Raw genomic sequence first — 140,581 nt, forward strand, 5'->3', positions numbered from 1 at the left:
AAGATCCTTTCATGGATTGAGAATTGGTTAAAAGACAGGGAACAAAGGGTAAGAATAAACGGTAAATTTTCAGAATGGAGAGGGGTACATAGTGGTGTTCCCCAAGGGTCAGTCCTAGGACCAATCCTATTCAACTTATGCATAAATGATCTGGAGAAAGGGGTAAACAGGGAGGTGGCAAAGTTTGCAGATGATACTAAACTGCTCAAGATAGTTCAGACCAAAGCAGACTGTGAAGAACTTCAAAAAGATCTCACAAAACTCAGTGATTGGGCAACAAAATGGCAAATGAAATTTAATGTGGATAAATGTAAAGTAATGCACATTGGAAAAAATAACCCCAACTATACATACAATATGATGGGGGCTAATTTAGCTACAGCTAATCAGGAGAAAGATCTTGGAGTCATGGTGGATAGTCAAAAAAGCAAAGGGGATGTTAGGAATCATTAAAAAAGGGATAGAGAATGAGATGGAGAATATCTTATTGCCCTCATATAAATCTATGGTGTGCCCACATCTTGAATATTGCGTACAGATGTGGTCCCCTCATCTCAAAAAAGATATACTGGCATTAGAAAAGGTTCAGAGAAGGACAACTAAAAAGATTAAGAGTTTGGAACGGGTCCCATATGAGGAGAGATTAAAGAGTCTAGGACTTTTCGGCTTGGAAAAGAGGAAACTAAGGGGGGATATGGTAGAGGTCTATAAAATCATGAGTGGTGGGAAGAAAGTTAATAAAGAAAAGTTATTTACTTGTTCCCATAATATAAGAACTAGGGGCCACCAAATGAAATTAATGGGAGCAGGTTTAAAACAAATAAAAGGAAGTTCTTCTTCACTCAGTGCACAGTCAACCTGTGGAACTCCTTGCCTGAGGAGGTTGTGAAGGCGAGGACTATAACAGGGTTTAAAAGAGAACTGGATAAATTCATGGAGGCTAAGTCCATTAATGGCTATTAGCCAGGATGGGTAAGGAATGGTGTCCCTAGCCTCTGTTTGTCAGAGGGTGGAGATGGATGGCAGGAGAGAGATCACTAGATCATTACCTGTTAGGTTCACTCCCTCTGGGGCACCTGGCACTGGCCACTGTCGGTAGACAGGATACTGGGCTGGATGGACCTTTGGTCTGACCCAGTCTGGCCTTTCTTATGTTCTTACTGTGCTGCCCAGTGCAGCAGTTTGGGGGCTGACCTTGTCTGTGAAGACTGAGGCAAAAAAAGCATTGAGTACTTCAGCTTTTTCCACAGCTTTTTGGCCGTATAACAACTATGTGGGTGAACCCAGTCAATCACTACACTCTTGAATGAACTCATGCAAAAAAGTGATAAAAGACAAAAAACCCCTATCACCTGTGGGTGAACAATGCACATCAGAAAGCGCTCACTCTCCTTCAGTCTGCATAGCAAAGGAAAACCCACAGGTGACCCATGCCAGCTGACTTGGGCTCAGGGGGTTCATGCTGCAGGCATAGGTGCAGAAAAGAAATTAGTGGGTGCTTATCACTCACTGGCAGCCAGCTCCCCCCATCCCCCCCAGCGTCTCCCCCCCCACCCCCCCACCAGTGGCTCTGCCGATCAACGCCTCCCGCTCCCTTCCAGCGCCTCGCACCTGCCACAATCAGCTGTTCCCCAGCTGAGCGCAGGGGAAAAGCTGCTCCATCCTGCTCCGTCCTGCAAGCCGAAACGTGCCAGGGAGGATGTGGGGGGTGCAGTATGGGAATGACAAAGCCCCCTTCTCCTCCCCCTCAGGACGAGCAGAGAAAGCCCTGCAGGACAGCTCAGTGCTCACAGAAATGGCAGGGGGGGTTGGCATGCGACCCTCCTCCCCCATGCCTTGCCTCTGTTTGGGGGGGCTATGCCCCTCCCTGCACCCCAAACTACATCTATACTAAGAGTAGTGTGGTTTCTGACAGCAACAACCTTGCTAAATCTCCTGTTTTGGACCTTGGTACAACTGCAATAGGGCCATCAGAACCTCTACCTGAGTATCCAAAAACTACTTTTGGTCAGCACCGTCATTCATTTACATCAGAGTATTGCAAGACATTTTCATTTTTAGAATACAGTAAGCAGTCAGATGCAGTTTTCTACTTTCCTTGCAGACAGTTTTCCAGTGGTTTGAAAGACCCTGCATACACTGGAGTAAGGGATGGGAAAATATAGGAAAAAAGATTCAGAAAAGTACGATCTGCCATACACGAGCTGTGTTCTGAATGGTGGCATTTTTTCAAAGAGTCAGAAGAAGCGGTCTCTCGAGTTACACAATTGTCAAATTCTCAGAAGACGGCGTTACATGAAAACAGAGAGTAGGCTGCAAAAATCACCGACATACTGCTTTACCTGGCTAAACAAGAAATTGCATTGTGATGAGAGAGAATCAGCAAACCATGAAAACTTTCTGGAATTATGCAATTTGTTTTCAAAGTCTGATGAAACATTTGACAAAAAAAATAAAGACGGGTTCTTTCAGTCTCATCAGCCATGGGGCTCAAAACGCGCTTTTACAGATTGCTACTGAGATTGTGAAAAGCACAATCGTTCTGAAAACACAGGAGAATGGGTTTGTTACTGTTCTTGTTGCCAAAAGCACGTAGTTTTAAACAGGGAGAAATGACAGGCTGTGTGAGATACACAGAAAAGCTGGAAATAAAGGAACAATTTCTAGGATCTGTTGGTTGCTCTAAGCAAGAGGATGCTAATGCCATCTATCGCAACGTTAAGCAGTTCTTACAAGATTCGGGGATTGCAGACTTGCCAGTCGTAGCACAGTGTTACGATGGTCCTGCTGTTATGGCAGGTCATGTAAGTGGCATACGGCAAAAAATCCTGCAAGATCAACCCACTGCTATATATACACACCACATGGCTCATAAATCAACTGTGGCTTTAGTTGAGGCTTGCAAAGTAAACAGCAGCAGAATATTCTTACACTCTAGCGGGCTTGTTTACCTTCTTTTCACAGCGTGGCACGCACCATGCTTACCTGGAGGCCCAGAAGACCCTTGGAGTGAAACTAGGATTGTATACTTTAAGTAACACAAGATGGGCATGCAGATGGAAAAATGTATCTGCTGTAAAAAACTCCATGAGAGCACTTCTTAGCCTTTCGTTGGGACTGTCAGCGCCTCCCTGCCGAAGATTTATTGAAGCATCAGGTTTGTAGAAGAATGCGCAGAAAATAGATTTTTGTGAGCTTGGTCCTTTTTTAGCACGCTCTTAGTATGAGTCACGCAGCACACAAAGCCCTGCAGCCACAAGACACGACACTTTCCCGGGCCTGCAGTGTACGTCAGAGAACTGTCAACGCATTAGTATGCGAACCAGCACTAAGTGGGATGATGTTTGGGAGGAAGCCCAGAAGTTCTGTGAGCTGCATGGTGTCCCTGTCACCCCGATGTAGATGAAAAGTATGGTTATAAACGACCCATGAAAAAACCAGCCTTCCTTGACTGTTCAGTTGTTACAAGCAAACTCAGACAATGAGACTACCAGCTAAACGAAAAGGAGAGCTGTCAAGGTTCCTTCCCCACTCTGAACTCCAGGGTACAGGTGTGGGGACCTGCATGAAAACCTCCTAAGCTTACTTTTACCAGCTTAGGTTAAAACTTCCCCAAGGTACAAACTATTTTACCCTTTGCCCTTGGACTTCCACTGCCACCACCAAACTTTATCTGGGTTCCTGAGAAAACGTCGTTTGGAAACGTCTTTCCCCCCAAAATCCTCCCAACCCTTGCACCCCACTTCCTGCGGAAGGTTTGGTAAAAATCCTCACCAATTTGCATAGGTGACCACAGACCCAAGCCCTGGGATCTTAGAACAATGAAAAAGCATTCAGTTTCCTTACAAGAAGACTTTTAATAGAAGTAAAAAAGAAGCACCTCTGTAAAATCAGGATGGTAAATACCTTACAGGGTAATTAGATTCAAAACATAGAGAATCCCTCTAGGCAAAACCTTAAGTTACAAAAAAGACACACAGACAGGAATATTTATTCTATTCAGCACAGCTATTTTCTCAGCCATTTAAAGAAATCATAATCTAACACATATCTAGCTAGATTACTTACTAAGTTCTAAGACTCCATTCCTGTTCTGTCCCTGGCAAAAGCATCACCCAGACAGACACAGGCCCTTTGTTTCTCCCCCTCCTCCCAGCTTTTGAAAGTATCTTGTCTCCTCATTGGTCATTTTGGTCAGGTGCCAGCGAGGTTACCTTTAGCTTCTTAACCCTTTACAGGTGAAAGGATTTTTCCTCTGGCCAGGAGGGATTTTAAAGGTGATTACCCTTCCCTTTATATTTATGACAAGAGCGCTAAAGAAAAATGGGGCCGACAGCTGTATTTTCCTGTGTTGGACACACTGTTAGGTGAACGTAATCGCAGGTTTTTGTCCCAATCCATGGAAACAGCTGAAAGCGCAGATGCAGGGCTAACATGTGATCCAGATGTGGCATTGCTGGGCTGCTCTGTCAATATGCAAGGGCCCTTTCAATCCACGCTCCACGCTCCACACTCCACACTCGCTCGCGCAGAGCTGCAGTTGGTTCAGGATGGGTTTGCCAGAGATCACGCTGGAGAGCCTGCAGGCAGCTGCTTCAACAACATTTTATCCACATTTTACAAAACGGTTGAAATTGGCCCTGACCTGCTGGCACAGCTGGACGTGAGACGTTGTTTCCTGCCACGCGCTGGGGACGATCCACAATGGGTCAAGAGAGACTGTCAGCTTTGTGTTTACTGCATACAGAGAGGGACCTTACCAGCGACGTTAACCCTGAGCAGATCATTGACGCTTATGGTGCCAAGTCCAGGTGCCGGAGTTTACTTCGCTGATGTTTAAGGTAAGACGGCAGCTGGTTTTATTTTTATTATTGTTAGTAGCAATACGTTATTTGCACTGGGCTGCTTTATAAAATACAATGGATGCTGCTGATTGGACAAATATAATGTCACCGTGTATCTGCGTCTGAATGTTTCCATATGAAGCAGTACAGACAATGACTGTAAACTGGTTGGTGTAAGCTTGTGGAGAAATGTAGGAAAGCTTAACAGATATTTGAACCCTACCGGGGTGTTTAAAAGTAGACTTACATGTTCATAGTGCTGCTAAACCATGTTGCCTAACAGAGGTTAACATGTAGTATAGTTGAGTGATTTGGGGACCTTTTGTACTGTACACTATTATACAATTCTTAAAACGACACAGGCTTTCAGCATTTGTTTTGCCCGTAATTCTGATTTATAGCCTCACAAGAAACTGAGTAGTAGCGTGTGTGTGGTTGTGTGTATCTTCCTCCCATCCTTGCTACACGCCACAGTGCTGCTGCCGTTGTTCTCCCTAACCTATGATCTCGTGATTTCCTCCTCTCTCACGCCACCACCACCTTCTCACTCTTCACGGATCAGTTATTGCTAAGCAAATTGTTGTTCTTCCTCTTATTTTAGAGCCAGCGTGTGATGGCATTTTGTGGAATCCTGTTGGTCAAACAACACGTTTTGCTTACATTCACACCTTTTCTGTTGGCTGGTGCTTCTGTGCGACAGATAATGATCAGAGCTGCAGTGACTGTAGCAGGATAAAACTCCAGGGAGGAGAGGGGGTCGGGGGTCGGGGCTGCATTAGATATCTCAGGTTTTTGCTTGTCTGTTCTCCAGTGCTGGGGGTTTTGTCTTTTCCACTGCTTTCAATTATTTGAATGCACATTTTCAATGGCATCTGGGAAAATGGAGCCTCAGAGAAAGAGAGAATGTGTGTGGAAGGGCTAGGAGAATAAACACACAGAAGAAGAAGTAAGAGATTTATTTCCAAATAGGGACTTGTCACTTGCTGTTGCAGTGATTGCTAGAATGTAGCATCACATACCTGGGTGTCAGTAGGAAATCAATTTTAATGAGTTTTAATGAGAAACTTTGCTTATTCTAGCGTCCCTGAGTTCATTTTCTCCTTCTTTGGACTTTGTGCCACTTAATTGTCTACGGCATTTGCCTGCCTCTGCACTTTTGCTTGACGTCAGGGTCCTAGACCTGCCCCAGCTGTGGGATGGCTCCTGCTGCTGTGCTGATGTTGCAGCAACTCAGCGAAGGGCTGCCAGAACAGGGGGGGCTGGGGGCCAGGGTCCCATCATTTTTAAAAGAGGGAGGGCTTATGGAAAGCTTGTCTTGCTCACCAACAGTAGTCCAATACAAGACATTAGCTCATCCACCTTACACAGTCACACAGAACTCACCCATTCCTGCTCTGTGCAGTGGGTGCGATGTTCCCTCCCTTCCAAGCTGCTGCGCTCAGTGTGTGGCAGGCACTCAAGACAAGCAGTGCACGTTTATTACTTGGTTCCCCACTTCATCAGTGGAAAGTGGATCTACACCAGCCTTTGTGAACCTGAGCAGATTTACCAAACACTTCAGGCAACCTCACTGGTAAAGTTAAACAGTAAAATAAGTTTATTGACTACAAAAGAGAGATTTTAAGTGATTATAAATAATAGGCAAAAAGTCAGAATTAGTTACCAAAATAAAATAAAATATAAGCACGCAGTCTAAACTCTCAACCCTACTAGACTGGACAACATCTAGATTAAGCACTTTTTCCTCACCCCACTGCATATTGCAGTTCATAGTCCACAGCGTTCACCCTTGAAGCCTGGGCCAGTCTCCTCTGTTGGAGTCTTCAGTCTTCTGAGCATCCTTGTTGCTTGCAGCATAGGTGGGGGCAGGAGAAAGGCCAAGCATGGGGCCCTTGTGTTCTCTTTCATACCCTTAGTCCCATGTGCTTGAACACCATGAGTCCAGGCATGTCTGGTGGGCATTGCTGAGTCACCAGGCAAGATTGAGCAATTCCCTTGGTGTGGCCTTGTGTAAGTGAGTCATTGCATTGTAGCTCCCTTGCTGGATGATAGTTTGTTTGACACCCGCCCAGGCGTTGGTTAGCTCCCTGGTTACTGTCTTTTGGGGAGCTAGTATCTAGGCGCTTCCCAAACACACAGTATATTTTAGTGAGTCATACAACACAATTCTCGTAACTTCATACGCATTAATAATATATTTAAATGGAACAGTGGGTTTCAGCAGATCATAACTTTTCCCACGATACCTCACATGGCCTGCTTTATACGCATGAATATGGAGCTACCGGGCACTCCCCTGGGATGTGGAGTGTCCCACTGACAAAGGGTGAAAGTGTGGTTACCATCATTCACATGTTATACCAATAAAATAAAAACTAGCAGGATCTTATTAAAGGGATATGGCAAAACGGCACATTTATTGTGAATACAGAAAGATTCATAGTAAGCAGTTAGTTATAGCTATAACATTCCATTCAATCTCATATTTATTCACACATTCATTCATACACACACAGGTTCTGCAAGGTTGTTATTATAGTTACCAGCCTTAGAGTTGCTCGTGCCAAGGCACTGGCTAGGTGGCCTGGACATGAGGAGGGAGCAGGGCCTTGTCAGATGCTCATCTGATGCTCCTGGAAGTTGGTTTGCAGAATCAGACCCCAAAGTTCTCACTTTCTAGAGTCCATTTTTATAGGAATTTATTCCTATGCCAGTCTATGGGAATTGCTTCATCATGCTGTTGCTGAATCAATCAGCAGATAGCACATTCCTGACGGCTCTGTGCTGCCAGATGTTATCTAGTTCTTCGGTTCTCCCATCCTTGAGGCTGTTGGGTGGATTCCAGTTTGCCCTCTGGGAGTCCTCTGGTTGTTTCCACTTGACGCCTTCTTTGGCCGATCGACACTGGATTCTTAGGCTGGCACCTCCCTGATCATTCATTTATTATCCACACCAAGCATCCATCCACATACATCCTCTATCTCTATTTTAATCACAATTGTTAACAGAGCGAGATAAATATAACAAAAGGGCGGGGAGTCTCTGGGTGCTGTTTCTGTTGTTACAAAGTATCGCTCTGAGTCTCTCTCTGTGTGAGTAGTTGTTGTTACAAAGAATTGCTTTGAGAACAGACTCTGTCTTAGGATGTACTAACACAATTAGCAGCTTGCAAGTTTCACACAGAGGGGGAGAGAAACAGTAAAAACAAGAGACCAAAAACCAAGAGACCTCTTAATTAGTAATACCCTGGAATTTAAACTATGGGGAATCAAACTCATTTGTGGTTTTAATACAGAACTTCTTTAATATGATCCAACATAACACACACACCACAAATATCCTTTTTGTCCAGCCAGGCAGCCAGACTGGAATCCATAGGCAAGGAATGTCCTGTGAAGGCACTGTTAGGGGGCTTATTCCTTCACCCACTTACTTCCCTGGTCCTTCTCGCATGAACAGAGAGCAACAATACCCGAAGTCCAAAGGTGCAAACAATTCGATGTTTATCGGGGTGAACTTCCAGCAAGCATGATTCCAGTTTCCTTCCTTAGTGTCCCCCTTCCCAGCTCTGACACCACAGAGCCTTACACCTGTGTCCCTGTTCCCATTCCCCCCCCTTAGCAAAACATGATTCCAATTTCCCCACCCCCATTCCCTGTTCCCATTCCCCCACCCACCCACCCACCCACTCACTTCCTGATTGACTGCAGACTATATAGTAAAACTTGAGTTCTGCTTAGCTATACCTTAACCAATCATTTTACTGAAATTTAACTAACCAATTCTAACATATTGTAACATGATTATTTAACCAATTATATCCCACCACCTTAATTAGTTTACACCCAGTAAAATTAATTATACAGCAGACAGAAACAATCACAGAACCAGACAGAGATTATACAGACAAACAATAGGGAAATGGGGACTACAGTGATAGAACAAACACAGAAGTGAGGATTTCACATCCCAGCTATTGATAAGTGACTTCTTGCCAGACAGGATGCTATCAGACTAAGTTTCCTTTTTCATCTTCTAGGCACTTCCCTTTCTCTGGCGGCAATAGGCATTATCAGGACAGGAGTGTATTCCTAACAGCCCAATAGCACCTTATTTCAATGTGACTAGTTTGGAATGTGAAGACGTGACCGTTCACTTCCCAGCTTATGGCTGCCTCTGCTGTGTAGCCAAAGGCCTTAGCCTAAGAACAGGGCCTCAGACTGTTACAGTAAGAAAAGGACCTTACACCGGCAGACAGTGATTTTGATTCTTTCTTTTATACCTCTATAACTAGCTAAGTGATAAGAATACACCTAAATTCTTAGAGTATAGGCCTTTACAGACAGGCCTGAATATCTATATCCTAACAGGCACCAGCTGTTTCTCTATTTTCCTCATGACACTTTGGTGCCAAATGGTAAAGAACAATTGTTTCCCATCTAACCCTGGTATCCTTTGGGGCTGTAATCAATGCCACTGAAGCAGGGAGTGGTATTCTAAAACCAGTTTTAAAACAGTCTAAAAACAGAGGGAAACAGTGGACGTGTTTTATCTGGACTTTAGCAAAGCTTTTAATACAGTCTCCCACAGTACTCTTGCCAGCAAGTTAAAAAAGTATGGGCTGGATGAATGGACTATAAGGTGGATAGAAAGCTGGCTAGATTGTCGGGCTCAACGGGTAGTGATCAATGGCTCCATGTCTAGCTGGCAGCCGGATCAAGCGGAGTGCCCCAAGGGTCAATCCTGGGGCCGGTTTTCTTCAATATCTTCATAAACGATCTGGAGGTTGGCGTGGATTGCACCCTCAGCAAGTTAGCAGATGACACTAAACTGATAGGAGTGGTAGATATGGTGGAAGGTAGGGATAGGATACAGAGGGACCTAGACAAATTGGAGGATTGGGCCAAAAGAAATCTGATGAGGTTCAACAAGGACAAGGGCAGAGTCCTGCACTTAGGACGGAAGAATCCCATGCACCGCTACAGACTAGGGACCGAATGGCTTGGCAGCAGTTCTGCAGAAAAGGACCTGGGGTTACAGCGAACGAGAAGCTGGATATGAGTCAACAGTGTGCCCTTGTTGCCAAGAAGGCTAATGGCATTTTGGGCTGTATAAGTAGGAGCATTGCCAGCAGACCAAGGAAAATGATTATTCCCCTCTATTCAGCACTGGTGAGGCCACACCTGGAGTACTGTGTCCAGTTTTGGGCCCCACACTACAAGAAGGATGTGGAAAAATTGGAAAGAGTCCAGCGGAGGGCAACAAAAATTATTAGGGGACTGGAACACATGACTTACGAGGAGAGGCTGAGGGAACTGGGATTGTTTAGTCTGCAGAAGAGAAAAATGAGGGGGGGATTTGATAGCTGCTTTCAACTTCCTGAAAGGGGGTTCCAAAGAGGATGGATCTAGACTATTCTCAGTGGTACCAGATGACAGAACAAGAATCAATGGTCTCAAGTTGCAGTGAGGGAGGTTTAGGTTGAATTTTAGGAAAAACTATTTCACTAGGAGGGTGGTGAAGCACTGGAATGGGTTACCTAGGGAGTTGGGGGAATCTCCTTCCTTAGAGGTTTTTAAGGTCAGGCTTGACAAAGCCCTGGCTGGGATAATTAAGTTGGGGATTGGTCCTGCTTTGAGCAGGGGGTTGGACTAGATGACCTCCTGAGGTCCCTTCCAACCCTGCTATTCTGTGATTCTATGGACCATAGCTCTCCATAGCTTCCTTCTCTGGGGTGAAAACCAACAGGTGAGTGCCTGCTATTTCTATCTGAGTTCTTGCCAAACCCTTCACCGTGCTAAATGTACACTTCCCTGGAGTATATTCCTTTAACAAACCACCCAAAATCTCAGCAGTGCTAGTCAGCAATAGCTTCTGCAAACATGGCCAGTTTATTTCTTTAAACTCGTGGCACAGGTGTCAGTTAACAACTAGACATAAGCCTACGTCACAATCTCTGTTGGCTACCTCAGATGGGGTTTCTAAACAAAAATAGTTATTTATTTTCCTGCAGATCTCTCAACTTCAACACTGATTATATTTCACACACATTTGCAGTTCCTACTTCAACAAAAACACACTTCTATTTCCTCCACGTCGCCATAGTTAGGGACAGCATTTCCCAAACCACAGGCTTAGCTAGGAGATGACTTCAGGAGTAACGTCCTGCAGAGCTGTGACATACCAGAGTACAATCCAGCCTAATGAGTAGCTCTCTCACCCCTACCCTGCAACCTTGGGTGCCTTACAATGCCTTGCTGAAGTAGCTCCCACCTGGCCCACTCACAAACAGCCTTCCAGCATGCAAGACACACCCTGAGTGTGTGTGTGTAACTGCAGCCTGCCAGCCGCACTTGGGTTACACTCTGCCTTGCCTCAGCCTTGGTTATACTGCAGGGTGACCCCCAACACATGACCAGTCCCAGATCTTCCCCCAGAAATGTATGTCCTGTACTGCCCAGCCCTCTCCTGGACAGTACAACATATTTGACGTCCAATAAACCTTTAAGAGAATAATATGCCAGTTTATTTCAATGGGTTATTTGTAAGGCTAAGATTTTGTCATGATTATTTTTAGTAAGAGTCACAGACAGGTCACGGACAATAAACAAAAATTCAAGGAAGCCGTGACCTGTCTGTGACTTTTGCTGCTGGGAGCTGTGGGGATCCCCCTCCGTCCATGGCCTCTGCCCAGGGCGGCTGAGAGCTGCAGGGTAACCATATTTCCCAAAGAGAAAATGGGACACCCCCAGCCACTCGCCCGAGGTGTCCCCCTCCCCCCGCACGATGCTGTCACCCCTTGCTGGAACCCTGAGGAGGGCTCCCTCAGGAGTCTGTCACCTGTCGCTGGAACCTTGCAGGGTCCCCCCGTCGCTGCTGTGGCTGGAACCCTGTCAGGGCCGCGCTGGTTGCCAGCTCCAGAGTGCCGCAGCCCCTGGGGCTGAAGCAGAGAATGTCATGGAGGTCTCTGGAAGTTATGGATTCTGTGACTTCCATGACCTCCGTGACATAAACATAGCCTTAGTTATTCAGAAACTTCAGTTTAAACGCACTGGCTTGTATAAAACAGAAAACAAGTTTATTAACTACAAAGAGACAGATTTTATACGTACAGGTAATGAGGCATAAAAGTCAAAAATGGTTACAAGAAAAATAAAGATAAATGCTCACTAACACATACTTAAGAAATTTTTAGTTTCAAAGCAAAATTTTCTCACCTACATGCTTCAGCGGTCTCACTGACCAAACTCTTTAGGCCAGGACCCCTTCCCCAAAGCTCAACAGCTGTGTCATTTTGTCTTCTCAGTGGCAGAGAATGCAATGGACAGGGAGAGAGAGGGAAGTGTTTTGAGGGGTGTCTGCCCCTTCTTTTTATAGTCCTGTTCCCCCTTTGAGAAGCATTTCCAGCTGGGAGCAAGCCTGCAGGCAGTCTGGGTGGACAAGAACATGCTGTTTCTTTGCTAAGGCCTCGTCTACACTACACAGTTTTGTCAGCAAAAGGCTGCTTTTGCCAACAAAACAGTGGGGGTGCACACGCTACAATGCTGCTCTTTTGATGGCAAAACAAAACCACTTAGCTGAGAGAGACAGAGCCTTTTGCTGAAAAGGTGAAGTGACAAAGCATCAGTATAGATACTGCAATTCATTATGTCGCCATAACTGGCATCCCCCAGTATCCCAGAATGCCCGCTATGACCACTCTGCTCACTGTTTTGAATTTGGCTGCCCTGCAGGCATGTGCCCCTCCCCTTTCAAAGCTCTAGGAAGTTCTGACAGCTGAGCATGCTGCTCTGTTCCGGCAGCAAAGAGCAAATCATTAACGTGGAATCCTCCTGCTCTCCCCCACACTAGGAACACAGTGGCAGGTAGGCTGCTGCTGTGGGTGGGACTGCTCTGCTGTGCAGAGGCAGGGGTGGGGTGTCCTACCTCAGGACTAGCTGCTGTCTGAACTTAAAGAAACAGGATACCAACATACTCACTCTCCCTCAAAACACACTCTGTCTTTGTCTCTCCCCCCCCAACACACACTTCCATTGAAAAGCGGCTGGTAATCTAGTAGGATGCCCATGGAACAACGGGATTGAGAAACCTGCATCATGTGACGCTATGCCTGCTCCATAAGGCACTGCAAGCCCTTCCCAAAGCAGCCTGTCTCCTGCTGCACGGTGCACTGCTTTCTGTGTCAGTGCAAGACCTACTACTGTGGATGCGCTCTGCCAACACAAGAAGCATAGTGTGAACACACAACAGCAGTTTAATTAAAGCACTTTAATTAAAGCGGCATAATTTTGTTGACAAAACTCTGTAGTGCAGACAAGGCCTTAAATGCAGGTATTTTTGCTCTGGCCCCCTTTCCTGCCAAAGAATGGCCACTTAGCAGGTAATGGTCCATCAGCCTTGTTTACACTTGGCTGAGGTGTCATTTGCCCTTGGTCTCTGAGGAACTGCTTTTGGCCATTCCTCAGATTTATCTGCCAAACTTACTTTTAGCCATGATTTCAGCTTGTTTATTATGTTACATACAATGCTGCTATGTGTACTTTTCCATACTATTGATCAGCAAATTATGGATTTTTAAATGGTAGCTCACAAGACATGCCTTATACAAAAATTACTGTAATAGTGTGCAGGGTGTGAACAAGTCTGTCACAAGACCCTGCATCACAACTGCCTTGGGAAACACATATGCGAGCCTTTTGCCTAGCTCCTAATCACTTACTGAGGAATCCTCTACCCAGATCATCTGAGACAATATTGACCTAAACTATTGAACAGCACTGTGACTGTATCCAGTTACTTCCATTAGTTGTATAATTTGGGGCACGCTGTTGTTCACCATTTCAGACTGGAGATTTAAAAACAGTTGGTGATATGTCCAATAACTTGGAGTAGTCTCTCCTGTTGACTGAACTGCACTTGAAGTTTCTCCATGTCATCATGGAGGGCGGGGGGGCAGGGAAAAAGCAAAAATAAACTGAGAAATGGCTACTTGCTAAAACAGTCATTTTCTCAAAGTCCCCAATAAATCAGAGCCACAGTCTGACGAATCAAATTAATATCCTGTTATGTGACCAAATGGCCCTCAAAAAAGAGGAAAAACCCACATCACAGAGAGATATGATACATCCAGTTTCATAGAACTAGAAATCCAGAGCATGTGTTGAATGTGTTGACTCAAAACCAAGACAAGAGATTCTCCTCTGATCCATTCAAACCTGCTTCACTCATTAGTGTTGAGTTGTATTATTTACAAAAGTTCTAGAATCATTGTAATGAAAAAACAAAAACAGAACAAAACAAAACCCCAGCCAATCTTCCCATCTGCAAACCACCCCATCTTAGTAGGAAAACTCCTTTGCTAACAGTTGGAAACTGGGATTTAAACTCCAAATGATGGCACTGTGTTTGAGATCCATTCAAATTCCCTTTCCAGGTCTCTGCCAACTTCATTTCAAGACCTAAATTACTAGGTTTTAAGATCAAAGAAAACAAAGTGTGAGTCCCAAGCAGAGGACTGAGAACACTGACACAAATGACACGTTGAGAGGTAGAGTTGTAGCATGTGTAGAAGATAAATTCTACATGGTTCAAACAGAGGAAATACTGTTGAGCTAATTCTGAACGTGGGAATCCCTCCAACTCACCACTTCAGGTGTCACAGAAGTTGAAAAAACATATTTTCCTATCCCTAATCCTGCTCCTTGTTATATTTAAAATAAGAAAAATGATACAAAACTCAACCGCTATTCAGCACAACCCAGTGCATTGTGAGAACAACTGGGAATGAGACAATTTGTCCCTAGTGGGGGAACCTGGTGACTAACAATCACTTTACAGTGGGAGGAAAAGTATGAATATGATGCTCCAAATATGTTTAGACTAGGAGAAGTTACGGAAGTTATGTCAGGTCTTGAGGAAATTTGCTAAATTTCCCTGGCCACTATATATGGGCTATTTTCTTTCTTGAAAAAATAGTTGTGTTTTTACATCAAGATAGCTAATTCAAGCTATCTAACTCCATGGAATATCCTAGTGCAGTCAGGGCCCAGGTAGATTTAACTTCTATGCACCTAGTTGAAGTGACTCCCACTTCCCCCACCTGAGGCTGATGGACAGTCCTGTTGGAGGGACACACACTTCCATGACATAGGACAAAGGAGTTGGTGAAAATGAAAAAAATTCTGAGATTGACCCCAAGGAAGGGTGAGTGCAAAAGGGAAAAGCAGACAACTCAGCTGGTGGAGCTGAGAGACCACGATGACACAAATGCTGCCTTGAAGTTCATTATGCAGGAATTAGCAAAAGGAAAATAAAATCTTTTCTCAGCCCTAATCAAGGTTTTTATGGTATTTATCTCCCTTCTCTGATAATAAATAAGGGCTGAACTCTGACAGAATTTCCCACACTCAGAGAATTCATAGGATCTCTCCTTTGTGGATCCTTTGATGCCCACTAAGGTGTGAGCCATGAGCAAAGGTTTTCCTATACTCACAGCATTCCTAGGGGTGCTCCCCTTTGTGAATTTTCTGATGTGTATTAAGGTTTAAGCTCTTGAGTGAAGGTTTTCTTGCCTCACATCATTCATAGGAAGAACAGGAGGACTTGTGGCACCTTAGAGACTAACACATTTATTTGAGCATAAGCTTTCATGGGCTAAAACCCACTTCATCGGATGCATGCAGTGGAAAATACAGTTATACACATTATAACAAGAGTGATCAGTCTCTCGTTGGACTGCTGAACTGGAATTAATTTGCAAACTGGACACCATTAAATTAGGCTTGAATAAAGACTGGGACTGGATGTCTCATTACACAAACTAAAACTATTTCCTCATGTTTATTTCCTCCTCCCCCCCAATTCCGCACACGTTCTTGTCAGCTGCTGGAAATGGCCCATCTTGATTATCACTACAAAAGGTTTTTTTTCTCTCCTGCTGGTAATAGCTTAATTGATCACTCTCTTTATAGTGTGTATGATAACACCCATTGTTTCACGTTCTCTGTGTGTGTATATATCTATCTATCTTCCTACTGTATTTTCCACTGCATGCATCCGATGAAGTGGTAGCCCACGAAAGCTTATGCTGAAATAAATGTGTTAGTCTCTAAGGTGCCACAAGTCCTCCTGTTCTTTTTGCGGATACAGACTAACACGGCTGCTACTCTGAACCCTGTCTGTCATCATTCATAGGGTTTCTTTCTTGTGTGGATTTTCTGATGTGTAATAAGGGTTGAGCTCTGAGTGAAGGTTTTCCCGCACTCACAGCACTCGTAGGGTTTCTCCCCTGTATGGATTCTGTGATGTATAATAAGGATTGAACTCCGAGTGAAGGTTTTCCCGCACTCATGGCATTCATAGGGTTTCTCCCCCGTATGGATTCTCTGATGTGTAATAAGGTGTGAGATCTGAGTGAAGGTTTTCCCGCATTCACTACATTTATATGGTTTCTCTTCTGTATGGATTCTCTGATGTGAACTAAGGTTTGAGCTCCAAGCGAAGGTTTTCCCACACTCACTGCATTCGTAGGGTTTCTCCCCTGTGTGGTTTTTCTGATGTTTAATAAGATTTGAGATCACAATGAAGGTTTTCCCGCACTCCCAGCATTCATAGGGTTTTTCCCCCGTATGGATTCTCTGATGGCTAATAAGGGATGCCCTTTGAGTGAAGGTTTTCTTGCATTCACAACATTCATAGGGTTTCTCCCCTGTATGGATCCTCTTATGTGTAATAAGGTTTGAGCGCTGAGTGAAGGTTTTCCCACACTCACAGCATTCATAGGGTTTCTCCCTTGTGTGGATTCTCTCATGTGCAATCAGGGTTGAGCTAAGAGTGAAGGTTTTCCCACATTCACAGCATTTATAGGGTTTCTCCCCTGTGTGGATTCTCTGATGTGCAATGAGGGTTGAGCTCCGAGTGAAGATTTTCCCACACTCACAGCATTCATAGGGTTTCTCCCCTGTGTGGACTTTGTGATGTTTAATAAGGGCTGAGCTCTGAGCGAAGGTTTTCCCACACTCACAGTATGCATAGGGTTGCTCTTGAGTATGGATTCTCTGATGGCTAATAAAGCGTGAGTGCCTACTGAACTTTTCCCCACACTCAGTGCATGTGTTATTTTTTTCTCCCGTGGGGATTCTCTGCTGGGCTGTGGTTTCCTTGAGGCCTTTGTGAGTTTCCTGATAATTAACAGATTTACCAAATTTCTGCATTGGCTGGTTTCCCTGCCACTTCTCTGGAATGTGCTGACTTTCACAGGCTTTTCCCTGCTCACAACTCCTGGACACAATCCCTTTGCATCTTTGCAATAACGCCCCAGGTGGCTCCACTTGCTCATCATCTTCCTGCTGAGGATTCTGCTTCATGGTCTCACTCACCATCCCATCACCTGCTGGGACAGAGAAAGAAAAACCTCAGAAACAGGAACTGATAAGGGGAGAACAAATTGAAAAAGCTGCAGATGGAAAAAAAAATTCCCCAAAGAGGAGAGAAGAGGGGATCAATTCTGCATCCAGTCTGCATCCAAACACTCAGGGAGAAGCGAGTTCAGGGAAGGGGCTTGTGACGTTATTGACATAATCTGGGACCGTATAGATCATTGTTGCAACCAAGGTCCTGTAGTGGCACCAAATCTTGTATAAAGGGGGTCAAATAAGGTGTCTAAGACAAGGTTACGGTTTGCTGGCTATGATTATGCTGTCTATACGCTTGTATCATTTTTGTAGTTAAAGTTATGAATATTGGCTCTATACTGTCTGTATTTCAAACTTGTGCTATGCTTCTGGGTGACACCCCAGACAAGTTGGTGTCAGCTCTGCCTAGCCTGCTTGATGGCCCATTAAGGACCATCAGCTATACAACTGACCCATTGAGAGAAGGCAGATACACCTTGTGACTCAGCAAGGTATGAAGGGACTTGCCCATGTGACTCCAAACTCCATTTTGCTGTAATTTTCCACAGTAAGAACAAAGAGATGTTCTTACACATGGAAAAGACTATAAAAGGCTGATGCCTCATCTCCATCTTGTCTTCAATCCTGCTTCATACCTCTGGAGGAACTTTGCTACACTGAAGCTTTGAACCAAAGACTGAAAGACACATCCCAGCTGTGGATGCACTCCAGAGACTTGATTTGAACCTGCAGTTTATTCGATCACTGTTACAAGCCTGAACCAAGAACTTTGCCATGACTGTATGTCATTGATTCCATTTAACCAATTCTAGCTCTCCTCTATATCTTTTTCCTTTTATGAATAAACCTTTAGATTTTAGATTCTAAAGGATTGGCAATAGCGTGATTTATGGGTAAGATCTGATTTGCATATTGACCTGGGTCTGGGGCTTGGTGCTGTGGGATCGAGAGAACCTTTTTTCTTTTACTGGGGTATTGGTTTTCATAACCATTTGTCCCCATAACGAGTGGCACTGGTGGTGATACTGGGAAACTGGAGTGTCTAAGGGCATTGCTTGTGTGACTTGTGGTTAGCCAGTGGGGTAAAACCAAAGTCCTCTTTGTCTGGCTGGTTTGGTTTGCCTCAGAGGTGGAAAAACCCCAGCCTTGGGTTGTAACTGCCCTGCTTTAAGCAGTTTGTCCTGAATCGGCACTCTCAGTTGGGTCCCACCAGAACCAGCATCGTTACAGGGCTACTGCCAGGAGGTAGGATGGGTAGGAAACCATGAGCAATATCTGCCCTGAGGATATGACACCTGGTGGGGACAATCCTGAATTCAGAGACCTCACAAGGTCTTTGTTGTGAATCCCAGCTTTTCCTTCAGGTACTGACAGTTTCTGAGTTGGTTTAATGATTGCTCACCTGTGCAGAAGCTGCTCAGGATCTCTCTTTCCCCTGATCCCTGGAGATCTGAGGCCCATGGCTCTTCCCCTCGATCCAGTTGGGAGATTACATCAGGTTTGGAAACTGGAAACCCTGCCCAGGGGAAAGAAGACAAGTGAGATCAGGTGAATTCATAGGACATTTGTCACCCACCCAGAAAGTTCTGTTATTTTAACTCCAGACCATATTAAATGAGTAAAATCCTGGGGCCAGTTCCCCAGGTGCTCAAAGGTGCAGGACACTCTTCTTATGAGGAATTTAACTGTGCCCATGTCTACTGGGAACACACACTGCCAGACACTCATGATCAAAGGGGCTCCTAAAACCCAGAGCAGGTACCTCCATATCCCAGAAAGGGAAGACTCCAGTCAGTGTGGGCAGGCTGAAGCCCAGGGAAACTGGGCACAGAACCTGTGCAGGCCAGCGAGGGTCCCGAGATGGGCCCTGCTGGTCTGGTTGAAGACTGAGCCTAGGGAGGCCTGCTGAAACACCACCAGCTGCGGGTACCGAAGTGGGCCCCAGCTGGGTGGATGAAGAAGACAGTGCCTCTGGGAGAAGCCTTTTAGAGCTACGGCCCCATACCAGGGACTGTATACCCTGGAAGGGGGTCAGTGTATGTGGCTCGGCCGGAAGGCTGAGTTGCTGAAGACCTGCTGAGAGAACCATTCTGGGGGTGGGCTTGCGCTCGCGCTCGCAAGAGCTGGTTGCCACCCTGAAAAGAGACTGTGATTGCAGGCATATCGGCCAGAGAAAAGGAGGTGCTCATGAGAAGTGGGCGCTGACCCCGTTACAGATGGTATGTAATATCTGGCTAACATAAATCCTAGGAGGTGTTATGAACTTCAAAGGACTCTGAACAAAATGTGCTAGACAAAATTTAAGTGGGATTCCTAGAAAACACTTGGGGGAGGAGAAGTCAACTTCTCACCTCCACAGCAAACCCTACGGAAGCTGCACCGTGAGGAGAAACCATTGCCTGCTGATCACCTGTTACATGAAGACAAGTTCAGAGGCCCAAAATGGCTAGAAGAGTGACTCACAGATGCATGGGCAAGCTTCTTCTGAGCTAACAACTGTTAGCTTGTGACCACAGGCTAAAAACTCTTGGTGGAGTTTGAAGGTCTGTTCACCTGCTTTAGCCCTTGGTGGGTTTGGGGTGATCTCTGGTAAGCTTATTATCATGCATGTAGGTTCTTATATTGTTTTTAATATGATCTCTCTGTAATGCTTTTACCTTGATTTTATCATTGTTTTCTGGGAACGGTCTGTGTGGTAACTTAGGTACGCTGCTCAAAGCCCCTGAGGAAGGAAGGGAAAGCAGGCTTGCTGAGGGGATCTGCCTTGCTGGGGAATTCACAGTGTGGGCAGGGAGATGTGCAGCCTGGAAATACCCCAGTCAGGAGGGAGAGACATGTGGGTTTCTACCCCAGAGAGGTGACTGCTAGACAGCCTGAGAGTGGGTGCCCTTGCTGGACCACAGAGGGGAAATACAGGTACAATGATCCTGAATAGTGACATGGGGAGCAAAGGATACAATAAGACATTTGTCACCTTGATAGACAGTGGTCTCTGGACACCAGTACCCTAACCATCATCATGCGTTTGTAGGTGTCCTAGAACAGGGGAGCTGTACAGAGGGATGGGAAGGAGGATAATGAGGTCGCTCTGGGGATGTTTATGGGGCGCTCCTCCAATGAGAAGCATGGGAGAAAGCAAAAAACAACAGAAATGTAGGGCTGGAAGGGAGCTCAAGAAGTCATCAAGTCCAACCCTGTGCTGTGACAGGACCCAGTGAATCTAGATCCCTCACAGGCGTTTGTCCAACTTGGTTTTTAAAATTTCCAACGACAGGGAATCCACTTCTTTCCTTAGAAGCTTATTCCAGAGTAAACTATCCTTAGAGTTAGAAACTTTTTCCTAATATCTAACTTAAATATCCCCTGCTCCATAATAAGCTCATTAAGGACCTGGCTGAAGAGACCTCTGAGTCATTATCAACAATCTTGGAAGATGTCTTCAAGTCAGCAGGACCTGATTAAATACATCCAAGAATACTTAGGGAACTGGCTGAAGAGAACCCTGAGTCATTGGCAATTATCTTTGAGAACTCATGTAGAATGGGAGATATCCCAGAGAACTGGAAAAGGGCAAATATAGTACTTATCTATAAAAAGGAAATAAGGACAGCCCACAGAATTATACACCAGTCAGCTTAATTTTAGTAATTGGAAAGATACTGGACCAAATAATCAATCAATCAATTTGTAAGCATCTTGAAGAAATAAGGTGAAGTACCTGTCACCATAGATTTGTCAAGAATAAATCATATCAAACCAACCTAACATCTGTCTTTGACAGGGTAACAAGCCTTGTGGATGTAGGGAGCACTAGATGTGATATATTTTGACTTTTAATACTTCTTCCATAAACAAATTAGGGAAATATAGCCTAGAAGAACCTTCAATAAGGTGGGTGCACAACTGGTTGGAAAACCATAGTCAGAGTAGTTGTCGAAAGGCATATCAAGTGGGGTCCCTCAGGGAATCTGTCTGGGATCCAGTTCTACTCATTATGTTTATAAATGGCTCCAATAATGGCATGGAGGGTACGCATAAAGCTTGCAGACAAACCCAAGCTGGGGGAGGCTGCCAATGCTTTGGCAGACAGTATTAGAGTTCAAAATTATCCTGACAAACTGGAAAAATGGAAAAATGAAATAAATAGCATGAAATGCTAGAGGACAAATTCAAAGTAGTACACTTAGGAAGGAATAATCAATTGTACAAATATAAAATGGGAAAGGACTGTTTAAGGAGGAGTACTGCAGAAAAGAATCTGGGGGGTTGTGATGCTCTGTACTTCGGAGGAAACTCCCAGCACCCCCATGTTCATCCTTGTAAAATGATTGTGTGGTATCCAATGCAAAGTTTGTCACATCAGGTGTCTTTGGAAGGCTCATGAGGTACTGAGCATTGTTGTTATAGTGATGTTATAGTAATGTTATAAGTTATAATTTCATATGTATATAGTTATGAGGCTGAAAATGTATCCTCATGGCTTAAAGCAAGCCCAGACAAAAACTCTCCAAGAGCAGAGAGGCAGTTCACACCTCATCAGGGGATGTATGGGACAAACTCAGCCCAGCCTCATAGGCATAAAGAACACTAGCCTAGGCAACAACAAAGGATCTGCTGGACTCTCGAGTGAGTCACCCCCCTTCCTTTGGTCAGTTTCGGACTGCAATGAGGTAATGACTTGAAGGGTGGGGGCAAAGCCAAGAGGGAAGAAAGGACATGATAAAAGGGAGAGATGTTTGCCATGCTCTTCCTCTCTCTTCCACCTCCATCTTCAGCCATCACCCCCAAGTGACTGAAGCACTGATCGAAGGGGAGAACCTGGCTGAAAAGCAACCAGCCAGGCTGTGGTGAGAAGCATCTAAGTTTGTAAGGGCATTGAAAGTGTTAAGATCAGCCAGCCAGTAGAATGTGTTTTGCTTTTTTTTTTTTTTCATTTGACCAAATCTGACTTATGTTTTGACTTATAATCACTTAAAATCTAACTTTATAGTTAATATATCTGTTTGTTTATTCTACCTGAAGCAGGGCATTTGGTTTGAAGCCTGTCAGAGACTCTCCTTGGGATAACAAGCCTGGTACATATTCATTTCTTTGTTAAATTGACAAACTCAGATAGCTTGCAGCATCCAGTGGGCATAACTAGACACTGCAAGACGGAGGTTCCTAGGGTTGTGTCTGGGACCGGAGATGTTGGCTAGTGTCATTCGGTTGCACAATCTAAGGAGCAGCTTACATGCTAAAGGCTGTGCGTGAACAGCCCAGGAGTTGGGGTTGGGGTTCTCACAGCAGAGCAGGGTAAGGCTCTCTCCCAGAGTCGAGGATTGGAGTGACCTAGCAGATCACCGGTCCAGATAACACCAGAGGGGAATGTCACAGGGTTGTAATGGATCGCAAACTAAATAGGACTAAACAATTTAATATTGTTGCAAAAAACGTGAATATCATTCTGGCCTGTATAAGCAGGAGTGTTGTAAGCAAGACCCGAGGAATCATTCTTCCACTCTACTCAGCACTGATAAGGCCTCAACTGGAATAAAGTATACAGTTCTGGGCACCACACTTCAGGAAAGATGTAGACATATTGGTCGAAGTCCAGAGGAGAGCAAAAACCAAAAATGATTAAAAGTACAGAAAACATGACCTATGAGAAAAGATTGAGAAAACTGAGGGTTTTTTTTAGTCTGGAGAAGAGAAGATTGGGTGGGGGGACATAACAGTCTGCAAGGCTGCAACATAAAAGGCTGTTATAAAGAGGAGGGTGCTAAATTGTTCTCCTTATCTACTGAGGACAGGACAAGAAGTAAAGGGCTTAAATTGCATAAAGGGAGATTTAGGTTAGACATTAATACAGGGGTCTCAAACAGGTGGGTTATTTTCTGTGGCCCGCCAGCTCCCCGCGGCAGCCCCGCCCCTCCAGCATTTACCTAGAGTGGCTCCAGCCCGGCATGCACCGGGGGCAGGGCAGGCTCCCTCCCTGCCTGACCTGCCCCTGCGCCGCTCTGGGAAGCGGCCAGGACCTGGGGGAGGGGGGCACAGGGGCATTTGTGCATTCCCTCCTCCCACGAAGCTCCCATTGGCTGCGGTTCCCCGTTCCCCTGTAGGTCCCAGCCGCTTCCCAGAGCAGCGCGGGGGCAGGGCAGGCAGGCAGGGAGCCTGCCCTGCCCCTGGTGCGCGCTGGGCTGGACCCGCCCCCCGAACCCCTGCTGCAACCGAACCCCCTGCCCTGAGCCCCCTGCTGCACCCCACACCCCTCCTGCAGCCGAACTGTCACGGAGTGTGGGGGAGTCCGGGGCCTGCACCCCTCTTCCTGGGATTCACTGTGACTCTCAGCCAGCCAGTAAAACAAAAGGTTTATTGGACAATAGGAACACAGTCTAAAACAGAGCTTGTGGGTACAACCAGGACCCCTCAGTCAAGTCCTTCTGGGGGGCAGGGAGCTTAGACCCCAGCCCTGGGGTTCCCTGTGTTCCACCACCCAGCACGAAACTGAAAACAACCCACCACCACCCCTCCCCCGCAGCAGGCTCTCTCCCTACATCCTTTGTCCAGTTTCCCAGGTAGAGGTGTTACCTCTCCCTCCCCCTCCTGGCTCAGGTGACAGGCTCTCAGGTCTCCCATCCCCAGTGAAACTCTCCTGCCACATTCCCAGGTCAACACTCCCCCCTCCCTGCTGCGTCACACAAACCCCCTGCCCTGAGTCCCCTGCCGCACCCCTCCTGCAGCCGAACCCCCTGCCCTGAGCCCCCTGCCGCACCCCACCCCCCTGCCCTGAGCGCACTGCCGCACCCCTCCTGCACCCCAACGCTCCCTCCCAGTCTAAAGCCCTGAGCCTCTGAGGGTCAGAAGCCCTGAGCTCTCACCCTATCCAGGACCCTGACACCCGTCTCCTCCCACTGCAGCCCCAACCCCTGTGGGGTTTGTCTGCGCTGCTGCCTGATTGAGGACTTCTGGTTCCACAGGGTGTCTGGTTGACCGGTAAGTCTGTAACTCTGGTGTTCATATGTTTGAGGTTCTACTGTATCCACTGGATCACTCTTGTCCTTATGTATGTTGACTCCCTCAGTGAATTCTAATAGATAAGGCATGATTTCTCTTTACAAAAGCCAAGTAGACTCTTCCCCAACAAATCGTGTTTATTTATGTGTCTGAGAATTCTGTTCTTTACCATAGTTTTCAGCCAATTTGCCCGGTACTGAAGTTAGCCTTCCAAGCCTCAAACTGCCAGGATCCCCTTGGGAGACTTTTTTAAAAATTAGTATTATATTAGCTATCCCCAGTCTGGTATAGAGGCCGATTTAAGTGGTAGGTTACATATCACAGTCAGTAGTTCTGCACTTTCCATGTATGAAAAGTACTTCAGTACTACTGGGCGAATACCATCTAGTCCTGGTGACTTATTCATGTTGAAATTATCCATTTGTTCCAAAACCTCCTCTATCGACACCTCAGTCTGGGACAGTTCCTCAGATTCGCCAGCTAAAAAGAATGGCTCAGGTTTAGGAAAGTCCCTCACATCCTCTGCAGCGAAGACTGATGCAAAGGATTCATTTAGCTTCTCTGCAATGGCCTTGGCTTCCTTGTGTGCTTGTTTAGTATGTCAATGACCAAAAAGCCCCACTGATTGTTTCTCAGGCTTCTGATGTACTTTAAAAAAAAAAAAAAAAAAAAAAAATTGGTGTTAGTTTTAGTGACTTTTTGTAGTTGCTTCTCAAATTATGTTTTTGGCCTGCCTAATTATACTTTCACACTTGGCTTGCCAGAATTTTTGCTCCTTTTATTTTCCTCAGTTTGACTTCCAATGTTTAAAGGATGCCTTTTTTCACCTCTAACTGCCTTATTTACTCTTTAGCCATGGTGGTATTTTCTTAGTCCCCTTACTGTTCTTTTTGTCCCCATTTGGGGGTACACATTTATTTTGAGCCTCTATTATGGGATTTTAAAAATGTTTCCAAGTAACTAGCTTTCTCACTTTTGTGTAGTTTCTCTTTCTGAAGTTAAATGCTATAATGGTGGAGTTGTTGGTACTCTCCCCCCTCGCAATGATGTTAAATGTAATTACATTATGGTCTCTATTACCAAGTGGTTCACTTCTTGGACCAGATCCTGTCTATCACTTAGGACTAAATCAAGAATTCCCGCTCCCCTTGTGGGTTCCAGGACTAGCTGCTCCAATAAGTAGCCATTAGTGGTTTCTAAAAACTTAACCTTTGCATCCCATCCTGAGGTGACATCTACACAGTAAATATGGGGATAGTTGAAACCCCCAATTATTATGATTGAGTTTTCTATTTTAACAGCCTCTCTAATCTTTCTGAGCATTTCATAGTCACCATCACCATCCTGGTCAGGTGGTCAATACCATATTCCTACTGCTATACTCTCATTATTCAAGCATGGAATTTCTATCAGTAGAGATTCTATGGCACAGTTAGATTCACTTAACATTTTTTCTATATTTGACACGGTTTCTTTCACAGTTACTCCTGGGGGAATTTTCTGTCATTGTGCATATGCAGAATTCATGTCCCCTGCAGATTTCTTTGCTTCCCCGCAGAAAAACTACTTCTGACGGGGAAGCAAAGGGAAGCCACAAGAGTGACCAGGCACCCCTCACGGCAGCGCAGGCAGGTTGGTTCGGGCACCCGGAGCAGCTGGTAGAGACATAAACCACCACCAGGGGGTAGGAGAGGGAGGAGCTGGGCAGTCATGAATGTGAGAGAGACACTATGTCCCTCCTGCTTGCTATTGGGGTGTGTTCGGCATGGAGGGGCAGGGCTTCAGGGTATTTCTGAGGAGTTAGGTATGGGGCAGACTCTGTCCCCTCAGGCAGAGAAGAATGTAGCAGCCTGCCTGCTTAGTACATTGTTCCTATTGTCTTTGCGAATTCCCTAGGAGTATAAAATAGGTGTAAAAGTTTGAAGGTGCCTTTACAGTGCCAGAGTGCTGGAAAGGACAGTGTGGCCTTATAAATGCTTAGGGGGCTTCCGTGATTAGAACGGACCTAAATTTTTGGACTAAAAAAAAACATGCTGCATGAACTCCTTGCCACTGATGTTTCTGGAGATGGTCAGTAGCCAAGAAAAATTGCGAGTCTGATTCCCCAGCCCCACTTGCTCTTCAGTTGCCTGCGATGTAACACTGAGCATATTAGCCAACAAATATATGCAGCCATAACCAGAAATAGAGTCAAACCTAGCTATATTACTGTCAGGCAAGGAGGCTTGGGGAGTTCCTCCCATACTCCCCACTCCCATTCTCTATCCATTTAATAGTAGTTTAAATTACCTATATAATTGAAACCAGCATGATTATATTGCGTTATTTTGACAAATAAAATTCGCAGAATTCCCCCAGGAGTAATATAGTGCCACTCTGCCACCAGCACAACCTACTCTGTCATATCCTACGTCATTCCAATTCCTATATCGTTCATATCTTGGAATTACCATGTCTCATTTATTATAATCATTTCACCAAGTTTCTGTGATGCCTATCATATCAATATCCTCATTTAGAAGTCACAAACTAACACCAGGTTGGTTTGGTTTTTTTAAGTACATCAGAAGCAGGAACCCTGACAATCAGTGGGGCCACTGGGTGATAGATGTGCTAAACAAGCACTCAAGTTCACCCATTTTAGGGAATAGTTGGAGCAGCTTGGCAGAGCTGTGATTCTGATATGAAGAGAGGTGCATGTGAAACTTGAAGGAAGAGGTATTCCTCACTTCAGTGAGGAGTATTGTAGGTAGGCCAATAAAGGTGCACAAGGGTGTGTTCTTGTCACAATTGTCAGCAGTCTGGTGGCATACATGCAAGTGGTCTCCGTGAGGGGTAAGTGACTCAGAAGGAATCCTCAGTGCAAGAACAAAGGGGTGGTAACATTATGGAAGTCTGAGATGGATTGTGTGCAGTAGGCTCAGTGTTTGAGTGCAGGCCAGTGGTATGTAGCTTCTGCTTTCTACACTGGACCAAACTCCAAGTTTTGCCTTAGCAAAGAGAAGGTATTAGACTTTATGCTATACTGCTCCTGTGCTCTGTAGTGGGGAGGATAGAGTGCTAGTATTTATCATTTGTCTGTTGAGGTGTTGCTGAAACAGGACACAGTTGAGGTTGCATTGTGGGGTGTTGTGAACCTTAATTCCTCATTTTCCCCTTCTAATAACCAAGGGGATGGGAATCCTTACCCAGCGAGGTCACATTCTCAAAGTTCTCCTGCATAACGTCTCTGTAGAGGGCTCTCTGAGCGGGATAAAGCAGAGCCCACTCTTCCTTGGTGAAATACACAGCCACCTCCTCGAAGGTCACTGATCCCTAAAAGAGCAAGAACCTGCTACTCAGTACCTGCTACCTATTGACAACATCACTCTTGACAGGAGAGGAGGTCCAATCACGTGGAAGCTCTGGGAGGCAGGCAGTGAGCATAGTCCCATTCCCACCCCCTCAGAGCAGCCAGGAAGCATCAGGGTGATGGGAGAAAGAGAGAGCCTTTCTAGCAAAGAGAACAGGCAGTGGTCTTCCCATTCTCATCGCTCACCTAACTAGCTAGAAGCTGATATAGGAGATGGAGCCTGCAGCAGGGCCCAGGGACAAATTCCTAGTGGGAATCCCAACACCCTCTCCATTACCAGCATCTGGAGGGGAGGGGCTGAGGTGTCTTCCTTGGACCTCACTGTGGGGTGCCCCTTCTTATCTCACAGCACGTGGAGGCTGGTACGTTTTCCCAGCCCAGTTCCCAGGGGTTGTTTCCTGTTTGACAAATTACGGAATTTCCACCACCAAACCCCAGGGCTCTGCTGCTCGGATCTAGGCCTCACAGGAAACAAATCACAGCAAGTTTGTCACACCCTGTCCCCCCACTTTCTCCACCCTGTGTATTTCCCTAAAACCTCCCACCTCCAGATCAACCCCCAAGAAGTGTCCACTCCTATGTATTTATTGCCCTTCTCCCTCCAACAGGAACCCACCAACAACTCTCTGATAATCCGTACCTCAGCTGGCTCCACTGCAGCCATTTCCCTTCCCTGGAAGGATGGAATGATCTGGGAGCAAAACATGAATGTTACGCTGCAGCCTGTTATGGCAAAAAGGGCGATAGAAGTCATGTCAGAACAGGAAATAATTTCACATCACAATTCCCCCCAGGCTCTTTCCCTGCACACTGATGTCCTAGACCCAGGTAAATAACAGAAAAATTCAAAGGATACTTAGTAACAGGGCAGGGGAAGAGCAGGGGAGGGCATGTGTTAGAAAAAGAATTCAACCAAACACAAAGTGTCCAATAAGTTCTTGGAATGTATTGGGGACACCTGTTTCTTTCAGAAGATGGAAGTAGTAACCAGAGGATGGCCATTTTACACCTGATTCTGACTAACAAGAAGGAATTAGTTAGGAAATGGAAGGTGGAAAGCAATACTGGCAAAAGTGATCATGAAATGATAGATTTCATGATTGTATGAATGGCAAAAATTCTATGAGTAGCAAAATAAGGATAACAGACTTCAAAAAGGCAGACTTCAACACACTTGGAAAACTGGTAGGTGAGGTCCCATGGGAATAAGATCTGAGGTGAAAATTAGAGTCCAGGAGAGCTGACAGTTTCTGTGAGACAATATTAAAGGAGGAATGGCAAATTATCATAAAGTGAAGGAAAGATAGAAAGAATAGTAAGCGGGCAATATGGCTCTATCAGGAGCTCTTTAATGACCAGAAAATAAAAAGGAATCCTAAACAAGTGAAATCACAGATAAATTGCTATGGATGAGTACAAAAGAGCATAGCACAAGCATGTGGGGACAAAATCAGAAAGTTTAAGTCACAAAATGAGTTACGCCAAGTAAGTGACAAAAGATAAGGGTTCTATAAATATTAGGGCTGTCAAAAGATTTAAAAAATTAATCCAATAACAAAATTCTGCTCAACGCACAGCTGCTGCCAAAAAAAGCTAACACCACGTTAGGATTCCTAAGGAACGAGATGGAGAAGAACACCAAACATTTGTATACAAATCAAGGGGACAACCTCCAATATACTGGGACCACCATGGCTACTACAGCACTGCACACAGGATATTTTATATTAATCTCTGAGAATTGGGGAGGAAATGGGCAAAAAAGAAATATTTGATAATATGATAAAACACAATGAAGATCTGAAGGGATTTTATATCCATATTAAATATGTGAGAACATTGGGACAATTTGACAGGACTGTCCACAGAAGTTCAATAAATAGACAGTCATAGTGCACCACCAGTCACATGGGCAGCAGGGAGCCCTTTGGGGAGCTGCTTTAAGAGGGTACGTGAGGGTGGTATGGAGCAGGAAGGCTCCCTGGCAATGGAGGGGGGCCACAGCAGGGGTGTGCAGGTGACTGGCAGCTGGGGGGAGCTGCTTTGCACGTAGTGTGGGGGTGTGTGCGTGGGGGTGGGGTGGGGGGGGCAGTATCTGGGGTTGTGCGACCTGGAGCTGGGCAGTCTCCACTGGGGACACTTTCTCCTCCTGTGCCCTTCCAGGCCTTGTTGCTGGTACAGAACGGCCACCCCAGAGGCGGCCGCGTCTCGGGACTCTGCGAGCTGCCCCCGCTAACCCCCTTCCCGTTTGGGGAATGACTCAGTTTCCCACCTAACAAAGGACAATTTGCAGCCGGGCCAACGGGTGGGGAAATATCCCACCTCCGAGGAGATTTTAAATGGACCTTGGAGAATTGAAGAGAAAACGGGGGGGGGGGGGGGATCTGAGGCGGAGCCTAGAGGAAGGGTCTGTCCCTGGAGCGAAAGGGGAGACACCTGCCTGGATTTTACACCCCGCACTGACAAGCGGGGAGATTTGCATCCCTGCTGGAGAGACACGTGGCCAAACCAAAGGGGGGGGCTCAACAGCGCCCCCCCATCCGCCCCGGGGGGGTCCTGGCTGCAGAGATGGTCCAACCCCCCCTTCACATCGCCTGCCCCCCCCCCCGACACACACACAGGGGAACCCCCTGGGCCCCGCCACCTCTGCCCCCACCCGCGCCCCCAGAGCCTGCCCGAGCCGGGGGCCGCGGCCCCACCGCTGTCCAGGCCCCTCCAGCCCCGGCGCGTCCCCAGGGGCTGCGAGACCTGCGGCCCCCCCGGGCCCTTCGTGCAGCGCCGCTGTCCCGCCCGCCTCCCCCGGGTCTGTCCGGCACCTGGTGCCTGCGGCTCCGGGCGGGGGCGGCGGAGCCCGGGGCGGGTCCAGCCGGAGAGAGTCCCCCGGACCGGGGGGAGGGGGAGGGGGAGGGGCGGTCGGGCCCCTTCTCGGCTCCGTCAGCCCCGGGCGCGCGCCAGCCACGGGGACGAACGGTCCGCGGGGCCCGGCAGCAGCGCGCGCGCACCCGGCCACCCCGCCCACAGGAGGCCGGCGTGAGAGAGGGCGAGAACTACGCTTCCCAGCGTGCCCTGCCGCTCCATGCGCGCGACGGCCGCGCTCGGCCACGTCACCTCCGCTCCGAGGACCGTCAGGAACTACACTTCCCAGCGTACCCCGGGGCCACCCAGGCCCCGCCCCCCCGCCAACCTCTCCCCCCCAGTCCCCTCGTAGAGACCCCCTCCCCCGCTCTGGCAGGCGCCTCTCAGAGCCGCTCACCCCGGCCTGAGCCCCCATTTAAACAGCAAACTCCCGTGTCCCGGGGGGGGCGCAGCCAGGTGCCTGGCAGGGAGGGGGGCGGGACCACTCGGGCACTTATTGACCCTGTCACTGGTCTCCTCCCTCTTTGCCCCCTTTTCTCCCTAATTCTCCAATATCCCTTTAAAGTCGCCTCCGATTTGGGATGTTTTCCCGCCTGTTTCCCCTGCCGCAGATTCTCCTTGTTTCGGGGGGAAGCAGGTTCCCCCCTGAGAAGGGGGCCAACGGGCGCAGCTTGCAGAGCCCTGCCATCGGGCTGCGGCTGCGTCTGGGGTGGGCGATCCGCTCTCTGCCGGCCACGAGGCCTGGAAGGGCACGGGAGGAGACAGTGGCCCCAGTGGAGACTGCCCAGCTCCTGGCCTCACAATCTGGGCGACGGCCCCCGCCCAGTGCCCAGTGCAGCTTCCCCCAGCTGCCAGTCACAGAAGATCAGGGTTGGAAGGGACCTCGGGAGGTGTCTCGTCCGACCCCCTGCTCAAAGCAGGGCCAATCCCCACCTAAATCATCCCAGCCAGGGCTTTGTCACCTGCCCACCCGTGCTGTGCCCCCCTCTCCATTGCCAGGGAGCCTCCCTGCTCCACACCACCCTCACGTACCCTCTTAAAGCAGCTCCCCAAAGGGCTCCTTCCTGCCCCTCTGACTGGTGGTGCACTATGACTGTCTATTTATTGAACTTCTGTGGACACTCCTGTCAGATTGTCCAAATGTTCTCACATATTTAATATGGATATAAAGTCCCTTCAGATCTTTGTTTTCTATCATATTACCAAATATTTCTTTTTTGCCCATTTCCTCCCCAGTTCTCAGAGATTGATATAAAATATCCTGTGTGCAGTGCAGTAGTAGCCATGGTGGTCCCAGGATATTAGAGGCTGCCCCTTTGATTTATACACAAAGGTTTTGTGTTATTCTCCATCCCATTCCTTATGAATCCTAACATGTTGGGGTTGAGGTTCCTGGGAGCTGCCACCTCCATTGTGATCTGTGAGCAGCTGCTGCTCCCTTCAACTACCTGAAGTGGGGTTCCAAAGAGGATGGAGCTCGGCTGTTCTCAGCGGTGGCAGATGACAGAACAAGGAGCAATGGTCTCCAGTTGCATTGTGGGAGGTCCAGGTTGGCTATTAGGAAACACTATTTCACTAGGAGGGTGGTGAAGCACTGGAATGGGTTACTTAGGGAGGTGGTGGAATCTCCATCCTTCGAGGTTTTTAAGGCCCGGCTTGACAAAGCCCTGGCTGGGATGATTTAGTTGGGGATTGGTCCTGCTTTGAGCAGGGGATTGGACTAGATGACCTCCTGAGGGCTCTTCCAACCCTGATATTCTATGATCTTCTATGATTCCCTGGTGGTTTCTGGGATTGAGATTGAATTTGAGTGAAGCTTCCTCTGTGCCCAGTCTCCAGCTGTAATTAGCTCCATAGGCCGGCCCTAGGCTCTGCCCACATGAACATCTGAGTTTCAATGAAGTCACACAAATGAGGGTGATTCTTGTCAGTTGCCAGCTTGTGCAGATCAAGGAGTGACTGGTTTACATTCTTTTCCAGGTGCAAGGCACACTCCATTGCTGTCAACCCATTCTCCCAATCATCACGAGACTCCAGGTGACTGATAAAGACCTCAGGAAATGTGCTGGGGATGGGCATGAAAGTGACTCTGCACAAACAGCCCCTCTCACCCGCACATCTCTCTTCCCCTTAGGAACTGCAGGAGCCTGTCCAGCCCTAGGAGAGCGAACACCTAGGAATGGCTGTCTGTAGGCCGGGGCGGGGGGGGAGGGACAGGGGAAGGGAGACATAAGGAGAGAGACACTGAAAGAGGCAGTGGGAGAAATAATTGTGGGGAGAGATTCCCAGATCTCTAACCTGCCCACACACACTTATTGTGCATTTTTATTTTTTGTGTCACAAAGGGCCAGTTCCACCTGCTTTCCATCTACTTTGATATCAGCAGTGTAGTTCTCAAAGACTGTTGGCATGTAGACCACAGGGAACTGGTCCTTGCTGAACATGATCAGCAGGCAGGTCTTGCCACAGGCACCATCTCCCACAATCAGCAGCTTCTTTCTGACGGCTGCCACTGCTCGGCCACGGGACACGCTGGCTCTGGCTGCTCAGGCTCCGCGGCACTCCTGGGCAGATTCACTTTCCTGTGAACGAGGTGAGGTGCAGGGAGAGGAAAAGCCAATTTCTGACTCTCCCTGTACCCCCTGCTGTGGGAGTGTTCTGCCCTGGGGACAATGTCAGGGGGAATCCCCCAAAGTCACTTCTTTTGTTCTACTCTTATCTCAATTTGGTTTCTTCGTTACTGGGAGGGTTTTAAAATATCTCTCTGGTTTAGAGCTAGTGGGAGGGGCTGGGTCAATGCTGCAATAAAGTGACCAAACATTTCCTCAGAACAGAGTCATAGAACTGTAGGGCTGGAATGAACCTTGAGAGATGATCTAATCCAGCCCCCACCACTGCGGTGTCTGTCCATCCTGCCCTTAAAACCTCCAGTGATGGCAATTCCACAATCTCCCTTAGTAACCTATTCCTGTACTGAACTAGCCTTTTTCACAACCAAGTCACATGGCTGACTCAGATTCAATTTGTGATTCACAATAACCCCCCAGATCATTTTGAGTAGGGCTGCCCCCTAGCCAGTTAGTCCCCATTTTGTAGCTGTGCATTTGATTTTCCTTCCCGAAGTGTAGTACTTTGCACTTGTCTCTATTGAATTTCATCTTGTTCTTTCAGATCAATTCTCTAATTTATAAAGGTCAATCTGAATTCTAATTCTGTTATCCTATGTGCTTGCAACTCCTCCCAGCGTGGTGTCATCTTCTAATTTAATAACCTTACTCTCCACTCCATTATCTAAGTCATGAATGAAAATATTGGCTAGTACCAGATGCAGGACTGGCTCCTTTGGAACCCCGCTAGATACATCCTCTCTTTGAATACAGTCTTTCAAGAAATTGTACATCCCTTGTAGTCCTTACATATGTAGTGCCCCCTCTCCACCCGGTTACCTTCTTTAATGCCAATATGCTTACCGGTTTTGATGGACAGGTCTGGGTTCTTCTGGATCCCGCCACCCACTCAGTATCTTCTTTATTTTTCCCTATGAATTTATTTGGCAGTGCCTCCACCCCCCTCACTCCTTCCTGGCAGGGTCACCAGGGCAGCTTGGGAGGAAAATTCTAACCACAGGGTAACCCCCACTTACTTGCCAGATAGTTGGAGATTCCCAAGAAACATAAAACACTATTCTTAGGGTCACCAGTGCCCACGCTGATAATACCCGTGACTTTCCCCAGTCACGTGACCTGATGTAACAAATGTAAGATCAGTGTCCCATTTGTACGCGTACTTTGTTAGGGCCCTTGATGACCTATGACCACGATATCTTCTCTGCAGTGGTTTAGCAGTGTGGCTGACTGGGATCACTACAGCCCAAAGGACTCACAAGTGGGAGGAGGTGATAAGTCCCTCCCAGGTTTAATACGCAGCAGGTTATAAAATCCCCAAACCCTTACTCCCTGGCTTAAGGACACAGTTCAGGGAGTAGGGGGTCCCCAAAACAATTTCCCTGACTAACTAAAAGATGGTGCACTCACAAAATCCATGAACGATCCTCAGGTTCAGACTCTGGACTCCTCGGTCACTGCAGAGGGGCTGATCTCTGCTGGCAGGGATCCTCTTCAGTCAGGAGTCAGGCTGCTTCTGGTCCCAGGATTTCCCCTCACCACACAGGGGTGCAGGGCTCAAGGTGCAGATTACACAACTGTACTAAAATCCAAACTAGTCTCCTAGCCCAGCGTCCAGACACACTCGCAGCAGGCAGCAACCCTGGACTAGCAGCCAGAGCAGAGCTGACCATGTGGTGGCTGGTCTCACCTAGGGAGCTGGAGGGCGAACTCAGCCTGGCTGGGGACCTTTCCCAGCAAAACTCTACAAACTGGGAGTCATCAGTGCAGAAGGAAAAGCCCAGCTGAGGGATCTTGCTGTCAGGTCCCTAGAGGCCAGTTCTCAAGGGGAACCCTCCATGCAGACCTGGAACTCGTCAGCTCCCCACACAGCCAGTCCTGCCTTTGCCCTGGCTGGCTCCAGACCAGACTCAAAAATGGCTTCTCCCCTTTCCTGAGCCCCCTGGGAGGGCCTCTCACTCCCTCTTGGTTGCGGGGCGGACTCTGAGTCTGCCTTGGCTCCCCCTCCCTACCAGGGACAGCATGCCTCTCCCTGAGCTGCCGGCAAACAGAGCCCCAGGAATCGAGGTAATCTCCTTGGGGGTTACACATATACACACATTTCCCTAGTTTGCTTATGAGGGCCTTGTCAAAAGCCTTAGTAAAATCAAGATATGCTCAAATAAATTTGTTAGTCTCTAAGGTGCCACAAGTACTCCTTTTCTTTTTGCAAGATATGTCATGTGTACAATGTCCTCCAGATCCATAAATCCAGACACCTGTGAAAGCGGGAAATTAGATTGGTTTGGCGGGATTTTTAGTTGATAATCCATGCTGGCTATAACTTTACTATCCTAGGTGCTTATAAATTGATTGTTTAATATTTTTTTCTCTCCAGCTTGTGACGCTGCACTCTATATGATTTTATGAAAGTATGCTGAGTGTGAATATAATGTAACTGGAATATGCTTCCTACAAAAGGTCTCTTGTAAGTTTATAATCTACTGAGTGTGGTCATCCTATTTGTATACATGTATCATTCTTGAATCTGAAACTAGAAATATGAAATATAACTCTGAGGGCCTATTGTAATTATGCAAAATGTGGGTCATTAATGGTGGTTTGGAATCTTGATGGCTGTCATCAACTAGGACAATTGACTGTAGATGGCTCTGTTTACTTGTAAGTCTTCCTGTATACCTGTGTGCTGGCAAGTGGGTAATGAAGTCTTACAGTAACATGTGATCATGTCACCTGAACCCTAATCCATCTTTAACCTGGTGCTTTTCCATTTAGAAGGAGGGCTGGGAACCCAGAGAGGGACAAAGGATTCCCACCTTGTGCAAAAGCTATATAAGGGGATGGAACAGAACAAAGGGGGCTGCAGTCATGAGAAATCCCCTAACTACCAACTGAGCTGTAACAAAGACTGTACCAGGGGAAAGGATAGTGCCCAGACTAGGAAGGTGTCCAGTCTGTGATGGAAGCTTATTGAAACATCTCTGAGGGTGAGATTTTATTTGTATTTAGTTTTCTTACTGTACTAGGCTTAGACTTGTGTGTTTTGTTTTATTTTGCTTGGTAATTCACTTTGTTCTCTCTGTTATTACTTGGAACCATGTAAATCCTACTTTTTATATTTAATAAAATCACTTTTTACTTATTAATTAACCTAGAGTATGTATTAATACTTGGGGGGGCAAACAGCTGTGCATATCTCTCTATCAGTGTTATAGAGGATGAACAATGTATGACTTTACCCCGTATAAGCTTTATGCCGGGTAAAACTGATTTATTTAGGGTTTGGACCCCATTGGGAGTTGGGCATCTGAGTGTCAAAGACAGGAACACTTCTTAGACTGTTTTCAGTTAAGCCTGCAGCTTTTGCGGGATGTAGTTCAGACCTGGGTCTGTGTCTGTAGCAGGCTAGCATGTCTGGCTCAAACCAGGCAGGGCACTGAAGTCCCAAGCTGACAGGGAAAACAGGCTCAGAGGTAGTCTGAGCACATCAGGTGGAAGTCCCAAAGCGGGTTTCTGTGAACCAACCCGTCACACAGGTATCTAAGTAAGTCATGACTGGTCTTTATTCTCCAGGTCCTTGTTGTTCCCCTTTTAAAGATAGGTATTATGTTTGCCAGTCTTTTGGGACCTCAGCATTCTCCAGGAGTTGTCAAAGATAATTGTTAACTGTTCCAAGATTGCTTCAGCTAATTCCTCACGTTCTCCATTAGGCCCTGCTGACTTTAATACATCTAACTTATCTAAATATTTTTAACTTGCTATTTCCCCGTTGTGGTTTCTGTTCCTTCCCCCTCTTGATTAAGAATCATTGTTTTAAGTATCTGCTCAGAATTAAACTTTTTTGCTGAATGTAAAAAAGGCATTAAACACCTTAGTCTTCTTGATGTCCTCTGTTATTATCTCGCCTTCCCTGGTAAGTAGAAGACCTACACTTTCCTTCACCTGTTTGTAATATATTTACAGAACCCTTATCTTATTGCTTTTATGTCACTTGCTTGGCGTAACTCATTTTGTGACTTAATCTTTCTGATTTTGTCCCCACATGCTTGTGCTACTCTTTTGTACTCATCCGTAGCAATTTGTCCATGATTCCACTTCTTTAGGATTCCTTTTTAGTTTCTGGTCATTAAAGAGCTCCCGGTAGAGCTGTATTGCCCGCTTACTATTCTTTCTAGCTTTCCTTCACATTGTGATAGTTTGGTGTTGCTCCTTTAATATTGTCTCAAAGAAACTGCCAGCTCTCCTGGACTCTAACTTTCACTTCAGATTTTATTCCCGTGGGACCTCACCTACCAGTTTTCCGAGTTTGTTGAAGTCTGCCTTTTTGAAGTCCATTATCCTAATCTCCTTGTGCTTCTCTCATTCATCCTTCTCATGGAATAATGAAATCATCACTTCAAGATCACTTTTGCCCACATTGCTCTCTGCCTTCAGTTTCCTAACTAATTTCTTCTTCTTAGTCAGAATCAGGTGTAAAATGGCCATCCTCCAGTTACTTCTTCCATCTTCTGAAAGAAACAAGTGTCCCCAGTACATTCCGAGAGCTTATTGGACACTCTGTGTTTGGTTGAAATTCCTTTTCTAACAGATGTTGTCGTCCCTCCCACCCCCATTACTAACTGTCTTTTGAATTTTTCTGTTATTTGCCTGACAGTCTAGAACACCGGTGTGCAGGGAAAGAGCCTGGGGGGAATTGTGATGTGAAATTATTTCCTGTTCTGCCATGTCCCCAGTTGCCCTTTTTACCCTAAAAGGCTGCGGCATAACACCCATGTTTGCTCCAGATCATTCCATCCTTCCAGAGACCAGGGAAGTTAAATGGCTGCTGTGAAGCCAGTGGAAGTAGGGATTATCAGGGTGTTGCTGGTGGGTTCCTGTTGGAGGGAGAAGGGCAGTAAGTACACAGGGTGTGGGCACTTCTTGGATGGGGGAGGGGTTGGTCTAGAGGTGGGAGGAGGCAGGTAATACACAGGGGGCAGAAAGGGAGGGGGACAAGGTGTGACAAACTTGCTGCGATTTGTTTACTTAGACGCCTAGATCCAGGCAACAGACCCCTGGGGTTTGTTGGTTAGAATTCCCTAATTTGTTGAACAGGAAACAACACCTTCCAAGCTGGGAAAAAACATACCAGACTCCAGTACAGGAGCTTGAGGCTGCTGTAGGATATGAAGGGGCATCCACCAGTGAGGCCCAGGGAAGACGCCCCATCCTATCCCAGCCAGCGGCTGTCAATGAGGAGGGTGTTGGGATTCCGACCAGAAAGTTGTCCCTGGGCTCCATCTCCTGTATCAGCTTCTGGCTAGTTAGGTAATAGAGGGGACAGCCTCTCCTCATAAGTCATGTGTCCCAGCCCCCTAATCATTTTCGTTGCCCTCCGCTGGACTCTCTCCAATTTGTCCACATCCCTTCTGTAGTGGTGGGACCAAAACTGGACGCAGTACTCTAGCTGTGGCCTCACCAGTGCCGAATAGAGGGGAATAATCACTTCCCTTGATCTGCTGGCAATGCTCCTACTAATACAGCCCCATACGCTGTTGGCCTTCTTGGCAATGAGGGCACACTGCTGACTCATATCCAGCTTCTCGTCCACTGTAATCCCCACACCACAATGCAAATAAATTTGTTAGTCTCTAAGGTGCCACAAGTCCTCCTTTTCTTTTTGTGGATACAGACTAAAACGGCTGCTACTCTGGAACACACCACAACTGTTACCTTCTAACACTTCCACAACTCCCAGCTATTTGCTTCCCTCCAAACTCTGTAGTTTTAATTTCTGCCAAAGCTACATTTAACCCTTCACTCTCTTTAAATCACTTACTTATGCATTCAGTTCTTTAAGGTGGTGCATTTTGCCTGTAACGACTTCGCCGCCAAGTACAATCCCCGCAACACAGCTGCCTTCCCCTGTGCTGTCTTTACCGTGGGATTGTTCACAAAGGCAGGAAAACATTTGTCTCCATGGTCACCTGTGGATCTTTTACTCTTAAAATTTCAGTGGAATATGGCAGAGCTCCGTCATGCTCTATCCAGAAAAACATTTCCTATAAATATCCAAAGTACCCTCCATTAAAACTTCAGAAAAACGAAAGTGCGAAGGGGGTGGGGGGGCGGGTAGGGTGGAAAGCAACCAATTAACCCTGTGAAGCTATTTTAAAGTACAGGCTAAAAGCAGCAAATTTAGCAAACTGAGGAGGAGAAGAAAAGGTTATGGTTAGCTTGGAGCAAAGGATAGGGCTCCCTAGGGTAAAACAGTTGGGAACCCTTTCCCCTAGGTTTTTATCCTGGCTCTGGGAGAAAAGTGGGGGTTGTTATCCGCTCCTGCAAACCCTGAATTTGTCGTCCCCCCCCCCCCCCCCGTGTCCGCTGCTTTTGTCTGCATGTCAAGTGAATTGCAAAAGGGCCATTACCTGGTGTAGTTAATCCTTTGGAGCAACTCCATGTATTAACGTGCTCACTCTCCCTTTTTCACTTCGAAACTTTTTTTCCTGTACTCCCCTGCAACCAAGTCGCAGCTCCTGTCTTTTAAGGTGGTCTGTTAACTCTGCTTCTGACTCCAAACGCTGTTGCGCCAAATTACCTTTAACCACCCCTAACTCTAATTGACAATCCTCCAGTTTCCTTTGCCGGAGCAGCACCAAGCTTGAAAGATGACCGGCAGCCTTCCATAATGCTGCCTTTACTTCCAACCTCTCACAAGGGGACGGAAGTGCCTCCTTTCCCCGGAAGGCATCCTGTCCCCACGGGCAGAGACCTCATTCTGCTACCCGTTTACCAAGGAGGAGCAGGAGGGACCGGTGGGGGCAGCCTGGCAGGGGGAGCGGGGCACAGGCACTGAGTGAGTGTGGGCGGAGTGCAGCAGCCCCTGAGACTGGTCCAGTAGCAGGGGGGGCTGTGCCGGAGGAGCCCTCTCTGTCCAGTTCCTCACTGCGACCTTCCCGGGACTACCTGCCACCTCCCAGGCCAGGGCAGGGTCTCCTCTCCCCACGTGTGTGGCTGTAGGACCCAGGGCAGGAGGCAGGACTGGAGCCCCCATCCCTGTGTCCCACCAGCAGTGGCATGCCCCAGGGGGTGGAGACACGGGCTGGGGGCCGCTCTTGGGCACCACACGCTGCCCAGGGCAGATGGAGGGTCCAGATCTCCCTGCAGTGGCCCAGGGTCCCTGGGCAGCTCTTATCTCTGCCTGGCTCCAGCTTCTGGCCTGGCTGCGGGGCAGTGGGGGAGGGTCGCCTCAGGGGGAAAAGGAAAAGCCAGTGACAAGGCCACCATTCCAGCATTGATGGCCCCTCCCAACTTCTATGCAGGTTCCGACACTCCTGCGGGGGCCCCCAGATTAGCCAGGGCCTCTGTGCATTGGCCCTGTGCATTAATCTGCCACTGCTTCTGGACTTGGAACCTAAGAATCTATGTCGGAAAAATACCCAGACATCTTTGTTCCTGAGTTTGTTACAGACCACCCCCCATCTCCCATGATTCCCTCTAGAGAGCGCGGAGAGGTTCAGGTCTACAAAGTTCATGGCCACGTTGTAGTGGATGAGACCCTGACCTCAGACGTCAAGAACAGGCCTCGCTAGAGAAGGCTGTGATAAGCATGTTCACACAGAAAATCCCACCACTCATGAAAAGACGCCATGTCTGTAGGAAGTCTGGTAAATCTATGGCAATTGTTGAGAGTGAAAGAACCCTTTCCTCTCAGGGAACGTGGAAATGCTTTTCTTTGAAGAAGAAAGCAGGTGAGACGCATGCCCAGTTGGAGCAGGTGACAATAGATGGGGAAACAGACACAAAGGAACTAAATCTTATAGATGAGGACATAAACCCCATAGCTAGGGAGGAACAGGGAGGCTGTGAAGATAACATGCACAAGTCACTCTACGAGCCTTAGAAATCAGGGCATCTTGTAATCAATTGAGTCTCTGACACTATGGGAAAGGGTGGAAGAGATCCATCACTGGAGTGAGAGGAGCTGACCAGGTTATCCCATTGGATAGCTGGCACTGTTGGACAGAAAGGAGTAGTGTGACCTACATACATATGCCCCCTTCCATCAGCTGCAGCAGGAATTTCTTTTTCTTTTTTTATTAGAGTCAAATATCTGTTACTGGTATCTCAGGTGTCTCAGGAACAATAACATCTCCTCTCGGACACAAGACGCTGCCAACAGTTTCTCTCTCACAGCACAGACTGAGCAGAGAGGTGTGCTGATGACTGTGTCTATCTCAAGGCAATGACCAGGTAGAAACCTTTGCAGACTGGTGGTCCTTTTTCTAGCCTTTCTTTTGGCTGAAGGAGAAGGCTGAGGCCAGTACAGGTAGCTGCCTAGGGCAGACTAATATGTCCCACCCTGTTGACACAGGTCTCTGAGGGTATGTCTACACTGCAACTGGGAATGAGCCTCCCAGCCTAGGTAGGTTTCAGAGTAACAGCCGTGTTAGTCTGTATTCGCAAAAAGAAAAGGAGTACTTGTGGCACCTTAGAGACTAACCAATTTATTTGAGCATGAGCTTTCGAGAGCTACAGCTCACTTCATCGGATGCATACTGTGGAAAGTGTAGAAGATCTTTTTATATACACACAAAGCATGAAAAAATACCTCCTCCCACCCCACTCTCCTGCTGGTAATAGCTTATCTAAAGTGATCACTCTCCTTACAATGTGTATGATAATCAAGTTGGGCCATTTCCAGCACAAATCCAGGTTTTCTCACACACCCCCCCCCCCCCCCCCCCCCCCGCTTACATACACACAAACCCACAGCAGGAGAGAATCACAACGGGGTGGAGAAGCAGAAAAGTTTATTTGCAGCTGCAAACAAGGTACAGGGAGAATAGAATCTCAAATCCTGCACACAGAGCAGGAAGTTACACAGGCTTTTATACTTCCTTTTTCCCAGCATACTTATCCAATAGCAAGCTGCCCTAAGTATCCATATAGCCAGCCAATCCAGTTCCCAGCTAGTGCCCTTGTTTTTTGTATCATTTGTTAAACTATACATAAAGCTGCTTTATTCAGCATTGTTCTTCCATATCTGCCCTGTTTGGCCTTGTTTAGTTTCAGGCAGTCTGACTCTGCAACATATTGTTGCAGATCCTCAGCATAACTGCTGCGAGTGCCTCCAGGCGGGGGGGCCAAGGACACTTGGGCCTAGTACGCATAGCTGCTGCGAGTGCCTCCAGGCCGGGGGGCCAAGGACACTTGGGCCTAGTACGCAGAGCTGCTGCGAGTGCCTCCAGGCTGGGGGGGGGGGGGGGGGGGGGCAAGGACACTTGGGCCTAGTGCGAGGGGGCTTCATTGACACTCGTGGTCTTCCATCCCCTCGAGTTACCTAGTGGCCATGCCCCAGTGTCCCCAACAAAGTCATGCTTTAGATTGATAGATTCACAGATTTTAAGGCCAGGAGGGACCATTAGATCATGTAGCCTGACTCTGCCATATCACAGGCCATAGAATTTCACTCTTTTACCCCTGTATTGAGCCTAAAACATCTCCCAGAAAAACATCCAGAGTAGACTCAAAGTCTTCAAGAGATGGAGACTCCACCACTTCCCTTGGTAATTTCTTCCAGTGGTTACTGCTGCATCATTTGGGCCTGTGAGTTCTTGCCTACTCTTGTTTCAGTGAGGGCATCCGGGTCTTCAACTTCCTCCACAAGGCCAGAGTGCATTGAAGCCCAAGGGAGGAGAGACGAAACCACTCAGGACACAGCAGCTCATAAATGAAGCTCTGAAATGAGCAAAGAAGGGACAAGTCATTTAAATTGCTACCACCTGTGAAGAGACATGATTAATCAGGCAAAAGGTAAATCTAAAGTCTAAACCCCAAGCATGGTCTTGGTCAGACGGGGCATGGACAGAGGTACCCCTCTTGCACTGAAGTGTCTCGTCAAGCGCTGTTGTGGACAACTGGAGGGGAGAAACAGAAAGGCTGAAGAGGAGATGTAAGCTGGTGGTGACGCTCATCACAGCTGCTGGTGTGCTGTCTAGCAGGCTGTGTATTGTCACTCAGTATCCTGCAAGGAGCCTTGGACAAGTGAGCTGTGTGAGAATCCTGCTCAGAACACAGCCCAACTCCCTAGGCTGCTCAGGCAGCTGTACTGATCGCAGCAAAAACCATGTGTCTCTAACTGGGGCCCGGACATTTTCTTCCTGTTCCCCAAACGTGACATCAGAGACACTCAGGTTTCCCAGCAGCTGTGCTGAAAACAACAGGGACGGTAACATGACTGCAGCAAATGATCCTCACAAGCAGCAAGGGGCCTAGCTCTTCAGCTCGGAGACATGAACCCCAGAGGGTGGGGGACGGGGTTCTCACCACAGGGCCCCCTCATCTTCCACAGGGGTGCAGGGCCCAGCTCCTCAGTGCAGGCCCAGGCCAGCATTGACAACTCTTGTGATTTATCATTAATCTTGCAATATTTCATCTCAAACAAAACAAAACAAACGAGTTTCAGGCTGTGGATAGAAGCCAGAAAACATGGTTCAAGTGTGACCTAAAGGCTCAGAAACTAGAAGTCAGAAGTAAACAAAAGGGTTTTTTTCTAAGTATCAGAATTTTAAGTCGGTGTTGTGGATTTTTCGGTCCTGACTCATGATTTCTGAACTCCTGGGATTGGCAACATTACAGGGTTTAGAGTAGCAGCCGTGTTAGTCTGTATCCACAAAAAAAAAACAGGAGTACCTGCGGCACCTTAGAGACTAACACATTTATTAGAGCATAAGCTTTCGTGGGCTACAGCCCACTTCACTGGATGCATTGAATGGAACATATAATAAGAAGATATATATATACACATACAGGGAAGGTGGAATTTGCCATACAAACTGTTTGTATGGCAAATTCCACCTTCTCTGTATGTATGTATATACCTTCTTACTATATGTTCCATTCAATGCATTCGATGAAGTGGGCTGTAGCCCACGAAAGCTTATGCTCTAATAAATGTGTTAGTCTCTAAGGTGCCACAAGTACTCCTGGTTTTTTTACAGGGTTCAGGGAGCTGGGCCCCGGACCAGTTCTAGGGGTGGACAAGCAGGACGGTTACCCTGGGCACCAGCTTCCAGCGGCGCCAGACCGCTGTGTCACTCTACATTTTCTTTTCCTCCTCAGGAGTGTATGGACCAACGTTTTCTGCCCTGGGTGGCAAAACGGTTAAGGCTGCATCTCTCTGGGACTTATCCACATGGCTCCACTAATTAGGTGGACCTGGACCCTGGAGAGGACATGGAAGGTGAGGTGATGGGGGAAAATAGGGGGTGGGTGGGGTCAGGACTAAATTTAGGGCATCCCAACCCCAGCTGGGCTGCGTGCGACAGCCAGGGAGAGACGCAATGTATTATTTATACCTAGGTTTTGGTTTGGATGGCTTTTCAAAATTGCTTAACTGGTATAGAGGTTAATTAATCTAGTTCCTAAAATGAATGCTACCTCCACCAGCTGCTTAAAATGTTTGGATTTAGCTTTGTCTGGGAAGATGTATTATAGCTTTAAAGTTTGATTTGCAGTATCACTCTTGTATTTTCTAACCTGTCGTGTCCCAGCTCCAGCTCTGGGGCTGCAGTGGCCAGGAGAGATGCCTCTCCCCAAACAAATTCTAAAACAATGGAAATCACTTGGATTCCAGAGAACTGATTTCCATTAAGTTTTAAAATTTATTTGGGGAAATGTACTGGAAACCATTAAGGCCAGATCTTTGCTATCTGATATAGTTCTGGCTCTTCAGAGTACTCCCATCGACTCATAAGTAGCAAGCACTAGGGGATTTGATGTTAGGTGCTTTGTAGGATGAAGATCTTATTTGCTGGCTCTTTGAAGCAGGGATCTGTCTGCAACCTCCGAAGCCCTGTGTTAATGTGCTTTGTTTACTTAAGGAGCTTGTAAAAATGTAATGAGTTTACTCTAAGGTTTTGAGTCGATGACACACACAGTGTGAAACCAGGAGAACTTTGCCTGTTTCTACAGGGCTCTGTTGCACTTGCACAGTGTGGCTCCTCCTAAACACTGTGAAAGTAGAATGAATTATATTGAAATTATAATTCATTAAAGAAATGCTACTTGAAGGGTTTGTTGAAATATAGTTGTCAGGAAGAGAAACATTAAGGAGTGTGAGACAAGGGGTCCTCAAACTAATTAACTTAGAGCTCCTACTGAGCTAGGAGATTGGTAAACGTTAGTATGCAAATAAGATATGTATGTATATTTGTCAGTTTCTCTTTCTTTTGTCTCTTATCAAATTGGCTTTGGCTTAGCTGTATAAATAAGTTATCTTGAACCTCAGAGAGGGGCTCACATCTGGGTGCATTAGCAAAGCGCTTTGCTAATAAACAGAGTGGTCTGACAAACTATGTGAGTCCTGAATCTGACTTTGACAACACTCATTTAAAATCCCCATAACCAACCACTTGATGTTTTACTTCCCTTCATATTTTCAGTGCTGTCACTTGTTTGTTTGTGGTTTTGTTTGTTCTCTGTGTTGCTTTATTACTTATTTTTACTGTTCTGTGTGTGAAGTATTAAATTAAGAGTTGACATCCCATAAAAACTGTAGGTTTCAGAGTAGCAGCCGTGTTAGTCTGTATTCGCAAAGAGTACTCCTTTTCTTTTTTCATAGAAATTGTAGAAGCCTGAGGGAATGCCTTTTACTCTCCTTTCCAGTATCAGAAAATATTGTATTAATATTTGCAATGAGAACATGACTATTTCTACTTGACTCATAGATTTGTTTAGCATCTTCAAGCTGAGCTCAGTGTGCAGATAATATGCATGCAAGAGGGATAGTTTTGTGAACTGCAAAAGTCCGTAGCATGCTACTGTTTTGGGAGATGCTTTGTTTTGTCGAGGGCAGCTTTCCCTGAAGATTTAGTGGTCTATGGTTGGAGGAGGTTATTAAACTGGGCCTCTGGTCCATATTTTTTATGCTTTCACTTAATGGCCAAGACTTTGTTTTAGTTATATAGCTGTTTTCAGTAGGCCACATTTTGATGTGTTTACTAGCTTGAGTGGTTATACAGGATGATAACATACATGTACTCCAAGGGCAGTGTTAATATTCTTTTTATTTGATTTCATATTAAATAAACATCTTAAGCAGCTTGTTTATTATCCCTTGTTTTAATATTCTTTCTTCTTCCATACCTATGAACTGTTTAAAAATATATATTATATCTTGGGTTTTTGTTTGTCCTGGTGGCGCACATCCACACATTACCTCGATATTGGTACTGCACATAACAAAATTCATTCCACACATGGATGTAAAATATTAGAGGGAACATTGGTCTGGTTCCTGGGAGAGGTGGGCCTTAGTTCCTCAGCACAGAGCCTGGAAGAGGAATCCTCGTTCTCACTATTCCCTTCTAGCTTTTACAGCTGAATTTTATTTGGCTTCATTCATTTTTAACATTTAGTGGCTGCTGTCAGAAGCTTCACTCCCTGAGCTGCTGCTGCCGCCCCCCCCCGCCTTCATGTCCCACAAGCTAAACTGACTTGCACAGAGTGGGAGAGGCAGCCAGACCAGACACTCCCCCTCATTCTCCAATGCCCCCATCTGCCAGACTGACCTGCATGGAGTGGGAAAGACAGCCAGATGTCCTGCTACTGATGCCCACAGTGTTCAAGGCCTCACGAGCGAAGTCTTCTGCTGTCTTTATATAGTGGTTGGGTATGATGTTGTTGGTCATGTTTGTGGAAACAAAGAGAGGCAGGACACTCTAGGGGGGGAGAGGGGAGACAAAGTGGAGAGAGTTATTGCCTGTTCTCTTGCATTCTGGCACAATCTCTAGGCTCAGGCTGCTTACTAGTTGGACACCAGAGTTGATCCCTCACAAGGCTGGCAGTGAAGGCCCAATCACCTTCACTACGAAGTCATGAGAGTTTCCCACCTCAGTCTGACTGCTGCAGCCACAGAGGAAGGGACGATACTAGTCACAGCTCAGCTTGGTCACTCCCGGTTGGAGGGGTAACTTTAGAGCCATGCAAGATGGCTATTTTCCCCAGTGGGTGAGCATGCTAACTCATGGTCCAAGGAGGGAGAAAGGGATCAGGAATAGAGAGTGGGCTTCTGACACAACACAGCAAATCCCCTCTGACCTGAAGAGGGGCAGAGAACAGGCTATAAGCTTTTGTCTGTCTCCCTCACAGCATGGCCAGATTTTCATAAGTGCCCTGCACCCAGCAATTCCCATACAGAGAATCCCCCTTCCCCTCCTCCTTCCTTCCCCCCACAGAGAGTAATGGAGAATCCCTTCCCCTCCCCTTACAGGGAGCTGTTGAATGCCAGCAGCTGGCAGTGGAAAGTGCTGCCTGCAGATGGAGCAGTGGATCATGGCAAGCACAGAGAGCTGCATCCCCAGACACCTCCCGCAACTGCTGGCCCCAAACTCCAGAGTGCTCCTTGCCCTTGCGTCCGCAGGGGAGAAGGTCTCATTGCTCTGTACCTGCACTAGGATGCCCTGGGAGTGGTACTCGGCCTCCAAGCCTCTCGAGAAGAAATCTACAAATCTCTGCAATGGAGAGAAAATGGAAATCAAGCCACAGGACTGCAAAGGAGCAGGAGAGGGGAAAGGGTAGCGTGGCGGGGGGAGGGGGACATGTCACAATGAACGCTCACAAGGGAGCTCAGAAACCTCAAGAGCAGATCCTGAAAGGACGGGTGGCTGGGACAAGGCCCGTTGCTCTGGCTCTCATGGGGAGCTGGTGTGAGACAGCGCTGGGTGCGAGACAGCGCTGGGTGCCCTCAGTAGGGCAAGCACATGGCTGTAACAGGAGAGCTGCTTTGTAGCTTATGGAGACCAAGGGAGGGTGTTTTCCAACCCCACCCCCTATACCTAGACAGGATTTTCAAGTGCAAGGAAGAACACCACATTTGTTTGTCTAAGCGATTGGCTGAACAAGAAGTAGGACTCAGTGGACTTGCAGGCCATAAAATTTTACATTTTTATTTTTGAGTGCTGTTTTTTTGGTACATAATTCTACATTTGTAAGTTCAACTTTCATGATAAAGCGATTGCACTACAGTACTTGTATTAGGTGAACTGAAAAAATACCATTTCTTTTGTTTTTTTACAGTGCAAACACTTGTAATCAAAAATAACTATAAAGTGAGCACTGTACGCTTTGTATTCTGTGTTGTAATTGAAATCAGTATATTTGAAAATGTAGAAAACATCCATACCTATTTAAATAAATGGTATTCTATTACTGTTTGACAGTGCGATTAATCACAATTAATTTTTTTAATCACTTGACAGCTCTAGAAGCCAAACAATCAGGTTGACACTGATTGTTGCTGGTGCCAAGATGGGGAGCACGGTGCTGGCGAGGATGGCGGAGGAGATTCTCTGACATCAGAGTCCTGGTGTAAGAAAAGCGATGGTGCCAGGAGGACGTACACAGGAGGACTACATAACTCTTGGTCCCTGGCAGTGTCAGTCAGTACTAGGGCTGGCAATTCTCCTACTAATACATCCCAATATGCCGTTGACCTTCTTGGCAACGAGGGCACACTGCTGACTCATATCCAGCTTCTCATCCACTGTAATCCCAGGTCCTTTTCTGCAGAATTGCTGCTTAGCCAGTCGGACCCCAGCCTGTAGCAGTGCATGGGATTCTTCCTTCCTAAGTGCAGGACTCTGCACTTGTCCTTGTTGAACCTCATCAGATTTCTTTTGGCCCAATCCTCCAATTTGTCTAGGTCACTCTGGACCCTATCCCTACCCTCCAGCATATCTACCTTTACCCCCAGCTTAGTGTCATCTGCGAACTTGCTGAGGGTGCAATTAATCCCATCATCCAGATCATTGATGAAGATGTTGAACAAAACCGGCCCCAGGACAGACCCCTGGGACACTCCGCTTGATACCGGCTGCCAACTAGACATTGAGCCATTGATCACTACCCGTTGAGCTGATGGAGCTCGGCTGTTCTCAGTGGTGGCAGATGACAGAACAAGGAGCAATGTTCTCAAGTTGCAGTGGGGGAGGTCTAGGATGGATATTAGGATAAACTATTTCACTGGGAGGGTGGTGAAGCACTGGAATGGGTGACCTAGGGAGGCGGTGGAATGTGCATCCTGAGAGGTTTTTAAGGATGATTTAGTCCGTGCTTGTGCTGCTTCAAGCAGGGGGTTGGACTAGATGACCTCCTGAGGTCTTTTCCAACCTAACCTTCTATGATTCTATGGGAGAGGAAAGAGTGCTAGGAACAGGGGGCACATGATGTAACTTTCCTTACCTTCGTAGCACTGTACACCGTGGCCACTGGATGGGGTTGACGACCCACTTCAGAGGACAAGTTAATGATGACCCCCTTCTTCCTGCCATGAAGAGAGATAACTCCGTGTGAGGATGGCCCCAGAGAGCACCCAGGAAAAAGGAGAGAGGTGTGCTCATTGCCCAGGCCCAGCCCATGCCCCTGGGGGGGCGGGAGGGGAGAACCCATCACCCCATTACAAAGTGGGGGCACAGGATTCTATGCTGGAGTTTGCGGCCAGACTCCGCCTACCTGTCTGGCGGGGAGAAGAGAGTTCCTTTTGAACGGAGGGAGAGGAGAACGTGGATGGGCTGACTAGGGCTGGAATGATCGTCTAGAGCTCAGGAGCAGGGGAGAGGTAGAGCTCGTTGCCCAGGCCCTGCCCACCATCCAGGCTGAGGGGACGGGGAGGAGAAGGGAGAACCCATCACTTGGAGCAGGGGAGAGGGAGAGGAAGAGGGAGAGCTCACGGCCCAGGAAGGCTCCTGATCAGTGCGGGACAAGTGCAGCTAAAGGCAGATGCCACCCCGAGGCACAAAGAGGGCACCACGCTGCAGCCACTGTCAAGTAGGCCCAGTGCACATGGCTCCCTCGCTGTCGAGCCACAGTGATTTCCTGCTGCTTGTACCTGCTGAGCATCTGGGGCAGGACAATCCTGGTCATCTGCAACAAGAGGCGTCGATGAGACATGAGACAGGACGTGCCGCACAGCCTGCCAGCAATGCCCTGTCCATGACAGGGGCCATCATCAGCTCCTGCCCTCCCTTAGCAGCCATGCCCTGCAATGGCAGAATCTGCCTCCCACCCCCCAGATTGTCCTCCCTTCACCAGCCACATGTGACAACCCTCATCCCACCTGCCCTGCCCCCGCCAGCTACGCCCCCCAGTGGCAAGGCCTGTCCTCCCCTCATCAGCCAGAGACCGCAGAGGCAGAGACAGTCCTCACCCCTGCCCTCCCCTCACCAGCCACACGCCCCTGACATGGCCAGCCTCATGCTCCCAAATCATCCCCCCGGCACCCTCTTTCCCTCAGTAATAGGTGCTGTCCCTATGTCCCCGTCCCTCTCCCATTAGCACTCCCACGGCCCATCCTCACACTCCTCTTTCCTTTCACCCACCAGCCCTTCTCTACCCAACACTGGAACTGCTCTCTCTCCCCTTGTAAGGATAAGGCCTTTGTCTGCAGCCACATTGTAAGGCCTAAAGCCTAAGGCCTTCGTCTGCAGCCAGATTAAAAGAGCAGCCATTAGCTGAGAAGCAGGAAGTCGCATCCTCACATTCCATCTAAATTATTACATTGTTTTAATGTAATATCAGGCTAATAAGGAGACCCCATCCTAATGGCCCCCCACTATCACCAGATAAAGAAACAGTTTTGAATGGTTAAAGAAAACTTAGTTTGACAGCATCCTGTCTGGCAAGCAATCACTTATCAATAGTTGTGGTTGGGAAATCCTCATTTCTTTATTGTTTTGTCACTATGGTCCCCACTTCCCTATTGTTTGTCTGTATGGTCTCTGTCTGGTTCTTTGATTGTTTCTGTCTATTGCATAATTAATTTTGCTAGGTGTAAATGAATTAAGGTGGTGGGGTAGGACTGGTTAGAGAATTTTGTTACACTATGTTAGGATCGGTTAGTAAAATTTTAGTATAATGGTTGGTTAAGGTATAGCTAAAAAGGACTCAAATTTCACTATATGAACTGGGGTCCAAAAGGAAGTTCTTGGGGAACCAACTCCAGGACACAGCCCCAAAGATCAGAGCTCCCAGACCTCAACACTACCAATGACACCATGCAGAAACTAGAGTCCCCCAGATGGACCTTGTCAAGGTTCCTTCCCCACTCTGAACTCTAGGGTACAGATGGGGGGACCTGCATGAAAACCTCCTAAGCTTACTTTTACCAGCTTAGGTTAAAACTTCCCCAAGGTACAAAATTATTTTACCCTTTGCCCTTGGACTTCCACTGCCACCACCAAACATTTATCTGGGTTATTTTATTAGGAAAGTGTTGTTTGGAAACGTCTTTCCCCCCAAAATCCTCCCAACCCTTGCATCCCACTTCCTGGGGAAGGTTTGATAAAAATCCTCACCAATTTGCATAGGTGACCATAGACCCAAACTCTTGGATCTTAAGAACAATGAAAAAAAGCATTCAGTTCTTGAAAAGAAGAATTTTAATAGAAGTAACAATAAAAAGAAGCACCTCTGTAAGATCAGGATGGTAAATACCTTACAGGGTAATTAGATTCAAAACATACAGAATCCCTGTAGGCAAAACCTTAAGTTACAAAAAGACACACAGACAGGAATATCCATTCTATTCAGCACAGCTTATTTTCTCAGCCATTTAAAGAAATCATAATCTAACGCATATCTAGCTAGATTACTTACTAAGTTCTAAGACTCCATTCCTGTTCTGTCCCTGGCAAAAGCATCACCCAGACAGACACAGACCCTTTGTTTTTCTCCCTCCTCCCAGCTTTTGAAAGTATCTTGTCTCCTCATTGGTCATTTTGGTCAGGTGCCAGCGAGGTTATCCTAGCTTCTTAACTCTTTACAGGTGAAAGGATTTTTCTTCTGGCCAGGAGGGATTTTAAAGGTGTTTACCCTTCCCTTTATATTTATGACAGACCTGATCCTGACTGGCCATCAAGAAAAGTTCATGTGTCTTACTGGGGGTGGTGAGCACTGTATGTGTAGCATGTACAGTCTGTTTTTGGTGATTGTTAATAAATAGAGGATAAGGATATTACTGTGTAAGGCTCTTTCACTGGTAAAAGGTCCTGCAAACCCACAGGGTTATGCCTGAGCCCTAGGAACTGGGTAAAGGTGGGTGCCCCTAGAGTGTGTGAGTATCAGAGAATTTTGTATGGGTAACACCCTGTGGTTTCCCAGGAGTTTATCGGTTCCTCATGTCATGCCCCATGTAAAAGAAACAGGAGAAAGCCACCAAAGCTGCCTAGGGATGCCAGCTCTATTTCACTTACCTTTGCCACTGAGAGCATGTTGCAATTCACAATATCTGACAGAGTCTAAAGAGAGAGGGAGTGAAAGGAAAAGACATAATGACCTCTCCTTCCCCATTGTCACTGACAGCACTGAGATTGCCACCCCTCATGGACAGGTTAGCGCACACATCTCTGTCACTATACATGCTCGTGATTATTGTGGTGGGTAGCACTCAGAGCCCCAGCCACCATACTGACACATCGAGACAGCCCCTGTCCCACAGAGCTCACCCTCTAAAGAGAGAAAGAGACCGCAGCAGGTTTAACATAGCTTAGGCAGGAGAAGGGGAAGGGTGATCAGATCCGACAGTTACTTAGGCAGTTAGGTATTTTGGCACCTGAAGACGCAGATAAGCACCTAGGGGCATTTTCAAAAGCCATCTCCCACTGTTTTCAATGAGATTGAAGCCAGGCCCACAGACAAAACTGCTGCCACTCTATGGCCCAGGGAGCTAGACAGGGCACTGTCGAGGGATGGGGAGAATGAGGGAGAGCAGGGCACTGACGGGAGCTGGAGGCAGATTTAGTTGGTTGGGGCGCAGGAGGATGTGGAGGCAGGTGAAAGGCTGAAGGGGGTACAGAGGACAGTGATGGGAGATGGAGGGAATCAAATGGCAGTGGTGCAGTAGGGAGAGGATTCCCCGCCAAGCAGCCAGGGGAAGGCCAGTGTTGCCTATTCTCACAAACCAATTGAAAGTCACAGGATTTTGTGTCTGCAGGAGCAGCTGTCATGAAGATGCAAGAAGCTCCTCCAGTCCCATAAAAAACACACGAGGAGTACTTGTGGCACCTTAGAGACTGACAATGAAACCTGTCTCCAGTCCCATAGAGTTTTCAGGGCTGGGCAGAGCTGTGGGTGACAGCCTTAGTGATGAGCACACAGACCTGCCCTGCCGCTTAGCCCTGCCTTCACATATGGTCCGAGAGCACAGAGAGGATACGGGGGTGTGGGGGATAGTACAGGGCCCTGCCTCCCACTGCCTTGAGACTTCTCTACTTGGGAACCAACTCCAGGACACTTCTACTTGGGAGAGGAGAAGCCCTCAGGGGGCAACGAGGCAGTGGAGAGGGTAGTTGGGGAGGTGGTGCTGCCGGGTCCAGGGAAGGAGACAACCCCCAGGTCAGTGAGCCAAGGGTGGGGGGAGTCAAGAGCTAATAAGAAACGGCTGGCAGTTCGCCAGTCTCAGAGGTGGGGAGAGCATGAGTGCAGCTCCATCTGAGGAGCCAAGGAGAGGGATGCACTTCTGTGTGCAGTCAAGTCAACTGAAATTCTCACACACACACGGGCAGAATAGCAGAGGAAGTTATGAAGTCAAAGTACAGACTAAAAAACTATGGTTTGATGAGGTCTTTAAATTCTCATGATTTGCATGCCCTATCTCATGACCATCGGTCTCTTCAGATTGGCAGTTCTGCAGAAGTGCCAGAGACTCCATGAAATCCACTAGGGACTTTGCTATTGCTTTTAAGTGGAAGACACTCAGATACTATGGTGATGGACAGCAATACAAAACCCTAAGAGAGACATAGGGCTTAAATTCAGCTGGAGCCGTCTGGAGGGAAGCTCTGGTAAATATTTTTTAAACCTGCAGAAGCCCTGGTATCCCCCCTCCCCCGAAGCCCAGAGCCCCTGCAGCCCCCCGAGTCCTGAGACCCCCATCCTGTCGCTGAAGCCCAGAGCCCCAAAGGGGCGGGGGAGGGGAGATGCGTGGGGAACTCTGGGAAATAATCTCTGAGAATTTAAGCTCTGGAGAGACAGATAGGTGATTGCCTGTGGGGACTATATAAGTAGTGCTCTATGTACTTCCTGTGTGAGGCCAAGAACCGGGGTAGATCAGAGGTGGGTCTCTCTGTACAGAGTGGCAAAAGGACAGTCGCTAAGGGTGTGGAGTGGGACCAGCACGGACGGTGTGAGCCACGGTAAGGGTCCAAAGGGACTCACCTTGATACAGAGGTGAAGGGATAAAGAGATTTTATTGTCAAATAATACGAAAGCCACAAGAGGACTCTGTGGTGAAATTCAGTATTGCCTTTGAGACTTTGTTACACTGGGCTCCAAAGATGATGTGAAATAGAGACTGAGCAGCATGCCCCAGGGAGACATGCCCTATGTTTACCTGTCACCCAATTCTTCACATAGGAAAAGCCCAGTCACAATAACTCTGCCCATTCCCTGGGCACTCTCTTTCCCCTGCACTGAGATCCACCTGAGCCAGGCAAGTGGGAAGAGGGAGGTGTCAGGGAGGGGGTGACAGCTCCCCCAATTCTGGAGGCCAGTCTTTTAACTCAACTCGCTTAACATGTTTTCAAAGTCGACATTCCCTTGGCTGTACTAAACTTTTAGCACATTTGTGAACAACACACTTCTACATCCTTGCTAGATATGAAACTGCAGAAAAACCTGAGTGTCTCTGGATTAAGTTTAGAAGTGTGAGCAACAAGGGTGATGTCGTGGTGGGAGTCTGCTATAGACCACCGGACCAGGGGGATGAGGTGGACGATGCTTTCTTTCGGCAACTCACGGAAGTTACTCGATCACAGGCCCTGGTTCTCATGGGAGACTTCAATCACCCTGATATCTGCTGGGAGAGCAATACAGCGGTGCACAGACAATCCAGGAAGTTTTTGGAAAGTGCAGGGGACAACTTCCTGGTGCAAGTGCTGGAGGAACCAACTAGGGGCAGAGCTCTTCTTGACCTGCTGCTCACAAACCGGGAAGGATTAGTAGGGGAAACTAAAGTGGATGGGAACCTGGGAGGCAGTGACCATGAGATGGTCGAGTTCAGGATCCTGACACAAGGAAGAAAGGAGAGCAGAAGAATACAGACCCTGGACTTCAGAAAAGCAGACTTTGACTCCCTCAGGGAACTGATGGGCAAGATCCCCTGGGAGAATAACATGAGGGGGAAAGGAGTCCAGGAGAGCTGGCTGTATTTTAAAGAATCCTTATTGAGGTTACAGGGACAAACCATCCCGACGCGTAGAAAGAATAGTAAGTATGGCAGGAGACCAGCTTGCTGATCTTAAACACAAAAAAGAAGCTTACAAGAAGTGGAAGATTGGACAAATGACCAGGGAAGAGTATAAAAATATTGCTCGGGCATGCAGGAGTGAAATCAGGAAGGCCAAATCACACCTGGAGGTGCAGCTAGCAAGAGATGTTATAAGTAACAAGAAGGGTTTCTTCAGGTATGTTAGCAACAAGAAGAAAGTCAAGGAAAGTGTGGGCCCCTTACTGAATGAGGGAGGCAACCTAGTGACAGAGGATGTGGAAAAAGCTAATGTACTCAATGCTTTTTTTGCCTCGGTCTTCACGAACAAGGTCAGCTCCCAGACTACTGCACTGGGCAGCACAGCATGGGGAGGAGGTGACCAGCCCTCTGTGGAGAAAGAGGTGGTTCGGGACTATTTAGAAAAGCTGGACGAGCACAAGTCCATGGGGCCGGATGCGCTGTATCCGAGAGTGCTAAAGGAGTTGGCGAATGTGATTGCAGAGCCATTGGCCAGTATTTTTGAAAACTCATGGCGATCGGGGGAAGTCCTGGACGACTGGAAAAAGGCTAATGTAGTGCCCATCTTTAAAAAAGGGAAGAAGGAGGATCCTGGGAACTACAGGCCAGTCAGCCTCACCTCAGTCCCTGGAAAACTCATGGAGCAGGTCCTCAAGGAATCAATTCTGAAGCACTTAGAGGAGAGGAAAGTGATCAGGAACAGTCAGCATGGATTCACCAAGGGCAAGTCATGCCTGACTAATCTAATTGCCTTCTATGATGAGATAACTGGCTCTGTGGATGAGGGGAAAGCGGTGGACGTGTTGTTCCTTGACTTTAGCAAAGGTTTTGACACGGTCTCCCACAGTATTCTTGCCAGCAAGTTAAAGAAGTATGGGCTGGATGAATGGACTATAAGGTGGATAGAAAGTTGGCTAGATTGTCGGGCTCAACGGGTAGTGATCAATGGCTCCATGTCTAATTGGCAGCTGGTATCAAGTGGAGTGCCCCAAGGGTTGGTCCTCAGGCCGGTTTTGTTCAATATCTTCATAAATGATCTGGAGGATGGTGTGGATTGCACCCTCAGCAAGTTTGCAGATGACACTAAACTGGGAGGAGAGGTAGATATGCTGGAGGGTAGGGATAGGATACAGAGGGCCCTAGACAAATTAGAGGATTGGGCCAAAAGAAATCTGATGAGGTTCAACAAGGTCAAGGGCAGAGTCCTGCACTTAGGATGGAAGAATCCCATGCACCGCTACAGACTAGGGACCGAATGGCTTGGCAGCAGTTCTGCAGAAAAGGACCTAGGGGTTACGGTGGACGAGAAGCTGGATATGAGTCAACAGCGTGCCATTGTTACCAAGAAGGCCAATGGCATTTTGGGATGTATATGTAGGGGCATTGCCAGCAGATCGAGGGACGTGATCGTTCCCCTCTATTCGACATTGGTGAGGCCTCATCTGGAGTACTGTGTCCAGTTTTGGGCTCCACACTACAAGAAGGATGTGGAAAAATTGGAAAGAGTCCAGCGGAGGGCAACAAAAATGATTAGGGGACTGGAACACATGACTTATGAGGAGAGGCTGAGGGAACTGGGATTGTTTAGTCTGCGGAAGAGAAGAATGAGGGGGGATTTGATACCTGCTTTCAACTACCTGAAAGGGGGTTCCAAAGAGGATGGCTCTAGACTGTTCTCAGTGGTTGCTGATGACAGAACAAGGAGTAATGGTCTCAAGTTGCAGTGGGGGAGATTTAGGTTGGATATTAGGAAAAACTTTTTCACTAGGAGGGTGCTGAAACACTGGAATGCGTTACCTAGGGAGGTGGTGGAATCTCCTTCCTTAGATATTTTTAAGGTCAGGCTTGACAAAGCCCTGGCTGGGATGATTTAGTTGGGGATTGGTCCTGCTTTGAGCAGGGGGTTGGACTAGATGACCTCCTGAGGTCCCTTCCAACCCTGATATTCTATGATTCCATGATTGCACTAAAAAAACATCTGTACCACTTAGCACAGACCCAGCTTTACTCCCTGGTTTCCAGGGAGACCAGATCATTGGCAAGACAGGAAACCAGCCGAGCAAGAATTTTTGAACAAGACAAACCTTATCAATGTTGGGGATATCCAGGAAATTCATTGGCTCTGTTGAAAAGGTCATGCCAACGTTGTTCACTGTTAAAAGAACAATGCATCAGTCCCAGCTGTTCTGAATTATGAGCATCATGTAGTAGAAACACTTGGCACTTTAGAAGCAATACAAGTCTGTCGCTAGGACCCAAAGAACCAGGTTCAGACAGGCCCAAACAGGGAGGTTTGGATCTGGATCCAACTATTCCCAAAAATGGGGGGGATGTTTGGGATCTTTGCTATAGTGTACATCTGCACTTGGAGCTGGGGGTATAATTCCCAGCTGAGGGAGACATACCAGCACTATCTCTGATTGAGCTACCATGCTAAAAATAGGGTGTAGCCACGGTGGTAGAAGCTAGCCGCCCTACAAAACCACACATCACACAAACCATAGGTGTTAGGGTAGCTTGCCCCTCCCGCCGCTCACACTACCACAGCTACACACTATCTTTAGCGTACTAGCTCAGAGCCAGCATGGGTATAGCTCCTCGAACTGAGACTTACACCTCCAGTTCGAAGCACAGACATCCCCTCAGAGAGTAAAGGGCGTGTTGAGAAGCAGCCACCAGTGGTGTCCATTTGGATTTTAGCGCATGTGGTGTGGGAGACAGAAGACGCTGGAGACTGAAGGAAATGCAAGTGGGAGTGGATGAAGAAGACAGCCTACTGGAGCAAGCACGTGGCTCTAGACTAGTTAGGGGTGCCTGCCTGGAGCATAGCTAGAAGACACTGTTAGGTGCACATGTGTCCAAGGCAGCCTCCAGTCCCAGAAGACACTACAGGAAAATTTGTTCATCTGTTAGGTTTACATCAGACCCATTAGCTCAATGGAAATCAAGTGTTTGGCCAGGTTATTTCTGAGCCCGACTTGGGCGCAGTCCACTGGGAACTGCACAGACACTGGAACAGAGAGCATGACATCTGCCATCTCCCTGGGAAAGCTCCAACCACAGGCCCACTGCTTCTGGCCAAGGTATGTTTCAGGCCAGGGCAGCTGCAAAGACAAACAGAACAAAACTCAAGAGCCAATTTACCTAGAATGCCAATCTCCAGGCCCTGCAGGGCGGTTTGGATTGAGTCATAGATCTCTGACCCCTGGGTGAAATCAGCTTCAATAACTCTGGTGCTTTGGCCATGCTGCTCTTCTGAAAAGCAAAGTCAGAGCAAGATTAGAACCCTGGGGAGGGGCTGGGGAGAAAACAGAGGAGAAGGCAGGGCTGGGGAGCGGTTGGGCTCTGAGCTCAGGGTGACAGAGCCTCTGGGCAGAGAGGAAATGGGGGGTGTGTGTGTGTATGTGTGGATCTAGGCTAGCTGCAACAGGTCCCTGGGAGAGGGAAAGGGAGGGAGCCTGGGCTTGCACCAGTTGAGCTGGGGGCGGGAGCGTAAGGACTGGTCTAGTGGTAATAGAACCCCTGGGAGTGGTAGGAGGGAAGGCAGCAGGGTCTGGGTTAACGGCACAAGCCAGACCCCACCTTCCACCCCTTCACTCACCCCAAGCTCTAATACTGTGCTTTGGTAACAATGCAGCTACAAGGTGACACCACATAAGATTCCCACTCTAACTGCCTAGGTGCCCAACTCCCCTGGCATCCACACAGGTGTTCGTGGAGACCCCACTCACAAGCAGGAGCCCGCCCAGCCTGTCTTACTCACCTATCTCAGCTGCCACCTGCTTCAGTTTCTGCAGAGAGCGGCTGATCAGCACCACATTGAGGCCTCTCTTGGCGAGCTGGAAAACAATTAAGGTGGGAACTCAGGAGAATCTGGGAAGCCCTAAATCTACTCAGTTTGCCCCACAGCTACTCCTGGGTCAGCTTCACCCTTGTGCCAAAGCTGATCCAAAGTAGCACTGGTTATTACCTCATGGGCATAGGCTCTTCCAATCCCAGATGTAGCTCCAGTCACCACTGCAAGAGGAGAGAGGTACAGGCTGTAAATGCCTCCTTAAGCCAGTAGCTGAGAACCGCTCCCCTGGGGAATTTGCATGCCTTGCACACACTCCCCAGCATGGTTTGGTGCAAGCTCCATGGAGCAGGGAGGGGGACACCCTATCTAGGGTCTGGATCAATGCTAGGCCCCTCAATCCCAGAGCAGGGAGGGAGAGTCCCTCTCTACAAGTTCTGGTGAGACAGCGTCTGGGGTATTTCATTATCACCCCAAAATACTGAGAACCTGGGGGAGTTCCAATCCCTAGGACAACCCTTGCTGAGGTCATTGGCAACACCCCACTGGTTTTAAACGGTAAGTGTCTTTCAACCCTAACGACATAGAGCTGCAGTGACTTTTCACTTTGCTGCCACAAACCGATGGTACTTCACAGAGTCACCGCCACTGATTTGCCCCTGCCCCAGCTCCTCCACCCATCTGACCTGTGGAGCCCACTGGCCAGAAGGGAGGAGCAGAGCCCAGTTTCGGGGGAATAGGCCCAAGCCCTACTGAGCGACAGCCCAGTGGAGCATTCAGACAGGGCCCAACTAGGCAATCTGGAGCTCTAGCTCACCCCCATGTGAGCCCCCTACAGCCCTATAATCCCTGAACTACAGTCCCATACCTACCTGGGCAGGCAGTGTCAGGCCTACCCACCTAATGTTGGAAGGGGGCAGACTGGGACCTCCCCCTTCCTGGCCCACTGCTTCCTGCCTTCTGGCAGGCTAGGTTACTTCCACGAGGCAGGAACACTCAGCTCCTGTCCACCCCAGCAGAGCACTCCATGTGTGGGTCCCCCCAGTACCAGCCTTCCTTCCCCCAATCCCCACAGAGGGGACATCAGTGGTGGTGTCCCTCTCCCCCTTGGCAGGGAGCCTAGTGTGGTCTGGTGGGGACTCTCCCTGGTTCTACTGGTCTCTGTTCTCCACCCCACTCACCCACTTTGCACAGTGTTACTGGTGACCCAAGGGGCCATGGAGAATGAGGCTCCACACCTCGGGTTCTGTGTCTAGAGCCCAGCATTCTGAGTACAGCAGACAGCGGGGAGCCCCCGTGCCCTGCTGAGCAGCATGTCTGGCAGCCTGAGGTGCTGGGATGTCAGTCCTAGCCCCCTGCCCCTAAGGAATTTTGCTTGGCAAGTTGGCTGCCAGTCCCACTCCCTTCCCAGGGGCTTCCAGGAATGAAGTGAATGAAAGACACGAACATGCCTCATTGGGCCAATGAGATAAAGAGCCTCCCAGGGAGCCTGACCAGGGTGCAGAGGCTCTGTGCCCCTTCCCGATGTGTAGAGACAATCATAAAGGGATTCCACACAGGTAGACACTCTCCTGCTTGTTATGACACAGGAAATCCAGGTCTAGTCTACATAGTTTCTCTGGGCAACAGAAGAACTATTGATTGGAAGCTCTTGGGGACCAGCTCTGTGTATAGTGCTGAGCACAATGGGGCTCCAGTCCTTGAACTGGTGCTACCACAATGCGGACAACAGCAGCAACATACTTCGGAGGCTACAGGCAGGGCCAACTTCTACAGCGAGTCTGCAGTATCACCAGCCCGAGGCCTTCAAAGATCAGGAGTAAGGCCCCCCAAAATAAAACATTTTATAAAAAAAAGCTGGTGATTTATCAACCAGGATGAATTTTGGGTTCTCTCTCACTTTGACTTCTGGTCTCCGGGCTTTAGGCTATTTTTCCAAGCTTTTCTCTGTAACCACAAGGGCTAGAAACTACTTTTGAATTTGAGGAGAGTGGAGATTCTCCTGTGGTTACAGGATTCCAGGAGCTGAGACTCTGAGAAAAACACCCCACGTGAGAAGTTTTGGCAACACTGAGGCTAGGGCTACACTAGAAACTTTTGCAGCAAAGAAACATCGGCTAGGGCTGAGAATTTAGAGTGACCTTGTTATACCAGCAAAAGCCTTACGTTAGATGCAGTTATATCAACATAAATGTGCTTTTCAGCTATAGCTTATTTTGCTGAGGAAGCAAAAATGCTCTTTTTTTTCCGGTTATCAGCTGCAGCTGCAGTAGGAGGGTTTGGTAATACAGCTGTGGGGGAAACCTGAGACCCTGGCTCCCAGTCTGTTGCCTTAAGGTCTAGTACAGAGCCTGGACCTCGTTTTATAGCCCCCAGAAGGACAAAGAGCTACGTTAACTGGGAGGCTGCAGGAGTCTAGTTTCTGACCTCAGCAAGATGGGAAATGTTTCCTCCGGACATTTTCTACCCCATGCCCTGGACACTGGCCTCTCCACAAGGCCAGCATCCCCCAGGCCGTTTGGCTGGGTCATGGAGCCCCCTGACCTTGGCCATCCCTCCAGCCCGCTGGGGCTTCCAGCTGGTTCGTGTGCCTGGTGGCATCGGTCCTGGGGTTCAGCAAGAACTGATGGGGCACCCGTTTGCCTCACGCCTGAAGCCCTGCGAGCAGGAACCTGCCCCTGCCCGGCCAGCAGCAATCAGCACCTCCTCCCGCTCCAGAGCTGGGAAACTCAAGGCCAGACTACCTGAGAAGCTACTAGCGCAGCTGGTGAAGACGGAGAGAGCTCTCCCCCGGGGCATATTAAAACCACCTCCCGCCGACACAGCGCTGGCCACACAGGCGCTGGGGTCGGGGTAACGTAGCTCACCCAGGGGGCGGCGTCTTCAAATTATGTCGCCATAAATGCCAGTGTGTACAAGCCCCCTCACTCCCACCCCTACCCCAGTCAGCCCCGGGGGAGGGGGGGAGCCATCAGCATAGCCCAGCCCTGCCTCCCCTCTCCCCGCCAAGCCCCGGGGCGGGGGGGGGGACGGCCAGCGCAGCCTCCCCCCTCTCCGAGCCGTCAGCCCCGCCCCGCAGCCCCCCGCCGGCCATCACTGCAGGGGCGGGCCGGCCAGACCCTCCCCAGGGCCCGCGGGCCGAGCTCACCCGCCCAGGCTCCGAAGCTGGCGAGCTCCGCGCCCCTCCCGCGCTCCGCCAGCAGGTGGGTCCACACCGCGTGGCCCAGCGCCCAGGCCGCCCGCAGCAGCAGCCCGAGCGCGACCAGGGCGCCCAGCACCGGCAGCCCCGCGGCGGCGCCGCCGTCCATCGTCCCGCGGCTGCTACTGCAGCGAGCGCGCCCCGGGCTCCCCGCCCAGCCGCCTCGGCTCCCGGGCCATTGGCTCAGCCGCCCCCGGGGCGGGCCGCGGCCGCTCCCTGCATCTTCCGGCCCTGCCGCCGCAGCCCCTGGGTACAAGGAGTTTCTCTCCTATTACAGTTTGTTCCTGGGCCCTGCCTCCCGCGCGGGGGCGCGGGGCAAGTGCACCAAAAAATCGGCCTCACTGATCCTGGAGACACAGATGCCTCCCTCAGCCCCTTTGGGAAGGTCTGTGAGGGGAACTAAAATCTCCCCTGCACACTGGCGGTGTTGTCTCGCTCCCTTAACCGGGGGCCCAGGCACCTGCGGTTCATAGCCCACTGGATGGGACGGATTGGTGCTGGGAACAGGTCAAAAGAGACTGGGTCCTCGTGTTTGAGTTGTTACCTGAGGCCCAGAAGAAAGGGTGTCCTGGTGTGCAAAGGTTTCAGAGTAACAGCCGTGTTAGTCTGTATTCGTAAAAAGAAAAGGAGTACTTGTGGCACCTTAGAGACTAACCAGTTTATTTGAGCATGAGCTTTCGTGAGCTACAGCTCACTTCATCGGATGCATAGCATATCGTGGAAACTGCAGAAGACATTATATACACACAGAGACCATGAAACAAAACTTCCTCCCACCTCACTCCCCCGCTGGCAACAGCTTATCTAAAGTGATCCTCAAGTAGGGCCATTTCCAGCACAAATCCAGGTTTTCTCACCCTTCCCCCCCCCCCCCCCCCCCCCACCCCACACACATACAAACTCACTCTCCTGCTGGCAACAGCCCATCCCCCTTTGAAACCCCTCTTTATAATGCGCATGATAATCAAGGTGGGTCACCTCCAGCACTAATCCAGGTTTTCTCACCCCCCCCCCCAACCCACACCCCCCCCTTTTCCAAAAACCACACACACAAACTCATTCTCCTGCTGGCAACAGCTCTTCTTACAATGTGCACAGCAATAATCCAAGTTTAACCAGAACGTCTTGGGGGGGGGGTTTTGCAGGAAAAAAACAAGGGGAGACAGGCTACCTTGCATAATGACTTAGCCACTCCCAGTCTCTATTCAAGCCCAAATTAATAGTATCCAATTTGCAAATGAATTCCAATTCAGCAGTTTCTCGCTGGAGTCTGGATTTGAAGTTTTTTTGCTTTAAGATAGCGACCCTCATGTCTGTGATTGCGTGACCAGAGAGATTGAAGTGTTCTCCGACTGGTTTATGAATGTTATAATTCTTGACATCTGATTTAAGGAAGGGGCGAGGTAGATGGGAAGTTGGCACCATGGTAGAGAAGTAGCCCCCCAAAGTGGTGAAACGGGCCAGTGTCACTATCCTGGAATCTTTGTCTGACCTGATGGGTTTAGACTCAGAGCAATTCTGTGGAATAGGTTTCCTGAGCGTAAACCGTGGTCAGTGGAGCCAGCATGTAAGGATTCATGTACACCGGCCTTCAGCTTGTGGACAGTGGGTCCGGCTATGAAAAGAGACCCAAGGGGACTGGTCCAAGCTTAGGTCCTGGGAAGGAAAATTAGTGGAGGCTCTGGAGCAGTGAGATTTGGGTAAACCCAAAGTGAGTGGGGTGGAAGGCAGCCAGTCCTGGTAGACCCCCACCAAGGGAGCCCAAAGACCTGAGATGCAACATTTGTAGGCAGACCAGGCATAAATGAGTGTACTAACCAAGGGTGGAGGACTTGGAGTTGTCTGGGACTTCAGGGGCTCAGCCATCACCTGCCCAGCCTGGAAAGCAGCCTGTAGCTCACTCAAAGAGTGAACTGCGTGATTGAATTTTCAGAGGAAAATGATCACACGGTCAGCTTCTCTGGGGCACAGCATGCCCTAGCACAGTGGTTCCCAGACTTTAACAACCCACAAACCCCTTTCACTAAAATGTGAAGTCTCATGAACCCCTTCCTAAAAATGAATATTTCCAGGGATTTTCTTCCCCATACTTCAGCATAAATTATAAAAGCAATGATCTTGGAAATATAAAATGTGTTTTTATGAGATGCTTATTACACACTATTTATTAATTATTATTTATCATGACAGTATTTTTATTACATTATGAAAACAGCCAAGATGTTCCAAGACCTCACTTTTGTAGCTTTCAGAGTAACAGCCGTGTTAGTCTGTATTCGTAAAAAGAAAAGGAGGACTTGTGGCACCTTAGAGACTAACCAGTTTATTTGAGCATGAGCTTTCGTGAGCTACAGCTCACTTCATCGGATGCATAGCATATCGTGGAAACTGCAGAAGACATTATATACACACAGAGACCATTAAACAAAACTTCCTCCCACCCCACTCTCCTGCTGGTAACAGCTTATCTAAAGTGATCATCAAGTAGGGCCATTTCCAGCACAAATCCAGGTTTTCTCACCCTTCCCCCCCCCCACACACACACACATACAAACTCACTCTCCTGCTGGTAATAGCCCATCCCTCTTTGAAACCTCTCTTTATAATGCGCATGATAATCAAGGTGGGTCATTTCCAGCACTAATCCAGGTTTTCTCACCCCCCCCCAAAAACCATACACACAAACTCACTCTCCTGCTGGCAATAGCTCATCTTACACTGTGCACAGCAATCAAGGTGGGCCATTTCCAGCATAAATCCAAGTTTAACCAGAACGTCTTGGGGGGGGTTTGTAGGAAAAAAACAAGGGGAGATAGGCTACCTTGCATAATGACTTAGCCACTCCCAGTCTCTATTCAAGCCCAAATTAATAGTATCCAATTTGCAAATGAATTCCAATTCAGCAGTTTCTCGCTGGAGTCTGGATTTGAAGTTTTTTTGCTTTAAGATAGCGACCCTCATGTCTGTGATTGCGTGACCAGAGAGATTGAAGTGTTCTCCGACTGGTTTATGAATGCTATAATTCTTGACATCTGATTTGTGTCCATTTATTCTTTTACGTAGAGACTGTCCAGTTTGACCAATGTACATGGCAGAGGGGCATTGCTGGCACATGATGGCATATATCACATTGGTGGATGTGCAGGTGAACGAGCCTCTGATAGTGTGGCTGATGTTGTTAGGCCCTGTGATGGTGTCCCCTGAATAGATATGTGGGCACAGTTGGCAACGGGCTTTGTTGCAAGGATAGGTTCCTGGGTTAGTGGTTCTGTTGTGTGGTATGTGGTTGTTGGTGAGTATTCGCTTCAGGTTGGGGGGCTGTCTGTAGGCAAGGACTGGCCTTTCTCCCAAGATTTGTGAGAGCTTTTGTAGCTTGTATCACTTTTGATTAAGCCTGTTATAAGACAAGGCTCCTATCAGAGGCACCAGTAGAAAAAAAGGGGCGAAGCCCCTGCACACCCTGGGGCCTTGGGGGGGGGGGGAGCACCGCTGGAAAACTGGGGGGGGGGCCATGGGGGCTGCCAGAAAAAAAGGGGGAGGGACCCCCGGGGGGCATGCTGACGCAGGGGCGACACGCGACCCTCGTCGCCCCCCCCCCACCCCGTACTGGCGCCTCTGGCTCCTACCTGTCATCAGGGAGTATCAGATGTGAAACAGCAGGAAGGGATTTAAGAAGCCAACTCAAAGGGTTCCTCCAACACAAGCATTCAGGTCTTGAGCAGTCCAGGCAAACAACACACATTACAACAAAGCTCAAACTTGTTCTTCATAATAATTTAAAAACAATACTAGCTGCCTATTTCATTTTAAAAACAGCAAAAAATATCCACCTCCTTTTCTATTTCGTATAAGGAGTCTTGAAGTTTAAATCTCAGTGTGATAGAGATGCTTGCTTTGATCTGCTTAGCTCTTGGAAGTCCAGGGGCTCCGGGCTGCTGGCCCCGGGCTGCCCAGGGTCCCTAGGGACAGTTCTGTCTGCCATTAGGAAATTTTTTCCCGAGAACCCCTTGTAACCCCAGGCACTGATGTACGTGTCCCATTGTAATTTCATGGGCTCAGACTCATCTGATCCCCAGCGGGAGCTGTCTGGAGTGACTCACAGCTGTGAGTGCTTATGTCAGGGCAGACTGTCAGAAAACAGAGCGGACACCTCGCTAGCCAGCCTTACCATGGAGTCACAGACAGTCCCCTTAGACTCTCCAGTCTATCTTGCTACCCAGACAAACTGGACTTTGTGATAAAAGGTCACTTAAACCAAAAATCACACCACATCAGGTTGCTCCAGGTCCCAAGAAACCAGTCACTTACCCCAGGTCAATTAGTACTCTAGATCTTATACCAAAGACAATGCTGGTAGCCAATTCTAAAGTTAACTAACTAAAGGTTTATTAGCTAAGACAAGGAAGTGAGTTACTGACAGATTAAAGCAGGTAAAATATATGTCCAGGTGAGTCACAGTTTGTAATTACAAGTGGTGGCAGTGATGTCAGTTTCCCAAAAGTCTTTTCAGGCTTCCCAGATTGTCTCTGGGGATCTCCGCTTTGCATCTGGTACACTTCCCTTTACGAGTTCAAACAGTGTAGAGATGACGGATTTTCCCCTGAATCCATACTTGTAGCTTCTTCTCACAGAAAACAAGCTGACAAGGTCATTACCCCCATGAGCTTTTCCTCTGATGACAGAGTGAGGAATGCATTTAGAGTCTTTGATATCAAATCATCACATACAATGACCACTCACTTTGAAATTAGGTCTTTTCTCTTAGAGTTTTTCATTTACATTCTACAAGCCTTCTTTCTCCTTTGATGGGTTATTTAGTTACAAGAGTATACACAATGTAAATGTTTGCTACTACATTATATCAGGATAGAGATACATGAAAACTTGCTGACCAATAATATTATGGTAAAATGCCCATAGCAACATTATATGTAAAATTATAAACATAAGCTGAAATCATGACTGACCTATGTTTCCTAAACCAGTTCCTCTGAGACAAAGGGCAAGTTGATGCCTCAGCCTTTACCTGCTAAGTAGCCTTTCTTTGGCAGGGACAAAATCCACTTTTTAGGAAGATACAAATGGAGTTTCCTTTTTCCATCAGACTGCCTGTTGCCTTGCTCCCAGCTGGAAATGCTTCTCAAAGAGGGGACAGGACTATAAAAGAATGGGCAGACACCCCTCTTTCAGCCTGTCCATCACATGGGTGGGGTCCTGACCTGAAGAGTTTGGTCAGTAATCTTGCTGGAAGCATGTGGTGAGAAATTCGCTGGAATATAATATAGTTTAAGTAAGGCACTAGTAAACATTTTGTCTTTATTTTTCTTGTAATTATTTCTGTCTTTTATGCCTCATTATTTATTCTTACTAAAAATCTGTTTGTAATTAATCATTTCGTTTTACTGTTTTATCTAATTTGGTATGTTTAAGTTGAAGTGTCTGTGTAACTATTTGAGGGATTAAGATGGCGTACTATTATCTTAAAGGACTTAATATATTTGTACTGTCTAGGAGAGGGCTGGGCAGTACAGGACCTACATTTCTGGGGGAAGATCTGGGACTGGGGGTGTGTTGGGTTCACCCTGCAGTATAACCAAGGCTGATGAGAGCCAGGGTGTAGCTGGCAGGCTGCAGTTACACACACACACACACACGATGAGGGTGTGGCTTGCACCTGTGGGGCCCAGGTGGGAGCTACTTCAGTGAGGCATTGTAACTAAGGCACCCAAGGTTGCAGGGTAGGGGTGTCACAGTCCCCTATTAGTCTGGATTGTGCCCTGGTATGTCACAAATCCCCCTGCTGCTTCGCATGGGTCAGCCCTAAAAGACATAGAACTGCTTATTGTAGAAGCTTATATTACCTTTTAAAATCTAAGACTGTAACTCATTTGTGTGTGTGTTTCCAGTTTTAACCTTATAAATAACTCTCATTTCTTTTCATAGTAATAGATCTTTGATTAGTTTATAACAGGATTGGCTACAGGCCTTGTCTTTGGTATGAGAACTGAAGTGCTATTGTCCTGGGGTAAGAGACTGGTCCTTTGGGACTTGAAGTAACCTGCATATTGTTGAGGTTTTTTTTATGTAGAGTGACCATCTGAAACATCTATCACAGTGTCAAGCTTCCTGGGTTTCAAGATAGAGTGGCATGCCCAAGGGAACTGTCTGTGACTCCATGTTAAGGGAGACACATAATATTAGACTCAACCTTGGAGAGTATGAGTATCTCTCCCGAATTCCTAGTTTAAAACTCTTTTAATCAGTTGTGCCAACTTCCATCCCAGAAGAAGTCTATTTCCCTCCCTACTCAGGTGGAGTCTATCCCATGAGAACAGTTCTCTGTCCGTGAATGGCTGGCTGCCAGTGGTCGAACATCCCAAAGCCCTCCTTATAGCACCACTGCCTGAGCCATTTGTTGATTGTCATAATCTTGTCCGGCCTTCACTCTCCTCCTCTAGGGACAGATAGAATCCCACTGAAAATCACCAGAGCCTCCATTTATTTAATCATCTTCCCCAGCCTGGCACAGTCTCCCTTGGTGCATTCCAACAAAAATCGAGCCGTATCATTTCTTCCTAGATGAAGGACAATCAGTGGATTATTTGCTGCTCCCATTAGGATCTTCTTCAGCCTTACGTTTGCATCCCATATATTAGCTCCCAGCAGACAGCATACCCTGGTGTTCTCCGGATCAGCTCTGACTGGTCTGTGTGCTCTTCTTGGTAGAGAGTCCTCTCCCCAGTCATGTAGTCCTGGCTCTTTCTGGTGTTGGTTTGATACTCTGATTATTCCTCTTGTTTGTCCTTCTCTTTTGTTCTCCCTTCCTATCTTCTGTGACTCATTTTCTATCCTCTTGGGGCTCTGAACTCTGGCAATCTTCACTGACTCTTCCCCTCTTCTTGTAGGACTAGCCCGTCTACTCTTCTTCTTTGCCCTCCCACCTTCTATTACTGTCTGCTGTGCCCCTTCTTCATTTTCTAACTCAGCAGCCCTATTTCTGAGCTCAATTTCTCCTTCACTAGCCAGTCTTTTTTCCTCTGCCTGGTTCTCCTAGTCACATGCTGCCGCTGGTGACTTTCCTCATCCAGCAGTCTACCCTCACAGTTTTCCAGTCTCACTTGCACCTGCGAGTTTTGAGTTTTCCCTTCGGCCTCCTCTTGCTTTCCCTCCATCCTCTGCTCAAATCCCCTTTGAAACTCAACCATAGTTTCTACCTGCAAGTAAAGTCTGGAGTTGCAGCCTGCAACTCCAGACTTTTCATCTTCTCTTCCATCGGCTCCATGAGGCAGCACTTCAGACAAACGAAACTCTTTTCAGGTACCCACACCAGGATAACATACATCCCACAGCTTCTACATCCAGTCATCTTCATGGTCTCTTCCGTTCCTTGGGTCACTACCTCTGGAGCCTCTATATCTGACATAGACTTCCCACCTCAGCTCCTGTCCAGGGGGAAAAGAAATCACACAAACCAAAACCAGAACACCCCCCACACCTTCCCCCAAAGTCTCCTTACAAATTTCCACTCAAACTCCCCTGTTTTCAGCTCTGTTTGCTGGCTTCTCTGCTGCTGCTCCTCCCTAAGGTCTTGGCTGTTAGATGACACTAGCAGGGAGCAGCTTTGGAGTTTTCATGTACCTCCGGGCTTTCCTGTCACCTCAGCACCTTCCGGTTTGAAACTGGGTTGGGGTCTGGCCACTACCTCCTCCTGCTCATCTGCCAGGCAGTGAATCCACATTCTTCCATGTGTCAGCCATCTTGGCTGCAGCCTGGGGTGTCTTTCCCCAAATGCTGAAGAGGTCACTCCCTACCCCAACCGAAGGGTAATCAGTGGAGGTTCGTCCCCCTCTAAGGTTGGTCATATTTCTGGGGCTCTGGTGACCCAGAGTCTGGTGAGGCAGGATGCTCCCGCACATTGGCAGGACCCTTCTGACAAGGTGTCTGTTACCAGCAGCAGCTTTCTGGCTGCTTTACCCTTCAGTGGGGCTTCTCTCACCCCTGGGCTGGACAAACATGTTTGGGAGTCCTGCTTTCCTTCCTGTGTTTCCCCACATTTGGCTGCAGGGTCAGCTCTGCCTCTGCTTTGCCATTGAGGGCAGGCCATGAGCTTGCACCCTTGGTCACAGCACAGCACCAGGTTTCAGGGATTTTACACCTGAGCTGATGTGACTCACATCCCTGGTGTGTGGGGGGGGGGGGAACTTACACACCAAACACATCTTCATGGAATCATATAGAATCATAGAATATCAGGGTTGGAAGGCACCTCAGGAGGTCATCCAGTCCAACCCCCTGCTCAAAGCAGGACCAATCCCCAATTTTTGCCCCAGATCCCTAAATGGCCCCCTCAAGGATTGAACTCACAACCCTGGGTTTAGCAGGCCAGTGCTCAAACCACTGAGCTATCCCTCCCCCCAACATTTTGCAGGATATTTATCCATGAAGTGTAACATGTAAGGTGACCTACAAAATACTCCTTACTTGTCAAGATTCATAATAAAATACTTCTTACTTGTCAAGATTCATAATAATTGGGAGCTGTACGTATAAGTAATTGTGACGGTTTGGATCACAGAAACCCTCTGGGAGCTGCCATCTGATGTGCCAAGACTACTTCTGCCCCTGCTTTCCTGCCCTGGCAGCTTAGGTCTTCAGTGCCCTGCCTGGTTTGAACCAGACATGCTAGCCTGCTGCAAACCCAGACCCAGGTCTGAACCACGTCCCCTAACAGCTGTAGGCTTAATTGAAAGCAGCTTACAGAAGTGTTCCTGTCTTTAACACTCAGATGCCCAACTCCCAATGGGGTCCAAACCCTAAATAAATCAGTTTTACCCTGTATAAAGCTTATACAGGGTAAACTCATAAATTCTTCGCCCTCTATAACACTGATAGAGAGATATGCACAGCTGTTTGCCCTCCCAAGTATTAATACATACTCTAGGTTAATTAATAAGTAAAAAGTGATTTTATTAAATGCAGAAAGTAGGATTTAAGTGGTTCCAAGTAGTAACAGACTTGCCTGTTTTATTTTATTTTTGCTTGGTAATTCACTTTGTTCTGTCTAAGTCTAGTATAGTAATAAAAACTGAATACAGATAAAATCTCAGCCTTAGATGTTTCAATAAGTTTCTTTCACAGACTGGATGCCTTCCTAGTCTGGGCACAATCCTTTCCCCTGTACAGCCCTTGCTCCAGCTCAGGTGGTAGCTAGGGGATTTCTCATGATGGCTCCTCCCTTTGTTCTGTTCCACCCCCTTATATGGCTTTGGCACAAGGTGGGAATCCTTTGTCTCTCTGGGTCCCCCCCTCCAATGGAAAAGCACCAGGTTTAAGATGGATTTCAGTACCAGGTGACATGGTCATATGTCACTGTAAGACCCCAAGCCTTCATTCCTTCCAGCCTGACTCACAGAAAGGTCTGCGTGCAAACAGAGCCATCCACAGTCAATTGTCCTGGCTGATGGGAGCCATCAAGATTCCAAACCACCATTAATGGCCCACACTTTGCACAATTACAATAGGCCCTCAGCTATATTTCATATTTCTAGTTTCAGATACAAGAGTGATACATTTATACAAATAGGATGACCACACTCAGTAGATTATAAGCTTTGTAATGATACCTTACAAGGGACTTTTTGCATGAAACATATTTTAATTACATTATATTTACACTCATCATAAAATCATATAGAGTGCAACGTCACAGTAATATTTAAGGGATAATGTATTTATACTGGATGTGTGCTTTGTGGGCTTAGAGTAAAAAGTAAAGATTAGTCACCAGGATGTCTAAGTAATGGGCCAGTCAGGCAAAGGGCAGTTGTCACTCGGCCTGTCTGGCGGATGATGCAATGCAGAGTTCAACCATTTAGCCTTGCACAATACTATGACCATGGGCAGTGTGTGAACCCACTGGGGGAGGCTAGCCCCTGGCCCTGTCTCTTCTGCCTGAGGCCTTGCCCCTCCCCCTCAGAGCCCTCCCACTGCGGCCACCAGCTCCCCTTTCCCAACTCTGGAGCACTGGGTAGGCAGCACGACCCCGGAGGACCAGGTGGGTGGTGCAAGCAGTGGCCTCAGCCACCCTAAATCCCAGCCACAGGCCACCCTAGCCCCAGGCAGGGCCACACTGGGCTGTTTGGAGAGGCTTAGCCTCCCCTGGCCTGTGATACTTAGGGCCCATGACTATGACCTTGAATGGGAAACCATCAGAGGCAAAGACAAACAATTGAAACCTCTTAGAGGTAAAAGAATATTAAAACAGAGCTTTGCCCTGGCTTTGAATAGAAACAAAAGACTCTTTTTCAGTATAATAGAGTGCAGGGAAAGACATTCTGTACCCATTCACTGAGGAAACCCCTTGAGGAGCCAGAGGCTTTCATAAATGCTCAGATCCTGATTTGTCTGAAACCAGCCAGCTCTGCAAAAGACTGAATTTGGGGGGAAATCTACTGTACTAAGTAGGAAAGTTAACCACTGATACGTGTAAACCCACGTTTGTGCTTTATGACTTTTTGTACTGTAACAATTTGTTTCCATCACTCGCTCTTGTTTCTAGTTAAATCTTTATTCTTACTTAATAAAACAGAGTTTATCATAAGTGCTGTGTGGTTTATGGGAGCGGTGGTTTAAGATAAAACTGGTATACGGGGGCACACTGCTCCTCTGAGGTCAGAGGATCTGGAATTTCTGTGAGTAGCCAGTGTTGGGGCTGGATATCAGAGAGGAATGATTCAAAGGGTTTGAGGTGCACTGATTAACCTGCAAGGCGAAGGAGGGGCTGGCATAGCCCAGTGAGAGTGCTTGAGTGGCCGAAGGGCTGTAGTGTCAGGGAGCTGACACCAAGCAACCACTGCAGGCAGGGAGTAACAAGGTGACTCTCAGTCCTGGGAACAATCATACCTTGTATCACCTGGGAGCCACTGCATGGTTCACAACTCCTTTAGCTCACCCTTTCCTGTGTCTTTCCAAAGGCTGGATCCATAGTGGAGTGCCCTTCTTCCCCGCTTCCCCATGCAATCATATCGCCCTCCTCCAGAACCTGGACTAGGGCCCAGCATTCCTGAGTCACGATATTCTTCTGCATTCAGCAAATAGCTGGGAAACTTGCAGGTAAAGTGTGTTTTATCCCCTACCTAAAGGAAAATGGCCTCCTGCTGCCACTAGTTACTCTGTTAGCTAAGGTAGCAGAGGTCTGCAGTGGGTCCAAAAGGACACAACCCTGCTGATGCTCCATACAGAAGGTCAATGTGGTTCCACATGATGGAATTTTTTTCAGTTGGCTTTTTTTAAATTTTAGGATGTTACATTTAAAATGAACATTAGACTTACAAAGTCAAGCACTCAAAATTTAGTAAATGCCGTGTGTGTGTGTGTGTGAGATACAATCTTTAATTGGAGGATCACATACTATATTTCCCACAAGGCCCAAAGCCACGAAGGTACTTAGGTACCTGAGCCCCAAACAGGACACAAGGCTACATTTTTAAATGGTGAGAGTAATTCACCATTGGAACAATTTACCAAGGGCTGTGGTGGATTTTCCATCACTGAACACTTTTAAGTGAAGATTGGCGGTTTTTCTAAAAGATCTGCTCTAGGAATTGTTTGGGGGACATCCTATGGGATACAGGAGGTTGGACTAGATGATCACAATGGTCACTCCTTGGCCTTGGAATCTACCAAGTCCCAGTTTTGGCTCCCCTGCAATCCACAAAACTCCTGCTGAATCCTGTAGGCACCTGAACTCACACAGGGTCTAAGTTTTCAGGGTCAAAGTTCCCTCTATTTCTGCCCCATGGCACGCGTACTGCTGCCTCACTCTAGGCATCCCGACGCCTACCTCTGCCCTAAGCCCCAGAGTGAGTCACAAACCAGGGGAAGACCAGTGTTTGGTTGCCTAAGTCACATACAGGGCCTGAGCCTGTCGGGAGGATAAGGTGGTGGTGATGATGCCAATGCCCACCTTATAATTTTTATCCCAGTGGTTAGAGCCCTCACCTGGGCTGTGGGTAAGGTTCAATTCCCCTCTCCGCCAGAGGGGTGTTACCAGATATGCCCACTACTTTGGGGTATGCTCATTTATTAGGGTTACTGTTCTGGGAGTGGGGGTTCTGTAATTCTATTAATGTAGTGCTTATGTCACTTGTGTGTTCTGCAAGTCCCCTCCCAATGGAGCTCTCCTGCAGGACCTCGGTTCCCCAGGACTGGGTTCCTCCAGCCCTAGAACTAGATGAGCGCGCACACCCACGTCTGAGCGGACCAGGTCAATCAGCACTCTCAAGCTGATCCCCTTATCTGTCCCTGTACTCAATGGGCTGGGTTAAGCAGCACCTTCAAGCTGTCACTCTTATGTGCCCCTGGTCTCAATAGATTGGGCTGAGCAGCACTTTCAGCTGCCCCCCCTTATGTGCCACAGGTTTAACATATCCCTGTCCCACTTTCCTCACACTTGTACTGGTGGTAACCCACTTGATGAGCAAACCCCACGGTATTCTTGGGCACTACAGGGATCTTTAGCTGGGGTAAAAGAAGCATTGCCGCAGAGTAAATGTGGGAAGCCAAAAACACAAAAGAGTAACGTTCAGAGGGAGAGAGAAGCAACCAGCTTAACCATAAAAGTTATTTATAGTCTAATAGTGATAACTACCCAAGGACAGCCTAAACCAACATAACATACGTTATCAAAGGTGAATACCTGAGGTAGAAAGGAAAACAGAGAGAGAAAGAAGGGAATATCACCACTCCCTGAAGCTTAAACTGGTCGGGGTTCCCAGGTGATGGTGGTAGCTCAGGGTCCTGAGGGCAGGAGACAGGCAGAGCCCCCAGCACGATCAGTCAGGAGATGATGGAGTCCCAGTGGAACTGATGCATAGTTTGGATCTAAGCATCAGAACCCTTATTTGGGCACAGGTAGGGGTTTTTGTAGAGAAAATACAATGGTTCAAGGGATTTGTTTACGGGTAAACTGATGATTCAAGGGTTTTCTTTAGGCTAGACAATAGGAGCTAATCACTCTTAGCTATGGGTGGTGGTTTCTTTCAGGGAGCTCACAATGCAACTAGGCTGCTTAGTATTTTGGATATCAGTCAAGGATTTATTACTAAATTGGTCTGATAATTGCTGAGCTGGGTGTGTGCAAGCATAGGTTCATTAACATCTGGAGTAGATTCCCATGATGCAGTGCATCCCTGCTTTTCTGGTCCCAGAGTTCAGTGTGGTTCTCTGTTCTTCATTCTTTATGCTAATCCCTGTCCCATCTTTCATGCAGATGAGGCTAGGGGAGTTGTCTCTGTTCTTCATTCTGTATGCTAATGGGGATGTCTTAATCTTGTCACCCTTGTCAGGAGGGGTCTAGGTGTGTCTCCCATCTGCCCTTCACTGCTCTTTGCAAGTTTTTTTTTCTCTGATAGGTTTTGGTTTAAGCAGAGGCTGGTGGAGGCGTGTCTTTCATGAGTCAGACAGGCTGGATACTGCACGCTGGTTCCCCAAGAACACAGAGCTGACTGGTATCAGGGGGAGAGAGGATTTGAACAGTGGTCTGCCACCTCTCAGGTGAATTTTCTAACCACTAGGGTATTCTGATGGGAAGCTGCCTCAGTCTCTCTCTTTTTGGCTCAATGACTGTTCCACAGTAATCAAAACTTAAACATTGGGCCCAAGAGACTGTTCTCTGTAGCCCAGGGGTTAGGGCATTCACCTGGGGGGAGCCAGGATTCTGTCCCTTTACTCCACTCACTCTTTCATTTACTGAGCCACAGTGGAACAGGAGAGACTGAGGCAGCCCCACATCAGACTATCCCACAGATCAGTGGTTAGAGCTGTCTCCTGAGAGGGAAGATTTGAATAGGGCAGAAAGAGGGCTCAAACCTGAGTCTCCCACATCCCAGGGGCAGGCACTAACCCCTGGGCTAACAGAGGTAGCTCTTCCTCTGGCTGTTTTTGTGTGGAGCAAGCCAGTCCCTAACTCATTGCCACAAGAAATGCCCTGGGTACCTAAGCTGCCTGGCCAAGGTGGCAGGTTCCCATTCATGGATGGCTAAGCAGAAATAGGAGTCTCCCTGCAGACCAGACGGAGGCCCCTACCTCTCAGAGAGGAGGGGCTGAGCACACACTTGTCATCAGCATCTTCCATTGGCTAGCTTGGGTGGCTTTTGTTGTTCATATTTAGGCCTGTTTGTTAACCTGGGACAGAATTTTGGGTTTGACTTTTGAGTCTCTCATATCCTTACTAATCTGTGTGTGAACAAAGACACTGGTGTGTTGCTTCTGCCCAGCCAGATGGGTTTATTAGTATAATAAGGAAAGATAAGGAATGGAGCTAAAGTGTTCCTGGACAGAGTGGGAGTAACACCAGTGGACGTTTCTTCCCCAGAGGGCCAGCAATGAACTGGTGTACATCTCGCACAGGCAAGGCGGTGCCAACATCCCTCAAAGGAGTGATCTGTGCGACGTTCCCATGATCACTCACGCCTTCCACCTTTTGATGTGCCCGGATACCACGGTGAGGAACATGACGGCATCCTGCAGAGCACTCTCTGTGAAGAAGCAAATCGCCAGGACCCCCTCCAACCAAGATGTCGCCACCTACCTAAGCAGCTCACTGGAAGGCGAATTTGGAAGAGAGAGGGGAGACTTTGCTTCACTCTGGACTTGTGCCCGCAACGCTACGTGACGACTGGAGAAGCATATCAGCTGCCACTGGACGTGGTGCAAGGAACGCCAGGAACTGGGAGTCCTGGTGCCACAGGTGAAGAATACAGATCACACTATCATCACTCTGAGAGCTAGAACCATGCTAAAGAGGACCCTGAAGGATGCCATCCACTGCCAATATGTGGAAAACCTGAAACAGAAACCAGACCAGGACAAGGCGTCCGAAGTGTCGTGCAAGTGGGATGCCAGCAACCACTTCCTCCCTGGGGGCAGCTTCACCCAATTTGCCAACTTGAGGTTCGTCCACAGGGCCAGGATCAACTGCATCCCACTGAATGGAGCCATCCGCCACGGGAATCGGGACAAGCGACACATGAAGTGCAGCTATGCCAACGAGACACTACCCCACCTCCTGTGTAGCTGCAAGCCCCATTCGAGAGCTTGGCAGCTGCAGCACAATGCCATCCAAGATCGCCTGGCCAGAGCCATCCTGCCACCCATGGGGAAGGTTGCCATAAACTCTGCCATCCCCGGAACTGACAGCCAACTGCGACCAGACATTGTCATCACCAACGAGGACCAGAATAAGATCATCATGGTTCATGTCACAGTGCCTTTCGAGAACAGGACCCCGGCCTTCCACGATGCCCGAGCTCGAAAGGTAGAGAAATATGCCCCTTGGGCCGAAACCTTGAGACATATTTTACCAAGTCCAGACACACTTGCTGATCATTGGAGCCTTGGGTGCATGGGACCCCAGTAATGAGTGAGTGCTGAGAGAATGCAGAATTGCTCAATGCTACACTCAGGTGATGCAGCAACTCCTGGTGTCGGATGCCATCAGGTGATCGAGAGACATCTGCATAGAACACATCATTGGACATCGGCAATATCAGGTGGGATGAGCTGGAGTGCCAATGAGAAGCGTAGTCAGGAAAGTAACAAATACTTTCCTCATTGATTGTATTTTCTAAATGGACAACCAACCTAATTCTCAATTACTGAGGAAAAATCTCCCCTCATTAATATATTTTGCTTTCCACAACCAAATCTCTATACAACTTTTCATGAGTGATGTACCCATGTACTCAGATTCTAATAGCTAAACTGCATTGTTAAATCTATTCACCTAAATTTGGGTTATTGCTGATTATGTATTCTATGTATCACATTACTTTAAAAAAAAACTAATTTTGTATTGGTGGATAATCTAAGCACTATACCCAGATGTACAGACATTCTTTTCCCAACCTATGTATTATATAATTTTTTTAACATATGAGCATACCCTGAAAGGCTGCCTGGCTCCTCTCTCAAGCCAAAATCAAGCAACCAGTTAGGAGGGGCAAGGGGGGAGGAAAAGAAACACTAAAAGCCAAAGAAATGCCTGTCCCTGACCGAAGCACAACCTCAGTCCCTACCCCTCCCATGGGATACAAAAGGGATGGTACCAAAGTCCCCAGATTCAGGACCCTCCCAAACAGCAACATGACCATAAATTGTAAGGGGTGGGACTAGGGGCATGCACTGACATCCTTTGATATTGATCAGAGGATCTTTTATCTTTCTACCTCCTATTTCAGATATTTTCCTTGATAGAGAATATTTTCCTCATATATTGTTGTCCCTACCTGTGACTCCAATCTTCCAGCTTTGGTGTGATCATCAGCTACCTGAAACCCATCACCAACATATGATTAAATCCATCAAAAAGTCAATTCATTGCCTTGCTCTCTGATCCTTTGAGCCTCCTATAAATTGCATTGATTTTTTCAAAGTTGACTTGTAATTGACTTGAGTTGCAACTGAGTTCTCAGCACTTCTGGAACTCAATCCCCAAGTGTCTCAAGATGAGCACCCTGAAAATGAACATACTAATTAGTGGCCATATATGAAAAAGTTGGCTTTAAGTGACTTCACTCTGTGGCTGACACAAAGGTAGAAGCCAGTTCTCCAGCGTGGCATTTGATTGCTTTAGCCATGGGAACATCCTTTCTCCTCCTGCAATCCCCAGCCTCATTCTGTACACAAATTCTACAACAAATGAAGCTTGTTATTCTCATTCACTGTGCTATTCTGATTTTTTCCCTGAGCTTTGTGCAGCCTGTGCATTTAATCTGGCATGGATCTTGGCCTGGATCTGCAAGAGCATTTAGGTGTTGCAATGCTGAGCATCACAGGAACACACTGTGATCCACAAAGCTTGAGTTAGGCACCCAGGCTACAGAGGGAGAGAGGTGCCTTGGAATGTTGTTTGGGGCTTTCCCTTCACCCCCGCTCCCCTGGTTCTTGTCACACAGACAGAAAGCAAAAGGCCAGAAGTCTGAAGTGCAGGCAATGCAATGTGTACTGGGGATAGTTTCCAGCAAGCATGGCTATAACTCTGATGCCGCAGAGCCTGTTTCCCAGTGTCCCCTTCTTCCCGCTCCTTAGCGGGCATAATTATACCTGAAATGCACACCCTCAGTCCCACCACTTACAGTTTATGGTTATGTTCTGTTTTGAGGGTTGTGAGTCTGGGGTCTTTGTCCCACCTCTTTTATATCCCATGGGAGGGGTGAGGTTGTGCTATGGTCAGGGACAGGCATTTCTTTGGCCTTTTTGTGTTTTATACCTTCCCCCCAATCCTCCCTTGCCCCTCCCGCCTAGGTGCTTGACCTTGCCTTGAGATAAGAGTTGAGGCAATCTTAAAGTGTGCGCTTTTATATTATATTCCCACCATGCCCAGTAACACTTTAACTGTTCTAACCTGTTCCCATTATACTAACAAACCAACTGGCTAGGCAGAAGCAACATACACAGAGTCTTTGTCCTTCGTTTGCACACATTAGTATAAGATATAAGAATATCAAAAATCAACTGGGCAAACAAGACCCAAAATTATATCTCAGGCAAAGATACAGGCCTGAATCCTACATTGTCACTAAGACTCCTAACGCTCTCTCCCTCCTGACTTGGCTATTTCCAGGCTGCACTGTTCCCTGCCTACATTGTGAATTCCCCAGCAAAGTCAGACTGCCCAAGCACCTCTGGTCTGCTTTTCCCCTCGGAGGCTATAAATGATGCAATTGCCAGAGTTATGCTACAACACAGCCCTTTCTAAGCAAGTATACCTCTTCTTAAGGTAAAAGTGTTACAGAGAAAATATTAAAACCTGAACTCCACTAAGGGCTCCAGCCAGTAAACAGTGTTTCAAACCCAACCTCCACCAGCCTGGGGTTTTTCTGTGGTAACAAGTCCATAACAGCTGTTAGCTCAGGACAAGCAACCCCAGGAATCTGAGTCACTCTTTTATCCAGTTTGGGCTGCTGAACTTGTCTTCATGTAATGAGTGATCAGCAGACAGTGCGTTTCTCCTCAGGGTGCAGTTTCAGAAGGATGGGACCAGAGGTGGGTAATTTGCATTCACATTCTCCTACATATTTCGGAGGAAAGCCACTCACTAGAACTTTAATCTTGTCTGGCCCATTGTTTTAAATGAGTCCCCTGAGGCTCATAACGCTTCCCCCAGTTTTCTTTAGACCTGCCTCCCCCTCACAGAAGTTACACACAATGCTCAGTGGTTTGAGCATTGGCCTGCTAAACCCAGGGTTGTGAGTTCTGTCCTTGACGGGGTCATTTAGGGATCTGGGGCAAAAATTGGGGATTGGTCCTGCTTTGAACAGGGGGGTTGGACTAGATGACCTCCTGAGATCCCTTCCAACCCTGATATTCTATGAACACAAACATTTGCATTTTTAATACAATGAATTCCTAAAATACTTAAACTTAATTCAACAAGGTTCGTCCAGCATATTGCAGGTAACTGCCTCCTCTGTCACAGTCAAGAGCAGGCTTTAACACTGCCCACACTTTTGAATGCCATATTGTAAGGCAAGTGATGCTCTTCGGATTTGACACCTTGGACCAAGCCCTTACAGAGTACCCTCGGAGAAGCGGTAATCTGTTTCTCAAACGTCATGGCCTGAGATTATTATCCTGGACAAGACAACAGCAGCATTTTGAAAAAAATCTGACTGAAAGTGTCCCAAGTTCAGCGCCCAAACAAAATGAGCGAACCCTTTGCAATTCTCTGTGTGTCAGCTCCTCGCTTGTGAGTCAGGCACAGTAAATATCTCCCAGGGTCTCGTGAAGAGAAATAATTTAAAGCAGCACTCAAATGCTCAATGATGGGTACCAGAGAAGAGCCCATGAGGAAATGAGTAAGTCGATGTTTAGTGTTTGGCTAATGAGCAGTAAATACGGAAAAGACCACTCACTGAACCATATGCCTGCATAAAATACTGAACAATTACCCATTCAACTAGCACCACCCAGCCAGTCCCCTGATGGAGGGAGAAGTACTGTGGAAAAATACTATGTGAGTACATAGTTAAAGATGGGAATCAAAATACATATATACAAGGAGACAGAGACAACCTTAATTCTGGTATTTCCTAACTTTTGAGTGCTTGACTTGGTCAGCTGAACATTCTTTTAATGTAGTTTTTGTATGTTAGCATAGACACAAAAGATACATTTTACCTCAGTACTTGCCACCTACTTAACCCTGGTGAGACATTAACTGCAATAATCACTGGAGGGTCACACCTTGTTACTTACATAGGCAGACGTGTACACCCAGCTGGGCCCCTTGGCCCCAGAAACTCATCTCCCCAGTGCAAAGGTGTCAACTGAAGTCGGGGGTGCAGCTGGCTAGAGTTGGGGGCAAGGGTCTGCTGGGTGGGGTGCTGGCCAGACTGCAGGGGCAAGAGGCTTCTGGCAGCTTGATTTCCACTAAAACCAGGCCCACAGTGTGCTCATTTGGTGCTGCAAGCAAAGGAATCCCTATGGTTCCCTAAATCTAACCTCACCTTGATGTCACTGCCTCATCCCTGTATTGAGTGATGCTCCCCTGTCACAAGCCTGGGGGAAGTAACTGCCTCACCCATGTGTCCAGAGCCTACAGAATCAAACCGTTTAGATCGGCAGAAATCAGGCTTTTCCAGTTTTCTGATTTTCATCAAAATCAACTGGATTCTGCCACTGATACTTAGAACATTCTCTGAAATTCCAGAGTGAACTGGAGGCCGTCTTCAAAAGTTATCACACTGCAGCCAAGCTGAGTGCAAGGGCTCCCTTTACTAAGCCAATTAGCTCTTATGTAGGCAGAAGAAAAGGGAATCTTAAGAAGGGATCTAAAGGACAAGCTGGGGCGGGGGTTGTTTTTAAACAGACTAGTTAAGGGAAAGTGTTCCCTGCATAAGGAGTGGTGTGGAAGATAGGGCAAAGGTGCTTGTAGGCGAAGTGAACAGAAGGGGAAGGAGATTTGAGGCTGAGACTCCTGGGGAGACGGGGAGCAAAATCAGTAAGTTACAAAAGCAGAGGAACAGGCAAGGACTAAGTGGGGGGCTAAAGGTGAGCACAAGAAGCTTGAATCTCATGCAGAAAAGTGGTGAGAGCCAGCAGAGGGATTCAAGCGGGTTCGAGATGGTTAAAGTAATAGGCCAGGATGACTAAGGCACCTAGGCATCACACTACACTAATACAAGGAACTAATCATTCAAAACTCCGCTGCTAAGATTAAGGTTTGTGGTCTGGATGCAGAAATCAGTGGATGCAGTTCTCTGACCTGCATGATACAGGCCAGACTAGATGATCATAATGGTCACATCTTGCCTTATAATCGATGAATGAACGGCCAGGAGAACAATGTGGGTTTCAGGGATGCCATGGAGGGGATTATAGGAGCCAAGTTAGGAGATGGTGAGGGCCCAGAGGAGAGAGTGAATAGGATGGACAGAGATTAAAGTCAAGCTGTTACAGAGGAAGCTGCAGCATGATTTAGTCACTACCTGGTGTGTGAGGTGTGGGAAAAGTTACATATGACACCCAGGTAGCAGGCCTGATGGTGGTGTTCTGAACAGTGACAGACAAAGGGAAAGAGGAGACTTTGGTTGCTAGGGCCCAAATCCTCAAAGGTATTTAGGGTCCTAATTTCCATTGCAATCAACAGAAGTTAAGGAGTCTGAATACCACTGGGGATCTAGGCCTAGGATAGCAGCAAGACATCCAGGAGGAAGATACACAGGACTGTAAGGCACCTCCTGGGTCATCATGTCCAGTCCTCTGGTATTGCAGGCTACCACGTCACATAATCAAGTGAAGCCTCTCTGTCAGGAAATCGAACCCTGTCTCCCGCATAACAGGCAGGGATACTCACCACTATGCTAAAGGAAGGCATGACCAAGGAGGATACAGAGACAGATGGTGATGTAGGACTGGACAAGTAGGGCTGAGTCATCAGTGTAAAGATGGTCATTGAAGCCAGGTGAGTGGAGGAGATGACAAAGAAACGGTGTAGAGGGAAAAGACGAGAAGGCCAAGGACACCGCCCTGTGTGACCCCTCCTAGAAGTAGGCGAGAGAGAAGAAAATGGCAGAACTCGAGCTGACAGGGTATTTGTCGGCACAACTGGGTCTGTATTAGTTTCCCAAATGATAAAACACCAGGGAACAGGCTGTGAAACCTTTCATTGAGAAATCACTGCTTTAAATTCCGTACTGGGGAGGGATGACTAGAAATGACCATCTGACAACTGCTCTATGTTAGGGGACATATCCACATGACAGTTAGTCCCTTTAGTAGTTTTGCTGACCAGAAAAAAGAACCCACAGATTCCATTTTTAGAGCTTTTTACTTACATCAGCTACAGGACAGGCACTGTCCTTGGCCTTCAGACACGTGCTGGACATACAACTCTGAAAGTGTTACCCTAAAGCACAGACCTTACAGTGCATCCACTGCACTTATTTCTTGGGATTAGCTCCAGCCACATGATAATGTTAACAGCAGTTCTATTAAGCAGCAGTTGCATGAGACCTTTGTGCATGTTGGGAGCAGTGTTCCCTGAGATCTTGGTCATTAATTCGCTTGGGACTAGCTGGGTAGTATTGTCATCATCAAAACTACAAAGACCCTTCAGGGCTAAAGCAGCTCCATTTGATATTCCACATCCCCTCATTTTGACAAGCCAGTGCCCATCAGTAACCAACCAGCCCAGCACTCCAAGCTGCCAACAGAACAGAGTAGCTCAGGTCCCCTAGTTCCAAGAGAAGGGATAGGTTATGCAGGAGGCAGCTCCATCTGGATATCAGGCAGCAGGTTGCAGCTGGTGACGATGTCCATCTTGTCAGCCACAGCTTGCAAGTCATCCAGAATGAGGCGGATACTGTGCGAAGCATTGATGATGGCGCTCTGTGAGTTGCTAAGCTGTGCAGTGATGGTGCCGAGTTCCTTGGTGGCCATTTGATACACCTGCTTGATGGTGCTGCTGACATCGTAGTACAAGCGGGCATTGCTCTCAATCAGCTTCTGCTGCAGCAAGGTGCTGTAGCGCCCCTCGTGCTGGATACGAAGGGCAGGTTTCTCTTCTATTCCCATAGGAGACCTTGGCTCCTCCTTCCTGATGACAATCAGGGGAGGCAGGTCCAGGTCAACTAGCTTAGACTTGACTTTGTGCCCACTTGGGCTCCCTTCGTCTTCATCATCTGTCTCAGACGCTTCCCCGAGGACTTTCACACCAGAGAGGCTGGGGAAGGAGGCCTGAGGAACGGACGACAGATAAACTTCTTCATCTGAATCAGTCTCAGATGCTTCCCCTTGAACCACTGCTTTGTACTGGGGCGCTGCCATCCTTGGGCTTCAGCCACCTAAAGAAACAAAAGCAGCTCAGTCACAGCAACAGAGGGGAAACTGCGACAAGGGAGAAGAGCCTGGGACAGCTCAGAAGGTGGATGGGTCCCAGGAGCCCGGAAGAAGCTGGCAAGTGGTTGTGAAGTTCCAGGAGGGAGCAGCTATGTGGGCCGTTAACTGAAGTGCTACATGCCAGCAACAACCAGCCCAACAGCCGCTGGATGGCAGGTACCCAGCCAGGAGAGAGGCGGTGAATGACCCCAAGTGGGGGGCAACACAGTAACAGGATAGAGACCACCAGTCCATGGCATGACGGACATCAGCACAGGACAGAATATGGCCATGGGCAAAGTCCCGGAAGCCCATCATTCATTTCTCAGGGAGAACCCCCCCCCCTCACTTCCTATAGACATCCCTTCCACCTCTCCTCCAAAGCCTCTTCCCCAGCCCCTCTCCCAGAAAGCACCCTGCTCCCCCTACAGTGCCCTACCCCAACCCTCCAACCCACCCCCCTACTCCTCCACCCCTACTCCTAGAGCGCCCCCACACTTCTCTCCACATCCAGAGCACCCCTCCCGCAAGAGCATCCCCACTCCCCTCCCCAGAGCACCCCCACTCACCCCAACCCTCCCCCCAGAGCGCCCCCCCACTCCCCTCCCCCCGAGCACCCCCACTCACCCCAACTCTCCCCCCAGAGCGCCCCCCACTCCCCTCCCCCCGAGCGCCCCCACTCACCCCAACCCTCCCCCCAGAGCGCCCCCACTCCCCTCCCCCCGAGCACCCCCACTCACCCCAACTCTCCCCCCAGAGCGCCCCCCACTCCCCTCCCCCAGAGCGCCCCCACTCACCCCAACCCTCCCCCCGAGCGCCCCACTCACCCCAACCCTCCCCCCAGAGCGGCCCCACTCCCCCACCCCTCCCCAGAGCGCCCCCCACTCCCCTCCCCCCGAGCGCCCCCCACTCACCCCAACTCTCCCCCAAGAGCGCGCCCCACTCCCCTCCCCAGAGCGCCCCCACTCACCCCAACCCTCCCCCCAGAGCGCCCCCCACTCCCCTCCCCCCGAGCACCCCCACTCACCCCAACTCTCCCCCCAGAGCGCCCCCCACTCCCCTCCCCCCGAGCGCCCCCACTCCCCCCAGGGCTCACCCCACCCATCCCGCTAGAACGCCCGTGCTCACCCCACACTCCCCCCAAAGTCCCTCAAACAGCCCCCACACTCCGAGCCACCAGCCCAGCCCCCACCCGCTTCTCTTCCCTACGCGCTCTCGCGGAGGCGGAACAGGAACGGCGCGGACGGAGTCCAGGTCACATGATCAGTCACGTGGTGTCCAATCCCGGAAGTCGCGACTGTGGCCATGGATGACTCGCTGCTGTTCCAGATGCTGCACATGGAAATGGCGCATGCGCTGTGTGCGGTGAGGGGAGGGGGGTGAGAGGGAACGGAGCTGGGGACGTGGCTCCGTGTCGGCGCGAGCCGTTGCGCTGCGGGCGGGCGCGCTGCCGAGGGGCGGGGCTCCGTGCCAGAGGCTGGGTGCGGGGCGGGGCTCGGTGCCAGAGGTTGGGTGCAGTGCTGGGCGGGGCTCGGTGCAGTGGGGGCGGGGCTCGGTGCCAGAGGCTGGGTGCGGGGCGGGGCTCAGTGCAGTGTGGGTGAGGCTCGGTGCCAGAGGCTGGGTGCAGTGCAGGGCGGGGCTCGGTGCAGTGGGGGCGGGGCTCAGTGCTGGAGGCTGGGTGCAGTGAAGGGCGGGGCTCTGTGCCGGAGGCTGGGTGCAGTGGAGGCGGGGCTCTGTGCCGGAGGCTGGGTGCAGTGTGGGGCGGGGCTCGTGCAGTGTGGGCGGGGCTCAGTGCTGGAGGCTGGGTGCAGTGAAGGGCGGGGCTCTGTGCCGGAGGCTGGGTGCAGTGGAGGCGGGGCTCTGTGCCGGAGGCTCGGTGCAGTGGAGGCGGGGCTCTGTGCCGCAGGCTGGGTGCAGCGTGGGGCAGGGCTCGGTGCAGTGTGGGCGGGGCTCTGTGCCGGAGGCTGGGTGCAGTGTGGGCGGGGCTCTGTGCCGGAGGCTGGGTGTGGGGCAGGGCTCTGTGCCAGGGGCTGGGTGCACTGAAGGGGGTGGGGCTCCGTGCCAAAGGCTGCGTGCAGTAGTCCGGCCTGTGCTGTGTGGGAGGTCACACTACATGATCACATTCACAGTGGTCCCTTCTGGCCTTGGAATCGATGAAACTTCAGAGTGAGCAGCAGGTTCCCCCTACCCCACCCCACCATACCCCACTCTTCAGTGTCAACTTCACAGTGCTGCATCTTGCCCTGCTGCTCCCAGCTTAGAGACCTTCTCCCACACTTCTGAAGCCATGGAGGGGCTGCTAAGCCAGGCTAATCCCAATGCCAGACGAATGGCTAACGTGCACTGGCCCCATTCTGAGCCTTTTCATCTGTGGTGTTTGACAGGAACAGGAGAAAGGTCTCGGTGCGCTGGAGGGAGTGGGTTTCCGAGTGGGCCAAGGACTCTCGGAGAGGTGAGTGCAGAGTACCAGAGCACAGGCGGGGTGGGGTGGGAGATTCCTGGCGTGACAGTGGAGGAGGAAGCTTAACAGTTCGGCAGGAGCAACTCCCAGTACAAAGTGATGCCTGTGAACTGGGAGTGAATCAGAGTCTGAAATGGAGCCCGATGAGCACCAAGGAGGGAAGGCCTCAGGAGGGGCTGGGGACACGATAGGGGTCCTGAAGCTGGATTCATTTCTAATTTTGGCACCGTTTGCTCTGGGTTCCCCTTGCTTGTGCTGTCTGCCCTCCTGCAGTTCCTCCTGCCCACTGGGCAGCAGAGTGAGGTAGTGAGTCTGTTGGCTTAACTGATGGATGTTTTGGATGTTGGGCTAGGCTGGGGTGGCTGATTCCCTGGGGGATGTGTCCTAAAACCATGAGAGAGAGAGCACAAAGGAAGCACATATGTGATTTAAGAGCCTAAAGCTCATTGACTCAAATAGACACAGAAAGTGAATGATATTTAGGCTCCTAAGTGACTTAGTTGTTTCTGAAAACGTTTAGCCCTTCTGTTTCCATGCTGTTGATCCGTTAAGTGGAAAGCACTTCCAAATGCAGGAGTGGCTTCAATCCCCCTTGCACGTGCTGAAGGGGCTCCCAGCTCCCTTCCTAGGCAGGGCTCCAAGCCCAGGCCTGAGTAAATCCAACTTCCCTTCCCATTTAGTGCTCAATCTCTTTTGACAAGATACAAGGAAAACAGGAAATGATGCAGCTAGAGCATCCGTGGTTCTCAAATGATGGTTCTCAAAGCCGGTCCACCGCTTGTTCAGGGAAAGCCCCTGGCAGGCCGGACCGGTTTGTTTACCTGCCGCGTCCTCAGGTTCGCCCGCTCGTGGCTCCCACTGGCCGCGGTTCGCCGCTCCAGGCCAATGGGGGCTGCAGGAAGGGCGGCCAGCACATCCCTCCGCCCGCCCCGCTTCCCACAGCCCCCGTTGGCCTGGAGCGGTGAACCGCGATCGGTCAAACCTGCGGACGCGGCAGGTAAACAAACCGGCCCGGCCCGCCAGGGGCTTTCCCTGCACAAGCGGTGGACCGGCTTTGAGAACCACTGAGCTAGAGTCCCTGAGCAGTCTGCCAATTATCCTGTCAGCATTGCTTTGAGAGGTGACTCAGCTCCGGGTTTTCTCTAGTCCTGCTGCCTGATACTGTAGGACCCATTCAAAGAGACAATTACCAGACTCAGCGATTTCCCCCTTCTGCTGAAGGTTGACAAAGGAGACTCCGTCATTCAAGGATGAGCTGGACGTCCTGAAATTCCTCTGCAAGGATCTGTGGATAACTGTCTTCAAGAAGCAGGTGGATAATCTGCGCACCAACCATCAGGTAAGAACTGCGATGCTTTCCCCGCTCCCAGGAAGACTGGATGCTCTCCCACAGTTTTGTCTTGGCCTTTATAGGCTGCTCCGTAGCTGTCTCAGTGTCCCTGCTGCAGGATGCAGAGGGGTGAGAAGAGAAGCATTAATTCTCCCCAAAGTTGTTCTTGTGCCTTAGCTTATTCCAAGAGGAGGGTGGAAAGAACAAGGCTGCTGCCTCAGGTAGTATCAAGAGGCCTGAGCAAACATTTGAGTCTGGCATTGTGGCTGAGGGGTGCGTGGCACACGCACAGCCTTATTTCCAGGAGAACAGAGCTCCTGAGCTGGGGACCCTGCACTAAGACTGCCCAGCCCTGGAGTTCCACCCTATTGTCCCCATTGTCCTGGGGAGAGAGGTGGTCACTGAAGTTGGCAGGTCCTAGCCCATTATAGCTCAGAGATTAATACAAGGACCATGAAGTGGATCCAGAACTGGATCAGAGTGTTCTGGAAGTCCTGTGCCTGTCCCTACTCTGGAACTGACCTGACTTAGATGCCGAGGTGCCGTTTGCAGATCAGGGGTCCCTCTGAAGGCCGCCTCTGAGACAGCGAGTGCACTGACCAAGGGGCAGCTGGAGGACTCCCCCCACAGAGCAGCACTGGGATCATTTAGTGGAAGGAAGTGCTCTCCTGCTGTGCTAGGATCGGGGGCTTGGCGTTGGGTGAGCCTGTGGCAGTAGTGATGGATTTCTAGGCAATTGCTGGTGGTCTCATGTGCTGTGCAGGGGGCATCCTGGTACCTGCTGTTCACACAATCTGACTCTTGGTTTCATTTCTAATGGGCATAGTATTTGCGGCTCTGAGACCCAGCCATCTTGACTTATTTTGACTCCCAAACCCACAGAAATCTCATTCCCACAGGGAACCTACATGCTGCAAGACAATAACTTCCTCCTCCTAAGCCAGCTGTCCAATGGGAAGCAGTACCTGGAGGAGGCACCCAAGGTAAGCACAACAAGGGGACATCCTCCAGTAGAGCCATCTCCTCCGGGTGCTTTAATCTCCTCCTTGTTTGTCGGGGCCACAGGAGAGGTTGCACTGTGACCTCGGACATCACGGCTAAAACCCTCTTCAGTGTTCAGATCCCCGATATAAAACCCAACAGATTACATTCCTCCAAAGCAGTCATGGACATGCTGTATGTTGGCTCTTGCCAGGCTTTGAAAGCTGTCTAGCAAGCCAAGCTGGAAGCTGAATCCGAACCAGGTAGTCCTTGTGGCTGCTTTTCTCCTGTGACTGACTGCCCCCCTCAAGCTCAGATAGCCCATATTAGGTTGTAAGATCTTTGGGGCAGGGACCAGGCCTTTCTACCTCATCTGGGGGGCCTCAGCATACCTTTGATGTTCTAAAATAATAAACACAGCTGCATGGACTGTGACCTGGCCTGCTTTCCTGCGCTCTGGGTTCCAGGTCCTCTGGTGAAGTCCGTCACTGTTGTGCTTTGAACTTGGAGCTGGTGTAACTCCTGAAAGCCCATATAAGAGCTAATGGGATACTTGGATGCGTTAATGGCATGGGTGGTGCGTGAACCGCCCATGGGACAGGCTAGCCCCCAGCCACTCTCCTTCTGCCTGAGGCCCTGCCCCTCCCCCGCCAGAGCCTAGAGCACCCCCACCACGGCTGCTGGCCCCCTAGCCCCAGGTCCCCCGAGCGCCCCCAATTCCAGAAGGCTAAACAGGCAGCGCCCAGCCCCAGAGCACAAGGCGGACGGCCCCAGTGGCCCCTAGCCCTGAAGCGCCAAGCGGGTGGCCCCAGCGCCCCCAGCTCCGGTGTGCCAGGCGGTGCAAGCACTGGCCCCAGTCGCCCCGAGTCCCAGCCACAGGCTGGCCTGCCCGAGCCACGGGGGAAAAGCGGGAACTGGAAGCAGGTAGGAGGGGGGCAAAGCATGGGCAGGGCCACGTTGGGCTGTTTGGGGAGGCTCAACCTCCTCTGGCCTGCGATACCCGCCGCCCATGGTTAACAGGAGTAGTGAGTAGGAGCAGGAGGGTGATTTTCCCTCCGTAGAACGTTGATGAGACTGGTACTGAGATACTACATCCACTTCTGGGGTCCACATTTTAAAAAGGACGTTGGAAAAATTGGAGCGGGTGCAGAGAAGAGCTACCGGAATGACTGGTGAGAAACTAAAGAGTTCAGTCTCTTTAGTTTATCCAAAAGACAGTTACAGTTATGATTTACACGTGCCTATGCGTGGAAGAGATTTCTGGCTTTTTAATCTAGCCAAGTGAGTTAGAACAAGTTCCGGTGACGGGAAGCTGAAATTAGATAAACTCAGAGTAGGAATAAGGCACAATTTTTTAACAGTCAGAGTAACCACTGGGAGAATTCTCCTAAGGGTGGTGCAGATTCTCCACCACTTGGAGTCTTTAAATTAAAATGGGACATCTTACAAAGAGACTCTGTTCTCAGCCATACGTTACGGGTTTGATGCAGGAATCAGTGGGGGAGGTTATTTGGCCTGTGTTATGTAAGAGATCCGAGCAGATGATCTTAACTGTTATTTCTTGTCTTAAAACGTATGCGTGAAATCCTGGGCCCGCTGAAGTCCCCCACTGAGTTGGGCAAGCCAGGATTTCACCAGAGGACTCCATGACTGTGAGGGATAATTCCCTATTGGCAGCCGCTGGAGCAGTCTGCTAGTAGAGAGAGTCACTCCCAGTGTAGCTAGTGAGTCCTAGCTCGATCCCCCTCTACCTAGGGCAAGTATTGCTGCTCCCCAAGGGGAGAACTGACCAGCTCTCTGTCTTTCCTGTAGTTTCTCGCCTTTACATGTGGCCTTGTGAAAGGAGCTCTCTCCAACCTGGGCTTTGACAGCACTGTGACTGCCGAGGTGCCGGTGATGCCCTCCAGTAAGTAGTTAGCCTCTGCGTGGGGAGAGGGAGCTGAGATCCAGTAGGCTGGGAGCAGGCTGCCAGCAAGCAGGGAACTTTAATCTATACTAGATATACCCCTCCCCCATCCCTGCTCTAGGGAAGAAGGGGGACTGGGGAGCCTTGGGTCACAGTGTGACGTGCTGGGCCTTGCTCAGATGTTCCAGCCAACTGATGTCTGTTCTGTGGCCCTGAATGGAACAAGGGAGACAGAAGGTCTGAGTCCAGTTCTTGGCAACGGGGTAGCCCTTGTCACAAAGCTATCGTCACCATGTGGAGGAAAATGCCCTGCTGCCGCCTGTGTAGTACAGAATGGTGTGCCGGGGGGGAGGCCAACCTTCTCCCTGCCCAATATTCACTTCAGAAAGGGACCCCTCCTAGCTGGCGCTCAGTGAGGGCCATGTGTCCAGGGAAAGAGAGGCCCAGGGAGTCGGATTTGGGCTCTTGGTTCAGTATTTGGTGGGGTTGCATGGATGAAGCCAGGACAGTGATTTCCCATGAGATCTCTCTAACCCAGCCCCATGCCATGGCAGCAGTTCCCTTTTTCTGTGTGTGTGGCACGCTCAGTGCTTTCTCTTTCTGCCAGGTAAATTTCAAGTGGTGATTCAGAAATCCTGACCTGGTGCTGGCAGCTGGGAATGGGTGGACGAGAGACAGTGGAGCAGCCTGCAGCCCTGTTTCAGTGGAGCTGGTTTCTGCTTTCTGGGTACCAGGATGTCATAGGTTTGCAATAAAGTGTTTCTGATTTCCATTCATCTATGCTGAACTCCCGTGTAACCAGCCAGCTTCCATCAGGTGTGGGGACGGCCTGACAGCCTAATGCTGGTGTTCCAGTGCTACCACACAGAAGTGAATGAGCTCGAGCTGGTGGGGCGTGAAGAATATCCCTCCCTGTCGGAGGTGCAGTCACAGAAAAGTGGTGGCAGTGACCTGAGGTTTTGGGAGTGATTCTCAGGTCTCTGGATGAGCAGGGATCCTCTTCTCTCCAGGAGGACAAATGGGTGGGCTCCGATGGGAGGTGGAACCATTTGTTCCTTTGTGATAGTGGGAGTGGCTCCATGATTGGGGGTGTGGCTCTTCCAGCCTGAGAGTTCTTGCTGGCCTTTGATTCTTGCTGCTTGCAGCCTGTGGGAGGGAGAGGGCCACAGAAAAATAGAGGATGCTCAGCACCCCCCAGAGCTGTTTGGCGGTGCCACGGATCAGTTGTTTGGGGGGCGCTTGGGGGAGGACAGAGAGCAGTAGGCAGGCGGGGGCCTCGGGGAAGGGATTGGAGTGGAGACAGGAAGGGCCAGAGTGGGGATGGGGTCTCAGGGAAGGGGGCAGAGCGGGAGTGGGAAGAGGCAGAGCAAGGAGGGGGCCTCAGGGGAAGGGCCGGAGTGGGGATGGGACCTTGGGCAGACTGGCGGGTAAAGTAGCCCCGGGGGAAAATAAGTCAGTGCCTATGCCCCAGGCCCAGCAACCAGTGCTCCAATGCACGTGGAGTCTGGCATGCAGGGACTGCAGCACCACCGTAGCAAGAGTGAAAGGCAGCCCTAAGTACCCTTGTCAGACGTCAGTGGCGGCCCTGGGCTCTCCCACTGCTCCTTGTAAGGGAAATACCTTATGCATATTCTCTCTGGCGCTCCTGCTGGGACAGCTTGTCAGCACCTGCAGGCCCTGAATGGTGGAGGTCAGTGTGGGTGCACAGTGGTCACCGGCAGACACAGGCAGCTCTGGGCTACAGCCCCAGATAATTCCCTGTCCTCGTTGCTGCCTCTTGCCTGATTCCTCCACTGACACAACCTAGCCTCAGTGATGCCACACTTCCAGTGAGGTACTGTGACGGAGTGGGGAGTATTGACCTGGGACTGTTGGGGGATATCAGGGTGTGACTTCACTTGAGGGATGATACATGAGCATGGGACCTGAGCCCAGGAGGGGGATGGGGCCAGGTGACACCTTCTGCCCTGGAAACTGGACAAAGGCTGGAGGAGGGGCCAGGGTGTGTGGCTGGAGGAGACTGCTGGAGGGGGTTTCAATTTGGAACTGGCTCGGGAAACAGAGGGAGACCCAGGACAGGGGTCTAGGCTCCCTGCCACCCAAGATGGACCTGACTGAGGGGTCCTGTTGTCTGTACCTACAAGCTCTGTTTTGGACTGTGTTCCTGTCGTCTAATAAACCTTCTGTTTTACTGGCTGGCTGAGAGTTCTGGTGGATCGCGCCGGGGGTGGTGGTGCAGGGCCCTGACTCCCCCCCACTCCGTGACAGGTATGTAGTGTGAACAGTAACGAATCCACAGAGACGCAAGAGGCAGCGGAGCAGAAGAGAGAGACTGTCAGGAGCCCATGCAGGGCAGCCACACAAAGGGCTTGTTAATAGAACGGTTGTGCTGTGTGGGGCTGCTCAGAGCACGGCATTGCTCTGCGCCCCCTTTGCTGTCTCTGAGCTCCATGCTCACTCCTCCAGGCTCCTTCTCTTGCTTTCCCTACCCATCAGAGTCCAGGCCGTGAGGTCTGATGAAAGCCCCAGCTTGGCACACTTTCCTAAGAGCCATTTGCACCCAGAAATGGTGATCTGAGAGGGTTTGAGCTTTCTGTACATCCTGGATGTATTGCAATATTGGTCTGATGAATCCCTAACAGCAATTTAAGTCCCTCACAGGCCTGGGCCACTCGGAAATTTTTTGCATCTTTAGCGTGGCCCAGTAGCGTCTGTCAGAGCTTCCCAAAGCAGGTTTGACCTCCAAATAATGGCAGGAAACGAAGAAGTCAGCAGTTACTTATCATGGCTCCAAAGTGTCAAAAAGGGGCCTGAGCCCATGTGTGAGGGATTATACCCCATAACATTCCACGTCTCCTGTTCACGAGCAGAAAACTTCATTAACACGGAGCTACGGTTGCCTGTGGCTCATTCGTGCCCTTCCAGAACACCGAGTCCAGCTACACTGAAACTTCTGAAAACCAGGAAATACAAAGTAAAGATCCAACCCTAATTTGGATCTTTTTTTGGTGAGATTACAAGACTGATGGATAAAGATAGACTTCTGTAAGGCATTTGATGGGGTACCCTGTGACATTCTGTACCTTGGAGGAGCTTCCTGTAACCCCATATTCCTCACTGACATATAATCATGATATTGCATATAAAGCATGCCATGTAAGGTATCAGAGGAGAGGTTATGATCTGCTGAAAATCATGTCTCTATCCATATATGTGTATCATTCATGCGTATGAAGTTATGAGAATTGTGTTGTACGGTGGTCACTGAGACATGCTGGAAGTTGGGGAATCAGCCAGATATTAGCTCCCCAGAGGCCACGTCAGTTGACCTAACTACATCGCTCAGGGCTTTGAAAACTGTCACACCCTGTGTGAACTCCTACTTAGGTCAGTGGAAGAATTCTTGAAAGGCGGTAGCTATTTCGGTAGTTATAGAATTCGTCCGTGATGGAAAAAACCCTTCTATCTCTGTGACAAATGTCCACAGCTGTGCTGTTGTAATGCTTGTAATGTAGGTACAGTATTCCCTAACTGTAAATGTGGAAACACACCCATTCCCGTAGGTTACCTCAAGGATATGTTCTAGGCCCTACACTGTTTAACATTTTTATTAATGATCGGGAAGAAAACATAAAATCATCATTCATAAAGTTTGCAGGCGACACAAAATTGAGGGAGTGGTAAATAATGAAGAGGACAGCTCACTGAGACAGAGCGATCTGGATTGCTTGGTAAGCTGGGCGCAAGCAAACGATGTGTGTTTTAATATGGCTCAATGTAAATGTATACTGTGACGTTCCCCTCTGGTGTTATCTGGACCGGTGATCTGCTAGGCTACTCCAATCCTTGACTCTGGAAGCCAGCCTGACCCAGCTCTGCTGTGAGAACCCCCACTCCAGGGCTTTTCACACACAGCCCCTGGCATGTAAGCTGCTCCCAGCTACTTGCAACCAAATGACGCTAGCCAATATCTCCGGTCCCAGACACAACCCTGGGAACCTCCGTCTTGCAGGGTCCAGTTATGCCCGCTGGACGCTGCGTGTTTATTTAAGTTTGTCAGTTTAACAAAGAAATTGATATGTACCAGGCTTGTTATCCCAAGGGGAGTCTCTGACACACTTCAGACCAAACGCACTGCTTCTGGTAGAATAAACAAAACCGATTTATTAGCTCTAAAGATAGATTTTAAGTGAATATAAGTCAAAGCATAACAAGTCAGATTTGGTCAAATGAAATAAAAGCAGAATGCTTTCTAAGATGATCTTAACACTTTCAGTGTCCTTAAAAACTTAGATGCTTCTCACCACAGGTTGGCTGGTCACTTTTCAGTCAGGCTCTCCCCTTTTATCCGTGTTTCAGGCGGTTGGTGGTGGTGGTGGTGGTATCTGTAGATGTAGGTGGAAGAAAGAGAGCATGATAAAATGTCTCTCCCTTTTATCATGTCCTTTCTTTCCTCTTGGCTTTGCCCCCCACCCCCTTCAGAGTCAGGTGGGCATTACCTCATCGCAGTCCCAAACTGCCCAAAGGAAGGGGGTGACTCCCTCGAGGGTCTAACACAGGGGTCTCAAACATGGGGCCTGCGGGGTTATTTCCTGCGGCCCACCAAGCTCCCTGCGCCCGCCCCCCCCGGAGTTATTTCCTGCAGCCTGCCAGGCTCCCCTCGCCCCGTTCTCCCCCCCCTCAGCGCACTGTGTCCCCGCTCCTCTGCCTATCTGCAGGTGATTTCCGTCGCCAAACAGCTGTTTGGCGGTGCTTAGCACTTTCCAGGAGGGAGTGGGGAGGAGCAGGGAGCCGCGTGCTCGGGGGAGGAGGCAGAGAAGAGGTGGGGTGGGGATTTGGGGAAGGGGTTGGAATGGGGGTGGGGAAGGGGTGGGAAGAGGCGGGTCAGGGGCGGGGCCACATGGAAGGGGTGGAGTGGGGGGCAGGGGCAGCACAGCAGGGGCCGGGGCAGTGATGCGGCCCTCAGGCCAATGTACTAGTTCTCATGTGGCCCTCATGGTGATTCGAGTTTGAGATCCCTGGTCTAACAGATTCTTTTCTTGCTGCCTGAGCCAGTGTCCATTGTTCCTGTGAGGCTGGGCTGGATTTGTCCCTGATGAGGTGTGAACTGCCTTCCTGTTCTCGGAGAGTTTTTGCATGGGCTTGCTTTAAGCCATGGGGATACATTTTCAGCCTCATAACTATATACATGAAATTATAACCTATAACCTCACTATAACATTACATTACTATATCACCACGATAACAACCATGCTCAGTGTATCATGAGCCTTCCAAAGACACCCAACGTGACAAACTTTGCACTGGATCCCACACAATCATTTTATAAAGATGAACATGGAGGGTGTAGGGTGTGACCCCGAGGTACAGAGCATCACATATACATCTAGGAACAAAGAATGTCAGCCATACTTACATGATCGGGGACTCTATCCTGGGAAGCAGTGACTCTGAAAAAGATTTGTGGGTGGTGGCAGAGAATCAGCTGAACCACCAATGGGGCGCTCTGCCCAAAAGGGCTAATGCAATTCTTGGATGCATAAACCAGGGAATCTTGTGTAGGAGGACAGAGGTAATTTTATCTCTGTATTTCGCACTGGTGCAACCGCTCCTGGAATCCTGTGTCCAGTTCTAGTGAGCACAATTCACAAAGGACGTTGATAAATTGGAGAGTGACCATGCTTGTAGAGGTAACTGGAGACAGGCAGAAGGGCTCATTGATTGTCCTGCTCACTCGCTCTTTGCATAGTGCAATGGTGCTAATACTCTTGCTGTGGGGTAGGCTGGGTGTTCCTCCCCCTCCTTTTAAAAAAATACTTCCAATGTTATCCAGCTTCTCAGTGTGGCGGTGCTGTCAGGGTCAGGAGAGTGAACCCTGACACGGGCTTCATCCCATGGAAATTACATGAAGTTGGAGGTTGGGGGAGAAGCCTGGTGTGTGTCTCTTCTTCTCAGGGTTCCCTCCCATCCCCTACCGCTTATAGTTCCCCCACCCGCTTTGCTTGTCATGGCTCCCGTGGCCATGGGCAGTGGGTATCAAAGGCAGGGGAAGGCTGGGTCTCCCCAAACTGCCTGCACGGCTCTGCCCACACTCCACCCCTAGGCCCCCTCCTGCTTCCCACCACAGCGCTGCTTCTTTGCCATGTGGCCAAGCCCCTGGCCAGCGGCACCAGAACCAGGGGGCAGGGGGCCATAGCCCTCCTGCTTTTTGAAAGTGGACGGGCCACTGAATGCATCCGATGAAGTGAACTGTAGCTCACGAAAGCTTATGCTCAAATAAATTGGTTAGTCTCTAAGGTGCCACAAGTCCTCCTTTTCTTTTTGTGAATACAGACTAACACACCTACTACTCTGGGGCCTGACCTGTCCACCTTTTGCTGAGGTGGACCCCACCCCCTTCCCTTCCTCTTTCCCCCAAGGCCCCACCCCCCAGACAGGCCAGCATGGAGCCCAGCTGGGAAGCCCGAGCAGCTGTGGGGAGCCACAGTGGACCCTCCGGTTTCCTGGGGTGGAGAGAGGGTTTGAGAGCAGCCCCCGTCCCCCCCCCGTGTCCCCACCCGCCCAGCGGGTCTGTGACTCCACATCGGCTCCCCACTGCTGCCTGGCACCCGCACGGCTCTCCCCAACCTGGCTCCAGCTGGGGTGGGAGGGCCTCAGAGCCGTGGAGCATGCAGGGAGCCTGGAGGCCGGGGGCTGCTCAGGCCCCTTGCACTGCAGGCAGGTGGAGGGTACGCCGCAGCTCCCTACAGCTGCCACCCAGCTCTTATCATGGCCAGACTGTGCTCCGTGGCCCCCTCCCACAGCCGGAGCTGGGTCAGGGAGAGCTGCGCGGGCAGCTGTGGGGAGCCTTGGTCCCTCCACCTGCCCTGAGCAGGGGATCTGGGACACGGTCAGGGGGCTGCTTTCGCCTCCACCTCAGGCGGGGGCCCCCAGCCCCCCACTTTTGGGAGGGCTCTGGTGCCCTGGTCCCAGGCTGGGGCTAGTGGGGGCCGGCCTGCAGCCAGGGACTCCGGGCAGCTGGAGCGGGTGCTCGCTCTGCCTTCCCGCCTGGTGCTCGGGGGCTGGGGTCCGTGGCACCCACCCACCTGGAGCTCCGGGACTGGGGTCCGTGCTGGGCCTGGGGTCTGTGCTCAGCTGCCTACCTGCCCGGTGCTCTAGGCCTGGGAGGGGGCTGCACTGCCCGCCCGCCCGGTGCTCCAGGGTGGAGTGGGGGGCTCTGGGCTTTGGTGGGGTCGGGAGGGGCGAGGTCCTGGGCAGAAGGGGCGGGCCAGTCAGGGGCTAGCCTCCCCAAGCCCATGGTTCACCCGCCACCCAGGCCCCTTGCTCTTTCCGCTATTCTCTGTGCTGACTTCTGCCGCACCCAGGGTCATTCCCGGCAGCTGCCCCCTTCCCATGCTGCACCTAGAGGTGATGGGGATGACTGCAGGGGCCTCTATCCCTTTTTTAAAGAATTCCCATCTGCATTGCATTCACATCCGCTCTCTTCTGCCCTCACAGGTTACACCCTGGGCTGGGGTAGGGCTCCGCTGGTCTCTCCGATCCCCTGTTTAGTGCTGTCGCTGACTAGTTTTCACACTTCGTGTCCTAGGCACCCCACCCTGTGCTGTGGTGTTGCTTTTCCACTCCCCCACCCCACCGCTGCCTCCCCACTGTGAGTTCAGTGTTTGTTTCCCCCACACTTCCCCTTCCTCCTAACATCTTAGCTGCTTCTCCTGCTCTTCCCCCCTCCAGCACTGAGATCAGTGCTGTCTGCCAGCTTCTACTGTCAAGGGCCCCTCTCTCAACCCGTTTCCATGATACAGTTGCACAATGCTTTTTGGAATCACAATGAGGTTTATCACTCTGTGGGACGCTGTGTTACCCTGCTTCTGTGTCTCCTTCCCTGTCTCAGTTTAATCAAGTCTGTGCTACGCCGGCAGTCCTCTGGAAGTGCCGGTTTTCTGCAGTTTTCCTGCCCACGCATGCCGTTTCTTTGTGTGAAGTGGTGTTTCTGTGCTGGTTTCCCGCCGTGGGATAACCGGTGAGTCGTGAGGCTAATCTGTGTTTGCTGCAGCCCAGCTGTGTGTTAAAAAAATTCAAAGTTTCCCACTCCGGGGTCCAGCAGCAGGCAGGGCTGGCTGAGGGGGAGATGGTGCCATGCAGCCCAGCTGGAACGCTCTTGCCAGCAGGGAAGGTGAAGCAGCCCCCTGGGGCAGGAGACGAGCTCAGCAGTCCAATGCAGGCGGCCCTGCTGGGCAAGTGGGTCCTGAGGGAGTCCAGCCTGGGCAGGCCCTGCACCTGCTCCAGCTTAGCTGATCGTGTCGCTCCTGAGGGGCCAGAGCAATCCCTGGCCATGCTGCCAGCTCAGCCCAGCGGACACAGTCACCTCCCAGTGGGGCCGCTGAGTGCGTCCGGGGGGAAGGGTGCGGGAGAGTGGGTCTCTGAGAGGGTTTGTGGGGGGGCTCTGGGCAGGAGGGGTTTGTGGGAGGTGCTGGGCAGTTGTGGTGGTGGGGCTGTGTGGGGGCGCTGGGCAGTGGGGAGGCTGTGGGAAGGGGGCGCTGGGAATATGGGTCTGTGGGGAGTCTTAGCGGGGGCACTGGCCATAGGGGACTGCAGTGGGGGGAGGTGTCTCTGGGCAGGGGAGTACTGGGCATAGGGAGTCAGGGAGCGCTGGGCAGGGGGGTCGGTGTGGCGCTTGGCATGGACCTGCCCCCGAGGGGAAGGGGCAGGCTGGCAGCGCAGGGCTGGGCAGGCCAATGTGTGTCTGGCACAGCGGTCCTCAACCTGCGTCCCACAATGGTAAACAGGTTGAGAACCACTGGTTTAGTGTCTGCATGGCTGGAGGTACAGCTGCAAGGGATGATATTCCATATCACATTTCATTTCTCAGTGCATAGCTGATTTAAAGACTTGTATCAGTGACCTGTTCTCTTCACTAGTTACCACTCTCCCAGTCTTTGTGTCATCTACAAGCTTCACCAGTGATGATTTTATGTTTTCTTCCAGGTCATTGATAAAAACATAAATTGCATAGGGCCAAGAACCAATCCTTGCAGGACCCCATTAGAAGCACACCCACTCGATGATTCCCCTATGGTGAGACCTATATGTTAACCAGTTTTTAATCCATGTTATGTGTGGTGTGTTAATTTTATTAGAGAGACAAGATGGGTGAGGTAATATCTTTTATTGGATCAATTTCTGCTGGTGAGAGACAAGTTTTCAACTGTACACAGAGCTCTTCTTCAGGTCTGGGAACGGTACTCACAGGACTTGTGCTCTTTCTCGGCTCCATACGGTCCCTGGGAGGAGCCCCCTTCAGAGTGACAGCCCTTCTCGGGGGTCCTTTAGCACACCTGTTTCTGGTTGTGGGCCACTCAGGGAGTCCACGCGCTCTGGACCCTGGGGCCTCTATGCCCAGAGGGAATAATGCAACCATGATCTCTAGCCTGCAGTGGCTCTCAGCCAGTGTAAAACAGGAGGGTTTATTGAGCATCTGAACCCAGCACAGGAAACTCTCCGGGCCCTCGGGCCTAGCAACCCTCAGCACAGCACATCTAGGTCTCGCCTGCATCCAGGAGGGCTCTGGCTGCTCTCTCTCCCCAGTCCAGCTGCTCCCTCCTTCCAGCCAACCATCCTATATTATCTCCTGCAACTGCTCCTCTGCTGTCCTTTGTCGTGGTCCCAGTTAAACAGATCACCTGGGCCTTCTCTCCTCCATCTTTTGTTTCCCCCTGGCTGGAACCAGCAAGTCAGGTCAGCAGGGTCCTCTCTCCTCAGCCCTTTGTCCTCCCAGTGGCCAGAACTGGCTGACTGCCAAGCTGGGATGGGCCACCTGGTCACTACAGTCCCCCATCTCCAGGCAGTTTTCCGGGGTCCCAACTGCCAGGCGAGGTCACACCTGGTCCCCTGCAACAACAAACTCCCTCTCCCACCACCTCATTACGCATGCAGCACACAGGGAAACTGAGATCCACACAGTATTCATGCAAAACTCTTAAGAAAATTTCCCACTTCGTCATAGTCACAGCTAAATACAAGATGGAACAGATTGTTTAGCATAAGTAGGTAGCGCATATTTCAAAGGTGAAGTATCCTCTCAGTACCTGTGCAGTCATTGGGAGGGGAACGCTTGGTTGGGAGGAGGGTTGGGGATTACACGTTGCTGTAATAAGCCATAAATCCAGTGTCTCTATTCAGTCCATGGTTTTTAGTGTCTAGCGAAGTTCTGAATTTAAGCTCCCAGGCTCATCTTTTGACGGTGTTGTGCAGGTTTCCTTGGAGGAAGAGGACTGAGAGGTCAGCTGTGGTGTGATCGCTTGGTGAAAAGTATCCACCCACGGGTGATACGGTGTTTTGTCAGGCTTTCAAACAACCCCCCACCCTCTCCAAACTCATCATCAGACAGGGCTGAATCAGGCCCTGGAACTCTAATCCAGTGGTTCTCAGCCAGGGGGACACACACCCCTGGGGGTACGCAGAGGTCTTCCAGGGGGTACTCAAATCATCTAGATCAGTGTTTCTCAACCGGAAGGTCATGACACCTGGGGAGGTTACTGGATGGGTTTAGGGAGTTCGCAAGTGCAGGGCTGGCATTAGGGGGTGGCAAGCAGGGTAACTGCCTGGGGCCCCACGCCATACGGGGCCCCGTAAAGCTAAGTTACATGCTTTAGCGACGCCGCATGGGGCTCAGCCTTCAGACAAGGCTCACAAGTGAAAAACAGGCTCAAATATCACAAAGAAATATAAGTATGATATTGATATTCCAGTTGATTTATTTTATAATTATATAGTAAAAATGAGGAAGTAAGCACCTTATCAGTAATAGTGTGCTGTGACACTTTGGTATTTTTATCTCTGATTTGTAAGCAAGTTGTTTTTAAGCGAGGTAAAACTTGTGATACGCAAGATAAATCAAACCCTGCTGAAAGGGGTATAGTAGTCTGGAAAGGTTGAGAACCACTGCTGTAATCTACAGTACCAGAAATGTATATAGACAAAAAAAGAGACAATGAGAGAAGCCCTTCCCTCCCCCAAGCCCCGGAGTGAGACTTCCAAGTTTCTGTATGATGTGAGATTTGGTGGCTGAGATCTCCAGGCTCAGCAGTGGAGCTGTTGAATGAAGATGATGAGAGGGCTGTGGAAGATGGAGGGCTGTGGAGTGGAGTGGAAGATGAGACTCAGCCCAGTGGGTTGAGTCAAATAGTGAGAACTTAGTGGCCCAGGTGGGGCCATCAGTACTGCACATAGGAGAGTGACACATCCCCCGCTATCTCTAGCTGGTCCACCTGGTTGGCAGGGATGCGGTGGACATAGTCAAACACATGCAGCCCATTCACCGAGACCTGATAGCAGTTCCTCGTGTTCATTATCTCCATCTGGAAGAGAGAGAAGATTTACATTTGTGTGCCCTGACACCCAAGGATACAAGAACACCTGTTACACGGATAACACAAGGCCCAGGGGAGCCATCAGTTCATCGTGCAGCACGTTAGCCAAGAAGATAAAGTTGAAGCCAAGAAAACCTTCTCTTGACATGTGTGTTTGATGCCATGTGAATGCGTGTTTCAAAACCACAAATGTAACATTTTCTAACAGAGCTCCTGAAATAAACAGCAGCTGGCTTATCTCCAAGTTCACCCCTTGTATTACATGATCATAGAGTGTTTATTTCAAGCTCTTTTGGTAGGGAACGCAGTATGGCTAAGATAGCAACTCAAGCTCCACTTCCTCAGAAGTATCTTTAAAAGATTTGTTTTCAGCAGAAAGCTTACCTGCTTGGGAAAGGAGACGAATGGGGAGAGCAGATCAAAGTATATAAAATCATATTTTTAAAACCTACATTAAAAGAACATGAAGGTTGCAAATTCAAGCACTCAAAAATTAGGTGATGTAGGGATTAATATTGCCCAGCAACCTTAATTCATCTGCCTTGTGTGTGAGCATTATGGTACAGTCTTTAATTACATAAAATCATAGCGATGTAGGACTGGAAGGGACCTCAATAGGTCATCTAGTCCAGTCCCCTGCACTGAGATGGGACTGAGGATTATCTAGACTAGTGGTTCTCAACCCATGGCCTGCAGGCCACTTGCGGCCCAATCAGCGTACAGCTGTGGCCCATGTGACATCCTCAGGACCATACATGTAGTATATATATTATGTGGATGCAGCCCACATAACACATAGAGAGCAGCATATGTGGGCCACAATGGTAAATAGGTTGAGAATCACTGAACTAGACCTGGATAGGTGTTAGTCTCACCTGTTCTTAAAAACTTTCAATTGACACAGATTCCACAACCTCCTTAGGCAATTTATTCCAGTGCCTAACTACCCTGACAGGAAGTTTTTCCTAATATCCAACCTAAATCTTCCTTTCTGCAATTTAAGCCCATTACTTCTTATCCTGTCATCAGAGGTTAAGGAGAACAATTTACCATCATTCTCTTTATAACAACTTTTTATGTACTTGAAGACTGTTACCATGTCCCTGCTCAGTCTTCTCCAGACTAAACAAACTCAATTTTTTCAGTGTTTCCTCATAGGTCATGTTTTCTAGACCTTTAATCATTTTTGTGGCTCTTCTCTAGATTTTGTTCACATCTTTCCTGAAGTGTGGTGCCCAGAACTGGACACAATACTCCAACTGAAGTTTTATCAGGGCTGAGTGGAATAATTACTTGTCATGTCTTCCTTATAACACTCCTGCTAATACAGCCCGGAATGATATTTGCATTTTTTTTTTCTTCCCAACAGTGTTACATTGTCGACTTATATGTAGTTTGTGATTCATTATAACCTCCAGATCCTTTTCTGCAGTACTCCTTCTTAGGCAGTTATTGCCCATTCTGTATTTGTGCAATTGATTATTTCTTCCATTTGTCCGTATTGAATTTCATCCTATTTATTTCACACCATTTATCCAGATTGTCAAGAGCATTTTGAATTCTAATCCTCTCCTCCAAAGCACTTGCAAACCCTCCCAGCTTGGAATCATCTGCAAACTTTATAAGTGTGCTCTCTATGCCATTATCCAAATCATTTATGAAGATATTGAATAGAATCAGACCTAGGTCAGATCCTGTGGGACCCCACTTTATATGCCCTTCCAGCTTGATTGTGGACCATTGATCAGTATTCCCTGAGTACACTTTTCAAACCAGTTGTGCACCCACCTTATAATATGTTCATCTAGGCTATATTTCTCTTTGTTTATGAGGCCATGTGAGACAATATCAAAAGCCTTACTAAAATCAAGATATATCACATCTACCACTTGCTCCCATTCACAAGGCTTGTTACCCTGTCAAAGAAGGATGTTAGGTCGGTTTGACATGATTTGTTCTTGACGAATGCATGTTGACTGTTATTTATCACCTTATTATCTTCTAGGTTCTTATAAATTGATTGTTTTATTATTTGCTCCATTATCTTTCTGGGTATGGAACTTAGGCTGACTGGTCTATAATAACCTGGGTTGTCCTTATTCTCCTTTTTATAGCTAAGTACTGTATTTGTCCTTTTCCAAATCTCTGGGATCTCTCCCATCCTCCATATGTTTTCAAAGATAATCGCTAATGGCTCAGATCTCTTCAGCCAGTTCCTAAAGTATTCTATGAATTATTTTGTCAGGCCCTGCTGACTTGAAGACCTCTAACTTGACTAAGTAATTCTTAGCGTGTTCTTTCCCTATTTTAGCCTCAGATCCTACCCCATTTACACTGATGTTCACTATGTTAGTCGTCCAATCACTGCTAACATTTTTGTTGAATATTGAAACAAAAAAGGCAAGTAATACTTCAGCCATTGCTGTGTTTTCTATTGTTATCTTTCCGTCCTCATTGAGTAATGGGCCTACTCTGTCCTTGGTCTTCCTCTTGCTTCTTGCGTATTTGTAAAATGTTTTCTTGTTACTCTTTATGTCCCTAGCTAGTTTAATCTCATTTTGTGCCTTGGCCTTTCCAATTCTGCCCCTACATACTTGTGTTTGTTTTTGCTTGTTTGTTTATATCCATCCTTTGTAATTTGACCTAGTTTACACTTTTGTATGACTCTTTTTTGAGTTTTGGTCGTTGAAGAACTCCTGGTTAAGACAGGGTGGCCTCTTGCCATACTTCCTATCTTTCCGATGCATTAGGATAGTTTGCTCTTGTGCCCTTGATAATGTCTCTTTTAAAAAGTGCCAACTCTTTTTCCCCTTAGAATTGCTTCCCATTGATCTTACCTACCAACTCCCTGAGTTTGCTAAAGTCTGCCTTTTTGAAGTCCATTGTCTGTATTCTGCTTTTTTCCCCTACTACCATTCCTTAGAATCAGGAACTCTTTATCATTTCATGATCACTTTCACCCATCTGCCTTCCACCTTCAAACGCTCAACCAATTCCTCCCTGTTTGTCAGAATCAAATCTAGACCAGCCTCTCCCCTAGTCACTTTCTCCATCTTCTGTAATAAAAAGTGCATTTCAAGAACTTGTTGGATGATCTGTGCCCTGCTGTATTATTTTCCCAACAAATGTCCTGTTAGTTGAGGTCTCCCATCACCACCAAGTCCTGGGCTTTGCATGATTTTGTGAGCTGTTTAAAAAAACCCTCATCCACCTCATCTTCCTGGTTAGGTGGCCTATCGTAGGCCTGTACCATGACTGCACCCTTGTTTTTTACCCCTTTTTATCCTTACCCAGCGGCTTTCAGCAGGTCTTTCTCCCACTTCTATCTCCACCTCAGTTAGAGTGTAGACATCTTTGATATGCAAGGCAACGCCTCCCCGCTTTTTTCCCTGCCTGTCATTGCTGAACAAGCTGAACTCTTCTATACCAATGTTCCAGGCATGTGAATTATCCCGCCAAGTATCTGTGAAGCCAGTTATGTTGCAATTGTGATTATTCACTGGTATTTCTCGTTCTTCCTGCTTATTCCCCATACTTCTTACATTAGTATACAGACATCTAAGATGTTCATTGGATTTCTCCTCTATGTTCCCTCTTCTCTTCATTGTCCCTGCTGTGATTGCCCGTGTCCCATAGTCTGACCCTTCACCCAAGTCTCCATGTTTTGGACTTACATGTGAGCTTTCGTCACCTGCCCCCATCAGACCTAGTTTAAAGCCGGCCTCACTAAGTCAGCCAGTGTGTATCCGAAGATACTCTTCCCCTTCCCTGACAGATGGACCCCATCTCTGCTCAGCAGTCCTGCTCCTTGGAACAGCATCCCGTGGTCGAGGAAGTTGAAGCCCTCCTGGCAACACCATCCACGCAGCCCAGCATTCACCTCCAGGATGTGTCTGTCACTGCCTGGGCCCCTACCCTTGACTAAAAGGATCAATGAGAACGTACCTGCCCCCCGCCCCAATTCCTTCCGCCTCACTGCCAGAGCCCTGTAGTCACTGCTGACCTGCTCAGGGTCATACCTTGCAGTAAATCATTAGTGCCACATGGATGAGCAGCACAGAGTAGTAGTCAGAGGGCCAGATGATCCTCGGCAATCCCTCTGTAACATCTCTGACACAGGCCCCTGGCAGGCAGTACACCTCCCAAGATGCCAGGTCAAGACTGCAGATGGATGCCTCCGTCCCCCTTAAGAGGGAGTCACTGACCACCACCGCCACCCTTTGTTTCCTCTTGGGAGTGGTGGCTGTGATCCTGCTAGCCTCAGGAGTATATGGCTTCTCCTCCATCCGTTATCCCTCATTGCTAGGGCAGCATACCCATTTTTTGATCTCTGTGGATGGTGTGTTGGGAGCAAGGGTGGAGCACTGCCTGCCATCAGAAGTAACGAGTAGCTGGATTCCTCCCTGTAAAGAAGCCGTTTCCTCCTCCCCTGGTGGTGCTAATGCAGTCCTCTCCAGCTGGATTGCTTCCTCAACCTTGGAGGTCTCCATATGCATGTTTTCAATGAATTCCTTGTATGCACGGCTGCTCCTCAGCCTAGCCACCTCCTCCTGAAACTCTCCCACCTGCTTCCTGAGAGAGTCTCTCAGTAGGCATCTCTCACACTGGACGGTCCCCCAGTCTGGCTTTCTGTGATGGGCAAATGCAGGCCACAGCCTCTGAAAATCCGCACCAGGCCTGTGTAGAGGCATCTGTGGTTGGGTTCTGTCTGGACACAGGTGCGAGTGGAGGAGTCAGGGGCAGTGTGGGCACTGGCGCTATGGCCTTTCTGAATCATGCTGAGATGAATCAGGGTTGTGTAGTAAAGGTGGCTATTGTTTGCAGGACCCCAGCCTCATTCAGTGCACAGGATGGACGGTGTGTTGGGATGAATCAGGCTTGTGTAGTAAAGGTGGCTATTGTTTGCAGGACCCCGGCCTCATTCAGTGCACAGGATGGACGGTGTGTTGGGATGAATCAGGCTTGTGTAGTAAAGGTGGCTATTGTTTGCAGGACCCCAGCCTCATTCAGTGCACAGGATGGACGGTGTGTTGGGATGAATCAGGCTTGTGTAGTAAAGGTGGCTATTGTTTGCAGGACCCCGGCCTCATTCAGTGCACAGGATGGACGGTGTGTTGGGATGAATCAGGCTTGTGTAGTAAAGGTGGGTATTGTTTGCAGGACCCCGGCCTCATTCAGTGCACAGGATGGATGATGTGTTGGGATGAATCAGGGTTGTGTAGTAAGGTGGCTATTGTTTGCAGGACCCCGGTCTCATTTGCTGCAGAAGTTGGAAGATATGTGGTGAATGAGGCAGGGTAATTTCAGGCAGAGGAAAGGATTTCCCATGGTTAGGGCAATTGAATGCTGCCACAGAGTTCCTGTGTGAGTCACTTAAATGAAAATATTCACGGGGGGCGAGGGGGGAGGGGGCAGTCATTGTGTGTTTCTCATTTTCTGGGTTCCCAACTTGAGATCATGGAGCCTGATTTGCAGAAGGGCTGAGTGTTTGTAGCTGCAAAGGACATCAGTGGGAATTACAATTGAGCATATGAGGTATTATACAAATGCTGAACACTCTGAGAAATCAGGGCGCAGGTATCTCAAGTTAGGTGCCCCAAATCACTCTTGACAATACAGACTCTTTGTGCCTCGGTTCCCCATTTGTAAAAAGTGGATAATACTGTCTCACACCTGACAGAGGTGTCACTAATCTTTGTGTTGCCCTCAGATGTCACAGTAGTGAGTGTCATTGAAAAGCCCATGAGGAAATGGAATTATTCTATATGCCGTACAGTGTTTAGGTGGGGTGTGGCAAATAAGGCAGGAGCCAATCGTTGAATGAGGAGGATAAAAAAGTCTTCAAATGTTGCCTCACTCCCTGAGCACAGTTCATCCTGTGCACTGAATGAGGCAGAGATCCTTTTGAAAAAATAGTCGTTAGTCGGCGTACTTGGCGTTAAAGACTGTACTGTGATGCACACCCACAAGGGGGCAGAGTTAAGGTTGCCTGGGGAATCTTACCTCTTGCATTTCTTAATTTTTGAGTGCTTGCAACTTTAACGCTCTTTTAATCTAGATACTTTTTAAATGTAACTTTCTGGTTTTTGCAAAAGCAAACAGCAAAACTTGAAACTCCATTACATGGAGCTGTATTGGTCCCCACCTAGGTCCTCAGTAGGGTTGGGACCTTTGGGCCCACAGCACAGACTGCTACTCCTCAAGCTGAGTAACTGGTAGCAAACAGTAGAAGGCTGTTATATGGACTGGTCACTAGATGGGGATGAGACACACTTTGCCTGTGCATTTCACAGCGATGTGTTGACCGCACAGGAATGGCGAGATGTTGAATCCTGATTTGTGTGCTCTAGTGCAGCAGTTCTCAACCAGCAGTCCGGGGGCCCCCAGGGTGGCTGTGAGCAGGTTTTGGGGGGGCTGCCAAGCAGGGCCAGTGTTAGACTTGTTGGGGCCCAGGGCAGAAAGCTCAAGCCCTCCTGTGTGGGGCTGAAGCCCAGGGCTTCCAGCCCTGCCACCGCTGAAGCCGAAGCCTGAGCAACTTGTTTTTGTGGGGATCCCTGTGGCATTTAGTGGGCGCTGGAACATGTTAAATAGTGGGGGTGCTGTCCACTCTCCCCCGCTCCCCAGAGCTGAGGAAAAGCTCCGGGCACGGGGAGGCAGCTGAGACGCCGGGTACGTTGGGTGGCAGCCGGGACCCCAGGAGTGCTGCAGCACCCCCCGCCCCCACACACCTATTATTCCCGCACCTATGGTGGCTTGGGGCCCTGGGCAACTGCCCTACTTGCTACCCCCTAATGCTGGCCCTGGCTTTTATATGCAGAAAACCCGCCGTTGCAGCACTGGTGGGTCGTGGAGTGTTTGTAGCATGCTGTGGCGGTGGGGTGGGGGGAGGGGACGGGTCCTCAGAAAGGAAAAGGTTGAGGACCCCTCTAGAGGACACAGACACATCTGCTCTTGTGCTGCCTTTCTTGAGTCCTGTCCCTCTTGGCTTCTATCTGCCACTACACCACTTTAAAGGATGTGCTCTAGTTAAAGAGGAATTTTTGTGGGGGTAGTTCTCTAGCCCGCATTATACAGAAGGTCAGACTGGATGCTCACAGTTGTCCCTTCTGGCCTTGGAAGTTATCATAGAATCATAGGACTGGAAGGGACCTCGAGAGGTTACCTAGTCCAGTCCCCTGCACTCATGGCAGGACTACGTATTATCATCCCTGACAGGTGTTTGTCTAACTTGCTCTTAAAAATCTCCAATGATGGAGATTCCACAACCTCCCTAGGCAATTTATTCCAGTGTTTAACCGCCCTGACAGTTAGGAATTTTTTCTTAATGTCCAACCTAAACCTCCTTTGCTGCAATTTAAGCTCATTACTTCTTGTCCCAGCCTCAGAGGTTAAGAAGAACAATTTTTCTTCCTCCTCCTTGTAACACCCTTTTATATACTTGAAAACTGCTATCAGATCCCCTCTCAGCCTTCTCTTCTCCAGACTAAACAAACCCAATTTTTTCAATCTTCCTTCTTAGGTCATGTTTTCTAGACCTTTAATAATTTTTGTTGCTCTTCTCTGGACTTTCTCCAATTTGTCCACATCTTTCCTGAAATGTGGCGCCCAGAACTGGACACAATACTCCAGTTGAGGCCTAATCAGCGCAGAGCAGAGGGGAAGAATTACTTCTCGTGTCTTGCTTACAACACTCCTGCTAATACAATCACTATAGGATGAATCACCCCTGCGTCTACTCTTTATCCCTCTGCATTAGGCAGGCTACTTCCGCCTCCACGCCACTGCTGGGGCCCAGCGGGGGGAGCACAGGAGAACACAGGAGAGAGTCTCCCTGTTTTCCACTCTGGAGCCTGACAGGACAGTGACCTTCAGGAGGAGCAATTGCAGGCCCTACAGCCCTGGGCTGCTCTGTGCAGACAGATTCTTCGGAGAATAACACTTGCAGCCTCTAACAAACCTCTGCTGAGCATGTGCAAAGTGCAGTTTGCATAGATGTATAACTTGGCCGTAGGTGGGTGGATTTTCGCAGGGACAGCAAAAGGCATGTTCCTGACACAAGGGAGATACACATTTCCCCCTCCCTTGCCAAATTTCTAAAGCACAGGGGGATTTAGGCACCTAACTGCCAACTTAGGCACCTGAGTCCAAAATTTAGAACCTCAAAACCCCTGCTCAGCCGCTGCCTAACCCTGTAGGCTCCTGAAACCTCTAGGTGCCTCTGTTTCTTTTGGTAGTCTCCTTGGCACCTAAATCCCTGCGGGTGGGTATGCGCACAGCCGTCCAAGGCTTGACACCTGGCACCCTGCTAATGCCTAAACCCCAACGGGATTCACAAACTAGACAGTACCCACCTATCTCACCTGTGGGGCCAGATCGGATGGCCAAGCTAAGAAGCTGCCTTAGAGCATATGTACTGGATTGGGCCCCATGCAAAGAGGTGGCATTGCCCCTCCCCTATATAGGCCAGGGGTTTAAGGAGATGTGCTCCAATGATTAGTTAAGTATTTTATACAAGGTGGAATAGCTCCAGCAGGAGTACTTGAATGTGACCTACCCTCTGTAGCCCACTGGTTAGGGCACTTAGCTAGGAAGTTGGAGATTTGGGTTCAAATCAGGCAGACTCTGTATCTCCCATATCCTGGGTGAGTGCCCTACTGGCCAGGGGATACAGGAGGTGGAGGTGTCAACACCCCTTCTATCCCTAATTTCCCAAGAAAGAGCTGATCCAGCTTAGGCGCCTAACTCCAGGACAGAGTCACAGCAGAGAATCCCGAGCACAGACAGACACCTAACTCCGAGTCAGAGGGAGACACTTTTGCGGGGGGGGGGCCCTTTGGTCACCGGCCGCTCCTTGGCATTTCCTGTTGGCTGGTTTAGGCAGCTGCCACTCAGCCCGCTGGCTTTTGTGAATCCCAGTCTTAGGCACCTAACTTTCCCCTGGCACTGTACGGGGAACCTGAATGCCCAGCTTGAGGCTGTGGATTCTTCTAGACAGCAGGGAACCTAAAAGTTGGGCTCAGTAGTGCAGTGCCTAAGTCCCCTAAGTCTCTAAGGTGCCCCTAGTACTCCTTTTCTTTTTGCGAATACAGACTAACACGGCTGCTACTCTGAAATAAGTCCCCTTTGTGGGTCTTGCCCTAGAGCTTCTCAAGAAAGTGGTCGCAAGGATTCTTGAGCATGAGCAAAACAACCTATTTCTTCCAAGCTTCATTCTTGGAAATGGCTGAACTGTTTCTACTGAAACTTACCAAAAAATTCAGTCTAAAGCTGATACCTGGCTGGGGAAATTTCATCCTGAATTTCAGGCTAAGTTATAAGCAACTGAAAACAGGTTCTTATAATGGAAAGTGTCAAGCAACCTTAATAATAAGTAAAGGAGGACTTGTGGCACCTTAGAGACTAACAAATTTATTTGAGCATAAGCTTTCGTGAGCTCCAGCTCACTTCATCGGATGCTATAAAAATGAATGATCCAGAGCCAGAGCACAGGATCTTATCCCTGTCTCTTACAAGAATAGGGGGCTATTCCATGAAATTAAAGGAAATGCTTTTTCACATTAGGCACAATTAAACTGTAGGGCTCACTGCCACAGGCTTTCATTGAGGCCAAGAAATTAACAAGATTCCACACACACAAAAATATAAAAATCTGGCAGTCTACTAGTTAATTCTAACAGTTTTGACAGGGATAGAACACCTCATGCTGAGCCAATCTCTAATTAGTAGGCACTTTCCCATTAAAAAACAACCAACTAACGGATCTTGACTGTTTCTGTGTCTGGACAATTCCAATATGGGTGACCTTTAAATTCTCACAGTCTGTCGGTGGCAAGACCCCCAAAGGGGAAAGGAAGATGGGAAAATATTTTGTTGGTCATGATGCAGTCTCAACATGAAATGTCTCTGAAGGATTTAGTTCCACAGGGGCCTGTGGCTCTGTGGATTCCCAGTGGGCCTGATTCCCGATTGCACAGCACCCCAGCTGAAGCATGAAGCTGAGAACATGTTCCCGTGCATGCCTCGGACAGCCGCCTTTGGGGCTCACCTGGAAAGCCTGGCCTGGCGCAAAAGGCAGGGTGGCACTGTGCCTCTCCTCTGAGCCCCACGTGCCATGCGTTTGGGTGTTCCGAACCAGCACCCTATCCTTCAGCCGTGGGTTGATGTGCAGGGCGATGTTGCCGGTCATGCTGTTTTTCAGATTGACGTGAAAGCTATGAGGAGGGAGAAAGGGTTTGTTCAGAGCTTTTCACGACAAGGGCTCAGGGAGAAATGCACCAGGATGGTGCACACTGGAGAGTGGGACAGACCCATGTCCTGTAGCCAGGGCCACCTTCAACACCCCCCCAACCCCCACCCCTCTCTGGGTATTGGAGCCCACACAACTTTGACCAGGAGTCCCTATGCCCAGCTCCTGGCAATTCCCCCCCCCCCCCCCCCGGACTGTCCCATCTGCCTTCAGCATCTTGTGACCAGACCACTCTGCTTGTGGAGAAGGAATATTAGGAAGGGGGATTGCATCCAGCTGGGCCTGGTGCTTAGCGTTTGCATCACAAATGAAGACAAAGGGTTTTGTTTGTCACATGCTGAGTGGAGCAACCCACCCCTTCCCCCCCATTTCTAAAGCATTGTTGCTTGGTGAGTCTCTCACTCATCCCACCCCTATCCCAGGCTGTAACCTATCAGCTGTGTTTGTGTGATGGTGGGTGAAAACCAGCCCATTCACATGGTCCCAAAGCCCCCATGTTCCCCTCCAGGCTGCATCAGAAACCTACCGGTTTGCATGGAAAGGCACGTTCCCCACAATGGTGATCTTGCGGGCCCGGGCGATATTCCCTGGGATGGCCACTTGGAATGGGACGACCTGAAAAGAATGCCCAAAATCTCATAGGCCACAGTCCTTTCCCACAGCACCCAAGTGTGGGGAGCCAGGGGAGGCTGTCATAACCACAGATTGGGGTTAAAGGCTGACAGGCCTCGGGTAGGGGATGGAGTGGCTCAGGGGGAGGGGGCACCTCCATTCCTGCCAGGCCCTGGAAGGACAGCGCCGCTGGAGGGGGGTTGTTACTGGCTCTGTTGGTCAAGGATTGGTTGTGTCCAGGCTCAGCGAGGTGCAGCCCCTACACAGCTGCCCTGGGGCAGAGGGCTAAGCAAGCAGCTGCCCCCACCTCGGGGCTGTGCTCCTGCTCCTGCCTTCCGTATGGAGCAGCTGACTCAGTCCCCATGTGCTTGCACAGGCCCCGTTCCTCTGGTGCCACACCTGTGCAGGCCAGGCCAGCAGCACTCGCTGGGCAGCACAGCGGCCTTTAGCTCATATCGTCGTGAGCAACTGAGATGGGGGTTGAGGCTCTGGGCCAAGGCAGGAGTGATTCTGGGGGGCGGCTCCTGCTGAGATAAGCCGGAAAATCCTGACCCCGACCCGGCTCTCACTAGTTCCGTCTCGCTGTTTGGCTGGGTACTCACAGGGTTGGTCACAGTCACAGGAGTGTTGTGCTGAGGAGAGAAGTCACGAAGGCAGTCAGAACAGTCCCTCATACATCACTGTGTAACACCCCCCCAGTGCTGGCTGGGGAGAGCCAGTGGCTAAGCCCCTGGCAGGAGGCTCTGGTGTGGGGACTGCACCAGGCCTTCCCTGTTCTTTGACAGGCCGTTGGCAAGGGCACTAGGCACAAACCTACCCGGCCTGTGTTTCCTCCTGTCTCTCTGCAGGGCGCAGGGAACGCCGTGTGGGTTCCTCCTTAAAACAAAGGCCACAGAGCTCTTTTCTCCCCAGAAGGGAGTCAGTGTCTGCTGCTCAGGACTCATGAGCACCCCTACAATAACAACCCAGCGCTCTTGTCCTGAGCAGCCCGGGCATTCCCGCTGCCAGTGGGCATGGGAGTCAGGGCAAGGCAGACCAGTGACCCACGAGGACTACGTCAGGCAGCTGTGAATGCCAGCTGCCATCTCCATGGAGCTGGCCACAGCTGGCTCCCAGAATGTGCCTCTGGGCCCTTGGGTGAACCCCCGCCCAGCTCTCAGCATTGTCACCGTTCCCAGAAATGCTCTCAGTAGCATTCAGCTTGTGAACTTTACAGTCAGGCACACTTCTCGCCTATGCTCGCTGCATCCAGCCTGCACTCTAGGTCATCTCCTGAGCCTAGCTTCCCCTGGGCCCTGAACTCACCTCTGACAGGAGCTTCCCCAGCCTCTATAGCAGCTTTGACTAAGAACAACCCATAAAACCTGCCACCTTCCTGCCAGCAATAATGCCTTGAAGGAGCCCAAAATCAGGAAAGCAAGGAAACAAACAGCAATTTACAGGCACGTTTGTGAGAGATCAAATGCAATGGAGAAGATGGATAAAAAAGAAACCTTAGGAGAGCCCAGCTTCTCCTGCTCCCCAGGGACTGAAACTGCCCCCAGATCTGCTGGGAATCATAGTGCCTCCAGGACAGGGGCATCCCAGGCAGCCAACATGCACTTCCTCCTGCCAGTATGCCCCACCTCTGCCAGGGAGGGGTCATCGCTCCTGATCAGAGAGGCGTTCAGCATCTGTGGCCCATTTGAGTCTTTGTCTCTCTGTCGAGGGACCGTGGTGAGGGGGCACCTGCCACCAGGAACTGAACTGAGACCCATCAAACTCATTGCACTGCTGGGAGCTTTGGGAGGAGCTGTTCTTCTTTCAAGAGATTTGGAATGGAGCAAGATGCCGGGCCGTGGGTTTGGCATGAACAATAAAAGGGAAAGAGCAGACCTGAAGGTCAAGGGGTGATGGAATGGCAGGTAAGGACAGCCTGGGGAAGGGAAGGAGTGTGCTTGGTGCCCTGGAGCTAGCTGGAGGCAGATGCAGCCAGGCAGGGGGCTGAGACATCCCAGGAAGGAAGCCTGGTGACCCCACTGCAATAAAAGCCAGGAGAGGAAACCCACTGCAGATAAAAGAAAGCACAAGGCCAATAATGGAAGTGGTGGGCAGGAAGCGTGTTAAATAACTAGCAGCTCCTCCTCCTCTGTGTACCCAAGAGGAAAGTGTGCATTGTGGGGAGTTGCACAGAAATAACAGCTGGGCTGATCCACAGCAAAGTATCAACTAATCAGTGGAGCTGTGGCAGCTGGGGATTTCACCGACAGACCAGGCAGCAGGGAACACCAGGAATACCAATGCCACCATCCCAGCACTGGGCTAAAACAGACCCACAGAACAAGTTATAGGTTGGGAGTGAATAAAAACTGCCTGGCAGAGAACAGGCAGCAAAGAGAAGACAGGGATCAGTATTTCCATGAGCTTAATACTGATGTGTAGGAGAGGCAAATTGCCTCTGGATTCACAGGCCCAGATAAGCACAAATGAGAGATCCAGCGTGAATTGTGCAGCATAGATGGGGCTCGGTGAATCTAGATCTCCCACCTGGAGGGACAGAATAATCACAGTGCTTATAATTTGGGAGAGGGCAGCCATGCAGAGAGAGAGAGAGAGACCTGGGGTTTAAACTGAGACACCTACTAAAGTGCAATCGTGACACCTTTACAATGGATCGAAGGAAGCGCACTTTTACCCAGCAGCTAATCAGTGTGTGGAATTCACCGCTGCAGGACAGCACAGAAATCAGAGAGGAAAGAGTTGCATGCTGGGTCCTTCTGGACGGTCTAGGAACACAGGGCTGGAAGCGGCTGCCTGGGTCATGGAGTCCAGTCCCTGCTTTCACAGGCAACCCCATCATCTAATCCCATTTATGCATTTATCAAGCTCCATCTTAAAACCAGCTAGGTTTCTTGCCCCCATGACTACTTTGGAGGGCTGGTCTAGAACCTCCGTCCTCTGATGGGTAGCCGATTCAAGGGCTTAGGCTGGTCCCGTTTTAATTAGCTCAGACAATGGCCCTTTCCCTGGGAAACTTTCACAGTTTAGTAAAATTCATTATTCCAAAACACTTTCTGCTATTTACCCCACTTTCATTTGCTCAGTTTCATTCCCTTACTCCTGAATCTACCCCTTGCGCCCCCCTAAACTAGTCCTCTTTCTCCCTGGTGTCTGTACCCTTCACACCTGTCCTATGACTCACCATGCGATCGATCTACGTGGACTGTTCACTCCAGGCTAGAGCCACAAAGGACCGTACTGCCCAACTGCTTCTTTAAGTGCTCAAGCCTTACAGAAAGGTGCAGTGGCTGAGAGGTTAAGGTGCTTGGCTACACCCCTGAAGGGAACGGTGCCCTCCTGGTCACCCACCTGTTCAAGGGGTACCTGATCCATCAGGCTAGGGCAGTCAAAGGTGGTCAGATGTGATGCTGGCCACATCACTCCTTTGTGTATCGTTGGCCATGAAACTGCCCTGCCATTGGAGCGGCAGGGGTAATGCTCGCTCAGGTAGAGGTACCCGCACTAGCTCTGAGCGAGCTAGGTGTCACCCAGCCTGTATCACCTGTGGGCTTGCTTCAGTAGGAGTGCGCGGAGCATGCCTAGCCCCCCACCAAAAGATGGCCGGGACTGTGCTCCAGTACTAAAAACCGGTGCTGGAAGGGAGGGTGCAGCAGGTGGTGGCAGCGGCCGCAGCAGGGGGACCCCTCGCCGCTCAGCTCGGCTGCTATCAACAGGGAAGGAGTGGTGCTAGGGAGATGGAATACCCTGCCCAGCAGTCCCACGCAGGAGAGGGCTGAGCACCACCCAGTCTGCTAGACTGCCAGGGGCAGGGCAGAGGCCAGGTGCCAGGAACAAGCAGGTTCCAGGCTTGGCTCCTTGCTCCTGGGGGTCAGTGCTGCTCAGGGGCTCCTGGCGGGCTTGGGGGTGTCTCTCCGAGGCAGCTGGCTCCAGGCTGGGGAAGGGCAAGTCAATCACATGCTCTGGTGCCCGCCCCAGGGCCAGGACCAGCCACTTCAATGATAAATCCCCATCGCCCCATATAAGCTTGGCAAAATGAGCGGGTCCCGCTGGCAGCCGAGGGGTTGGCTCTGCGCAGGTATTGCCTGTCTGGCTGAATGACTGTGAGAGAGAACAATAGGCTCACAGACTGACGGACAACCAGCCCTCCGGGCCTCTGTGGGTCAAGTGACAGGACTGGAACGCTGGGCCAGCTCCCCAGAAGAGCACTGGACCAGCCTTCCTGTACGACTTGAGCGCTGGCTGGACGGTGTGTCCTGTTATGCTCCAGTGGGGAGCTGCGTGTGTCAGTGGAACTCGAGTTAGGGGCATCACTGGAGTTATATCCTGATTTTGCCGTGGAGACAAGCCCTTCGTCTCTAGCTATCTTTACACCTTGCCTGTGTTTGGGGCAGAGGCAGAGGGTAGAACAGAAGCAGGTGATGGGACTAAATGATACTGATGTCTCTCCTGTCATGGAACAGTCTGGAAAATAAATGCCATGTGATCTCCCACAGCAACATCTCAACAAAAAAAGAACTGACTATACGACTACCTAAAGTGCTGGACGGACATCAGCAGCCGGGGACCTAACTGCAGGAGGGATGGGATGAAACTGAGCAAAGGAGCGTTCCGGTTGAATAGCAGCCAATCTTTGCTAGCCTACTGAACCGCTCCCAAGGCAAGGAGGCCTGATTCAATGGTAGCTTGCTTTTGTGACTTATAAAAGAGGCTCAGGACACCCCTCCGCTATGGTAGAATCCCAGTGCCACTCGTGCCAATCTTTCTTCTGCCAGAGGAATGACAAGACAGTGCAGCCTTCCAGCCACTTACCAGCCAGAACATTATTTCCCCTGCCCCAATTAGCTTCAATGTGCAACCTCTTAAAAATCCTGTTCTTCTCCCCTCCATTGAATTCCCCCTTTCACACACTGGCAAAGTGGGCAGACTTAGGGTCTGGCTACACGGCAGCTGGAGGTGTAATTTCCAGCTTGGATGGATGCGCACGCAAGCTAGCTGGCGTTAGCATGCTAAAAATAGCAGTGTAGCTAGCTGCAGCCATGCAGGGGTCAGCATGAGCTAACTACCGGAGTACAGTCCTATCTGAGACCCCGGGCTACCCCATGACACCACCTGTGCCACCGTGGCTCCATGGCTGCGTTTAGCGTGTTAGCATGAGTTTGTCCACCCAAACCAGAAAGTACACCACCAGCTGCAGTGTCAATGTCCCCTGAGACACACATTTGCTGGATTTGCTCAAGCCAGGCATTGCTTCCCCCAGACACCCACTGAGAACGAGGGGCATTGCTGGGTCTTTGGAGCTGGCTCCCCCTAAGAGAACTCACTGCCCTCCCACTGACTTTCAAACGGCCCTGGAGAGAGCTGCTCTCAACGTTTCACTAGAGAGCAGGGAATGAGATCACAGACACACTGCATTGGGCTGTGCCCCATACCAAGGCAGCTGACACCTGTCCTGGGAAGTTCTTCCCTTTCTTCCCCTGCAAAGACAGAAGACAGATTTCACAATTCAGTCTCTCAGGCGCTTCAGCTTGTTATTTTATTCCCACTCTCACCTTTACCTGAGTGTGGGCCCTGCTCCATGAACACACTCGGGGGAACCTGAGACCCTTATTGGTTCAGCTGTCTCTGCAGCCGTGAGGCTGATGCTTCCAGCTGTTTCTTCTCCAGAATCAAACAGGTCTTTTCCATCTTTAATTTCTGAGATCCCACCACTCTTGATTTTGACCCAATAGAGTCAGAGGTTCTCAGCACCTCTTGGTTTGTGTTTCTTTGCTCTTTCACAATGCCTTTTGTCTTACTCCGAGCATATTGCCTCCTGCACATCCAACCCCTGAGTAACAAATGGGGATAGATCTAAGGACATTTCCTTATCTTTCTTTTCCATTCATTGCTTTATCCTGTTCTGTTCCGCCCAGTGTTCTTCCCTGGGTTGGATTCTCTAGTCTGTGCTATACAGGAGATCAGACTAGATAATACTCGTAATGGTCCCTTATGGCCTTAAAAATTTGTGAAACTATGAATCTTCCCAATTTTGCTCTGCAGAAATGCAGAGTCTGTCTTCCCTTCAGCTGTCCTCACTCAGGGCTGAAATGGAATTCACCCTAACCAGAGTTTGATACAGGTAAAGCAAAATGTTTTTGAAAAACAAGAACTGGCCCAGATCTTTAGAAAAATAATGAACCATCCTGGAGGCTCCATTAATGAATGTTCCCCTATGAAGGTGTCCCTGGTGTCACCTAAATCACTCCCTGCCTGATTCTCTTTGATAGGTCTTGATGTATATAGCAGCTTATCATCTTGGATTGGACTGTTGGACCATCTAGTCTGACATCCTGCCCCTAGCCAGGGGCCAGTACATGTTGCTACAGAGCAAGGCAAAAATCCTCAACTATGCACTTAGCCAAGTGTAAAATGCTCCACATGGACCTTCCTGATGCCTGCAAATAATCAGATCAACCTTTGCTCTGAAACATGAGATGTACTTATCCCCAGCAGATGCAATCAACATTGTTAGTACAAGAAGACAATAATGTCTAATGGTTAAAGCAGGGCTGGGCGGGGTAGAGGCATAGCACGCAGAAGTAGCTAGCTCCAGAAATGGCTTACATGTGAAATCCATGTAGCATGCTGCACTGTTTGAACCAATGGGGCTCCGGCCAAATTGAACCCTGAGCAATGTTGTACAGAAAGGAGCCCAGAAATGACCAGTGCACTGTGGGATATGAGTGGGAGGACTGAAGGAATATAGGTAATGCAAGATGGCACTTAATAGAAAAATAATAAGTTAGTTAGGTTAGTAACTAGTTATAATTAGCTTTGCTGTTGTTAGGCCAATTCAAGTTGTTTTTGTGAGGTTAAAGAAGGTTGCTTTTGTGTTCGTTTAAACCATACAAAACCAGTTTAAGCTGACTAAAACCACTAGAAGAAAGTCAACAAATGGCTACGCAGGTGGTGTCGGAGAGAAGGCTTTGGATTCTTTGACCATGGGATGGTGTTCCAAGAAGGAGGAGTGCTAGGCAGAGACGGGCTCCACCTAACGAAGAGAGGGAAGAGCATCTTCGCAAGCAGGCTGGCTAACCTAGTGAGGAGGGCTTTAAACTAAGTTCACCGGGGGAAAGAGACCAAAGCCCTGAGGTAAGTAGGGAAGTGGGATACCGGGAGGAAGCACGAGCAGGAGCGCGTGAGAGGGGAGGGCTCCTGCCTCATACTGAGAAAGAGGGGCGATCAGCGGGTTATCTCAAGTGCCTATACACAAATGCACGAAGCCTGGGAAACAAGCAGGGAGAACTGGAAGACCTGGCAAAGACAAGGAATTATGATGTGATTGGAATAACAGAGACTTGGTGGGATAACTCACATGACCGGAGTACTGTCATGGATGGATATAAGCTGTTCAGAAAGGACAGGCAGGGCAGAAAAGGTGGGGGAGTTGCGCTGTATGTAAGGGAGCAGTATGACTGCTCAGAGCTCAAGTATGAAACTGCAGAAAAACCTGAGAGTCTCTGGATTAAGTTTAGAAGTGTGAGCAACAAGGGTGATATCATGGTGGGAGTCTACTATAGACCACTGGACCAGGGGGATGAGGTGGACGAGGCTTTCTTCTGGTTCTCATGGGAGACTTCAATCACCCTGATATCTGCTGGGAGAGCAATACAGCGGTGCACAGACAATCCAGGAAGTTTTTGGAAAATGTAGGGGACAATTTCCTGCTGCAAGTGCTGGAGGAACCAACTAGGGGCAGAGCTCTTCTTGACCTGCTGCTCACAAACCGGGAAGAATTAGTAGGGGAAGCTAAAGTGGATGGCAACCTGGGAGGCAGTGACCATGAGATGGTCTAGTTCAGGATCCTGACACAAGGAAGAAAGGAAAGCAGCAGAATACGGACCCTGGACTTCAGAAAAGCAGACTTTGACTCCCTCAGAGAATTGATGGGCAGGATCCCCTGGGAGAATAACATGAGCGGGAAAGGAGTCCAGGAGAGCTGGCTGTGTTTTAAAGAATCCTTATTGAGGTTACAGGGACAAACCATCCCGATGTGTAGAAAGAATAGTAAATATGGCAGGCGACCAGCTTGGCTTAACAGTGAAACCCTTGCTGATCTTAAACACAAAAAAGAAGCTTACAAGAAGTGGAAGATTGGACAAGTGACCAGGGATGAGTATAAAAATATTGCTCGGGCATGCAGGAGTGAAATCAGGAAGGCCAAATCACACCTGGAGGTGCAGCTAGCAAGAGATGTTAAGAGTAACAAGAAGGGTTTCTTCAGGTATGTTAGCAACAAGAAGAAAGTCAAGGAAAGTGTGGGCCCCTTACTGAATGAGGGAGGCAATCTTGTGACAGAGGATGTGGAAAAAGCTAATGTACTCAATGCTTTTTTTGCCTCTGTCTTCACGAAAAAGGTCAGTTCCCAGACTACTGCACTGGGCAGCACAGCATGGGGAGGAGGTGACCAGCCCTCTGTGGAGAAAGAAGTGGTTCGGGACTATTTAGAAAAGCTGGACGAGCACAAGTCCATGGGGCCGGATGCGTTGCATCCGAGAGTGCTAAAGGAGTTGGCAGATGTGATTGCAGAGCCATTGGCCATTATCTTTGAAAACCCATGGCGATCCGGAGAAGTCCGGACGACTGGAAAAAGGCTAATGTATTGCCCATCTTTAAAAAAGGGAAGAAGGAGGATCCTGGGAACTACAGGCCAGTCAGCCTCACCTCGGTCCCTGGAAAAATCATGGAGCAGGTCCTCAAGGAATCAATTCTGAAGCACTTAGAGGAGAGGAAAGTGATCAGGAACAGTCAGCATGGATTCACCACGGGCAAGTCATGCCTGACTAATCTAATTGCCTTCTATGATGAGATAACTGGTTCTGTGGATGAAGGGAAAGCAGTGGACGTTTTGTTCCTTGACTTTAGCAAAGCTTTTGACACAGTCTCCCACAGTATTCTTGCCAGCAAGTTAAAGAAGTATGGGCTGGATGAATGGACTATAAGGTGGACAGAAAGCTGGCTAGATTGTTGGGCTCAACAGGTAGTGCTCAATGGCTCCATGTCTAGTTGGCAGCTGGTATCAAGTGGAGTGCCCCAAGGGTCAGTCCTGGGGCCGGTTTTGTTCAATATCTTCATAAATGATCTGGAGGATGGTGTGGATTGCACCCTCAGCAAGTTTGCAGATGACACTAAACTGGGAGGAGAGGTAGATACGCTGGAAGGGAGGGATAGGATACAGAGGGCCCTAGACAAATTGGAGGATTGGGCCAAAAGAAATCTGATGAGGTTCAACAAGGACAAGTGCAGAGTCCTGCACTTAGGACGGAAGAATCCCATGCACCACTACAGACTATGGACCGAATGGCTAGGCAGCAGTTCTGCAGAAAAGGACCTAGGGGTTACAGTGGACGAGAAGCTGGATATGAGTCAATAGTGTGCCCTTGTTGCCAAGAAGGCCAATGGCATTTTGGGATGTATAAATAGGGGCATTGCCAGCAGATCGAGGGACGTGATCGTTCCCCTCTATTCGATACTGGTGAGGCCTCATCTGGAGTACTGTGTCCAGTTTTGGGCCCCACACTACAAGAAGGATGTGGAAAAATTGGAAAGAGTCCAGCGGAGGGCAACAAAAATGATTAGGGGACTGGAACACATGACTTATGAGGAGAGGCTGAGGGAACTGGGGATGTTTAGTCTACGGAAGAGAAGAATGAGGGGGGATTTGATAGCTGCTTTCAACTACCTGAAAGGGGGTTCCAAAGAGGATAGTTCTAGACTGTTCTCAGTGGTAGCAGATGACAGAACGAGGAGCAATGGTCTCAAGTTGCAGTGGGGGAGATTTAGGTTGGATATTAGGAAAAACTTTTTCACTAGGAAGGTGGTGAAACACTGGAATGCGTTACCTAGGGAGGTGGTGGAATCTTCTTCCTTAGAAGTTTTTAAGGTCAGGCTTGACAAAGCCCTGGCTGGGATGATTTAATTGGGGATTGGTCCTGCTTTGAGCAGGGGGTTGGACTAGATGACCTCCTGAGGTCCCTTCCAACCCTGATATTCTATGATTCTAAGGCTTGTAACCGCTGCAAGAGAATGTGTCTCAGACAAGTGGAACATTGACTGATGCAAGCAAGTGCAGCAAGCATGTAGATATAGAGCATAAAGGGGGGATTTAGACAAGTTTTAGCTTAGAAGACCCGTCGGACACCCAAGACCATGGGATGCCTGGATGATGCGGTGGTCCCCCTTCTAGCTCTACTGTAAGTAACAGGTGTGGTAAACCCAGGACAATCAGCTACAAAAGGGGGGTAGTAATTAGTCCCAGGGGTTTAAAAGGCCCTTCCCTGTCCATTGAGGAGAGAGAACCATGGGGCAATAAGGTTCAGCTGGAAAAGGGTTGCTAGGGAACCAATTAGGTTCAGCTGACTCCAACTAATTGGGACCTTTTTAAACCCTCCCCTGGGAGGTAGGAGGGGCAGAGTGAAGGAGTGAGAGGAGCGGGGAAGCTGCCAGTAGGCTGCTCGCAGCAAGACACCAAACCTTCCCAACAGGGAGCCTGCACTCGCTCCCCAGGGGGGAAGGAAAACAAGCACAAGGGACTGACCGATGAGAGGAGTAGCCGGACCCTGGGCCACCTCTAAGGATTCACCTTGCCCCAAACCTGAGTCTCCAAGGCTAAAAAGGACTGAGCCTACTGAGGCGAACAAAGTATTTTGCCACACGGGCCATTGTTTATAGGATCAGGGAAGCATCATTGTAGTGGGGGTTTCCGGTTACACTGGGTACAGGGTACGGGAAATATTCTTAAAACCAAAAATTAGATCCAAAAACATCAAGAAGGGATCATGAGCAATGACCATATCTCCAGCACGGGATGCGTGCACCCTGCCACGCAACCAATAGACACGTAGCCAATTACACGTCAAAGCAACTTGTTTAGTCAGAGAAACATCACTTGGGGTCCACTGGTGAGGGGGCAAGAAGTGATTTTCCCCGCAGGACACACCCTCTCTGCTGTAGACAGAGCCTAACAAACCAAACCAGCTCAGCCTGTGTCTACGCTATGGACCTCACAGTGGCACTGCTGTGAGGTCTCCCGTGTAGCGGCTCTATGCGGGTGTGAGAGTGCTCTCCCACCGGCATAATTAACCCACCCCTAATGAGCAGTGATCGCTATGTTGGCAGGAGACTCTCTCCCGCTGACATAGCCCTGTGCACACTGGCACTTCTGTCCATGAAACTTTTGTGAGTCGGGGCAGAGGTGAAAGTAAGCCGGTCCGGTCCAGTCTGGCGTACCGGTAAGAAAGTGGCCGCCAGTACACAGCCAACCCGTACCAGCAGGGCCGCTGATGGTGGGGAGGGCACAAAAGGGACAGCTGCCCTAGGGCCCGGCGATTTAAAGGGGCCCGGGAATCCCAGCAGCGGCCGGAGCCCCTGGCCCTTTAAATCGCCACTGGAGCTGCAGGGTTCCTGGCCGCCGCTATCCTGGGGCTCCAGCAGCAATTTAAAGGGCCCAGGGCTCCTGGCTGCTGCTGCTGCTATCACGCCAGCAGCTGGAGCCCTGGGCCCTTTAAATTGCCAGCGCAGCCCCGGGCAGTGTGGTCCGGGCTGCACTGAAGGGCCCCCAGCCCTGCCCCTTCTGCCTGAGGCCCTGCCCCTTCCTGGGGCCCAGAGGCCCCCCCCCCGACCTTGTCCAGGACCCCGGCCACCCTGCATACTGGTAAGTCCTTTAAATTACTTTCACCCCTGGCCAGGGGTGTGTTTCTTTTCACACTCCTGACCCACAAAATTTTTACCGACAAGAGCGCTAGTGTAGACATAGCCTTAGTATCCTCAGCAGACCTCACCAGCTTGCTGTCAGCTTCTTCCGCCAGCCATTGACTTGTTGATTTACCCAAAACAAGAACAGACGTGGGCAAGAGCTCCTGGACATTTATGGAAACAGCATATTTGAAGCATATGCTAGAGAATATTTGCAAAAGCAAATTCTGTATTTGCATTTACAAGTGATCACAACACAACCCTAATTCTAGGGGTTACATTCATCCAGACAGGGAACAGAAACAAGAGCATGTGACTGATGTATCCTGAATACCAAATGAAAAAACAGGGCTGTCCCTACCCATACGCAAAGTACGCAGCTGCGTAGGGCACCAGGAGATTTAGGGCACCAAATTTCCTGGTGCCCTACGCAGCTGCGTGCTGCTCCAACCCCTGCTCCGCCTCTTCCCCCTGGCCCCTGCCCCTGCTCTGCCCCAGCCCCACCTCTTCCTGCCCCTACTCCACCCTAGCCCAGTCCGCTAAGGACTGCAGCAGGTCAGGCCTGCACTCATTGGCGGCGGGAAGTGCAGCCACCCAGCCCCAGCTGCGCCACCTGTGAGCTCTGTTCCTCCCTGCCCCCCAAGCCTCCCCTGTGGAGGCCTGGAGTCCCATCTCCACCCCCCTTTGGGGGGGCTGTGTAGGGCCCCAGAATGGCTAGGGATGGCCCTGGAAACAAACAGCTCACATATGAGCTGTAGACCAAGGATTACTCAGTGAATCATTTCAAAATTAAATGAGAGAAAAAAAATCTCAGGATGATCATAAACAAAGAGGGGCAAAATTCAGTGAATAAAGTCACAGTCAGCCCAGCATGTATCCAGAGCTCGGACACATTAACTGAAGCATGTTGAATGTTTGTTTAAGGTGCATCCTTTTTCCAAAATACTCATAAGCCACTGGAGCTATGTGTGTGTCAACCAAAGCAGAGGTACCGAGTATTAAACGGTCTGATCAAAACCCCTTTCTTCTCTCGAACGCTCCGCTCTCATTCTCTTGGCTCTAATGCAGCCAATATTTCACTCATGTTCCAGGCATCACAGAGTCTTTCAGCCTGGACAGGTCCTGACTTTCTAATGGGAAAAACAAGTGAATTCTCTCTGATCCCCCAGCCTTCCTTATTCATCAGACGGATGCACCAAAGCACACATGTTCAGTGCCTCTTCCCTTTGCTGGGCATTTTAGCCTCTCTCCTCTTTGAGGAGCAGCCGATCCCTGTGACTGTGACAACTTCTGTCTCACATGACTAGATTCAAATCCCAACAAGACTTTGCCCTTCAGTGAGTATCAAATTTCGAATTTCCTTCATCTCCTATCGTGCATTTTAGCCAAAGCCCTTGGGAGCCACCAGGTCACCTGGCTCACTTTTTCCAGTGGACGTTAGCATGCCAGAGACAGATTATTTTCCCTCATGGAAGACAGACTGGTTTCATGCCATTGATCATAGATATCCAGATCCAAGGTAGAACTGTTCTCTCCTTGTTCATCTGTTTCTATTTCTCCACAGGCCAGATCCACAGCTCTACAGGGTCTGCTTCAGAATTGTGACAGACAAGGAACATCAGCACCTCAGTCATTCTCCCTTGTACAAGGAGGAGGCTCACAACTCTGCAGTTCCTTTGCTTCTGTCTGAAGCACAGCAACCCTGCAACTCCCAGCCGCTAGGACCCAGATAGGAACATACCTGTAGCAATACAGGGACTGCCATGCCAGAGCAGACCTGTGGCCATCTAGTCTGTATCCTAACCCTACCAGTTAGTGGTTAGCTTATGCCCCAAAGCAGGAGGGTTTACGTCTCATATTTTTTATTCTCTCTAACACAGTGTTGGGGTGAAATTCTGGTTCCATTTAAGTCACTGGGATTTTTGCCACAGACTTCAGTCCAACCAGAATTTAGTCCTGAATGTTCTCGTCATCCATATAAGTGTCCCGTCTTTGTCTAAATCTCTTGGTGATATCATGTGGCAATGAGTTCCACAAGTCAATTGTATTGTATAAAAAGTATTATGAGATATGTCTGACACAGTCTTAGAGTGAAGAAGACTAAAAGAATGTGACTGCATTAACAGTATAATTTTTATGCCCTCAGTCAGCTGAAATGAAACACCAAGTTTATGTGGGACACAGGGAAATTTGAGACTAAGCTCAGTGGCATATAACAGTAGGCAGGTGCAAATAAGTGGAAGAAGAGAGAGTTCTATGTTAGCAGCTGTCCAACCTCAGGAGCAGCTGCTCTTTATATGGTCACAGCGCCTGGAGATCCTGGTCAGTGTCTCTGCTCTTGCACACAGGACCCTCTGATAGCTCCATCTGTTCCCAGTGATTTGCTGAACTCGGATTTCACAAATTGCTCCCAAGTTTAAATCTGCAAGCCCATGACTGCTCGAGCCACAGGCCACCGGCTACTACACCACCCAGGCACTGGGATTCTTCAGATCTGGGATTTGGAACCATGCAGGGTTTTCTTCATGGCCCCCTCCATGCAGGAGTCCTTGAAACATAGTGTGCGTACCCCACACCTCTGCCGCCTCACCTGGCACTTTTGTATAATATGCCAGGAATTATGTTACCCTACTGGGTCTTCCTCCCTATCCTGCCCCCTCACATCCCAGGGTCTTGTCAAAGTCTCTGAATGATCGATGTGTATCATCTGTAGCAAAATACTCACTCTGGGAGCTGGAGCCCTGAAGATTGGCTGGGCAAACACATTGGGGATCTGCAAGGACAGAGAGGCCAGGTAAGCACAGCAACTGTGATGTGAGCTTCAGCAGCTAAAACTCCCCTGCCTGCATGATGTTATCAGAATTAAACAGCCCCTTCGCTTCGTGACAAAGCAGAAGCTGGACCTCTCGCCCCACCAAGGCCCAGACAAAGCCCCAAAATGAGGTGCCCAGACAAATGATTCCTGCAGGGAACTGGACCTTCAGCTGTCTACCCTTCAGAAAGGATGTTGAAAAGCGAGGTCTTGGGGTGTCACTCTGGTGAGCTGTGTAGCTGCTCCATTCTGATAGGGTTGAGGGGTCTCAGCAGCAAGATGCTTCCCAACCAGGTGACTGGGGCATTCGTAGAGCACCCAAAAGCGTGCTTAGTTCAGGTATAAAGCAAGGCCCTGCCATAGGGAGCCTGCAGCCTACACAGAGACAGTGCAGCAGAGGTGGAGGAAGACAAAACACTCCTCACTTTTCTGGCTTCTTTAGTCTGGTAGCCCTTGCCCAGGAGAGGAAGTCGTCTCAGCCCGACAGGACTTGGGCAGTGGGAGGCAAACCCTGTCTGAATGTCATATGCAGGGGGACAGTTGGACCCAGTCCACTACTCCCATGCTGATTCAAGCAGGGGGACATGTCGGGTATTGTGCAGGCTACCATGGCCAGAGACAGAAGCACTTTGACCCCTGATGTCTGCTGGAGCTTTTCCAGCTCACTTTTCTAGGATGATCTGAGCATCTCCTCTTTAGATACACATTCCCTCCTAAGTTCGCTGAACATGGGACTGTAAGAGTTGTACTTACACTACTGGAGTGAATTCCATAAGCAAGGGCTGCGTGCCCTTGCAGCCCCCAAACCCAAAGAAATACATTAAGGTAAACCATAGAATCATAGAAGATTAGGGTTAGAACAGACCTCAGGAGGTCATCTAGTCCAACCCCCTGCTCAAAGCAGGGCCAATCCCCAACTAAATCATCCCAGCCAGGGCTTTGTCAAGCCCGGCCTTAAAAACCTCTACAGATGGAGATTCCACCACCCCAGATTTCTCCCTAGATAACCCATTCCAGTGCTTCACCACCCTCCTAGTGAAATTGATTTTTCTAATATCCAACCTAGACCTCCCCCACTCCAACTTGTGGACCATTGCTCCTTGTTCTGTCATCTGCCTCCACTGAGAACAGCTGAGCTCCATCTTCTTTGGAACCACCCTTCAGGTAGTTGAAGGCTGCTATCAAATCCCCCCTCACTCTTCTCTTCTGCAGACTAAATAACTCAGTTCCCTCAGCCTCTCCTCTTAAGTCATGTGTCCCAGCCCCCTAATCATTTTCGCTGCCCTCCACTGGACTCTCTCCAATTTCTCTACATCCTTTCTGTAGTGGGGGCCCAAAACTGGATGCAATATTCCAGATGTGGCCTCACTAGTGCCGAATAGAGGGGAATAATCACTTCCTTCAATCTGCTGGCAATGCCCCTATTTAGACATCCCAAAATGCCATTGGCCTTCTTGGCAACAACGGCACGCTGTTGACTCATATCCAGCTTCTCGTCCACTGTAACCCCCAGGTCCTTTTCTGCAGAACTGCTCCCTAGCCATTCGGTCCCTAGTCTGTAGCGGTGCACGGGATTCTTCCGTCCTAAGTGCAGGACTCTGCACTTGTCCTTGTTGAACCTCATCAGATTTCCTTTGGCCCAGTCCTCCAATTTGTCTAGGTCACTCTGGACCGTATCCCTACCCTCCAGCATCTCTACCCCTCCCCCCAGCTTAGTGTCGTCCGCAAACTTGCTGAGGGTGAAATCCATCCCATCATCCAGATCATTAAGGAAGATGTTGAACAAAACCAGCCACAGGACCGACCCCTGGGGCACTCCACTTGATACTGGCTGCCAAGTAGGGATTGCACGTGGGGTTTAATGGTACTAGAGACAGGGCAGGTCAGTAACGGGGAGTCAAGGCAGGCAAAGAGCTGCAGGCCTAGATACTGAGAATCTGTGATGTAGCAGTAGTTGGCACAACACCTGAACAGATCCTTCTCCCCAGCTGGACCTTCCCTTCTGGCTTCCCAATCTTGATTACCACTCCACACTGCAGGGAGCTTTTTCCCAGCATGCCTTTCTGGGGCTCGCCCTTTTAAATTTGACGGCTGCTGCTCTAAAGTGGCCATCTTGCAACTGGCAGTTGCTGGCTCCGTCTCCCTCTCCCTCTCTCCTCCAGCTGTTAAATCTACGATTGCTGAGGAGCTGGGATACTCGCCTTGCATGCAGCACAGGCAACTCCCTGCCCCGTTGGGCACTGGCCCCCTGAGTGGCCAGTCACTGTGGGCCTGGACATTGGAGGCACCATTGGAGGGCAAGACATTAGTCACACCCAAGTTCCTGAATGGTGTCTCCTGCTGGGTGCAGTAGAGGGGGCTCCCATGGAACAACAGCCCCAGTTCCTCTGGCTTTCCTTGCCCTGCATCAACACATGCCTCCCTATATTTCAAGTGCTAAAGTGAGACACAGGGCCGCTCAGGCCCGTCTGCCCCTCTGGAGATGGAGATGCCAGGTTTGATTGGTGTTGTGACCTAATGCATGGGGTCACTCAGGTATGGCCTGGCCAGCCATAGACAGAGAGGCGGCCAGGCCAAACCTGAGTGGGCTGTGACCCTATGCACTGAGTCTCAATGCCGCTCTGTTTGGGGGCCCCTCTCAAACAAGGGACCTGTGGCAAACTGCCCCTTTCTCCCCGCTCCTCTCACAGGTGGCCCTGAATGTGAAAAATGTTCTCCTTTAACCAGGATGGAGGTTTGGGGGGTCAAGCAGGACAGTCCAGCGAAACCCGGGACAGGTGAGAGTTCTGTTAATACCTCAGGGCAGCCGGCCTGAGCAGTGGAATTGGTGCTCACAAGGCCAGAGCAGATACTCACGCTGGGGTTTGTGAAGTTGATGCAGTTCACAGTCACGTTCCCTTTGATCTCCAGGATCTGGACAGTATGAAGGGAAAGGCGGTGTCTGTACTCCAGGAAGTGCTGACCATTCACAGAGACCTAGGGAAAGGGCAGAGGGAGGGATGGGTGAGGGCTGTGCTAGGAGGAGTGAGAAGATGAGGGTATCCGCAGTGGGAGAGCCTTTACTCTAGTTAAGATCACGTCAGGGCTGCAGTATCGCCAACCCCAGTGTTCACAAATTATGACTTACGTCCCATCAAATCATGAGATTGTCTTAAATATAAAGAATTATGGACTCTGTCTATTTGCCTTCTGGGTTTCTGGTCTTTCGGGATCACATTTTCAACTTTTCTCCACAGTCATGAGAGCTGGAAACTTGCTGGGTTTTGTTGTTTTTTTTAATGAAAGCTGAGAATCTGATGTAATCACATGACTCCAGGAGCAGGGGCTTTAAGAAAAACACCCAATATTGCAAGAATGTGGGACTTCCCTGCTCTCACTTGCTCACAGCTTCTTGAAAATGTCTCCTCTGGGGCTGAAACCTCCTCGGCTGCACTCAGCCCAAGGGGGAATGTCTCTTCTGAGGCTGAAATCTCCCCTGCTACACCCAGCCCAAGGGGAAACATTTTGGAAAGTTTCAGCAAAGTCTATTCAATGACTTTTAGTTTGGCTGAAAAAATGTCCAGCACCATAAAAGCTGAACTCTCCTGTCCACTGGTGTCTGGGCCTGTCTGAGCAGGAGCCTCCAAGTGACTGCAGTCTCTGCATGAAAGTTAACCAGGTTCTGTGCATCCCCGTTTGACACAAGCGGAAACATTCTTTGCCGACACTGAGCCAGATTCTGTTGCCAGTGACACCAGGGTAATCTGAAGTAACTCCACTGACTCATAGAGCTTGACTCCACTTTCCACCACCTCCATGTAAACCGGAAGTAACGCCAAAGAGGCTGCAGAGATTACACTAGTGCAAAAGGAGAATGAGGCCACGGATGCAGGTCTTGTCTACACAAGGAAATTATGCCAGTTGAACTACATCGGTTTAGAAACTGATTTAGATCAACCAGTGCAATCGCCAGTGTCAGTTCAAAAGTGCCTTGTCATGGAAGTGTTGGTCCTGACTCCACAGTTCAGCTTGAATTGCATTTTGCACTTAAATCAGGGATTTGTTTTATATGAAAAATACAGCACATGCTCCTCAAACTTACAGCACTCCCTCACTGGGCACTGAATGGATTGTCTGAAGATTTACAAGTACATCTCTATTAATTAGTTTGTGAGTTAAAATTAATTAAAAATTGGATCCTTTAAGAAATTTAGCACCCAGTGTCTCTTTGTCCAGAATGATCTCGATAACCTCCCGGATCGATGAAACTTCAAACTTTACATATAGTTAACATTACTAGACCTCTTGTGCATAGGCTATATTTGAAGAAATTACATTGTTATTTAGCTAAGCGATAATTTTTTTATTTAATCGTTATGGTTATATAGGCTGCAAATAGGCTCAAATCAACAATTCAGGTAACTCAGGTAGGGTCATTATGACCTAAGCAGTAACTCAATCTATCCCCTCCCTTCCTCTGATTTGCCTACAAGAATTCGATTGGCACATGTGCCATGAGTTCTCATGAGTAGATTACTGGGTCCAGCTGTCACAGGCTCCCTTTTTTAAAGGCTCTGGGCTGCTCCTAGTTTGGGAATCAGGGTGTGAAAGGCTCCCCATGGTGCTGCTGCCTCAGATCCACTGCGCACTGAGGCCTGGTCTGCACTTAACATTTAGCTGGACATAGCTTCGGCCCTCAGGGGTAAGCAAAACCCATCCCCCAGGCATTGTAGCCCCAGTGCCACCCACCCATCCCAGCAGAAGCCGCTGTGTGGCAGGGGAAGCCCCAGCACCCAGACCCCCGCCGTGGCGCTGGGACTGGAGGAGCTCTCACTCCCCGCTGCGCCCCGTGGCCGTGGCATGGGGACAGAGCTTCTCTGGTCTTGGGGCTGCAGTGGGGAGGGGAGAGGGCAGGGGTTTGCAGTGGGGTGGGTGGATCCTGGGTGGAACAGGGGTGCGCCTCAGGAAAGGGGCAGAAAGGGATGGGGCAGTGGGCGGGGCTGCAGGCGAAAGGGGTGCGGAGGGGCCACCCCTCTAGCTCCGGCTCAAGGTCCCAGGCAACCTTAATTTGCCTCTGCTTCTGGAGCACCCCCCTAAGCCCCCCCGGTTCTTCCAGCATGCTCAGAGTCAGCCAGTGTCCCTGGAAGCCCCCATCCCCCCGCAGGTAACGTGGGGTGGGAAGGGGGCATAGGGAGGAGACATGAGGGGAGGTCACGTGTCCTCCCCATTAGTTGGTGCCCCCCCTCTGGGGTGAGGAGGCTGAGCTGGGACAGGCCTCAGGGCAGAGTGGGGTGGGGGGCCGGGGTCCAGGCACTGGTACCCTCCCTACTTCTAGGGAGCTTCCAGTGCTCACACCCAGCTTCTCCAAATGCAGGAGTCGCGCGCGGCCCATGTGGAGCTGGGACCCTCCCCTAAGAGGCCAGCCACCTTGTGACAGTGCCTTTGGAAATCTCCCCCTTGTAACAGAGGAAGACTCAGCCGCACCCTCTGCAGGGCTGCGGAGACAGACCTCAGTGAGAGCCCTTCCTGCAAGTCTCTCCCCTCCCTGCCAAGCACGGTATCAGCTGAACTCCATCAATGCTTAGGGCCTGATCCTGTCTCCCTTTCACATCCCTCTGCGGCATCTCGAGCCCAGTCACAAAGCAGTGTGAACCCAGGGGCGGTGAGGTGTATGGGCCCATGGTGCCCGTGCTCCACCAATATGAGAGCATAGAGGCCTGGCTCCACCGAAGTTTGGATCCGGGTCTCTCCCCCTGCCCCACCTGCCGCCCCCACGCACCTCCCCCGAAGCATCCGGCCCTGGCCCCGCCTGCCGCCCCTGGGCAATTTAAAAGGGCCTGGGGCCCCCACCGCCACCACCAGCAGGGCAATGGGGCTAAGGCGGCTTCCTGCCCACCCACTCCGCTTCCGGAAGTGCTCGAAAGTGGCCGGCACAACCCCGCAGCCCCTGGGGGGCTGGGGTGTCTCCGAGCGCTGCCACCACCCCAAGCTACAGCCAATGGGAGCTGCAGGGGTGGTGCCTGCAGGCACCGGTGCATGGAGACCCCTCTGGGCCCCCGCCTAGGAGCTGCAGCTGGAGGAGAGTGCAGGTCACTTCTGGGAGCCGCCTGAGGTAAGCGCTGCACCCCTCACCCTCTCCCACAACCCAACCCCCTGCCCCAGAACTCAAACTCCCTCCCAGAGCTTGACCCCCGCACCCCCCTCCTTTGTACCCCAACCCCCTGCCCCAGAAGTCAAACTCCCTCCCAGAGCTCAACCCCCGAACCCCCCTCCTGTACCCCAACTCCCTGCCCCAGCCTGCACCCAAACTCCTCCCAGAGTCCGACCCCCGCACCCCCTCCTTCACCCCTGCCCCAGCCCAGACCCCACACCCAAACTCCCTCTCAGGGTCTTAGGCACCACCAAAAATGATACAAACCTGCCTCCCCTGCATGTACTGGCACCAGCAAGGCACCCCAGAAGCACAGACTGGTCTGTACTGGCCTCCCCTCAAGGCCACAGACTGGTACTCGCTGATGTGTCCTGTCCCAGCAAGGGGACCTGCTTCCCCTCCATCACCCCTGCGGAGCTAGTGGCCCTTGATGGGCTGTGGTGCAGTGCCTGGCAGCTGCCAGCAGCAGAGTATCCACCCCGGCTGCCGTCCTGCAAGGGCCGTGTGCTCACCTGATAGCAGTGGCCCTTGACATTGATGATCACTTCGAAGTAGATGCCTGGCTGGAAGGGCATGTGGTAGGTCCTTTCCTCCGGCCCCCAGCAGCCGTTCTGCTCCGTGTTGCACACAACCACCGGGCGGCCCTCGTTGAAACGCGGATTAAAGTGGAAGGCGATGTCCCCGTTCCCGCACCGCAGGTTCACCCCAAAACTGAAACAGAACAAGATGGTCTGAGCGGAGCTGCCCGTCCCAGGAGGGGGGGTGACATTGCACCCCATATTCTTCACAGTGATATGATTGTGATATGATTATGATATAATCATAATGTATTTTATGCAGGATAATCATGTCAGATGTCATTGAAAAGGTTATGATTTGCTGAATAGGATTATCCTATTTGTATGCATGTGTATCACTTTTGTACCTGAAGTGATGAATATTGACTATGTATCTGTACTTCAAATGTAGTTACACCTCGGTAACTCCCACTAGCCAAGATGCTTTCATTCTAGATAGTGAGCGGGGAAGGGCCCATTCAGGGCAACACGCCATTAGGATAAAACAATAGGCCTTAGGGGAAGCTTTTCTCCCACCTCGGGAGCCTTCCTGAGAACTACATACAGCCTCTGAATAATGGCTGCTATGACTCTACAAGGACATGTGATGAGACCACATGTCTCTAGACTCCATCTCCAGATGTCAGTGTTTTTCCATAGACTAGTCTGGGAACCAAGCTTTGGGAACAAAGGATTCCGTCCATACGCAAAAGCTATATAAGGCAGGGAGTGACATCATCAGGTGTTCTTCACTCCCCACACAAGAAGACTCCTGGAAACACTTCAGGAACAAAGACTGAATTGGGGGAAGTGCTGGACCCAGGCTAGTGGGATTTTTAGCCTGTGACTGAAATACCTGGAGGTTCCAATCTGTAAAGCAAGTGCAGCTTGCCCCTTAAGAATCTGCAGCCTGCTTGTATCATCTCTTAGGATGAGAATCTGCTAATTCATATCCAATCTATTTAGTATATTAAGTTTAGTTTGCTTTTTTTACTTATTTGCTAGGTAACCTGCTTTCATCAGTTTGCTATCACTTATAATAACTACAAAAGAAATATTTTAAGTGAATACGTTTATTTTTGCTTTATTTAAACCATTGTGTGGAAATCATAACTCAGGGGCAAAAGGCTTTTGCATATTTCTCTCCACATTGAGGAAGGGGGAGAATTTTATGAGCTTATGCTGTACAGTTCCATGTGCAGTGCAAGATGATATAATTTTGGGTCTATACTCCAGAGGGGGTGTGTGCCGAAGGAGCTGGGAGTAGCTTTCCCATGCAGGGGCCTGTCAGAGAGCCTGCATGTAACTGCAGCTGGGTGTATCCCTACCTGTGTGTATTATGGTGAAAGTGCAGGCTGGAAGGCTTTGTAGTTTGTCACAGTAGTGCAGTGTAAAAGGGAGCCCAGGCTGGTGGGTCAGGGGGCTCAGTGGTACCCCAGTTCCAGGTGGCACCCTGGGAGGAACCCATCACAGGGGGAATGGGGAGAATAGGCACTGACTGTGGCGGTGGGCTGCCCCTGGCAGGGAGGGAGCATAGGGGCTTCCCATATCAGGGGGCAGGGAAGGGGCTTCCTGAGCCAGGTGTGGGGGGCTGCTCTTGACAGGGAGTGGGCAAGGGGGCTGTCCACACTGGAAATGGGGGGCTGCCTGCGCAAAGGGTAGGGGATAGGGGGGCTCCCCACCATTGTTGGGGACGGGTCTGTGGTGGGACAGAGGGATCATGGGGCTATGCGGGTGGGGTAGAGAAGGGGCCATGTGGGGCAGGTAGGCTTGGGATAGGGCTATGGACAGAGGGACAATGGGGGCAATGGATGGGGCCTTTCTTCCGGGAAGTGTGCAGAGGAAAGTGTCACAGTGGCAGCCCTTGCCTTGTGGGGGGAGCAACTGAGGGTGTGGATGGCACCACATTGTGGAGGGGGCAGGGTGGATGGGGCTGTGGGAGAGGCACTGCCTCGGGTGAGGCGAGGGAGGAAGGATGGCAGTCATGGGGCAGCCCTACCTAGAGGGGAGGGGGAATAAGGCCTGTGGGGGCAGCCCTGCCTCGAGGAGGGGGAAAGGGGCATGGAGCCCCTGGGGGCAGGCCTGCGTCAATGGGGAGAGGGGGTGTCATAAATATAAAGGGAAGGGTAAACACCTTTAAAATCCCTCCTGGCCAGAGGGAAAACCCTTTCACCTGTAAAGGGTTAAGAAGCTAGGATAACCTCGTTGGCACCTGACCAAAATGACCAATGAGGAGACAAGATACTTTCAAAAGCTGGGGGGAGGGAGAAACAAAGCCTCTCTCTCTGTCTGTCTGTCTGTGTGATGCTTTTGCGGGGGACAGAACAGGAATGGAGTCTTAGAACTTAGTAAGTAATCTAGCTAGATATGCGATAGATTCTGATTCCTTTAAATGGCTGAGAAAATAAGCTGTGCTGAATGGAATGTAGATTCCTGTTTTTGTGTCTTTTTGTAACTGAAAGTTTTGCCTAGAGGGATTCTCTATGTTTTGAATCTAATTACCCTGTAAGGTATTTACCATCCTGATTTTACAGAGGTGATTCTTTTTACTTTTTCTTCTATTAAAATTCTTCTTTTAAGAACTTGATCTCTATTAAAAATTAGTTCCTTATTTCTAGCCTGGATTTGTCTCACTTCACCTTGCAACCACTGGACCTTGTTCTGCCTCGGTGAGATTAAAGATATCTGTGTGCCGTGATCAAATCACCTGTTTGCTTTCTCTGGGAGAAACTCAATAGACTGAGCTCCTTTAGTCCTGCCCTGTGCGGCAGCTTGTCCAGCCCTTGGAGTGTTCTTCTCACTCTTTTCTGAACTCCCTTTCTGTCAACATTGGCACTGGTGAGATGAATACCGGAGACTGCGCCTCGTTCTGATTGCCACATAGTAAAAAGGACGGTGTAAATTGGAGAAAGTGCAGAAAAGAGACACAAAAATGATTTAAGGGCTGGAGAAAATGCCTGTCAAGAAGAGACTTAAGGAGCTCAATCTCTCTGTCTTATCATAAAGAGGATCAAAAGGTGACTTGGTGACAGTGCACAAGTGTAACCCACACGCCTTGTGTGTGGTGTTCTGTCCCATCTAGTGGCACTGAGAGAGAGAGAGAGAGTGCTCTACAGCCTTAGCTAACAGCCAGTTGGCTTTTGGCTCCAGAGGTTCCCGGTTCAATTCTGCCCACTGACGAACAGGGTCTGTTGGTGTTGCACAAGCACCTTCACAAGCAGAAATTACTGGCTACTAGAGGGCTCTTTGACCTAGTGGAGAAAGGCCAAACAAGAACCAGTGGCTGGAAGCTGAAGCCAGACTAATGTAAAATTAGAAATTACCGTCAAATGTTTGCCAGGGAGGCTGATTAACCATCGGAACAAACTCCCGGGAAGTGGTGGATTCTCATCTCTTGATGTCTTCAGACCCAGACTGGCTGCTTTTCAGGAAGGTGCTTTAGCAAATGCAAATGATTGGGCTCAATGCAGGGGTAACTGGGTGAAATGTGATGGCCAGTACTACACATGAGGTCAGACTAGATGATCTAATGGTCCCTTCTGGCCTTAAAGTCCTGAAACTGTGACTCAACCTGTTTGAAGTGTGGACACCAAGCTTGTCCTGGTACCCAGTGATGGTCTCATCAATGCCATATAGGGGTGACAGCACCTCCTTACTTCATCTTCCCCTATTCGTACCTCCAAGGAACACCTTCAGCCTCTCAGCTGCTGCATTGCTCTGGAAGCTGGGTTTCACAGTTACCTGTAGTCCTTTTCAGAGAGCTGGGGCAGTGGGAGTAGAAACCATGGTGGAGGAGTGAGAGGTGAGGAGTTTGTTGAGAGGCAGGTGATTCAGGGGAGGCGGTTTAGCATGGGGAATAGAGTCATGGTCTGTGCAGCTAAGCGGCAGGGAAAGGAGCCAGGAAGAGAGAGGAGAACAGGGAGAGAGAGGGGCCAGTGGAGGGGGTGAACCTTAACAACAGCCAGGAGGAGCCTGGTGGAGAAGCCGTGCTGGTGGAGGATGACAGTAAGGACAGCTCAGAGTTAGTGGTGCGGTGAAGGAGGGGAGGGGGACTGGGTGAGTGAGGAGGGAGGGGTAGTGGAGAGCTGTTGAGTGCTGATTGCGCAAGGGCCTGCTTGAGCTGAGTCCAGATGGAGTGCTGGTGGGGGAAGCGGGTGAAATGCAGCACAGGATGGGGTAAATAGCACCAACCTTTTCACGAAGGTTTGGACTATTCCTTGGATTAACACCATCTTCCCTTCACACAGGCCTCCAAAGATGGGTCCAGAAAAGGGGACACTCTGGAAGAAACCACCCCACAGTTTTAAGGGCAGCAGAGGAACCATACACTGCCCTGCACATACACTGCACATACACGTACACCTGCACTGGCCAGTGGGGTAGTAATTTTCACAGGGCCCTACTGCAGGTGTTCTGCTGTGTCTCCCAGTATTGGGACATTGTGGCTGGGGAGCTTCTCTCTATCAGGGCCCTGACTGGGTGACCAGATCATAGAATCATAGAAGATTAGGGTTGGAAGAGACCTCAGAAGGTCATCTAGTCCAACCCCCTGCTCAAAGCTGGACCAACACCAAGTAAATTATCCCAGCCAGGGCTCTGTCAAGCCTGACCTTAAAAACCTCTACGGATGGAGATTCCACTACCTCCCTAGAAAGAAAAGGATTACTTGTGGCACCTTAGAGACTAACAAATTTATTTGAGCATAAGCTTTCATGAGCTACAGCTAACTTCATCGGATGCATTCAGTGGTTACCTTCCCAGGTAACCCCTTCCAGTGCTTCACCACCATCCTAGTGAAATAGTGTTTCCTAGTATCCAACCTGGACCTCCCCCACTGCAACTTGAGACCATTGCTCCTTGTTCTGTCATCAGCTACCACTGAGAATAGCCGAGCTCCATCCTTTTTAGAAACCTCCTTCAGGTAGTTGAAGGCTGCTGTCAAATCTCCCCTCACTCTTCTCTTCTGCAAACTAAATAACCCCAGTTCCCGCAGCCTCTCCTCGTAAGTCATGTGCCCCAGCCCCATAATCATTTTCGTTGCCCTCCGCTGGACTCTCTCCAATTTGTCCACATCCCTTCTCTAGTGGGGGGACCAAAACTGGACACAGTACTCCAAGTGTTGCCTCACCAGTGCCGAATAGAGGGGAATAATCACGTCCCTCGATCTGCTGGCAATGCTCCTACTAATGCAGCCCAATATGCCGTTGGCCTTCTTGGCAACAAGGGCACACTGCTGACTCATATCCAGCTTCTCGTCCACTGTAATCCCCAGGTCCTTTTCTGCAGAACTGCTGCTTCGCCAGTCGGTCCCCAGCCTGTAGCGGTACATGGGATTCTTCCTTCCTAAGTTCAGGACTCTGCACTTGTCCTTGTTGAACCTCATCAGATTTCTTTTGGCCCAATCCTCCAATTTGTCTAGGTCACTCTGGACCCTATCCCTACCCTCCAGCGTAACTACCTCTCCCCCCAGCTTAGTGTCAGTTGCGAACTTGCTGAGGGTGCAATCCATCCCATCATCCAGATCATTAATAAAGATGTGGAACAAAACCAGCCCCAGGACTGACTCCTGGGGCACTCCGCTTGATACCGGCTGCCAACTAGACGTTGAGCTGTTGATCGCTACCCGTTGAGCCCAACAATCTAGCCAGCTTTCTATTCACCTGATAGAAATATGTCCCGATATTATCTGGACCATCCCGATATTATGTCCAGATAATATGTCC

The 140,581-nt window shown here is 49.5% G+C and overlaps 5 protein-coding genes and 2 long non-coding RNA genes across 23 annotated transcripts in view; 3 read left to right on the forward strand and 4 right to left on the reverse strand.

Annotated features, from left to right (window-relative positions):
- Positions 1-13,093: 13,093 nt before the first annotated feature.
- On the reverse strand, positions 13,094-35,121 carry LOC102939610 (zinc finger protein 501). Of its 10 annotated transcripts, none has more exons than XM_043534796.1 (5): positions 30,422-30,627; positions 28,246-28,328; positions 27,442-27,568; positions 18,660-18,773; positions 13,094-17,232 (listed from the first exon to the last, which is right to left on the reverse strand). In XM_043534796.1, exons 2-5 carry the CDS (start codon positions 28,309-28,311, stop codon positions 16,028-16,030), a joined length of 1,512 nt encoding a protein of 503 aa, XP_043390731.1. In that variant the 5' UTR covers positions 28,312-28,328; positions 30,422-30,627; the 3' UTR covers positions 13,094-16,027. The 10 variants fall into 10 exon arrangements, with proteins under 10 accessions (XP_043390731.1, XP_043390733.1, XP_043390732.1 ...); XM_037884451.2 differs by lacking the exon at positions 30,422-30,627 and adding an exon at positions 34,496-35,121 and having other exon boundaries at positions 15,895-17,235; XM_037884450.2 differs by having other exon boundaries at positions 15,895-17,235; positions 30,422-30,629.
- A 1,899-nt stretch (positions 35,122-37,020) lies between these two features.
- LOC122463676 lies at positions 37,021-55,336 on the forward strand. The gene is made up of 3 exons (XR_006287258.1): positions 37,021-37,225; positions 54,098-54,101; positions 55,323-55,336. It is a non-coding gene; the product is annotated as an uncharacterized LOC122463676 (long non-coding RNA).
- On the reverse strand, positions 42,667-62,527 carry LOC102939820 (very-long-chain 3-oxoacyl-CoA reductase). Its single transcript, XM_037884605.2, has 11 exons — positions 62,291-62,527; positions 59,320-59,366; positions 59,113-59,188; positions 58,494-58,604; positions 57,434-57,501; positions 52,318-52,362; positions 49,956-49,990; positions 49,310-49,391; positions 47,515-47,580; positions 46,639-46,788; positions 42,667-42,805 (listed from the first exon to the last, which is right to left on the reverse strand). The coding sequence occupies exons 1-11, from the start codon at positions 62,448-62,450 to the stop codon at positions 42,686-42,688; spliced, it is 960 nt and encodes a 319-aa protein (XP_037740533.1). The 5' UTR covers positions 62,451-62,527; the 3' UTR covers positions 42,667-42,685.
- Positions 42,804-48,019, forward strand: LOC122463677. Its single transcript, XR_006287259.1, has 3 exons — positions 42,804-42,880; positions 44,189-44,309; positions 47,340-48,019. It is a non-coding gene; the product is annotated as an uncharacterized LOC122463677 (long non-coding RNA).
- Positions 62,528-77,669: 15,142 nt separating the features above from the next.
- On the reverse strand, positions 77,670-86,165 carry BLOC1S3 (biogenesis of lysosomal organelles complex 1 subunit 3). Of its 7 annotated transcripts, none has more exons than XR_006287232.1 (3): positions 85,914-86,139; positions 83,680-84,687; positions 77,670-77,902 (listed from the first exon to the last, which is right to left on the reverse strand). XR_006287232.1 is itself a non-coding variant. In XM_007069968.4 (2 exons), the coding sequence occupies exon 2, from the start codon at positions 84,668-84,670 to the stop codon at positions 84,101-84,103; it is 570 nt and encodes a 189-aa protein (XP_007070030.1). In that variant the 5' UTR covers positions 84,671-84,687; positions 85,931-86,165; the 3' UTR covers positions 83,654-84,100. The 7 variants fall into 7 exon arrangements, 5 of the variants coding, with proteins under 5 accessions (XP_007070030.1, XP_027687899.1, XP_043390633.1 ...); XR_006287231.1 differs by lacking the exon at positions 77,670-77,902 and adding an exon at positions 81,523-83,385 and having other exon boundaries at positions 85,931-86,138; XM_007069968.4 differs by lacking the exon at positions 77,670-77,902 and having other exon boundaries at positions 83,654-84,687; positions 85,931-86,165.
- TRAPPC6A (trafficking protein particle complex subunit 6A) lies at positions 85,993-92,171 on the forward strand. Its single transcript, XM_037884542.2, has 6 exons — positions 85,993-86,086; positions 87,106-87,173; positions 88,404-88,521; positions 89,412-89,495; positions 91,306-91,399; positions 92,007-92,171. The coding sequence occupies exons 1-6, from the start codon at positions 86,027-86,029 to the stop codon at positions 92,036-92,038; spliced, it is 456 nt and encodes a 151-aa protein (XP_037740470.1). The 5' UTR covers positions 85,993-86,026; the 3' UTR covers positions 92,039-92,171.
- A 9,643-nt stretch (positions 92,172-101,814) lies between these two features.
- LOC102937912 (galectin-9) overlaps positions 101,815-140,581 on the reverse strand; it is a 39,048-nt gene continuing 281 nt past the window's right edge. Inside the window, exons 2-11 of one of the 2 annotated variants that reach the window (XM_043534766.1) lie at positions 139,050-139,138; positions 134,814-135,012; positions 131,028-131,147; positions 128,925-128,972; positions 128,085-128,132; positions 119,056-119,100; positions 114,229-114,258; positions 113,541-113,629; positions 112,814-112,979; positions 101,815-102,756 (exon numbers count right to left, since the gene is read on the reverse strand). In XM_043534766.1, the coding sequence (XP_043390701.1) occupies positions 102,613-102,756; positions 112,814-112,979; positions 113,541-113,629; positions 114,229-114,258; positions 119,056-119,100; positions 128,085-128,132; positions 128,925-128,972; positions 131,028-131,147; positions 134,814-135,012; positions 139,050-139,138 (978 nt within the window). In that variant the 3' untranslated portion in view covers positions 101,815-102,612. The remainder of the gene's footprint in view (positions 102,757-112,813; positions 112,980-113,540; positions 113,630-114,228; positions 114,259-119,055; positions 119,101-128,084; positions 128,133-128,924; positions 128,973-131,027; positions 131,148-134,813; positions 135,013-139,049; positions 139,139-140,581) is intronic. The other variant, XM_043534767.1, reaches the window with a different exon arrangement.

The sequence above is a fragment of the Chelonia mydas genome, chromosome 23, assembly GCF_015237465.2.
Source record: "Chelonia mydas isolate rCheMyd1 chromosome 23, rCheMyd1.pri.v2, whole genome shotgun sequence".
Classification (NCBI taxonomy): Eukaryota; Metazoa; Chordata; order Testudines; family Cheloniidae; genus Chelonia; species Chelonia mydas.

Bases quoted from the DNA above. Each gene is read 5' to 3' on its own strand.
- TRAPPC6A (XM_037884542.2), top strand. From the start codon at position 86,027: ATGGATGACTCGCTGCTGTTCCAGATGCTGCACATGGAAATGGCGCAT. The intron at 86,087-87,105 runs GTGAGGGGAGGG...GGTGTTTGACAG, and splicing joins TGGCGCATGCGCTGTGTGCG to GAACAGGAGAAAGGTCTCGG. The intron at 89,496-91,305 runs GTAAGCACAACA...TCTTTCCTGTAG, and splicing joins ACCTGGAGGAGGCACCCAAG to TTTCTCGCCTTTACATGTGG.
- BLOC1S3 (XM_007069968.4), bottom strand. From the start codon at position 84,670: ATGGCAGCGCCCCAGTACAAAGCAGTGGTTCAAGGGGAAGCATCTGAG.
- LOC102939610 (XM_037884448.2), bottom strand. From the start codon at position 28,359: ATGACTTCTATCGCCCTTTTTGCCATAACAGGCTGCAGCGTAACATTC. The intron at 18,774-27,441 runs GTAAGGATTCCC...TCCCCTGGGCAG, and splicing joins TGAGAATGTGACCTCGCTGG to GGTTTCCAGTTTCCAAACCT. The intron at 17,236-18,659 runs GTGAGCAATCAT...TCTCTGTCCCAG, and splicing joins CCTGAGCAGCTTCTGCACAG to CAGGTGATGGGATGGTGAGT.
- LOC102939820 (XM_037884605.2), bottom strand. From the start codon at position 62,450: ATGGACGGCGGCGCCGCCGCGGGGCTGCCGGTGCTGGGCGCCCTGGTC. The intron at 52,363-57,433 runs GTTTGTCTTGTT...CTCTCTCTTTAG, and splicing joins ATATCCCCAACATTGATAAG to ACTCTGTCAGATATTGTGAA. The intron at 46,789-47,514 runs GTACAGAGCAAT...CTCCCCCCCTAG, and splicing joins CCCAGGGCATCCTAGTGCAG to AGTGTCCTGCCTCTCTTTGT.